This window comes from Salmo salar, chromosome ssa16 (assembly GCF_905237065.1).
Source record: "Salmo salar chromosome ssa16, Ssal_v3.1, whole genome shotgun sequence".
Taxonomy (NCBI): domain Eukaryota; kingdom Metazoa; phylum Chordata; class Actinopteri; order Salmoniformes; family Salmonidae; genus Salmo; species Salmo salar.
In genome coordinates, this window is record NC_059457.1 from 17,553,578 (window position 1) to 17,675,473 (window position 121,896).

Sequence of the window (121,896 nt, forward strand, 5' to 3'; positions counted from 1 at the left end):
CTGCACACAGAGTGAGTCCATGCAACTTATTATGTTACTTGTTAAGCATATTTTTACTCCTGAACTTTTTTAGGCTTGCCATAACAAATGGGATGAATACTTCAGCTTTTCATTTTGTATTAATTTGTATAAAAACAAATGGAAAACTTAATTCTACTTTGATGTTATTGTGTGTAGGGAAGTGACAACATTTTTCTATTTAATACAAAATCGAGGGATGTGAATACTTTCTGAAGGCACTGCAACCACAGCTCTGTTACATAACCCATCTCAAGTGGCCCGCTAATAGCTCAGCCCTGCCTGGCACGTGTTCTCCTGTCCCGCTCGCTCTCTCTCGCTCGCTTTGTCACTCACTCACTCTCACACACACGCATTATCACGCCACGAGTCAATTATTCCTTAGCAACGTGGCTGTCACTTGTCGGTTGTCGGCGGCAACAGGAGAGGGGAAGACGACGGAGAGGGGGCCTCTGAACTTGTGATCTAGAGAGGCCAAAGGTCAAAATGTCCTGGTGGAGGGCACACACAAGTGTCTCTCTCTCTCTCTCTCTCTCTCTCTCACTCTCACTCTCACACACACACACACACACACTCCTCTCTTTGTATCTGTTTACCTAGGTGAGTCAAGCAGAAGGCAGCACATCCTGTTGTACAGTCTCTAGCAGAGATGCGTTTATTGAACATCGTTGGTGATCTTTCTTAAGAGGCTAGATAACACAATCACGTGCTGCTTGGTTTTCTACCGTTGTAGTGTTTGATACCAGTGTAGTGTACTACAGGCCATTAGGGTTGGTTATGGAAGCTGATGGGTCATGTGATGTAAAATGTGCGCATGTGCGCTAGGGGTGTGACCGTAAAAAATGTTAAACAAAATTTGGATTGTTAACTGAAAATTCCTAACCGTGAATTTTTTTTTCTTCTCCACAATGTTAATAGCAATGCAATCATCACAAAACTACCTGGTCCCGGTCATCATCATAAAGGGTCAAATTCAAATGAAACAAATACCTAATGCATCAATGCTGTAACTTTAGTAGGAGAAGCTACTTCATTAACTGGTCCTTTTTAATGTACGAGTGAGAGGGAAGCAGAGCAGCAGCTCAAGCAGCGAGCAGGGGAGGGGCATGCGGTGTGCGTCTGAGTGACGAGGGTAGCAGGGGAGGGGGAGATGGCAACCAAGTCGACTCGCTCTGGTAGACTAATTTATTGCTAGTTATTTATAATCTCATCTGATTACCTAGTATCTGTCTTGACTGCATCAAACTGAGAGAAGCTAGTTAAGCTAGCTAACGTTAGGATAATTGAGTCTACGTAACTTTTGAATTCCATCTTCCATTGATTAGCCTAGATATCTCTTAATATATTGCCCCATGGAGGCTCTAGCTCTGTCTGTAGTCTAGTTTGATGACTTGTGATTGGATGACAATAACAAGCTACATGCGCCACTCTCGTGAAAAGCCAGAGTAGCAGCAGCATAAATAATAAAATGTTCTCTCTCTCTGCAGTAAGCGCAATGTAGACCATCTGCATTGTGAATTCGCGTGGAATTTTATGAATCTTTCATATTTTTTATGGAAAACCAATACAAAAATGTATGGTTAAACAGTAAGAGAATGTTTCCATTTGTTACATCCATAATGCGTACGCTAGGGGTGGTGCTATGTCAGAGAGTGACTAGCCAAATAAGCAAGGGCCATACAGAGGACACTTGACCTGACTATACTCCAAACATACTCTGGAGTTTAGTCATGGATCATTAACTTGTCATCCCTTTGAGCAGGTCTTAAGTGTGCCTCTCTGACTCTCACACACTCATACAGTCTCTCTCGTTCTGTTTTTCTCTCTGTGTTACAGCAGTTTAGATTGCTTCGCTAGACTGCAGGCACAAAAATGTAAGCCTAAAATTGTTATTTCCCTAGGCACTATCATGCTGAGTCGTCTCCTTTGTCCATGTTCTGTTGTGTGCCTGGTGAAAGGCTTCACAGCAATATTGCAACAGGCAACCACTGGTGAGCCACAGAGTGATGCAGTGTGTAGTATGAGACTTAGTGAGGTGACAGAATGGTTCAGTGAAGAAGTACTGAACCCCTGACAACGTCGTGCAGTACACTGTTGTTATTGTTTTGGCAGGCGATGGTGCCTAAGTGAATGTTTACACTGTGGGGTTATTTTGGGAAAGACTTATTACGTCAGAGGTTGGCTGTGATTGTTTAAAGTAGTCCATACACACAGCTCAAATGTTAGTCTGGGGACTGTTCATGTTTTGTAAATGTTAGATTACATTTACTCATGTTATTCTAGATTACTCACGTCATGTTTAAGTTAAACGGATGAAGACAACAAGACGTCATACTCTTTGTCGTGTCTTTGGCTATGCCGCATTAAGTGATATGACATGCTATTCTATATAATCATTTCTCTGTAATTAATATTACCTGATTAAGCTAATCGGGTAGATAATTAACTAGAAAGTCGGGGTACCACGAAAGAGTGTTTTATAGAGCTGTTATCTTCCGAATAAACTCTTAAAGACCTAGTAATATTTTACATCAATAGCAGTCAATATTACTCGTCACCTTATTTCAGTCTCATCTGAAAGTTGTAAATTCTTGATTATCTTCACGAGCCCTGGATAACAAGTTGAATCAGCAATACAAACTGTGGTTTAATTATTTATTTACTAAATACCTAAATAATCACACAGAATTACATATACACAGAATGCAAAATATGTCATACAGAAAACGTCCCTGGTGGACGGAGCCGACGTAACGGCTGGTTACACAAAGGAAATGGGGTTGGGTTTGAGTGAAAGAGTGGGAAGACTGAGGAACAAAGGGAGAAGCTACTCTATCGTAAATACAGTATCTTATGTATTCTAAATTACTGCCCATTTGCAAAAGGAAAATGCAATAAATATTTACTCTGAGCTGCGCTTCGGTAGGTTGGTCGTAGATGCTGGCCGTGTTGCCCAACAGAGATCTTCCTGTCCTCGGAAGAATGTCTCTGGTGGTAAATTGGATACGTTGTAGTATTGTCGTTGTGCGTTAGACTGGATCCGTCGTCCGTCCTTTCCTAGCCCATGTTTACAGCGGCCGTTGCTAACTCAATGGCTAGGAGGTATCACTTCTGTAGTGAATAAGAGTTCAACGTTCATACCATTCGCAACCAAAGCTCACACTGAGGTTGGCTTAGTTCTGTAGTTGACATGTTAGTCCTTCTAACGTGGAACCGTCGTCCTCACGTCCTCGGAACAGCTTATTATCTAAGTCCTTTTAACGTGAGGCTGCAGGCCTCGCGTACTCGGAACAGAAAGTTATATTTTCGTAAAGGGCTTATATAGTGGAGGGAGAGAAGGATGTGTTTCATAGTTTATAACCAATGTCTCTTCACAGGGGTGGGCCACTGAGTGACCAGAGCTCTAACCTTATGAAAACCCAATTCTCTCATTTGGAAGCTAAAATTCCATTTCATCTTTTCACAAATAGTTTCATATTTAAACATTTAAATTGCACAACAATTCCATGTGAATCTGATAACTATAATGTGTAGACTTTCCCAGATACAGTTTATGTCGTCCTATCATTAATAAGAATGTCTCAGATGACAACCGAACTGACATCATATTCATTAAGTACCAACGCATATTTTCAACTGGTTGGATTACCGAAATATGGTTCCTTTCCCCCCACCTTTTGATGTTCCCCGACTCTCTATGTATAACAAAGGCTTTTCAAGAGTCCTTCAGTAGAGTCAAGAGAGGAAAGGGAGAAAGGTATTTATGGGGGGTCATAAACCTTACTCACAGGCCAACGTCATGACATATTTTACTCTATTTCAGTGACGAGGAGGGAAGTGTAACGTATCTTTTTATCGTTATTGAGGTCTGGGCTATGTTAGTCATCAGATGACTAGACCAGTGGTTCCCAACCTTTTTCTCTTACTGTACCACCAACTGAATTTTGCTCTGCTCGGAGTACCCCTGGTTTGGAACCACTGGACTAGACTACACACAAGTTAAGTTCACTTCAACCCCCATTAATATATTTGAGTTTAAATAATCTCCCGTCATACATGGTTTTCCACAAAGTCTGATTGCACCGAAGGCTAAGATGGTATCCACTCACTATGAATAATTAGATATACTAGCCTAATTGTGTGTTATCAACAGCCGTGTGTTATCAAGAGTCCCATTAAGACATCTAAGTTGTAAATATTAGGGGTATACAGTTGAAGTCGGAAGTTTACATACACATTAGCAAAATACATCTAAACTCAGTTTTTCACAATTCCTGACATTTAATCCTGTCTTAGGTCAGTTAGGATGACCACTTTATTTTAAGAATGTGAAATGTCAGAATAATTGTAGAGAGAATTATTTATTTCAGCTTTTATTTCTGTCATCACATTCCCAGTGGTTCAGAAGTTTACATACACTCAATTAATGTAAGTCGCTCTGGATAAGAGCGTCTGCTAAATGACTAAAATGTAATGTAAATGTAATTAGTATTTGGTAGCATTGCCTTTAAATTGTTTAACTTGGGTCAAATGTTTCGGGTAGCCTTCCACAAGCTTCCCACAATAAGTTGGGTGAATTTTGGCCCATTCCTCCTGACAGAGCTGATGTAACTGAATCAGGTTTGTAGGCTTCCTTGCCTGCAAACACTTTTTCAGTTCTGCCCACAATTCTTCTGTAGGATTGAGGTCAGGGCTTTGTGATGGCCACTCCAATACCTTGACTTTGTTGTCCTTAAGCCATTTTGCCACAACGTTGGAAGTATACTTGGGGTTATTGTCCCTTTGGAAGACCCATTTGCAACCCAGCTTTAACTTCCTGACTGATGTCTTGAGATGTTGCTTCAATATATCCACATAATTTTCCTTTCTCTTGATGCCATCTATTTTGTGAGGTGCACCAGTTCCTCGTGCAGCAAATCACCCCCACAACATGTGCTGCCACAACAGGTGCTGCCACCCCTGTGCTTCACGGTTGGGATGGTGTTCTTCGGCTTGCAAGCCTCCCCCTTTTTCCTCCAAACATAATGAAGGTCATTATGGCCAAACAGTTCTAATTTTGTTTCATCAGACCAGAGGACATTTCTCCAAAAAGTGCAATCTTTGTCCCCATTTGCAGTTGCAAACTGTAGTCTGACCTTTTTATGGGGTTTTTGGAGCAGTGGCTTCTTCCTTGCTGAGCGGCCTTTCAGGTTATGTCAATATAGGACTCGTTTTACTGTGGATATGGATACTTTTGTAGCTGTTTCCTCCAGCATCTTCACAAGGTCCTTTGCTGTTGTTCTAGGATTGATTAGCACTTTTCGCACCAAAGTACGTTCATCTCTAGGAGACAGAACGCGTCTCCTTCCTGTGCGGTATGACGGCTGCGTGGTCCCATGGTGTTTATACTTGTGTACTATTGTTTGTACAGATAAACGTGGTACCTTCAGGCGTTTGGAAATTGCTCCCAAGGATGAACCAGACTTGTGGAGGTCTACAATTTATTTTCTGAGGTCTTGGCTGATTTCTTTAGATTTTTCCATGATGTCAAGCAAAGAGGCACTGAGTTTGAAGGTAAGCCTTGAAATACATCCACAGGTACACCTCCAATTGACTCGAATGATGTCAATTAGCCTAACAGAAGCTTCTAAAGCCATGACATAATTTTCTGGAATTTTCCAAGCTGTTTAAAGGCACAGTCAACTTTGTGTATGTAAACTTCTGACCCAATGGAATTGTGATTCAGTGAAATAATCTGTCTGTAAACAAATGTTTGGAAAAATTACTTGTCTCATGCACAAAGTAGATGTCCTAACCGACTTGCCAAAACTATAGTTTGTTAACAAGAAATTTGTGGAGTTGTTGAAAAACGAGTTTTAATGACTCCAACCTAAGTGTATGTAAATTCCGACTTCAACTGTATATACAGTAGTTGTGCCACTAAAAGTTTTGCAATTTTGCTGCAGGTAATTTGTGGTTTATTATCGTACCCTGCGTCACTACTTAATTGTTCCAGACCAGCGCAAGGGTGAGTTAGAGCACTGATTATGCTTTTGGGTCCCACGGCTCTGACAATGAATGGGCGACATGAACCTAAATAGAAACTGATAATTGTGCACGACTTCAGTATTACTTCCTAAAACTGTTGTTACACTAAGGTTTTTATTCTAAGAGAAACTTAGACTACAATTAGGGTGTGGAAATGTTAGGGTTATTTTTCCCTTGCTGTAGTACTGTAGCCTACTCCCAACTGGTCACGTTGTACAGCGCCTGAGTGGTGCAGCAGTTTAAGACACTGCATTGCAGTGCTAGCTGTGTTGCTACAGATGCTGGTTCAATACCTGTGCCGGCCTCGACTGGGAGACCCATGAGATGACTGGAGGTTTTTGGTTTCTCTCCTTCTGAAAACATAAATAAATAATTCTGAATAACAAACTGGCTTTTTTACAAATTAGCAGCAATGTCTCACCCCATGTTCAAGAATGGCCTTTTTCTTGTTCATTTTACGTTATTTGAAAACCAAATCATTTCCAAAATATTGTTCTTTTTAAACAAAGCTATTTATTATTATTAATTTTGAATTGTATAAAAGCCCCTTGGATATTCTCACAGATATATTATTAACCCTGTTATTAGCAGGACAATATATATTGGTCATATTGGTCATGGTCCCCAAGTGGTGCACAATGGGATTGCCTTGCAGTTCTCCAGCTGAATCCACTGAAATAGCGGTGGGCGTGCGAGGTTCAAGGCACAAGGGCAGGGGGCAACCCGCCCCACTGGGTAGCACAGAGCAACACTTTAAGGGGCATTGCACTAATAATGGCACTGACAAGGGAAACGTTCCCGCTGTTCTTAGTGCCAGACTCTCACTAAAGGCATTAGTCAAAAGTTATACTTAAATCCGAACCGGAATTCAATGAAAAATGACATGTAAAGCACACATTTGTAAATCCCAAACTCTGAAAGTAATTGGAAAGGTAGATAGAAATGATTTGTGACATTGTGGTTACAATAAAGAATGTAAATAAGATGCTGTGTTTTTATTTACAGTAGTGATGGACAGCTGGTCGCATTTTGAAAACAGGTATTCAAACACTTGTAGCCCGATTAGCAGGATAATACTCTTTATAGCCCGGCTTCTGTAGGCGTGAACATCCCCCTACTTGCAATGTATTCGATGCTTAAGTACGCTAAAGTGTTACATTTGCGAATAGCACTGTCCGTGACCAAAATCCCCAAGTCTACCCTTTTTATTTTTTTTATGTCTCGAGTAGATTTTCCGTTCCTCCTGAAAGCCCTAATCTGCTCATTTAAATGAATAGAGATCCTGGTCATGGTGCTACATTATGTTGTTACAGCATAATCAAAGTGAGGACAATCGGCGATCTGCTGTATTCTTATGGCCTATTGTAAGCTGAAAGTCACACCTTTCCTCATCCCGCCCCAAACTACACCCTTAAACAGCTTGTTTTTGAATGGTAACTGTGTTATCTAAAAAAAAATATGACATTGCGACCAAAGAGAACAGACAAAATGGCCATTGTTTTCATCAAGCCAGCTTCTTTCTATGGTACTACCTGTTCCAGGGTTAGGACCGTAACGATGACAGGACTTGAAAATGAGCCGGAGCTGAGAGGATCACCAAAACTAAAGGTATTTTGGTTTCAGTGCATTTTCTTGAAAATAAATGTATATACTGTAGCCTATCAATGTGTAGGCATACTGTGTAATAAAATCGATAATTTAAATAAAGGTTAAATAAAAATAACAAATACAATTATTATGTACTAAAAACGTGTTTTTGCAGAGCATACAACCAAGCTGACAACCATCCGTGGAGATCAGTGGACAAAGGACTGGACAATGGGCCGCACTGAAAAAACACGTAGTTGCCAAGAAAGCGGTTAGTTTTGCTAGATTCTTAAAATGTGTACGCAGCATTTGTTTGTTGGAGTCACTTTTAATTATTAATTGAGCTACCGTTTCTATCATAGGCCACTGTAATCGATGGGGGCTCAGGGCGGTACCATTCTGCTCATCTGATGAAGGTGCACATCGATCAGATTCAAACTTTGAAGACCAAGATCGAGTCATTGAAGGCAGACCAGCAGAAAGAGAAACATTATCTGAGGGCAGAGATATGGGCAACAGCTGATGCATTGGTCCAGAACCAGGCGGCATTGGCGGAGAGACAGGCGGAGAATGACACGTTAACGAGGGCGAGGAACGAGATGGAGTCACAATCCATGCCAGGCACATTTGTGAGCTCTGGAGCTCCACCTTCGACAGGCGGAGTCGACACACCTGGCGGGTTCGTCAGGTTGTCAGTTCACCCTGACATTTCCATTCCTCTTCTGACAACAGAACTTGACCAACTGCTCACCAGGCACAGCAAAGGCCTTCCGGACCGTAATGCTGTTTTGCTATTCCAAGGATGGAATGTTTACTTGTCAGACTGCACAGTAGCCTAATAAACAAATGCAGGTGGCTTATATCTTCAAAATGCTTTAAATGCTTTATTATCCAAATGTAAAAGCATATACTGTACAGTACTGTATTTCTTCATCAGCATCTTTATGCTTCGTTAATAAAATAATGATAAAAAATACTCTTTGAAAATGCAGATGTTTATTTAGTTATGGATCCATAACAAATTACTATGGGAATAAATATCACTGATTTGGAACAAAGTTGTCTAATGAAGGTATTGTTGCTTACTGGAAAATACTTTTTCAAACACACACTGTCACGTTGTACAGCTCCATTATGGCTATTAGCAGGTAGCTGGATAATAGACTTGCCTAGAAGGAGGGTAGGGGGAGAATTCTATCGTCAAATGTATTTCTTAGTTAGGTTGGCTGTAACACAACCGGCCGTGATTGGTTGCAATTTCAGTTTAATCCACCAGAAAAGACAAAACAAATAATACAACAAAAAGTATTATTGTTATTATGTATCGCAATCGACCATGATCGGGAGTCCCATAGGTCGGTGCACAATTGGCCCGGCGTTTCTCTCCCTCTAAAAAACAAAATAAATGTTTTGGCCTTTACAAATATTATTTTGGCCTTTATTCAGATTACAATCGCTCATTTTCGTGTTTTTTATTTTTTTTACGAAATTATCTCCAAAATATCATCATATATAATCAAGTTGATGGCACAGTCCTATTAGCCCCGGCACCTACATAAAGTTGAGTGACTCACTCATTCATGGCTTTGTATCAAAATACATATGTACCAACATTCTTTCTGATAGTCTTTAATAAATAAATGTTTTGGTTATCTTGACCTGGACACCATGTACAGTATTATAATAGCCCTCCCGATTGCTGCAGCGGTCGAAGACACTTCAGCGCAGTACAAAATGTGTTGCTACAGATGCAGGTTCGATACTCGTGCCGGTCGCCACCGGGAGACACATATGCAATTATTGGCGGTCACTTACTTTTCTAAATACTGTAGGCCTACCGTAGGTGACATGAGTCTCAGTAGTGTTGAGTGATGTGCTGTTAAAAAGCATATTGAAGTTAGAAGCAATAGGATTTGAAGCAATAGCCTACCCGCTGTGGTCAACTATTTTAGCACCGTTTCGCGCTGCTCTGAGACAAGCATGGGGACTGGTCTTGATAAATCAATGACATTTTTATTTTCACTGAATCTCCATTTGGATATTGGTTAGACAACAATTACAGTGTGGAATTAGTACTGTAGCCTACTCCCGACCGTCACGTTGTACAGCGCCATATTTTCCGTTCCATCCTAACGGAAACCCTGAGTTTTTAGTTTTTCTTGGAATAGAAACACCATAATATTAACCTCTATGGGCTAGGTGGGACGCTAGCGTGCCACCCATGGTGCACTCCATCAACAGCAGGTGCATTTCAAGAGCGGCAAATTTGAATCCAAATAAATGTCAAAATTCAAATTTTTCAAAAATACAACTATTTTACACCATTTGAAAGATAAACATCTCCTTAATCTAACCACGTTTTACGATTTCAAAAAGGTTTTACGGCGAAAGCATAAATTTAGAGTATGTTAGGACAGTACATTTACAAGAGTTGTGTGTAATGTTTTGTCAAGTCAAAGACAGGGTCACCAAAACCATAAAACCAGCTAAAATGATGCACTAACCTTTTACAATCTCCATCAGATGACACTCCTATGACATTATGTTAGACAATGCATGCATTTTTAGTTCTATCAAGTTCATATTTATATCCAAAAACAGCGTTTTACTATGGCATTGATGTTGAGGAAATCGTTTCCCTCCAATAACCGGCAGTCAAGTCAGCGTCACAAATTAAATAATTAAAATTAGAAAACATTGGTAAAATATTATATTGTCATTTAAAGAATTATAGATTTACATCTCTTGAACGCAATCAACTTGCCAGATTTTAAAATAACCTTACTGGGAAATCACACTTTGCAATAATCTGAGCACTGCGCCCAGAAAAATACGCGTTGCGATACAGACTAGACGTCATGTTGGGGAGATCTAAAATCGAAAATACTATGTAAATAATCCATTACCTTTGATTCTCTTCATCAGATGTCACTTCCAGGTATCACAGGTCCATAACGAATGTAGTTTTGTTCAAAAAAGCTCATCATTTATGTCCAAAAATCTCCGTCTCGTTAGCACATGATCTAAGCCAGCCGGACTTCTCGTCATGAACGAGGGGAAAAAATATATTTCCGTTCGTTCAAACATGTCAAACGTTGTATAGCATAAATCATTAGGGCCTTTTTAACCAGAACATGAATAATATTCAAGGTGGACGAATGCATACTCTTTTATAACGTATTGGAACGAGGGTACCCAACATGAACTCGCGCGCCAGGTGTCTAATGGGACATCATCGTTCCATGGCTCTTGTTCGGTCAGATCTCCCTCCAGAAGACTCAAAACACTTTGTAAAGGCTGGTGACATCTAGTGGAAGCAATAGGAAGTGCCAAAATATTCCTCAGCCCCTGTGTTTTTCAATGGGATAGGTTTAAAGTCAATACAACACATCAGGTATCCACTTCCTGTCAGAAAATGTCTCAGGGTTTTGCCTGCCAAATGAGTTCTGTTATACTCACAGACACCATTCAAACAGTTTTAGAAACTTTAGAGTGTTTTCTATCCATATATAATAAGTATATGCATATTCTAGTTACTGGGTAGGATTAGTAACCAGATTAAATCGGGTACATTTTTTTTATCCAGACGTGCAAATGCTGCCCCCTAGCCCTAACAGGTTAAGCAAATTAATTAAGCAAAATTTCTTAATCAGTCCCATATACTATGTTTTTACAAAAAAAGGTTTTAAATTCTCTAGTACAACCACTATTGAAGGCTATCAAATGCTTCTCAAAGATGCCCTCTGGTGGTCAAACTACCGCTAACTAGCTTTAATGGTTACAATGGCTGACACTTAAATAAAGTGCCATGGAATTCTTTGGCACCATGCAAGCTGTGCTGCAGTAAGCTGCAACTTTTAAAGGACGAACCACTGTATGTATGATATTTGCTTCGCACATTTAATTGTAGACATCTTGAATGTGATGTAATTATGATAATGTACGGATGTCATTTTATGTGATTATTATTATTATATTTATGAAATATTGGTTATGTATTTCTTTCCTTTTGTTTCCATTAAAGTCCATCTAGTGAAGGCTGTTAAATTAACATGAGCTAGAAATACTATACTGCAGTGCATTGGACGATTGTTTGTTCAATGTGTTTGTACTTTGTCTCTCTCCAAATAAAATAAACTGTAGTTAAAGGGTACATTATATCCCTTCTCGTTCATTTCTAATTGGATTTATTGGGCGTGCTTAATCAATCGGTCACATTTGAGTCTGGGTTAAACAGGACCTGTTGTTCCTAGTTGTTTTTGCATACGTTCATGAGAAAATGTCTTTGTGCCCCACAGTGGCCCTGTTTTCCCTCTGTATGTTGAGAGAAGGGGCTGTTGTTTTCAAGTTATTTTCCCTCGTGTCAGGCTCCTGTGGTCTGTCGGCCAGTCTGTCCTCACTTCACCTGTTGCTCAATGCCTCTGCCCTCTCTCGCTCTCTTTCTCTCCCCTTTTCACACTCAGTGACTAAACGAACTTCTACAGTGGGGTCTGAAATAAAAATGACTGTATAAAAGAAATAATTCAAATACTGAGCTATAATGTAAATGCAAAAGCATTCAAAACACCCAGAAATCTGCTCCTTTTATTCTCTGTCCCCAACGCACTAGACGACCAGTTTTGATAGCCTTTAGCCGTACCCTCATCCTCCTCTGTTCCCCGGGTGATGTGGAGGTTAACCCAGGCCCTGCTTGCCCCAGGCACTCTCATTTGTTGACTTCTGTAACCGAAAAAGCCTTGGTTTCATGCATGTTAACATCAGAAGCCTCCTCCATAAGTTTGTTTTACTCACTGCTTTAGCACACTACGCCAACCCTGATGTCCTTCCATGTCTGAATCCTGGTTTAGGAAGGCCACCAAAACTTCTGAGATTTCCATACCCAACTACAACATTTTCTGTTAAGATAGAACTGCCAAAGGGGGGGGGGGGGAGTTGCAATCTACTCCAGAGATAGCCTGCAAAGTTCTGTCATACTTTCCAGGTCTGTGCCCAAACAGTTCAAGCTTCTAATCTTAAAAATGAATCTCTCCAGAAATAAGTCTCTCACTGTTGCAGCCTGTTATAGATCCCCCTCAGCTCCCAGCTGTGCCCTGGACACCATATGTGAATTGATTGCCCCCCCATCTATCTTCAGAGTTCGTTCTGTTAGGTGACCTAAACTGGGATATGCTTAACACCCCGGCAGTCCTACAATCTAAGATTGCCCTCAATCTCACACAAATTATCAAGGAACCCACCAGGTACAACTCTAAATCCGTGAACATGGGCACCCTCATAGATATTATTCTGACCAACTTGCCCTCTAAATACACCTCTGCTGTTTTCAATCAGGATCTCAGCGATCACTGCCTCATTGTCTGCATCCGCTATGGGTCCATGGTCAAACGACCACCCCTCATCACTGTCAAACACTCCCTAAAACACTTCTGCGAGCAGGCCTTTCTAATCGACCTGGCCCGGGTATCCTGGAAGGATATTGACCTCATCCCATCAGTCGAGGATGCCTGGTCGTTCTTTAAAAGTAATTTCCTCACCAACTTAAATAAGCATGCCCCTTTCAAAAAAATGTAGAACTAAGAACAGATATAGCCCTTGGTTTACTCTAGACCTGACTGACCAGCACAAAAATATCCTGCGGTGAACTGCATTAGCCACGAATAGTCCCCGCGGGAAGTCAGGAACCAATACATGCAGTCAGTCAGGAAAGCAAAGGCTAGCTTTTTCAAACAGAAATTTGCATCCTGTAGCTCTAACTCCAAAAAGTTTTGGGACACTGTAAAGTCCATGGAGAATAAGAGCACCTCCTCCCAGCTGCCCACTGTACTGACACTAGGTAACACTGTCACCACCGATAAATCCAGGATAATCGAGAATTTCAATAAGCATTTCTCTATTGCTGGCCATGCTTTTCTCCTGGCTACCCCAACCCCTGCCAACAGCTCCGCACCCCCCGCAGCTACTTGCCCAAGCCTCCCCAGCTTCTCCTTCACCCAAATCCAGATAGCAGATGCTCTGAAAGAGCTACAAAACCTGGACCCATACAAATCAGCTGGGCTAGACAATCTGGACCCTCTCTTTCTAAAATTATCTGCCGCCATTGTTGCAACCCCTATTACCAGTCTGTTCAACTTCTTTTGTATCGTCTGGGATCCCTAAAGATTGGAAAGCTGCTGCGGTCATCCCCCTCTTCAAAGGGGGTGACACTCTAGACCCAAACTGTTATAGACCTATATCCGCCCTGCCTTTCTAAAGTCATCGAAAGCCAAGTTAATAAACAGATCACTGACCATTTCGAATTGCACCGTACCTTCTCTGCTGTGCAATCCGGTTTTCGAGCTGGTCACGGGTGCACCTCTGCCACACTCAAAAAATACAGTACTGTGCAGCCGTCTTCATCGACCTGGCTAAGGCTTTCGACTCTGTCAATCACCGGATTCTTATCGTCAGGCTCAACAGCCTTGGTTTCTCAAATGACTGCCTCGCCTGGTTCACCAACTACTTCTCAGACAGAGTTCAGTGTGTCAAATCGGAGGGCCTGTTGTCCGGACCTCTGGCAGTCTCTATGGGGGTACCACAGGGTTCAATTCTCGGGTCGACTCTTTTCTCTTGCTGCGGGTGATTCCCTTAACCACCTCTACGCAGACAACACCATTCTGTATACATTTGGCCCTTCTTTGGACAACTAACCTCCAAATGAGCTTCAATGCCATACAACACTCCTTCCGTGGCCTCCAACTGCTCCTAAACGCTAGTAAAACCAAATGCATGCTCGTCAACCGTTCGCTGCCCGCACCCGCCCACCCGACTAGCATCATTACTCTGGACAGTTCTGACTTAGAACATGTGGACAACTACAAATACCTAGGTGTCTGGCTAGACTGTATACTCTCCTTCCAGACTCCGTTTTGTCACCAAAGCCCCTTATACTACCCACCACTGCGACCTGTATGCTCTAGTCGGCTGGCCCTCGCTACATATTCGTCGCCAAACCCGCTGGCTCCAGGTCATCTATAAGTCTATGCTAGGTAAAGCTCAGCCTTACCCCCCGTAGCACGCGCTCCAGCAGGTATATCTCACTGTTCATCCCCAAAGCCAACACCTGCTTTGGCCGCCTTTCCTTCCAGTTCTCTGCTGCCAATGACTGGAACGAATTGCAAAAATTGCTGAAGCTGGAGACTTATATTTCCCTCACTAACTTTAAATATCAGCTATCTGAGCAGCTAACCGATTGCTGCAGCTGTACATAGCCCATCTGTAAATAGCCCACCCAATCTACCTACCTCATCCCCATATTGTTTTTATTTACTTTTCTGCTCTGTTGCACACCAGTATTTCTACTTGCACATCACCATCTGCTCATCTATCACTCCAGTGTTAATTTGCTAAATTGTAATAACTTCGCTACTATGGCCTATTTATTGCCTTACCTCCTCACGCCATTTGCACACACTTTATATAGACTTTCATTTTTTCTTCTGTTGTGTTATTGACTGTACGCTTGTTTATTCCATGTGAAACTCTGTGTTGTTGTTTGTGTCGCACTGCTTTGCTTTATCTTGCCAGGTCGCAGTTGTAAATGAGAACTTGATCTCAACTAGCCTACCTGGTTAAATAAAGGTGAAATAAAAAAATTAAAATGGTTACTCAGTGACTGTCAAGACTGAACAAAGTTTCAACAGCATTTCCTTTGACCAAGTCAACTGTGTTGACCACTGTGCTGACCACTGTTGGCAAATACATCCTAGTTAGACTTGCACCTACTATTAAGTATGGCCTTGTTATAAAACAGAGAAACTAGTTTATATACTCAACTTTATGCTGCTAAAACTGTCAAATAAATTATACGCCTACATACCGTATGTTTCAATTGCTCAAACATATCTATAAACGCTATTTGAGGAATGGAGGGAAGCTGGATATGGGGTGAAAATGCTCTGTTTAGTTTATTAATTCAACCATTTTAAAAAACAAGCACACATAAAACTTGAAAAAGCCATACATGCACATGAATAAAATCATTCAGGATAACACACAATAAAGTCTGGGACTTATTTCCATTGTGGTCCCGTTATTTACATATTACATTTTAGTCATTTAGCAGACGCTCTTATCCCGGGCGACTTACAGAAGAAATTAGGTTTAAGTGCCTTGTGCAAGGGCACGTCGACAGATTTTCCACCTAGTCGACTCAGGGATTTGAACCAGCGACATTTCGTTTACTGGCCCAACGTGCTTAACCTCTAGGCTACCTGCCATCATGAGAGCTGAGCTCACTGAAAAAGTGCTGTTTAAAGAAACACTGCCGCTCCCTCTGTCTCTTCACGATCTCTCCTCTTTTTCCTGTACAGTATCTTTGTTTTTACATAAGCGGTGGGATAAAATCCTCCTGTTCCTACCTCTACGTTGTGCCAGCCATATCTATCAGCACCTTTTAAACCGTGTTTTTCAGCCAAACTGGCAACAACAGCTTACATAACATCAGCTGATGGCGATCTATCTGTCTCATGGCAAACCGACACGTGCACACAGATATTGGCACAGACGCATCTTAAGCCCATTATATAAGGCTGCTATAGGTGCATGTTTTTCTGTCTATATTTTCCTCTGTATTTTGTCCTTTATGGCCACTTGAGGTAGTAATCTCTGTTGCAGGTAGTGCTCTCTCTCTGTTGCAGTTCAGCATAGTAAATATGTCTAGTGTGTCTACTAAAGACTAACACGTGAGCTCCCCCCCATTGGCCTACTCATTTTATTCACTGCTTCACTAGAAACACAATGTTTCTGTGTTTGAGCTCCTGGAGGCTGATCTGGAGTCAGTTCCTTTGAGGAGATATACTGTACAGCTTACTGCAGTACGCAGCCAGTGGCTGGCTGATCTGGAGTCAGTTTGTCTGAGCAGCTATACTGTTAATGTACTGCTTACTGCAGTACTCAGCCAGTTTATGGAGCAGATCTTTGTACAGCTTACTGCAGTGTCTGGCTGGGAGAAAACAGGCCTGGTTAAAAGTAATCACACTCCTCTAAAGTGAGGAACTTGGACCAATTCCCTCAGATGTACTGCTTAATATACCCATCCTGGCTTTCTCTCTCACTCACTCACTCACTCACTCACTCACTCACTCACTCACTCACTCACACATACATGCATTCTTTTCCTGGCTCCCTCACTCTGTCTGTCAGCCTGTCTGTCTTCATCTTTCCTTCTTTTCCTCCCCCTCCCTCCCACACACTTTTCCTCTCCTCTTTGTCTTTCTACCATCCCATTCGCTTTCACTTTTCCCTCCCTTTTTCAGTGTTTCTCAACTTCTCTCGTACCCTCTCTCTCCCTCTGGTTTTAGCTCAGTAAACACTGCTGTGCAGTGTTGAACTTCTGAATTGAATAGGCATTGAATCTGCTATGTAAATACATTTAATTTGTGCCAATAAATGTTCTTTTGAAATCAAATCTCTCACGCTCTCTCTCGCTCTCACTTCCTCCCACTCTCACTTCCTCCCGCTCTCTCGCTTCCTCTCTCACCCTCTCTTTCTCTCTCTCACTTCCTCCCTCCCTCTCTCTCCAGGAAAAGAACCTGGACTGGTTCCCCCGGATGCGGGCCATGTCTCTGGTGAGCAGCGAGGGGGAGAGTGAGCAGAACGAGATGCGCTCCCTACAGGAGAAACTGGATGGCACCGTCAAACTAGTGTCCCTGCTGTCTTCCCAGCTGTTCGAGCTAAAGGAGAAGGTACGGCACTGTTGTTGAGCAAGGCATTAGTTCATACACTTAAGACAAGGCCGCGCAACTCAAATGTCGTGTTCATTGTGGCACTCAACGTTTAATGAGCGCTTCTTATTGGAAAAGTCACGGGTCGGTATTTGAGGGCCGCCGTCCTAGGGATCTCCCTAACACTTAACTGATCTTTGGATGTCATTGATTGGTCAGAGTGTAGTCCACACAGTATGGACTTTCTTCATTGGTATTTCTTTAACCCATAAGAGGCTAATCGAGAGGGGAGGGGGGCTACTACTAAGCTATTTGTTTTAAGTTCATACCCAGGTTCATTTTGCTATTTGATTTTGAATTTTAAGACCCCTTGAAGTATAAAAAAAATACATACCAAATGTATTTTATGATAAAAAAAAAAAAATGTTTTCATTTTTACATGTATTTAACCCCTTATTTTTGTCACTAAACAGTCTCCGTATATACTTCCATTATATATTTTTTTACTTGCACCGGGAACCTTCAGACGAGTCTTGTGAGGCCTGTGGGAGTCCTAGAGCAAAACAACCATGTGCGTGTTTGTGAGAGTCTCACCTTTCCACAGAGGGGTCATATAGGCGCGTAGCCCAAACTGTTCGGACGCTACAGACAGAAGTTGGCAGATCGGCTGAACCGACTTCAGACGAGTCCCAGGACGCTTGTGGGGGTTGTAGAGCAAAACGGAGAACACCGTTGTGTTCGTGAGATTCATCTTCTCATAGAGGGGTCATAATAGTTTGTCAGGTCACTGACTTCTCTATAGGCGGTGTCATCGTCGTCGGTGATCAGTCCTACCTCCGTTGTGTCGTCAGCAAACATAATGATGGTGTTGGAGTCGTGCATGGCCATGCAAAATTTGGTGGAACAGGGAGTACAGGAGGGGACTAAGCACGCACCCCTGAGGGGCCCCCATGTTGATGGTCAGCGTAGCGGATGTGTTGTTGCATACTCTTACCACCAGGGGGCGTCCCGTCAGGAAGTCCAGGACCCAGTTGCCCAGGGTACTGACCTTAGGGATGACTTTGGAGGGCACTATGGTGTTGAACGCTGAGCTGTAATCAATGAAAAGCATTCTCACCATCATGAGTCGTCATGGGTCTCCTCACTTGCATCACAATGGGGAATCATTCCTATCAGTTCACATCCACTTGTCCTTTTCCTTCAGGTTATCATGCCTTGCTGTACAATGCCATGTCCCTCCCTGACCTTCCAGAGAGCCTGTGGCTGTTGGGCTGACTAGTCATGATGCAGCAAGTAGTTTGACCGATCGTCATCACTCCACCATCACCTGATCATTACAACACCATCACCTGCCTCTCCTGCATGTGATCTCCGTGCAGTCACAGGCCTCCTTGTTTGTTCCTGTTCTGCTGCCCAGATGTCTGTGTGAACAACACCCCATGTTGACTTATTTACGTTTGAGTAATTTAGCAGACGCTCCTATCCAGAGCGATTTTACAATTAGTGCATTCATCTTAAGATAGATAAGTGGGACAACCGAATAGAAGGTCACACTTCAGATAGTGCAAATAACAGCCGTGGTAAAAACAGAGCTGCAACATTGACCTCCTGCATGTTGTTTTGTGAACTTAGCCCTCTTATAGTCCAATAGAGAAAATAACTTCACAGTAAAAACAGAGCTGAAACAGGAGTCATGGGCTGTGATTGATTCCTCATAGGTTGGCAAATCAATCAGAGTGCTGGTGTTCATGGTATCGCAGACTATACTGTGTTTACCTAGGAAGATTGTTAAGGACTTGTCTCAAGTCAGACAATTGTTTCTTGAACATTACATTGTGCAGGGTGAATATGTAAGACAGGAAATCGAGGCTAATAAAGGACAGGGGCTTTTTCCGGCCATGTGTGAACACCGAGAGCTGAGCCAGGTCTTCAGAACAGAGATTACAGATACTGACCGGTACATTGTTTCTCTTCTCACTAATGGTGAATATCAGGAACCGTGTTATGAAGTGTAAACTAAAGACGGTGAAAAGCTATCCTGGAAAGATGGACATCTCAAATGGACTCCTTTGGACATTACCACATTTCAGTTTAGGAACTATCCCACAAATTGCGTAAAATGTACACGAATTAGTAAAGCCGAGATTGGATTCTGCATTCTGAGATTACTGTCGGTGTAACCCAGGCTGACTCTTGACTATTTGTAGGCTACATTGCCAGATTCCATTGACACTGCCCAAACTGGCAATGCTGTGTGTAGCTTATATTGAACAAGTTCTTCTTTCCTTATCTTCTCCACAGATGACAGAGCAAAGGAAGAATAAACAGAGGCTGGGCTTCCTGGGGACTCATGGAGTCAACAACCACCATATCCCAGCACACTGAGGGGCCCGGGGCCCCCTTATCACAGAGAACTCTGCTGGAGGTACACACAGTAACCGCACTAACAAACACATATACACACACACACACACACACACACACACACACGTTATCCGTTTTATGGAGCCTTTACACAAACAGTGCCTTGTATTCAAAGCAATCAGTGCCTCGTTCTTAGACTGAGTCCTCAGACGACTCACCCAGCATCACCCTCCCACATAGAACAGTACAGTGATTTGTGCCTTTAGAACAACACAAGCTGCACAGTCATTCTGATCATCCCATATAAGTCCTTCTGCTCTATGAGTGAGACTGAATGAGATGCCAGGCATGCGTCACTATGCCAGGCTGCAGCAGACTGACTGCAGCCTGGAGGTCAAGGAAGAGGGTTAAAGGTTAAGTACTGTGGCCCTGTGGGCAGCCACACTCTTCCTTCAGTATTCTCAGTGCACTGTGTCTGTCTGACAGATGAAGACAGAGACTGGGCTATAACCAGGTCAGGTATTGGTACATTGGGGTGGTTGGTGTTGTTCAGCTCTGTTTAGACTTTGGAGGGGTTGCTCCTTGTATTATTGAATAGCCCTTTTGGGAAAGGTGTAATTTTAAGGTAAAGTATTTCCTTCATAACCTGGTCCCAGATCTGTTTGTGCGGTCTTGCCAACTCCTATGACAATGATAATAGGAGTTGGCAAGACCGCACAAACAGATCTGGGACCAGGCTATCTATTCTCTTTTGTTTTGTTTTAATATGACCTGTTAACTCATGAATGTAACTGGAGAATAATACTTTTTTTTTCTTTCTTTTTTTTTTTACTGTGGAATAGAAATTGATAAACTTACTGCGTGGCTGCCTTATGTGGTAGCATTGCTTCATCATCTTAATCATAATGACCGGGATAGTCAATGTTCTCAGTGGCCTGCACTTTTTTTTTTTTATTATTATTATTAAAAACAAAATGTTGACATACAACTGGAGAAACGGATTGCCTGTGACAATACTTTTTGGTGACACTTTACTTGAACTAGCCGCAATAATGCTTCATAGCTGTGTCATAAACATGTTGTAAAGATTCATTGCATATGTCATTTCTAAAGGATATACTATGACGATGTTATGACACATATATTTCCATATTGCAGTAGTTAGCCTCCTACTGTGAAGCTTCAAGACATGTTAAAGACGTTACGGCGCTGAGTTCAAGTGAAGTATTACTGCCTTTCCTCTCAAAGAAGTGTCATCCATGATAATGCAATCGCTGCACTTCATCACGTGCCTTTCTACAAATGTTGTACATAGTCTAGAAATAACGCAATGAAAAAAATTGATATGAAGATAATCTGATTATCTGTGTGGAATTTACTTGAAAGTCCTTGTGATTCAAAGTCTTATATTGGTACAGAATGTATTCACCACTGTCTAAAGATAATGTGCTTGTGTCCAATACAGTAGATAGGTCGTTCCACGAAATGAGTCCCTTTTGGGTAGTATAACTTGCTGAAAAAAAAACATTCTGTCATGAAGAGTACATGTTCAACTTAATTAAAAAACATGTTTTCCCATTTCAAGAGGTTAAATAAAAAAATGACTGTGGTTAAGTGCCTATTAAGTACCAAATAAAATAGCAGGGTTGGCCGTAACAGGGTGATTTCGTCTTAAATCGGGCATAACTCCCTTTGTTACAGGGGGAATGGAAGCTTGTTGTATGCAACAGGGAGTGGCAATTGAATGCAAGCTTCACAAATCTTTTTTAATTGTTTAAACATTTCTATCCTGTCTATCTCTGGGTAACAGGGTTGATGTGTTATGCACGACCCACTCGGTTTTCCACCACAAAACACCAGAAAATGATGGAAAGAGTAGAACCAGCTCACCTGCTTTTACACTATGATTTGACTAGTAGATGTTGAAAGTTTCTTTTGAAAAAATTATTCAAATCATATTACCATATTAAAATGAGAGTTCAGTTCACGTAACGGGGTTGACCTTTAAAATGAGGGACAGGGTTGACCTTTAAAATGAGGGACAGGGTTTTTTACCTTTAAAATGAACCACGAATCTCCTGAAATAAACAATTTTCAGAAAGGACTGTGAAAGCAACAAAATATCTAGGGCTTTAGAATGATGGAGACAACTTGGAGACATTTTGGGATCAAGTGGGTTAAAATTCTCCTAGAAGTCACAGTGGGGACATGTCAAAATGCTGAATTTATTCATACAAAAAATCTGATTTATTTGAATTGTCCATGTGGTCTATATTAAATGACACTTCATTTAATATAGAATTTAAATTCAAAATTGGTTCACAATTTATATTAAGGGACAAAAAAGGGACTCATGGAATGACCCAGAAACAGTCACTCATGTTGATAAAGATGTTGCATAATACTGTACTCATGGGCGTGTTTCCCAAATGGCCCCCTATTCCCTATGGCCCGGGACATAACCATGGGACTCAATCTCATACTGTATTCATTCTCTGTTTTTTTGTACTCAGCCATGTAAAGTCATCTCACTCAGTCAAATGGAATGCAATTCAATATATGTGTAGAAGTTTTAATCTCGCACAATCACATAACAGTATGTATGCACTCCAGAGTGGAAGGCCTTTGACATTTTTCTCTAAACAGATTGTGTATTTAATGTTGTTGAGGTGTTATAATGTAATAAATCTGTGATAAGAATGGATGTTTTTGCCTTGAGTTAATCACTGTCAGCAGTCTTTGGGTTGAATTCATGTTTGTCCTACCGTTGTGGCTCACTTGCGCACGTACACAGTACACACACCACAATAAACATCATGCTTTAACTATCACACTGCAACTGTTCTGCTCAGTGCATCTGCTTAACACTCATAAGAAGCCTGATGTGGACTTTGGATCAGCGTTATCTTTTGTAATTTTTTACTTTAGCATGTTTGGAAAGATCAAGATGAATGACTCTGGAAATATGTCTGTGTGACTCAAATTCACCTTAATTCCAAATGAGCTCATTTTCTCTGATTGAAATATATCAAATGAAATGGTTTACAGTGATAGGACAGACAAGGAATCTGTGTACAGTTGGATAACGCAACACGTGCGAGGTCATTAATGAATGTAAGGCTTGAATTGTTTCCAAGTTGTTTTATAATCCAGACATGTGATTCCCCCCCCCTGTTTGATCTAAATGGAGGGCGCCCCCCTCCTCCCGCTTGGACAGGGCTCACGTCCAGAGATGGTTCTGTTCTTGTTGACGCTGGCGGGGCTGCATTCTCTCACGCCGCCTCTGTGACACAGCCATTAAAATTAGCTGCACGCGGTACCATAATAGCCCACAGCTGTCACCGAGCAAGGCAGGAAGGGGAAAGTCCAGCAGATCTGGAATGTTCTGACTAGGAGGGGAGGGAAGGAGAGAGGGGGCGATGGGACATGCCTACCCTGGCTCTGTCGGTAGTGTTTGGTGCATTCATACACAAACATCCACTGCTTTGTTTTTTTTATATTCCAATGACCTGGACAATTTCAGCCATATATTCCTCAAACAATCATTTCTCTCATACAATTGAAATGGCATGGCAGATGCCGCCGTAGTTAATCTACTGCTTCTGTTGGACGTGTCCTAACTGCCATTGGACTAATGTATTTTTTAGTAGCTAGTAGTGGTGTAAGGTTCTGTGTCAGGATCAGAAAGAGAATAACTACAGTCTTTCCACTTGTGCTGCTCGGAGTCTGAAAACATACTGCTGTAATGTAATGGGTTATCACCCCCAGGTCGATATTTGTTACTGTACCCTTATGACTCACTGTTATTCTGAGAAACTGTACACGTTTTGTGCATGTGAACAACACGTTGCGTGCACTTGAGCTGGGTGTGTCGCTAATGTACACAACCTTAGACAAAATTGGACACCGGAGTCTCTCGACACTGGCAGCCCCCGACCAAAGTCACGTGTTGTTTAGTCAGCGTGAACTCAGACCCACCCAATAGTAGTAGGACAATAAACAGGATATTATGCCACAGACACCTCTGGGACTGAGCCACGGTGATGATTTGGATGTTGTGTTTGGAGGCAGGTGTTGTAGCGTAACAAAAATATGTTTTTGTGTTGTAGTGTGACAAAAGAAAAACAAGTATTTTCAAATGCTATGTTGAGCAACTGATAGGTGATTTTGTTCTGCTCAAATGCCAATTTCTTTTTCCAAAGTAATTTGGGCACATTTTTTTTTCTCCAGTTTGAGTTATGCCAGTTGCAGGTGGCCATTATTGAAGTGAAACTGCTCTAACATAATCCTGTTAGTCACGCCTCTGGTAATGTCACTTTTTTTCATTGAATTTGAGTTACTTGAAAGTGTTCTGCTCCCACTAAGTGAAGGTTGATCCAATAAAGAGCCAATACAGAAATTGATCACCTCATTTATCTCCCACATTCATCTCCCCTTTCAAAGGGTCAGAAGAAATGCACAGGACAACAGATCAGATACCTTTCTGTTTTTCACCCCTCGCAAATCTATGGCAATTGCAAGCAGGTGTTTGCCGTTTCAAGGGAAGGATAACAGATTTTGTGGGAGGAAAATAACTCTTAACTGTAATTTGTTTAAATACATCCCCCTCGTGATGGGCTGCATATGACTTCCTATGTCATGCTGTCATGAGTAATGATGTGGTGTGGTCACATGATAGTTCATAACACCCTCAGGCCTATCAAAAAAATCAGGGCTATATTCACCATAGCAAAATAGTGTTTAGCGTTTTACAACAGAAAATGAAAAACAAGCTGTTCTTGTTATTGTTTTCTTCCGTTTGGTGCCTAATGAACACGGACCAGGCCCTCTAACTTTCTCACTGAATCAGATAACACGCTGCTGTAAGTGTACCTTTGTACAGCCGTATCCCTTCCAGGGATTGAATAAAAAGACTCCGGCTCAGATAGTTATGTTTCCCTCGCAAGTTGTCCGTCTTCAGTGATAGCTGGTGTGATACTGTAGCTCGCAGGCAAAACGCATTCACTCACATACTTTTCATCAACAGTATTTCAGGATTGGGTTAAGAATAGTGGAGGTAGGATTGCATGCAACACAAATAATACAACTGCTATTTAAGGACTTAAAAGTCAACACCATTTATTAAAAGTAAAAGTGAGACCATGCTAAAAGGCTTAGAAAATGTACACGGACATCGGCAGTAGTTCTTTCTCTAATGTACATGTAAATGACGCGAAATGCTCAAGCACCAGTAATAAGGTGTCTATTGAAGATAAAACACAGATTTTGCTATTCTCAAACACTTATCTTCGTGTATTATGTACAAAGACTCGACTGTAGTATCTCTAATGCACAGTAATTACCATGTTACCACCCACCACTCATTAGCTCAAATTCTCCTCTCCTTTTCTGCTTCTGTTTTTCATGCTGCTCTAGTCTCTAGATGTGTCATAGGCAAATGCTGTCCACTACCAGCACCTAAAATGTGATTTACAATCCACCTAAGTTAATTTAGCATAAGACAACGTACACCAAACCTTTAGACAACTGATTTAACGTCTTCACTATTGGAGAGACACTATCCAGCTAAAATAGCCATATAAACTTAGTTTCCCTCTTGGGGTGGCACTGTTCAGTTGTCTGTCTGAGTACCCCTTTACCTACCCCTCCCCAGCCCAGCCCTCCCCCAGCGGTTGCAGCAGTTTTGGTTTTGCCTGGCTGCTTGAGTCATGACTGGAGGCCACTGGTATTGTTGATAGCCTCCACATGCCTCCTCTCAGCACCAGTATGTCTCCACTCTGAGTGGTTAGTAAATGCAATAACACACCAGGCTCTACTGCTGTATTCAGTCAGGGGTTTTCCCTGATTCATACAATGATGGCATTATGTCAACAGCCCCAAATGCTACAGACACATCTATTGGCTGAAAGGAAAGATGAAATGAGTAGCCTCGTTTGCCTAAAAATACTGTATTTTGTGTAATTACAGGCTATTACAAAATATGTACCACTGTTTGTGTGATAGTCCATCATAATCAAAGTCAAGTGCTAAATATGCAATTGCAAAAAGAGCATAATTCCCTCACTTATGTTCCACCCTGCTCCTCACCCTCTACCGATGCAGTTAAACCATTGACTGTATATGAATGTACAAAGCCATAGATGACGTCACACCATTTATTCCTATGTGAAGACTCAACGGTGCATTTGAAGCTCGGGAAATCTGTTTTAGCTTGCTAAAATGGAATCTCTTGGGGGGGATTCTCAAGACATAACATCGCAGTTCCTAATCCCAGAGGCGCAACTTCGCGTGACTTCCGGGAACGCTTGCGAAACAGACCAAGCAGACCTGTCCGGGGTTTGAGATGTCGATGAGAGAAGTGAAATTCTTCCTTAATTACTAACTTTCTCAATCTAAATCCACAACCTAGATTCGAGCAAATGTCTTAAGTAGTTGAACATGTTATTACTCCAACCTTGTGAAAGTGACACATTTTTGTCAAAAGCAACTTGATATCGAAGGAGGCCCTTTTGAATTGACGGCCTGCAAATGCGCAGTTCGGCCCGAGACAACCGTTAGACCCGATGAAGTCTTTCTGTGCATGAACTTCGCCATGACATCGCCTACAATGTGATTGAGGATTTTTATTGGCGAAGCAGTTTCTGCATATCTTCATACTGCGTTGTCTTTTGATAACATGCTCAGTTTGAGCTACTCCAGGAAGTGATGTTGCAGGCTAGCTCAGTGCTGCCCACTCTCATTGAGTATCTCAAGTTGAAGGCCGATTGGGGTTGAAAACAATAGCATTCCCCACAGTCCTAAACAGCAGTATGATAGAAGATTATAGAGATGAATACTTGCACAGCAAGAATCGTTTTTACGACCACAGTATGAGAAAAGTGTCTTGAGTTTGCTTTAATTGTAACATAATCAACACTATTATAGATTGTATACATTCAATTGTAGTGGCATAATAAAGATTTTTGCTGAATTATTTTGAAATCTCTGACAAAAATACATTGAACATCATGGTAGATCATTCCAAAACTGACAGTTTGGTAGTTTTGAATATTTTCTTCATCTATTAGAAATACAGTATCTCATGTAGCATTGGCAACTGCGAAAAGGTTCTCCACACAGTATATAAAAGTTGTGCGAAAAGCCATTATAGAAGAAGTCAACCACCCCAAAATGTAAATATGATTGAGAACAACCAAAACACACACACTTACGCACACACCAAAGTGTTTTGTGTAATACATCTCTGTCCATTCAAGTAGAATGAGCCGAAATGTTGATTGGCTGCTCTCCGCCTTACTCTACCATCAATAGTGGTATCAGCACCATCATGGGCCTCTTTTTTTTCTACATTTCCCATCAGACCTTCTGCCAGTGCTGGAAGGAGGGTGAGCCCATCTGTAGCCCCACAAAGAACACCTGGTAGCGGTGCTTCCACATGACGAAGGCCCCCAGGGCACACACCAGGGCCTGGGTCAGGTTCAGGGCAATCTGAAGCAGGAAGTACAACTTCAGGGTGCCTGTGACCTCTCCGCAGTCGCTGACTCCCGCGTAGGTGAAGGTCCTGGCGATTGGGTCGTGGGGGTCCAGGGTGCACACACAGTCGTCTCCCACCTCCAGGCAGCTGAAGCCGTTGGTCTGAGCATAATGGTGGCCAGAGAAGGCCATGACCAGGACAGAGAGGACCAGGCCCACTGTGCACAGGATGAAGTACAGCAGCTGGAGGAGGAGAGGAGAGGAAGTGAGCTTGTGTGTTGTAGTGTAGTGAATCATAGCATAGCTAAGCATAGTGGGGGATAAATACTTAGAGGTCATCCTTTAGGACCACTGCAGGGTCCTGTTTAGCACCAAATTATATAAATGATTTGAAATAGAGGACAGACTACCAATCACAACGATATTTCAAAGCTTTTTCTGTGTTGGAGCCTGAACATGACCCTGGTTGTCTACACTAGGGCTAAGAAGTGGCTTAAGTGTTAGCAGGCCATAGTGAACCAGGTATGCCCACTCTCTAGCCATATCAGTTTCCAATCCAAATAGGTTTCTGTCTGCTAACGATTATCTCCCCTCAAAGCAGCCAATAAATACCTGCAGATCCTGGCTACAGGCCAGAGGTAGAACCTGACAGAGCAAGACTGTCTTAAAGGGGAACTTCACTTTTTAACCTCATATTCATTATGTCCAGCACAGCAGCACCATACCAGTGTTTCCGTATTTCAAAACCTAAATGTAGTCAATTAGCTTATATAAGAAAATCACCCCCTATGATGTCATCGGGTCATTTTCAAAAGAATTCAGTTATTTTCACACCAAAAAAAAAACATTCTAGTTGAAAAGGACTGACTGCATTAAGTAGACAGTGTTCCTGTGAGAATCCCCTGCAGCCTCCCACTGTACCTTTATCCACATGCTGCGTACAGTCGTGGCCAAAAGTTTTGAGAATGACGCAAATATTAATTTTCACAAAGTCTGATGCCTCAGTTTGTATGATGTCAATTTGCATAAATAAAAGGTACAGGGATTGGACTGCTGGGGACTGGGGTAAAGTAATTTTCTCTGATGAATCCCCTTTATGATTGTTTGGGGCATCCGGAAAAAAGCTTGTCCGGAGAAGACAAGGTGAGCGCTACCATCAGTCCTGTGTCAAGCCAACAGTAAAGCATCCTGAGACCATTCATGTGTGGGGTTGCTTCTCAGCCAAGGGAGTGGGCTCACTCACAATTTTGCCTAAGAACACAGCCATTAATAAAGAATGGTACCAACACATCCTCCGAGAGCAACTTCTCCCAACCATCCAGGAACAGTTTGGTGACGAACAATGCCTTTTCCAGCATGATGGAGCACCTTGCCATAAGGCAAAAGTGATACTAAGTGGCTTGGGGAACAACACATCGATATTTTGGGTCCATGGCCAGGAAACTCCCCAGACCTTAATCCCATTGAGAACTTGTGGTCAATCCTCAAGAGGCGGGTGGACAAACAAAAACCCACAAATTCTGACAAACTCCAAGCACTGATTATGCAAGAATGGGCTGCCATCAGTCAGGATGTGGCCCAGAAGTTAATTGACACCATGCCAGGGCGGATTGCAGAGGTCTTGAAAAAGAAGGGTCAACACTGCAAATATTGACTCTTTGCATCAACTTCATGTAATTGTCAATAAAAGCCTTTGACACTTATGAAATGCTTGTATTTATACTTCAGTATTCCATAGTAACATCTGACAAAAATATCTAAAGACACTGAAGCAGCAAACTTTGTGAAAATTCATATTTGTCATTCTCAAAACTTTTGGCCAGGACTGTATTTGTCTTTGTACAGGTAACTGCCAAAATAAAGGAAACACTTGAGTAAATGAGGGATACAATGTCTGGTTCCTGAGTTAATTAAGCAATTAACATCCCAGCTTGCTTAAGGTCATGTATAAAAATGCCCAGTTGCCCATATTTTGCTAGAAGAAATTATCTCGGGGACTTTGAAAGAGGGGTGTCAAAGGAGTGTGTGTGTGTGTGTGTCACCAGATCTCAACCCATTTGAACACTTATGGGAGATTCTGGAGAGGCACATGAGACAGTGTTTTCCAGCACCATAAAAAAAACACCAATGACGTAATTTCTTGTGGAAGAATAGTGTCGCATCCCTCCAATAGAGTTCCAGGCACTTGTAGAATCTATGCCAAGGCGCATTGAAACTGTTTTGGTGGCCCAACGCCTTATTAAGACACTGTTGGTGTTTCCTTTATTTTGGTAGGTGCCTGTATGTCCACATTGAGTAAACGGGGTCTAAAATACAGCTTGATAATGTGCAAGAGTGGCTTTGTGTGGTTTATGTAATTCCATTGTACAATCAAAATAACACTAGCCCTTCATCTAAATCCACAGGTTATGTAACAGAGCCCTGATTCGCACTGTATTTACACTCCGTTACATGCTGCTTATAGCATTATGTAATGTTTGATGCTTGCTTGATTTGAAATGGCGTTAAAAAAAATGTAAACAGCTGTGAAAAATGGAGAACTGAAGTACGTCATGAGATGTATTGTACTGCCAACTGCTGTACATAAATTACATAAAAATAAGAGCATCACAAAGTCTTTCATATATCGCTGTACTCAATGTTATGTTGTTCTATGAACTTTAGGAAGACATAAAGATAATAAAAATAGGGAGAATATTTGGTTGCGTACATTTACACCACTGATTGTATTACTTTTTAAATGTATTGTTCAGTTCACGTTATGTCTACTTCACATACATTTTGAGTGGAGGAAGTCGCCTTTGAAAATATTGTATTTGTACGCAGCTCAGTCACGATGGGCAAACAGTGGTATTCCTACTCTAATTGATTGGACATTCCAACTGCCTACATTGTCTGGCCAATTAAATGAGACCAGTCATGTCCAATAACTGTGCTCATCTACCCATAGGCCTCCTACAGGGCCTTGCTAGTAGGCATGCTGTGCTCTGCATTTCTCTCTATACTGTACATACAGTGTCACATTCAAGGTGCAACCACACAACCCTAGTCAGACCTGGGTTCAAATTGTATTTTAAATCATTTCAAATATTTTATTGAGGTTGCCTGTTGCAATGGAACTATACTGAACCAAAATATAAACACAATATGTAAAGTGTCGTTCCCATGTTTCATGAGCTAAAATAAAAGATGCCAGACATTGTCCATACGCACAAAAAGCTTATTTCTCTCAAATTTTTAACACAAATGTATTTAAATCCCTGTTAGTGAGCATGTCTCCTTTGCCAAGATAATCTATCCACCTGACAGGTGTGACATATCAAGAAGCTGATTAAACAGCATGATCATTACACAGGTGCACCTTGTGCTGGGGACAATAAAAAGCCAGTTTTGTCAAACAATGCCACAGATGTCTCAAGTTTTGAGGGAGCGTGCAATTGGCATGCTGACTGCAGGAATATCCACCAGAGAATTGAATGTTAATTTCTATACCATAAGCCGCCTCTAACATCGTTTTAGAGAATTTGGCAGTACGTCCAACCGGCCTCACAATCACAGACCAGGTGTAACCACGCCAGGCCTCCACATCTGGCTTCTTCACCTGCGGGATCATCTGAGACCAGCCACCCGGGGAGCTGATAAAACTGTGGGTTTGCACAACCAAATAATTTCTGCACAAACTGTCAGAAACAATCAGAAACCGTCTCAGGGAAGCTCCTTCCCAGGGTCTTGACCTGACTGCAGTTTGGTGTCGTAACCGACTTCAGTGGGCAAATGCTCACTTTCGATGGCCACTGGCACGCTGGAGAAGTGTGCCCTTCACGGATGAATCCCGGTGTCCACTGTACCGAACAAATGGCAGACAGCGTGTATGGGGTTGTGTGGCTGAATGGTTTGCTGATGTCAACCTTGTGAACAGAGTACCCAATGGTGGTGGTGGGGTTGGGGTTATGGTACGGGCAGGCATAAGCTATGAACAACGAACACAATTGCATTTAGTGATGGCAATGTGAATGCACAGAGATACCGTGACCAGATCCTAAAGCCCATTGTCATGCCATTCATCCTCCGCCATCACCTCATGTTTCAGCATGATAATGCACGGCACCAATGTCGCTAGGATCTGTACACAATTCCTGGAAGCTGAAAATGTTCCTACATACTCACCAGACATGTTACCCATTGAGCATGTTTGGAATGCTCTGGATCGACGTGTACGATAGCGTATTCCAATTCCCACCAATATCCAGCAACTTCGCACAGCCATTGAAGAGGAGTGGGACAACATTCCACAGGCCTCAGTCAACTGCCTGATCAACTCCATGCGAAGGAGATGTGTCGCACTGCTTGAGGCAAATGGTGGCCACACCAGATACTGACTGGTTTTCTGATCCACGCCCCACTTTTTTTTTTAAGGTGTCTGTGACTCACAGATTCATATCAGTATTCCCAGTCATGTGAAATCCATAGATTAGGGCCTAATTCATTGACTGATTTCCTTATATTAAATGCTTATTAAAATCACTTAAGACAAACAATTTAGGTCACTGACGATCACGTTAACAAGAAACACTGGTTGAGGGGCAGTACTCAATACCCCACTCGACAGACAGGTTCCAGTTTTAAAATAATAAAATCACTTAAGTTAGTCTCTACAATGGTTAGTGGAAGGACAACAAACGTGGTCTTCCTCAAAGGGAACTTTTGAACCTTGTAAAGAGTGCCTAAGCTACTTTTTAATGTTGTACCATTTAGTATTTTTTTAATAGTTTGTATCACAGTAAAATCTTTGAAATTGTTGCATGATGCATTTATATTTCTGTTCAGTGTAATAGAATAGTCACAAAGTGCAAACCTCGCCTATCTGGCACTACAGCTATTCTAAAACAAGTATTTTAAAGATTTTAAATAGTATTTGAACCCAGGTCTGCCTACAGTATGTCAATGTGGCAATCAATGTTCTCTGTGTTGTAGTATATCTTCCCTACACATTAGTCTAAATCAGATGAATTGACTCTAACTACAACCTGGTTGATTTGAATGAGACGGGCATGTGTTTGATAATGAATGGCATTCTCCTGTATAAACATGACTAATTGTCCCATTAGAGAGAGTTTGCCTTGGTCTCCGCTCAGTTGGACAGGAAATGATGTCAGAGGGCATGTGGGTCTCACTTTGGCGATGAATTGCATGGAGGTCCTCTCATCTGGTACGTAAGTGATGCAGTAGAGGAGGAAGCCCAGCAAGGAGACCACACACAGCTAGAGAAACATAGAACACAGAGGAAAATGGATTTAGTGGGGGTTATTCTCTGACTTAAATGCTTTGCAAAATATCATTCTCCAATGTGTACTTAAAAAATACAAAGGCTGCTTTGAAAAGGTGTATATACTGGTATTTAGTCCAGATCATTATGAGATGATTTTAAGACCGTAGGTGTCTTGCATGCTCATGAAAGTCTTACGGTGCATTATAACTGCATCATAATGCATTATACCTGCATGCTTTTTATTTTCTGAATGGCATATGTGTTATTGAGAAACTGAATCCATTCGGATCTGAGAAACAGATATTCATCCCAGGATTTGATCTGCTGATACCAAGTGTTGCCATGGTTTTCTAACACACACACAACACATACAAGCAAACCTCTTATCTTATTTGCAGCTGAGGGGCCTTTTCAACCCTCTTCAAGCTGTTTATCCCAAGTTCGCTATTGATATTGTGCACTTTTAGCATCATATTGTCCAAGTTGTCATCTGATAACATTATCAATGCTATGGCAAATTAAGTAGTTTTCCTAATTTTTTTGCGATAACACACTATTGCAGTCTTGTGACTAATATGCAGCATCTAACTTAATTGTTTTCCCCAGGTTCTTAAGCGGTCAGGAATCAGAATCCTCTAGAAGGATCTTGGTGACCTCTGTGTTTGTCACCGGGTCGTGAGTCACGTGAGGACAGAACCCGAGATGGATGTACCCTGTGTAAGCTGAGATGCTTCCGATTGCACACATCTGTACACACTGTAATTAGGGCATACTGGAAACTGAGAGAAAACGACATGTTTTTTTCCTCTACAGAAATGCAAACGTGAAGTATCTCACATAGATTACATGATTATGTTAAAGAAATGCTCACTACCATACATTGCCCTAGAAAAACAATACTAGATTAGACGGTATGGGAACCTAGTCAGGCCCCTGTGCTATCATTAGTAGGCCTCTATAGCCTTGAGGCTTAAAGGGTTCATCATTGTACTTCCTATAGATTCTATATGGAAATGCTGTGTGTTATGTAAGTTGTATTACTTCTAACCCTGTGAGACCCAAGCATAAATTCAAATTAGGAAAATGTTTTTATTACCCTTCAGAAATAAACTACATAACCAAATGTATGTGGACACCTGCTCGTCAAACATCTCATTCCAAAATCATGAGCATTAATATAGAGTTGGTCCCCCCTTTGCTGCTTTAACAGATTCCACTCTTCTGGGAAGGCTTTCTACTAGATGTTGGAACATTGCTGCGGGGATTTTAGGCCTGGCTCGCAGTCGGCGTTCCAATTCATCCCAAAGGTGTTCGATGGGGTTGAGGTCAGGGCTCTGTGCAGGCCAGTAAAGTTCTTCCACACTGATCTCGACAAACCATCTCTGTATGGATCTCGCTTCGTGCACAGGGGCATTGCAAATTTGGAAGCACAGAATCGTCTGGAATGTCATTGTATGCTGTAGCGTTAAGATTTCCCTTCACTGTAACTAAGGGGCTTAGCCCGAAATATGAAAAACAGCCCCAGACCATTATTCCTCCTCCACTAAACTTTACAGTTGGCATTGAGGCAGGTAGCGTTCTCCTGGCATCCGCCAAACGCCGATTCGTCCGTCAGACTGCCTGATGGTGAAGCGTGATTCATCACTCCAGAGAACCAGTTTCCAATGGCGGCAATCTTTCCACCACCCCAGCTGACGTTTGGCATTGCGCATGGCTATTCTAGGCTTGTGTGCGGCTGCTCGGCCATGGAAAGCCATTTCATGAAGCTCCCGACAAACAGCTCTTGCACTGACTAGCTTCCTGAGGTATTTTGGAACTTGATAGTGAGTGTTGCAACCGAGGACAGACGATTTTTACGCGCTTCAGCACTCAATAGTCCCATTCTGTGACCTTGTGTGGCCTACCATGTCGCAGCTGAGCCTTTGTTGCTCCTAGATGTTTCCAGTTCACAATAACAGCACTTTCAGTTGACTGGGGCAGCTCTAACAGGGCAGGAATTTGATGAACTGACTTGTTGGAAAGGTGGCATCCTAGGACGGTGCCACATTGTCACGCCCTGACCTGAGAGAGATGTTTTTCTCTATTTGGTTAGGTCAGGGTGTGATATGGGGTGGGCATTCTATGTCATTGTATTTCTTTGTTTTGGCTGAGTATGGTTTCCAATCAGAGGCAGCTGTCTATCATTGTCTCTGATTGGGAATCATACTTAGGCAGCCCTTTTTTCCTCCTTCAGTGTGGGATCTTCTTTTGTACAGCTCAGTATAGCCTGCAGAACGTGATGTTCGTTTTCCGTTGTTTGTTGTTTTGATTTAGTGTTCTGAGTTATAATAAATATTGAACATGAGCACTAAGCATGCTGCACATTAGTCTCCTACACCTTACGAAAACCGTCACCGAAGATCCCACCACAATAAGACCAAGCAGCGTGGTATGGACCAGTGGACATGGGAGGAGATTCTGGACGGGAAAGGACCCTGGAGTCAGGCTGGGGAGTATCGCCGTCCGAGGGAGGGGATTGAGGCAGCGAGAGAGGAGCGGCAATATTACGAGGCACTATACCAACCACGGGGCAAGCACGAGAGGCAGCCCCCCACACGGGGAGATTGGCTAAGTCAGGGTGGAGACCTGAGCCAACTCCCCGTGCTTACCGTGGTGAGCGAGTGACTGAGCAAGCATGCGGTCATGCACACTGTGTCGCCAGTGAGCATTCACAGCCCGGTGCGCTTTGTGCCAGCGCCCCGCATTTGCCGGGCTAGAGGAAGCATTCAGCCAGGAAGGGTGGTGCCAGCTCAGCGCTCCTGGTCTCCAGTACGCCTCCTCGGTCCAGGATATCCTGCGCCGGCTCTGAGCACTGTGTCGCCAGTGCGCATTCATAGCCCTGTGCCAGCGCCCCGCATTTGCCGGGCGAAAGTAAGCATCCAGCCAGGACGGGTTGTGCCAACTCTACGCTCGAGACCTCCAGTGCGCCTCCACTGCCAAGTATATCCTGTGCCTGCCCCACGTACCCGGCCTCCAGTGGGTCTATCCAGCCTGGTACGCCCTGTGCCTGCCCCACGCATCTGGCCTCTAGTGCGCCTGCCCAGTCCGGTGTGTCTTGTTCCTGCTCTCTGCACTCGCCCTGAGGTGCGTGTTACCAGTCTGGCGCCACCTGTGCCAGCCCCACGCATCAGGTCTCCAGTGCGCCTTCCCAGTCCAGAGCTTCCGGCGGCAGTTCCCAGTCCAGAGCTTCCGGCGACAGTCCCCAGTCCGGTGAGACCTGTTCCGGCTCCACGTAAGAAGCCTCCAGTGATGATCCATGGCCCAGAGCCTGCATGGATGATCCATGACACTAAGCCTCCAGTGATAATCCATGGCCCGGAGCCTCCAGTGATAATCCATGGCAAGAAGCCTGTAGGGATGATCCATGGCCCGGAGCCTGTAGGGATGATCCATGGCATGAAGCCTCCAGTGATAATCCATGGCCCGGAGCCTCCAGTGATGATCCATGGCACAAACCTCACCCTCTCACCTTCCCCCCCTACACACAAGGCAGGCAATACGCTTGACCTCATCTTTACTAGATGCTGTTCTTCCACTAATCTCATTGCAACTCCCCTCCAAATCTCCGACCACTACCTTGTATCCTTTTCCCTCTTGCTCTCATCCAACACTTCTCACTCTGCCCCTACTCGGATGGTATTGCGCCGTCCCAACCTTCGCTCTCTCTCACCCGCTACTCTCTCCTCTTCCATCCTATCATCTCTTCCCTCTGCTCAAACCTTCTCCAACCTATCTCCTGATTCTGCCTCCTCAACCCTCCTCTCCTCCCTTTCTGCATCCTTTGATTTTCTCTGTCCCCTATCCTCCAGGCCGGCTCGGTCCTCCCCTCCTGCTCCGTGGCTCGACGACTCACTACGAGCTCACAGAACAGGGCTCCGGGCAGCCGAGCGGAAATGGAGGAAAACTCGCCTCCCCTGCGGACCTGGCATCCTTTCACTCCCTCCTCTCTACATTCTCCTCTTCTGTCTCTGCTGCTAAAGCCACTTTCTACCACTCTAAATTCCAAGCATCTGCCTCTAACCCTAGGAAGCTCTTTGCTACCTTCTCCTCCCTCCTGAATCCTCCTCCCCCTCCCCCCCTCCTCCCTCTCTGCGGATGACTTCGTCAACCATTTTGAAAAGAAGGTTGACGATATCCGATCCTCGTTTGCTAAGTCAAACGACACCGCTGGTCCTGCTCACACTGCCCTACCCTGTGCTTTGACCTCTTTCTCCCCTCTCTCTCCAGATGAAATCTCGCGTCTTGTGACGGCCGGCCGCCCAACAACCTGCCCCCTTGACCCTATCCCCTCCTCTCTTCTCCAGACCATTTCCGGAGACCTTCTCCCCTTCCTCACCTCGCTCATCAACTCATCCTTGACCGCTGGCTACGTCCCTTCCGTCTTCAAGAGAGCGAGAGTTGCACCCCTTCTGAAAAAAACCTACACTCGATCCCTCCGATGTCAACAACTACAGACCAGTATCCCTTCTGTCTTTTCTCTCCAAAACTCTTGAACGTGCCGTCCTTGGCCAGCTCTCCTGCTATCTCTCTCAGAATGACCTTCTTGATCCTAATCAGTCAGGTTTCAAGACTGGGCATTCAACTGAGACTGCTCTTCTCTGTGTCACGGAGGCTCTCCGCACTGCTAAAGCTAACTCTCTCTCCTCTGCTCTCATCCTTCTAGACCTATCTGCTGCCTTTGATACTGTGAACCATCAGATCCTCCTCTCCACCCTCTCCGAGTTGGGCATCTCCGGCGCGGCCCACGCTTGGATTGCGTCCTACCTGACAGGTCGCTCCTACCAGGTGGCGTGGCGAGAATCTGTCTCCGCACCATGCGCTCTCACCACTGGTGTCCCCCAGGGCTCTGTTCTAGGCCCTCTCCTATTCTCGCTATACACCAAGTCACTTGGCTCTGTCATATCCTCACATGGTCTCTCCTATCATTGCTATGCAGACGACACACAATTAATCTTCTCCTTTCCCCCTTCTGATAACCAGGCGGCGAATCGCATCTCTGCATGTCTGTCAGACATATCAGTGTGGATGACGGATCACCAGCTCAAGCTGAACCTCGGCAAGACGGAGCTGCTCTTCCTCCCGGGGAAGGACTGCCCGTTCCATGATCTCGCCATCACGGTTGACAACTCCCTTGTGTCCTCCTCCCAGAGTGCTAAGAACCTTGGCGTGATCCTGGACAACACCCTGTCGTTCTCCACTAACATCAAGGCGGTGACCCGATCCTGTAGGTTCATGCTCTACAACATTCGCAGAGTACGACCCTGCCTCACACAGGAAGCGGCGCAGGTCCTAATCCAGGCACTTGTCATCTCCCGTCTGGATTACTGCAACTCGCTGTTGGCTGGGCTCCCTGCCTGTGCCATTAAACCCCTACAACTCATCCAGAACGCCGCAGCCCGTCTGGTGTTCAACCTTCCCAAATTCTCTCACGTCACCCCGCTCCTCCGCTCTCTCCACTGGCTTCCAGTTGAAGCTCGCATCCGCTACAAGACCATGGTGATTGCCTACAGAGCTGTGAAGGGAACGGCACCTCCATACCTTCAGGCTCTGATCAGGCCCTACACCCAAACAAGGGCACTGCGTTCATCCACCTCTGGACTGCTGGCCCCCCTACCTCTGAGGAAGCACAGTTCCCGCTCAGCCCAGTCAAAACTGTTCGCTGCTCTGGCACCCCAATGGTGGAACAAGCTCCCTCACGACGCCAGGACAGCGGAGTCAATCACCACCTTCCGGAGACACCTGAAACCCCACCTCTTTAAGGAATACCTAGGATAGGATAAAGTAATCCTTCTAACCCCCCCCCTTAAAAGATTTAGATGCACTATTGTAAAGTGGTTGTTCCACTGGATATCATAAGGTGAATGCACCAATTTCTAAGTCGCTCTGGATAAGAGCGTCTGCTAAATGACTTAAATGTAATGTAAATGTAAGCCTCCAGTGATGATCCATGGCGCGGAGCCTGCAGTAATGATCCATGGCACAGAGCCTGCAGCGACGGCCTACAGTCCGGAACCTCCTGAGACAGCCCACAGTCCGGAACCTCCAGCGACGTTCCCCAGTCCAGAACCTCCAGCAACGTTCCCCAGTCTGGAGCCTCCAGCGACGGTCTGCAGTCCAGAGTCTCCAGCGACGCTCTGCAGTCCAGAGCCTCCAGCGACGGTCTGCAGTCCAGAGTCTCCAGCGGCGGTCTGCAGTCCAGAGTCTCCAGCGGCGGTCTGCAGTCCAGAGTCTCCAGCGGCGGTCTGCAGTCCAGAGTCTCCAGCGGCGGTCTGCAGTCCAGAGTCTCCAGGGGCGGTCTGCAGTCCAGAGCCTCTGGCGATAATCCACGGTCCGGTTCCTTCGACGACGATCCACTGTCCGGTGGAGGGATCAGCGGGCGGAGCGGGGGCTACGCCCCGAACCGGAGCCGCCACCATGAGTGGATGCCCACCCGGACCCTCCCCTATAGGTTCAGGTTTGCGGCCGGGAGTCCGCACCTTTGGGGGGGGTTACTGTCACGCCCTGACCTGAGAGACGTTTCTCTCTGTTTGGTTAGGTCAGGGTGTGATATGGGGTGGGCATTCTATGTCATTGTATTTCTTTGTTTTGGCTGAGTATGGTTTCAAATCAGAGGCAGCTGTCTATCGTTGTCTCTGATTGGGAATCATACTTAGGCAGACCTTTTTTCCTCCTTCAGTGTGGGATCTTGTTTTTGTACAGCTCAGTATAGCCTGCAGAACGTGATGTTCGTTTTCCGTTGTTTGTTGTTTTGATTTAGTGTTCTGAGTTATAATAAATATTGAACATGAGCACTTACCGTGCTGCACCTTGGTCTCCTTCACCTTACGAAAACCGTCACACACATTGAAAGTTACTGAGCTCTTCAGTAAGCCATTCTACTGCCAATGTTTGTCTATGGAGAATGCATGGCCGTGTGTTCAATTTTATATACCTGTCAGTAAAGGTGTGGCTGAAATAGCCGAATCCACTCATTTAAGGGGGGAATACACTTTTGTATATATAGTGTAATTGTAATAGGCCTCTGATTATGAAAATAATGTGTTTTTTAAATTTCAAGTTTGTTAAAAAAAATGCAACATTAGGCTTCAATGGTAGGAAAATGTGTGTTAATAAAAAAAGGAGAAATTCTGTTAAAATCACATCAAAATGGATGAAAAGCATTGACATATAACACTGAAATTAAGTCCTATTTTGTCTGAAATAGCCAAATTGATCAATTCGATCATCCACATTTTTGTATTTCGCTATCAAAAAGATAGATATTTTCAATATATATGAACTATTTGTTGGGTTTTGTATGCATGGAGAACATCTACTGTAGTGGAGACTTGTCATAATATTTGGTTGTCCATTCTGGATTAATGTAGAGAGAGAACCTTCTATCTTACTTCTTTACCATAAAATGAATGGTCGTCAAAGGCAGTATTCTTACCTCGTATACTACACACAAAAAAAGGAAAAAAAAAAAAAAGAAAGTTTTTTGTTCTTTTGATGTGCAGAGGGGACATCAAAGTTACTCTTGAAGTATTTTGTTGTCCATATTTGCAGAATTTTGAAGGAGAACAATCTCTCTAATTTGTCTATCAATATATGAATGTGGCCCAATGGCTCAGTTTGGCAACCCTTTAATCCCAATGTTGTGTTTTTGCAACACTTACACAACTACCTCTAGCTCTGGCTCAGAATGTTTGTTTATCAATTCATATTTTTTTTACATAATCACTTTATCTTAGAGAAGACAGGAACAAATATTTCTAGTCATTTACTTGCATGGATAGCCTACAACATATGCTTGCGTAGGGGGCCAGTATGGTCTTATACGAGTCGGAGGGTTTCTAATGTTTCAGAGACTACTGATGCCACAATAATCACACAACAAATACTACTAAGAGATACATCTGGGTCTAAGGAGATGCACTATGTAGTGTTTGACATGATTTTTGCGTTTAGGACCTGTACCGGATGCAAGTTAGGAAATATTGCATTTTCACATTGGGTCTCATACAATGTTGTTTCAACTGTTACTACTGTGCAGTAATAACAGTAGGGTATAAGGGCAATGTAAAGTAAAGTGCTACCTTCAGTTTCTTTCAGTATTATTTGCTTTATTTATCTGTAGACATTAGCAAACTAAAGGATCAGGGTAAGAGGCTACTGCCCCACACCTGGCATTCTAGAGTTGTTGTTGTCATGCCATGACTACAGTTGCCATGACTACAGTTGGGAGAAAGTTTGAAACTTATAGAAGGGTCTGCCACGAAATGAGTGCCTTTTGCATCCCTTTGATATTTTAAGTAGAAATTGTGCACCAATATTGAAATTTCAAATGAAGACCACACAGAGAATTCAATAAATCTGATTTTTAATATGAATAAAGGCTTGCTGAAGTGCTCAAATTCAGCATTTTGACATGTCCCTCCGTCAACCCTCTGTCAGTTCTAGGAAGGTTTTTACCCACTTAATTACAAAACCTCTCCAAGTTTCCCCATCATTGTAAAGCCCTAGTTATTTTGTTGCTTTAACAAATTCATTTCTGAAGATTAACCCTGCTACGTGAACTCTCGTCTTAACAGGGTGAAACTATTCATTTTTAAATATTTATTTCAAAAGAAACATTGAACATCTATTTGTCAAATCATAGAATAAAAGTGTGAGCTGTTCTCTTTTTGGCCATTTTCTGGTGTTTTGTGGTGGAAAACTGAGTGGGTTGAGCATAACACGTCAATCCTGTTATCAATCGCTAGACAGTCTGGAAATGTTTTAACAATAAATAAAAAATTGTGAAGCTTGCATTCAATTACCACTCCCTGTTGCACACAACACTCTTCCAATTCCCCCTGTCACAATGGGATTTATGGCTGATTTAAGAAGAAATCGTAAACCCTGTTAGTCAATACTGTTAGTCAACCCTGTTACTTTATTTGGCAATTAATATGCACTTACTATCATTTTTTTTTATTTAATGGGAAAATGTGTTTTTATGAATGTCATCTTTATGACAGAAAGTTAAAATGAGATGAAATCAAATGTTTCTTTTGACCAAGTTACACTCCTTAAAAGGCACCGAAGTGGTAGAATGACCTAGAAACTCTTTAAGCCAGTTAACTATTTCTAGAGGGGATCGATCTAATCAACAGTAAGAGAGTGAGGGAGCTAATGTGAAAATAACATCAAGCTAATTGGTAGCAGTCAACATGTTGACATTTAGAATGTCACCCAATTTGTTGGATGAGACTGAGGGAGGTTAACGTGGGTCATCCATCAGGAAAACAAGGCAAACAAGGCAACTTTTAACCTGAAACTGGATCATAATTGTTATTTATGGTATCATTAGTTATTCTTTTGCCTGGCCAGAAATAAAATAACGGTATATGGAAAACTACAGCCACTGTATGTCACTGCACGGCACACTACGCTCCATATTGAATAGGGAGTACATCTGAAATAATTTCCTATGTAAAACCACATGGCACTAGTAAATGACTATGAGTCATCCTATCCATGTGTCATGTTTATCTCTGTGTCATATGAGGCGGGGAACTTTCCCATTAAAACACAAGTTGAAACAGCTATAGAAAAGGCAGTAAAGCATGATAAACAACCCTTATTTTGAGTTTAGATGTAACTAATGTAAGATAATGTGTGAATAGAGAGATAAGACTCGGCTGATAAGTAGGTATGTGTAGATGCAGTGAGGGCAAGGTGGATGTACAGTAGGGACAAAGTCTGAGTAGAATGACGTATGGCGTACAAATTGAAGAGGTATCTTTGTGTTGAGACAAAGATGGCAATGAGGAGACAAGATGGTGATGAGGAGTACAAACGTCTGTGTGGCCATGCCATAGACATACAGTTGAAGTCGGAAGTTTACATACACCTTAGCCAAATACATTTAAACTCAGTTTTTCACAATTCCTGACATTTAATCCTGTTAAACATTCCCGGTCTTAGGTCAGTTAGGATAACCACTTTATTTTAAGAATGTGAAATGGCAGAATGATAGTAGAGAGAATAATTTATTTCAGCTTTAATTTCTTTCATCTCATTCCCAGTGGGTCAGAAGTTTACATACACTCAATTAGTATTTGGTAGCATTGCCTTTAAATTGTTTAACTTGGATCAAATGTTTCGGGTAGCCTTCTAAGAGCTTCCCACAATAAGTTGGGTGAATTTTGGCCCATTCCTTCTGACAGAGCTGGTGTAACTGAGTCCGGTCTGAAGGCCTCCTTGCTCGCACACGCTTTTTTAGTTCTACCCACACATTTTCTATAGGATTGAGGTCAGGGCTTTGTGCTGGCCACTCAAACACCTTGACTTTGTTGTCCTTAAGCCATTTTGCCACAAGTATGGTTGGGGTCATTGTCCATTTGGAAGACCCATTTGCGACCAAGCTTTAACTTCCTGACTGATGTCTTGAGATGTTGCTTCAATATGTCCATATAATTTTCCTTTCTCATGACGCCATCTATTTTGTGAAGTGCACCAGTCCCTCCTGCAGCAAAGCACCCCCACAACATGATGCCGCCACTCCCGTGCTTCACGGTTGGGATGGTGTTCTTCGGCTTGCAAGCCTCCCCCTTTTTCCTCCAAACATAACGTAATGATGGGCATTATGGCCAAACAGTTCTATTTTTGTTTCATCAGACCAGAGGACATTTCTCCAAAAAGTACGATCTTTGTCCCCATGTGCAGTTGCAAACCGTAGTCTGGCTTTTTTTATGGCGGTTTTGGAGCAGTGGCTTCTTCCTTGCTGAGCGGCCTTTCAGGTTATGTCGATATAGGACTCGTTTTACTGTGGATAAAGATACTTTGTACCTGTTTCCTCCAGCATCTTCACAAGGTCCTTTGCTGTTGTTCTGGGATTGATTTGAACTTTTCGCACGAAAGTACGTTCATCTCTAGGAGACAGAACGCGTCTCCTTCCTGAGAGGTATGATGGCTGTGTGGTCCCATGGTGTTTATCCTTACGCACTATTGTTTGTACAGATGAACGTGGTACCTTCAGGCGTTTGGAAATTGCTCCCAATGATGAACTAGACTTGTGGAGGTCTACAATTTATTTCTGAGGTTTTGGCTGGTTTCTTTTGATTTTCCCATGATGTCAAGCAAAGAGGCACTGAGTTTGAAGATAGGCCTTGAAATACATCCACAGGTACACCTCCAATTGACTCAAATCATGTCAATTAGCCTATCAGAAGCTTCTAAAGCCATGACATCATTTTCTGGAATTTTCCAAGCTGTTTAAAGGCACAGTCAACTCAGTGTATGTAAACTTCTGACCCACTGGAATTGAGATACAGTGAATTATAAGTGAAATAATCTGTCTGTAAACAATTGTTGGAAAAATGACTTGTGTCATGTACAAAGTTGATGTCCAAACCAACTTGCCAAAAGTATAGTTTGTAAACAAGAAATTTGTGGAGTGGTTGAAAAACGAGTTCTAATGACTCCAACCTAAGTCTATGTAAACTTCCGACTTCAACTGTACATACTGTATGTGTTTATACACATCATTAGGCCATGCATGCAGTGAAGGTAAAAGATAGGTCCATTCAGCTACATTCTGGGGGATGAGGCAGTACAACCCAGTGTGCATTGTAGGTGAAGTGCATGGGAGACACGGTAGATAGAGTATCAGGACAACAATAGTGGCCATATTGAGAGTGCATGCATGTAGATACACAAGGTTGCATTGGGTTGTTAGACGATGAGGACGAGGATCCATGCAGTCACGTAGTGAGGCGAGTTGAAGATGGACATAGGGACCTAAGTCACTTAAGGCAAAGGCCCATGCAGCTACAACAGTGGCACAAGGCCATATTAAGTGTCCATGCATACAGAAAGACGAGGTGGGTCCATGCTTACAATGATGCCGGCCCAGTGTGGTGTCTCCCTGGCCAGAAGTGAGGGGCTGATGGTGACCATGAGGAAGGCCACGGCTGTGATGGCCACCCCCAGCAGCAGCTGCAGCAGGGCAATGAGCAGGGGGAAGCGACAGCCACAGCACTTGTGGGCATCCTCGGGCGCTGGGCCTCCCTCGTCTGCTTTCCCCCCTTTCTTCTCCTGGATGGGGGGCGCTCCTCCGCTCTTCTCCCCTCCTCCAGATCCCTTCTTTCCTTCTCCCATTCTTCACCTTCTGCCTTGAGATGAGACTAGGGCGTATTCTTCAGCTCCTTGGGAGGTTGTTTTCTCTTTCTCTATTCTCTCTCTTTCCTTTCCCGTTTCTTTGTCAGTGTCTTACCGTTGTGCTGTCTGTCAGTGTGCTACCCTGCTCCCTGCCACGCCCCCCGTTCCCTTCCCCTCTCTGCTCAGGGTTCCTCTCAGTATTATCCCTGCTCGGCTGCTAGGCTATTTGGAACCAGAGAAGGCTCTGAACTAATATGGAAAACATTTAGGGCAGATTCCTGGAGCGGCTCCGGGCGCCACATATAGCAGAGCAGCAGCACACTGTGAAGTAAAAGAGGAGGAAAGGGGGGGCAGAGAAGACACAAGGGGGGACTCCAACACACGATCAGAAGCACCACTGTGAACAGACAATTGCATATAAAATGAAGAAAGCTTGTTTTAATATGAAATAAAAAAGCAAGTTCAGTAGCAGTTGGGCCTATGGGTTAAAGGAAGATTGGCACAGAGGACGTCACCAACGTCATTCTCGAATGAGAGTGGTTGGATCACTGTTGTCTACACCATTACACGGACAAGTGCTGGAAGTCAAAGTCACATGATTTAGTGGAAGAAGTAATGTGATCGGGAGACATGTGAAGGCATTACTATAGCTCTGATCCTCTATTAAAATGATCAAAACATGGATTAATTGGTCCAATTACAGTTCAGCCTCTAGGGTATATAAGGAATTTGGGGGTATTTTATTAAATAGCTATGCCAAAGTAATGGAATAAGTCATTACATATTATTATATGGTTTCAGAGAAACCGGGGCCAGACGATTTTCCCAGACGTCATGTGACTTGACCAGGAAAAACTCTTGGGATTATACCCTATGGAATCCAGCATTTTTATCTGGTCAGGTCACATGGTTAAGGAAAACTCATATGGCCCTAAGATGTTGGTTACCTATCCCAGAAAGTTAATACACAGCTAGCACATAACTTTCTGAGAACCATGTGTTTCTTAGCTGGGAATTTCAGTAGTTATGTATCTAATTAGCATAATAAAGAAATCCCCATGAAAATCGGTCAGTTTAAGCTAGAGATATCAGTTTGCATTGGATGTGTCTCAATCCACCGCATTCGCCTAAGTCGCCCTTCTGCATCTGCGGTAAAAGGTGACAGAGCTAGAGCAGTGCTTGTCAGACCATGAGACATCCCGAAAATCGGTCTTCTCACAAAATCGTTTGAATGGTTTGTGAAAAGAGGACTCTCATGAACACAATGGTGTTCTACGGTTTGCTCTACAACCCCTACAAGTGTCTTGGGACTCGTCTGAAGTCGGTTTAGCCGATTTGCCAAATTCTGTCTGTAGCGTCCGAACAGTTTGGGCTACACACTAATATGACCCCTCTGTGGAAAGATGAGAATCTCCTATATGTCAGTTGTTTTGCTCTAGGATTCCCACATGCCTCACAAGATTCATCTGAAGGTCCCCTGGTACCAGTTGAAAAAATGAATGGAAGTATACAGTGCATTTGGAAAGTATTCAGACCCCTTCACTTTTTCCACATTTTGTTACGTTACAGCCTTATTATAAAATGGATTAAATCATGTTTTCCCCTCATCAATCTACATACAATACCCCATAACGACAAATCAAAAACAGGTTTGTATAGATTTATGCAAATGTATTCAAAATAAAAAAACTGAAATAATACATTTACATAAGTATTCATACCCTTTACTCAGCACTTTGTTGAAGCACCTTTGGTAGCAAATACAGCCTTGAGTCTTCTTGGGTATGACGCTACAAATTTGGCACACCTGTAATTGGGGAGTTTCCCCCATTCTTCTCTGCATATCCTCTCAAGCTCTGTCAGGTTGGATGGGGAGCGTCGCTGCACAGCTATTTTCAGGTACCTCCACAGATGTTCGATCGGGTTCAAGTCCGGGTTCTGGCTGGGCCACTCAAGGACATTCAGAGACTTGTCCCGAAGTCACTCCTATGTTGTCTTGGCTGTGTACTTAGGGTCGTTGTCCTGTTGGAAGGTGAACCTTCTCCCCAGTCTGTGGTCCTGATCGCTGTAGAGCAGGTTTTCATCAAGGATCTCTCTGTACTTTGCTCCGTTCATCTTTCTCTCGATCCTGACTAGTCTCCTAGTCCCTGCAATTGAAAAAAAATCCCCACAGCATGATGCTGCCACCGCCATGCTTCATCTTAGGGATGGTGCCAGGTTTCCTCCAGACGTGATGCTTCGCATTCAGGCCAAAGAGTTCAATCTTGGTTTCATCAGACCAGAGAATATTGTTTCTAATGTTCTGAGAGTCCTTTAAATTCCTTTTGGCAAACTCCAAGTGGGCTGTCATGTGCCTTTTACTGAGGAGTGGCTTCTGTCTGGTCACTCAACCATAAAGGCCTGATTGGTGCAGTGCTGCAGAGATGGTTGTCCTTCTGGAAGGTTCTCCCATCTCAACAGAGGAACTCAGGAGCTCTTTCAGAGTGACCATCGGGGGCCTCCCGAGTGGCGCAAGGCACTGCATCGCAGTGTTAGAGGCGTCGCTACAGACCCGGATTCGATCCCAGGCTGTATCGCAGCCAGCCGCGACCGGGAGACCCATGAGGCGGTGCACACTGGCCCAGTGTCATCCGGGTTAGGGGAGGGTTTGGCTGGCTGGGATGTCCTTGTCCCATCGCGCTCTAGCAACTCCTTGTGTTGGGCTGGGCGCATGCACACTGACTTCGGTCAACAGCTGTACGGTGTTTCCTCCGACACATTGGTGCGGCTGGCATCCGGGTTTTGCAAGCAGTGCGTCAAGAAGCAGTGTGGCTTGGCAGGGTCGTGTTTCAGAGGACGCATGGCTCTCGACCTTCGCCTCTCCCAAGTCCGTACGGGAGTTACAGCGATGGGACAAGACTGTAACTACCAATTGGATATCATTAAAAAGTAAAATATATATATATATATATATATATACATATCAATATATTCATTTTTAAATAAAACATAAAAAGGGTGACCATCGGGTTCTTGGTCACCTCCCTGACCAAGGCCCTTCTCCCCTGATTGCTCAGTTTGGCCAGGCGGAAATCTCTAGAAAGTCTTGGTGGTTCCAAACTTCTTCCATTTAAGAATGATGGAGGCCACTGTGTTCTTGGGGACCTTCAATGCTGCAGAAATGTTTTGGTACCCTTCCCCAGATCTGTGCCTCGACACGATCTTTTTGCTCTGATATGCACTGTCAACTGTGGGACCTTATATAGACAGGTGTGTTCCTTTCAAAATCATGTCCAATCAATTGAATTTACCACAGGTGGACTCCAATCAAGTTGTAGAAACATCTCAAAGATGATCAATGGAAACAGGATGCACCTGAACTCAACTTGGAGTCTCATAGTAAAGGGTCTGAATACTTATGTATATAAGGTATTTCTGTTTTAGTTTTTTAATATAAATTTGCTAAAATGTATAAAAACATGTTTTTGCTTTGTCATCATGGGGTATTGTGTGTAAATGTATGAAGATTTAAAAGAATATATATATTTTAGATGAAGGTTGTAACGTAACAAAATGTGAAAAAAGTTTTAAAAAGTATTTGTTGTTCCATGTTGTAAATATGTTATGCAGGTGTTTGTGTGGGCTAATAGCAATAAGCCCTGGGTGTTGCTTTGGGATTACCACTGTCATCGTAGTTTTGCCACTAGCTCGGTTTCCATCCAGCTGCCGACAGATTTTCATGCAAATAATCTAAAATCCGCATAAGAACAATATGGGCATTTTCCCACCAGAGATGTGTTTCCATAAAATTAACCTGTTGCAGATAACAGGCTGTGCGTGATGACGTAGTGCACATAAAAATAACTTTTGTGTTTAAATTCCCGTTTACCAAATAAAGAATGCAAGTTAAATGGTTTTGCATTGCATTTTCAACTCTACTGATCGTTTTGTCCCCACCAAAAATTGCGTTACATTGCTAATGTGCCCACTCTGGTCTTGGCACTTGCACTTTAGCCAACAGCTCGCAGATAGAATGCGGGTAGGATAGCCTTCATGACTAGATTATTATGGACAAAAAGAGCGAGATTATTTGTATTTGTCAAACCGGAGCCAAGCATCGATGATCAAGCAGCATCGATGATCAAGCAGCATCAATGATATGTTGTGTGGTCCTTCCACTCTGACTCGGGAAAGCATACAGTTTATTTGGCTACAGATAATATAAATGTATGAACATCACAAGGTGGTGAAAGTGCACGCGGTGATTGATGCTCCCTTTCAATAAATATCGTGAGAGACATTATGATCGATGCTTGGCTGCCGTTTGACAAATAAAAAGAATCTTGCTCTTTTCTTTTGTCCATAATTATTTCATCATGTACGCTATCCTTCCTGCACTGTAGGCTATCTGCCAGTTGTTGGTTAAAGCATGCCAACACCAGAGTGGGCACATTCGCTATAAAACGCAGATGGAAACTTGTTTTTTTGTTACTGAAGTTTATATTAAAGAGAGAGTTCACCCAAATTACACAATTACACTGGTTTCCTTACCCTTTATGCGTTATGTGTGACAGCAATCCATGCTTTGGTTTCGTTTCCCTGGCAGTGGCTGGCACTGTGTTTCCAAATGTTAACGTTTTAGCATTCAATTGTGGCACAAATCCCATTCAAGTCATGGGACCGATATTAGCATTTTTCGCGCATCGTGTTCAAATCATCCATACATGAGTTTGGTGAGCTTCACAATACAGTTTAGATACGTTCGGATGATTTGGATATGATGCGTAAAAAAAATGACTTGAATGTATGGGCTCTGTGCCACAAATGCTAAAATGTTAGCATTTGGAACCAGTGCCAGGGACACTAAACATGGCCAGTGTAAGTCTACTGAAGCTGCTTGGTTATATGGTGAAACCTGTTTTAAGTTAGTGTCAAGTCATGGCAGTAGGCTACACTATTTGCCTATGTATTACTAACAACATAACATATTTATTACATATTTATAATAGTGGAAGTTTATTTCTTCCAATGATCTCCAAAGTATCAATATTGGATCTTAATAAAATGGCATGTCTACTTAGTAAAACATGTTTCAATAGCCAAGTATGCATAAGTTAACACATATAATTGTTTATCTTCTCACATGGGCCATGTTCACATTAACTTCATGTGCTTAACAATAATGAAGCCTAATTGTAATGCATTGCGCATAGCACAATGAGACGATTGCATACATTGTTACGAATTTGTTCATTGGAAGATGTCAACACGGTTGATTAAGGAAGTGCTGCGCACGTTTTCGTGTAGCCTACTCAGACAGTGCCATGGTTACTGAAAACGCACCTCAGGGCGGCTGGCGAGCTGAGAGACTCAGCGCGAGAAGGGATGAGCAGCATACCTCGCCCCCGGGATGTGTGCGTGAGCGCCTTATGCACACTCTCCTTACACACACGCACGCACGCACGCGAAAACAGTCCAGTGTGCGCGTCGCATTCACGTACATGGTCAAAGCGGAGCTCAATTGGATGAGGATGTGCACCGGCAGAACGGACATGATATAATAAACAATTATTTCAGTCGTTTGACTATGAATTTGAACTCCAATAGAATACCATACATGAATAGATATGTCTTAGTTTGCATTGCCATAGAAACGGACTGTGACGTAGCCTACTAGACCGGGTCTTGCAAAGGTCTTAATTACCGGACGTTGTGCTGGTGCAGTTTACACGTGAGTTGGAGCTGTTCCGACTCGAGGCGCGCGTGCGCTGTGCACTCTCGCACAAACTGCTCGCGAAGTGGCAGTTGAGGAAAATAGACAGCATTCTAAAGCGCAGCGCTATCGAGAACAGTCGCGGTGCAACATCTTCCCAAACCTTCTCTGTCTGCTGGTTTTGGAATAACAAACATTGTAAAGACAAAGTGGAATAGCATACCGACAAGTTATGGATGAAAGAATACCGCGTCTGCAAGACAGACAATTTACTGATCATGAAAACATTTTTGGGTAATTATTTCATTTTTAGGACAGTATGGGCTCTGTCCATAAACTATTAGATGATCAGCCTTGGTACCTTTATAACTATGTGACTATCCTGCCCTCTTTATTTATTTCAGGTTGGAATACTCCTCACTCTACATGTGTAAATCGAAAAGAGGACTGAAGCGCGAAGATGGCAAGGTATGCGCTAATTTGGTCTTGTTTGTATCTCAATACAATGTCTGATAGCTAACAAGTCATTGTAGGATAACACAACTGTCTTGACTATGTGGCACTTGATGTAGAATGAATCTAACACTGTCATTCGTTTCTGTGGTCCTAATCGAATATATCTATCTTATTGTTCCTAGGACGCGTACAAGTTACCACACCGATTGATAGAGAAGAAGAGGAGGGACAGAATCAATGAATGTATCGGACAGCTGAAGGATTTGTTACCCGAACATCTCAAATTGACGGTAAGCTTTTGCAATTATGAAGGATGATGTATAGCCTAATAATGTGTGTTTTTATTTGACTGTTTTGTTCAATGATTGTTGAGTAATTGGATATCATGTTTTTCCCATTCAGACGCTCGGGCATTTGGAGAAAGCGGTTGTTCTCGAGTTAACTTTGAAGCATTTAAACGCTTTGACTGCAGTCACTGAGCAACAACACCAGAAGATTATTGCTTTGCAGAATGGTAAATTGTTACATAACCTCCAATGACTTCAATTTTTGACTTTTAGGTTTTTCTACATAGACTACTTTGGGTTTAGAGTTGGGCTTGGATAGGCTATGCGTAAAAGTGATTGTAGCCTAACTCAAATTCGATAGGCCTATTGGTTGTGTTCTCACAGTTGATTACGATTACATCATGTACTGTAAATTGTGTCGTTTCTAACTCTTTCAGGGGATCGATCGATGAAGACGTCCATTCACGCCGATTTGGATGCGTTCCACTCCGGGTTCCAAGCATGTGCCAAAGAGGTCCTGCAGTACCTCAACAAGTTCGAGAACTGGAATACGCGCGAGCAGCGGTGCGCGCAACTCATCAACCACTTGCACAAAGTATCTGCGCAATTTCAGCCCAGTGCGCCACTGCTCCATTCCCAGCAACCTGCCGGAGACGTGCTGGAGCGCGATGGCCAGAAAGTTGAAAGCCAAGCCGGACATGACCGCGTATCGGTCATACAGAGGAGCCACGGGGAGCTTAACGAGAATGACACAGACACAGACAGTGGATATGGGGGTGAGGCGGAAAAGACCGATGGGAATAAAGGATGTGACCGTAGCAAAGCAGTAAAGATAAAGCAGGAGTTCGGGGATGACCGTGCAGCAAAAAAAACGAAGATGAGCTGGGCCGGAAACAGTACGACGGGCGCAGACACGACCACCAGACCTGATCTGGCCTTTATGAACTCTTTGATGGGAATAACTGGCGTGGGACAGCAGACTCCATTTTGCATGCCTTTTTACTTCATCAATCCCTCTGCAGCAGCGACCTACATGCCGCTATTCGACAAAAGTAACCTAGAGAAGTTTGTGTACCCTGCTGCGGCAGCAGCAGCAGCTCTCTCATCCCCGTTTCCATGGTTATACCCCGGCCTTAACTCACACGCTTCGGCAACTGCAGCGGCTGCTGCTGCCGCAGGTGCCTTCTCCGGCATGTCGACAGTGAAGAGCTCTGGATTCGGTTCCAACTCCAAGCACTCTCTCTCTGACGACAGTGACATGTCAAACGTGGAGCCGGGCTCACCTGAGGAAAGGGAGGACAACCCTGAGAATGATGATGATGATGATTATGATGATGATGATGATGATGATGATGGTATTAGGGAACGACTCCCCAGACAATGAAAATGACTGTACATAATGAAGATAACGTTAGATTTTATTTCTTGTAAAAACGGTCTAATTTACCTGTGTAGCCTATATCCTAATTGGATCTACATTCTGCATATTATTTTGTTTAGGATTTTCTGATAGCTGTCTGTTTTTACCTTATTTTCGTATTTTCAATTATTTTAATTGATAGTAGGCGTTTCGAGACAAGATTCACAGTTGAATTTCTCCTGTATTTTGGCCAGGCAGGGGGAAGTTGTGACAGTCTGTGCCTTTTGCACTTAATGCAAGAGTAATCTGAATGATAATCGACAATGATTGACACTAACAACATGCACACGTCTGTTATTACTACAGTCCTAGGGTATATTGAGCTGGAGTTAGTTTTTCCATTGACACAACTTTTAAAACTGGCAATATCAGTGCCAAAACATCAAGATAAACAATCTGCTTCTATGCGCAGTATTGTCCTCAGATCCCCAATCAGATACTAGTCACACTGGATGTATGGAGTTGCAAATGACCTCCACCAAGGTTAGAATCAACATTGCTGACTCTGACTACAGTATGACTAATGGTGATAGATGTGTTTTGATCCATTTCCTTGTACATATGCACTAAATTGACCCCCCCCCATACACACACAAATTACTAACTAACTGGATAAATGACTACGTATTATGTAACTCCCTATCCATGCCAACACATTTTGATTTGTCTATTTAGTCTTCTGGAATTTTCAATCACCTCAAATAAGTTTTTCTGACCCGCGACTGCTGATATTTGGCATATTGAAAAGAAGCACTTCATTGGAAGATGTTGTTTGATGACAATTGACAATTATGTCCCTGATTGGTTGGCATCTCTTGCACACATAATGAGACACCGCGCGACCTGTCGGCTACCTCCAGCAAAATTATACTAGGTATGATAGCACCTTATACAACTTTGATATTGAATGTAACTACCTGTGTATTTCTTAGCTCTGGAAGTTTGTATGTATAGGATTAACGCCTAGTTCTTTACTATTTGAGAGATAAAGTGCACTTGTTTCTGCCTTTGGAAAAATCCCCCCTGTTCCCTCCCAACACTCACTTTCCAACTATTCTAGTCTATCACTGTATCTATTTTTAGAAAATCTCTAAACTAGAGGGCAGACATTTTACTCCAGACTGTACAGAGTGTGAATGTGTTTGAAGAACCAGATACTAGGCTACTAACAGATATTGAAGCTTTTTAGTGATTTTGTGCAGACCTTATAAGCCACTAATCATAGCTCATTTTTGGGTAATAAGTCTTATTGTACTTATAAAGCTACATTATACATCTGATACTCAGCCTCAGAATGTAGGATGTAGAAGTAGCTGTAGTATCACATTCTAACACAAACACATACAGGATAGGTGTATGTAGATGGAGAGGTAACTTTGGTCGGTGACCGATAGTTCTGATAAATGCCCTTTTAAAATGTACAATCCTTGTTTTTTTCCCGAAGAGATTCATTCCTGCAAATGTGGTGTTTATTGTGTGTTTTGAGTTCCTTGTGTGAGTAACTACATTTAATTTGCATACCCAGTATTGCTTATTTTTAGCTTATGTTCATCAGCTCTTGCCTCAAATCCGCTATGTTTTAAACCAGGGCTCTCCAACCCTATTCCTGGAGAGCTACTCTCCTGTAGGTTTTTGCTCCAACCCCAGTTTTAATTGACCTGATTCAGCCTATCAACCCGCTCATTATTAGAATCAGGTGCACTAGATTAGGGTTGGAGCAAAAACCTACGGGATGATGGCTCTCCAGGAACAGGGTTGGAGAGTTTAAACTGTCATCAAAAGTGGCACGTGTGTGTAAATAATTTTGTGAATATACTATGGAATATATGTCTGATGTCAATGTCCAAAAATATTTAACCGAGCAACTGTTGCACATTTCGTTAATGCTTTACACATATGGTGTTCTAAATTATTGCTGACAAGTTGTAAAATAAATATCAGACCAAAAACTATTTGGATGTCTTATTGTTATTTATTTTTTACCACAAAATGGATAGTTTGCTTCATCGACACACTATATATACAAAAGTCTGTGGACACCCCTTCAAATTTGTGGATTCGGCTATTTCAGCCACACCTGTTGCTGACGTGTATAAAATCAAGCGCACAGCCATGCAATCTCCATAGACAAACATTGGCAGTATAATGGCCTTACTGAAGAGCTCAGTGACTTACAACGTGGCAGCTCATAGGATGCCACCAATCCAACAAGTCAGTTAGTCAAATTTCTGCCCTGCTAGAGCTGCCCCGGTCAACTGTAGGTGCTGTTATTGTAAAGTGGAAACATCTAGGCGCAACAACGGACCAGCCGCGAAGTGGTAGGACATACAAGCTCACAGAATGGGACCAACGAGTACTGAAGCGCGTAGCGTGTAAAAATCTTCTGTCCTCAGTTGCAACACTCACAGAGTTCCAAACTGTATCAGGAAGCAATGTCAGCACAAGAACTGTTTGTCTGGAAATGGGTTTCCATGGCCAAGCAGCCTCATAAAAGCCTATGATCACCATAAGCAATGCCAAGCGTTGGCTGGAGTGGTGTAAAGCTTGCCATCATTGGACTCTGGAGCAGTGGAAACGCATTCTCTAGAGTGATGAATCACGCTTCACCATCTGGAGGTCTGATCGACAAATCTGTGTTTGGCGGATGCCAAGAGTTTGGTGGCGGAAGAATAATGGTCTGGGGCTGTTTTTCATGGTTCGGGCTAGTCCCCTTAGTTTTACATTTACATTTACATTTAAGTCATTTAGCAGACGCTCTTATCCAGAGCGACTTACAAATTGGTGCATTCACCTTATAATATCCAGTGGAACAACCACTTTACAATAGTGCATCTAAATCTTTTAAGGGGGGGGTTAGAAGGATTACTTTATCCTATCCCAGGTATTCCTTGAAGAGGTGGGGTTTCAGGTGTCTCCGGAAGGTGGTGATTGACTCCGCTGTCCTGGCGTCGTGAGGGAGCTTGTTCCACCATTGGGGTGCCAGAGCAGCAAACAGTTTTGACTGGGCTGAGCGGGAACTGTGCTTCCTCAGAGGTAGGGAGGCGAGCAGGCCAGAGGTGGATGAACGGAGTGCCCTTGTTTGGGTGTAGGGCCTGATCAGAGCCTGAAGGTACGGAGGTGCCGTTCCCCTCACAGCTCCGTAGGCAAGCACCATGGTCTTGTAGCGGATGCGAGCTTCGACTGGAAGCCAGTGGAGAGAGCGGAGGAGCGGGGTGATGTGAGAGAACTTGGGAAGGTTGAACACCAGACGGGCTGCGGCGTTCTGGATGAGTTACAGTCAAGGGATATCTTAACACTAAAGCATACAGTGACATTCTAGACGATTCTGTGCTTCCAAATCTGTGGCAACAATTTGGGGAAGGCCCTTTCCTGTTTCAGCACGACAATGCCCCCGTGCACAAAGCGAGGTCCATACAGAAATGGTTTGTCAAGATCGGTGTGGAAGAACTTGACTGGCCTGCACAGAGCCCTGACCTCAACCCCATCGAACACCTTTGGGATGAATTGGAACGCCAACTGCGAGTCAGGTCTAATCGCCCAACATCAGTGCCGACTTCCCTAATGCTCTTGTGGCTGAATGGAAGTCCCAGCAGCAGTGTTCCAACATCTAGTGGAAAGGCTTCCCAGAAGAGTGGAGGCTGTTATAATAACTCCATATTAATGCCCATGGTTTTGGAATGAGATGTTCGACCAGCAGGTGTCCACATACTTTTGGTCATGTAGTGTAGCTATAACATATGCTTTCATTGATAGAAGACACGCTAGAGATGATCACAAACATTACAATGATCTACTTAACATTGACACATTCACTTATAGTGTATTAAAGTAGTCAAAAGTTTAGTATTTGGTCCCATATTCCTAGCATTCAATGACTACATCAAGCTTTTGACTTTGCAAACTTGTTGGATTCATTTGCAGTTTGTTTTGGTTGTGTTTAAAATTATGTTTTGCCTAACTGAATGGGGAATAATACATTCTGTCATTTTTGAGTCACTTTTTTATTGTAAATAAGAATAGAAGATGTTTCTGAAAACTTCTACATCCACTATCACAGTAGCATCCACATTTAATTGGATCTCCAACAACAAGTGGTGTGAACACCAAGTCATACTGTACACCCTGATACTGTTAAGTCCTCAGGTTGATCTGTATTGTTACTAGCTCTCTAATCAGCTGACATCAAGCCAGCTGTGGAATGTATAGTAAGCTAAGGCTTAGAGCTAGTGTCATCCCACTGGGCACAGATGTCAATTCAACGTCTATTCCATCATTGAAATGATGTGGAAACAACGTTGATTCAACCAGTGTGTGCCCAGTGGGATGTGATAAGAGAATGATGAAGTGTGTTTACACTTACACACACTGACTGCGCTGGCTGGTGCAAAACAATAAAGTTTTTTCACTACTTTTGTGCTGTTTGGAAAGGTCAACTCCAGTGGAAAGGACAAAAGGGCTTATGTTCCTAATAACACCTTTGAGTAGGCCTAATGACAAAGACCACCTCCAGTACCTTAGGTCTATGTTATCACAATTAGTTGAATACCTTGATTTCTTATTAGGTTGTTATTTCTAAACCAGCCATCACTGCAAATGTCACCAATTGTCACTATTGTACATTTTGGTATCGACCAAACACAGGTGGTTGATACCTTGGAAAATAGTGCAGACGGATAGGGCTGCCGTGCTTCAAGGTCTTAGGCAACTGTTCAGTATTACATGTTTTTTCTTACATTAAAATCACATGCATTTTCGCTACACCTGCAATAACATTGCTAAACACGTGTAAGACTAGTTGATAAGTCAAAGTTGTGTCAGCTATTTGAATCAGAGAGCAATAAGCTGATTTCCAGTCACTTCTTACTTCTGTTTTAGTCAAGGTCAGTGAAGGACAGACACAGCCTTGGGGGGTTCCCTGTATCAGTAATGATCTGCATAGTAATGGATAAGCAGTCTCGTAGTTAAATATTCCAAACTGCAACATTTCCACCCTCACTGGCGAAGCACAATACTTTCTATCTGACTAAATATTTACACAGTTGTCACCAGAATTCAGGACACTGGTGAAAGTATCTTATAGGCTAAAAGATAAGGAGGGTAACTAGTATGTATATCAAGTCAACTTATTCTAACCCTTACAAAAAAAGATTGCAGTCAGAGTGCAGTATAACTGCAGTGCACTGCAGTTATAGTTAGAGTGCAGTATAACTACAGTATGCTGCAAATACTGCGTCCAAAATAACAGTTTTTTACTGCAGTAATTTTGCAGTATAACTGCAATTAGAGTGCTGTATAACTGCAGTTCAGCTGCAGTACACTGCAGTTATTCTGCAATTACTGTGTCCAAAATACCACAGTCGACTGTAGTTACAACACTTTTACTGCAGTTTCAAAACTGAAATATTTTTCTGTAAGGGAATCAAATAACTGCAAAATTACTTATTTTGGTCACAGTATTTGCAGCATACTGCAGTTATACTGCACTCTAACTGACTGCACTCTGACTGCAATCTTTTTTCGTAATGGTTAGAATAAGTTGACTTGATATACATACTAGTTACCCTCCTTATCTTTTAGCCTATTAGATACTTTCACCAGTATCCTGAATTCTGGTGACAACTGTGTAAAGATTTAGTCAGATAGAAAGTATTGTGCTTCGCCAGTGAGGGTGTAAATGTTGCAGTTTGGAATATTTAACTACGAGCTCTGTATCTCAGTGCTAGAGGTGTCTCTACAGACCCTGTTTCGATTCCAAGCGGTATCACAACCGGCCATGATTGGGAGTCCCATATGGCGGCACACAATTGGCCCAGCGTCGTCTGGGTTAGGGTTTGGCCGGTGTAGGCCGTCATTGTAAATAAGAATGTGTTCTTAACTGACTTTGCCAACAATAAAGGTTAAATACAATTTCAAAAAATGCAAGTCAACCCCACTGACTTCTATAATACAATTCAAGGTAAAACTCTTCATAAACCAGACATGAGTTTAAAATGAGAAATATGTCTGACTTAACCTTGTTGCCTGAAGTGTTTTCATGACCGCTAATAGTTTAGAAATAATTCACGTGGTTATTATTATGCAATGATTTCCCACGGTCAACGAGAACCACCAGAGCCATCCAGTTGTCTATGGCTTTGTGATTATTGGATGGACAGCGCCATCTAGTGGAGATGCAGACAACACGTTTTCCATCTCCATCATCAAGTAACTCGCACTTCTTTCACCATAGGGCTTTTCACACTACTTGAGCCGAACCGAGGCAAGCCAAACCAAGTTGTACAGACCTGGCCTAGTTACACATCCACTTTAGTTGCTCACACTGTACTGGAAAGGACAATGTGAAAAGAAAATATCTGAGCCAGCAGGTGGTCCGGGACGGCATGGTAGTGTTAAAAGGGCACGTTTCTCCGGTGTACTCTTCCTATGTCCTGTGCCTCTTTCAATTAACATTTTATAGAATAGCAAACTCATGGACAACTTCATAAAAGCTGACAAAAAGTTTGTCACATTCTTTTATTATAATAATGCAATCCATGTCATATCAGCAGCCAGTAGCCATACATCTCTGAACAATTTGCTGTGAATTAAGGCAGAAAAATAAAACATGTATGTACAGTTGATTTCTTAACATGGGAGAGCACAGGACACAAATGTTAAACACTGACCAAAACAACCTGTGGAAACATACAAGTGGTTTCTTAACTACCTATTTCTCCAATAAACATCTTACTCGCACAATGAACAGAGCTAGCCTGGTCCCAGATGTGTTTGTGCTGTATTGCCAACTCCTATGGTCACTAGCGTAACAATGAGTATAGGAATTGGCAAGACTACAAACACATCTGAGACCAGGCTAGAACAGAGCAGGGTCATTGTTGGAATAATCCCCGGTAAAGCTTGACATCAGTCGTATACAGTATATGCAGAAACAAGTATGAGTATAAGGCACTTGTTAAGAACTTATTAAAAGCTAAGTAGCAGAGAACCATTAGTTTATCAAAACCAATAAGAGGTGTTCGGTACAATGAGGGCCACTGTTGCATACATCACATTAAAATGTGTCCATTTGATCAACTCGTTTTATCAGGTTTTAGTCAGTGCTATAGTGTTACATTAGCCTGGTTCCAGATCAGTTTGTGCTGCTTTGGCAACTCCTCTGGTCATTGTCACGCCAAGGAATTGGCAAGACATCAAAAACAGATCTTGGTCATTATCCACAAAGCTTCTCAGAGTATGGGTGCTGATCTAGGATCAGGTCCCCTCTGTCCATATAATCATATTCATTTTGCTATAAAAGATAAAACCGATCTTAGATCAGCACTTGTACTCTAAGACACTTTATGAATACAGGCCCTGGGACAAGTCTAGTTTTGCATATCTGTCAATTGAGCCAAACCACTCCCCCTTAGGATCTAACAAAAGTTGTTTTAGTGTTACTTAGGCCTCGATTTAATCCGTAGCGCTGAAGATCTGCGCTGTAGCATGATTGAAATGTAAAGGTCATTTCCCATTGAGCCGACATATGCAGCGTTTACCATGAAGGCAATCCCCGCGAATGCAGGAACATTGCTTATAAATTGCTATCGCCCTGTAGCACAGGTCTTCAGCCCTAGCGATGAAATCGAGCCCTTAGGTTTGAATAAGTATTCAGATATGGCTACTTGGAAAAAAAAACACATGCAATAAGACCTCTAATCTTTGGACCCATTTCTTTACAGATGAACAAGATTAAACATTTTGGCAAAGTAATACATATTTTCAACACAAGATAAAGGAGAAAACTAACACTGTCGGTTCATTTGATACTGTTACATTAACAATACTGCATAAGTGTACATACACAGTTCTCCTTCTTCCTCAGCAATTGGAAATAAATGTGAATGGTGACCGAACTTCATACTATCTACAGTATTCTAATATTTCAATAAGTGATTATATCAGTTGACATTTCACATATCGTAACAATAAGTGATCATATCAGTTGACATTTCACATATCGTAACAATAAGTGATTATATCAGTTGACATTTCACATATCGTAACAATAAGTGATTATATCAGTTGACATTTCACATATCGTAACAACAAGTGATTATATCAGTTGACATTTCACATATCGTAACAATAAGTGATTATATCAGTTGACATTTCACATATCGTAACAATAAGTGATTATATCAGTTGACATTTCACATATCGTAACAATAAGTGACATATCAGCACTTTTGGACAGTTCATAGGCTACTATCTACTCTTTCTTCAGTAACAAAGCCTTGAACCATTGGCTGTATAACTGTGCATAGTGTATAATGACAATCGGAACAGAGCAGAAACAGTCTGCCTGTTGGTTGATGTGAGCCGAGGGTCAAAGTTTGTTATGATACAGATGCAGTATAAATGCTTCAGAAACAGACATCCTTTATAAGTTACTTTGCCCAATAGGGCCACTGTATAGACATCTCATCCACGACTCAACGCAGTCCATACATCAATCAATACACTGGATAAAATACAATTATTTACCACAGAATCACTAAACTCTTCAAATTTACAGTATCAGTCAAAAGTTTGTACACACCTACTCATTCAAGGGTTTTTCTTTATTTTTACTATTTTCTACTTTGTAGAATAATAGTGAAGACATCAATACTGTGAAATAACACATGGAATCATGTAGTAACCAAAAAAGTGTTAAACAAATCAAAATACATTTTATATTTCAGATTCTTCAAAGTAGCCACCCTTTGCCTTGGTGACAGCTTTGCACACTCTTGGCATTCTCTCAACCAGCTGCATGAGGTAGTCACCTGGAATGCATTTCACATAACAGGTGTGCCTTGTTAAAAGCTAATTTGTGGAATTTCTTTCCTTCTGAATGCGTTTGAGCCAATCAATTTTGTTGTGACAAGGTAGGGGTGGTATACAGAAGATAGCCCGATTTGGTAAAAGACCAAGTCCATATTAAGGCAAGAACAGCTCAAATAAGCAAAGAGAAATGACAGTCCATTATTACTTTAAGACATGAAGGTCAGTCAATCCGGAAAATTTCAAGAACTTTGAATGTTTCTTCAAGTGCAGTCGCAAAAACCCCCAAGCGCCATGATGAAACTGGCTCTCATGAGGACTGCCACAGGAAAGGAAGACCCAGAGGTACCTCTGCTGCAGAGGACCAGTTCATTAGAGTTACCAGCCTCAGAAATTGCAGCCGAAATAAATGCTTCACCGAGTTCAAGTAACAGACACATCTCAACATCAACTGTTCAGAGGAGACTGTGTGAATCAGGCCTTCATGGCAGAAACCACTACTAAAGGACACCAATAAGTAGAATAGACTTGCTTGGACCAAGAAACACGAGCAATGGACATTAGACCGGTGGAAATCTGTCCTTTGGTCTAATTTGAGGTTTTTGGATCCAACCGCCGTGTCTTTGTGAGATGCAGAGTAGGTGAACTGATGATCTCTGCATGTGTAGTTCCCACCGTGAAGCATGGAGGACTAGGTGTGATGGTGTGGGGGTGCTTTGCTGGTGACACTGTCAGTAATTTATTTAGAATTCAAGGCACACTTATCCAGCATGGCTACCACAGAATTCTGCAGCGATATGCCATCCCATTTGGTTTGCACTTAGCGAGACTATCATTTGTTTTTCAACAGGACAATGACCCAACACACCTCCAGGCTGTGTAAGGGCTATATTACAAAGAAGGATAGTGATGGAGTGCTGCATCAGATGATCTGGCCACCACAATCACCTGACATCAACCCATTTCAGATGGTTTGGGATGAGTTGGACGTGAAGGAAAAGCAGCCAAAAAGTGCTCGGCATACGTGGGAACTCCTTCAAGACTGTTGGAAAAGCATTCCAGGTGAAGCTGGTTGAGAGAATGCCAAGAGTGTGCAAAGCTGTCATCAAGGCAAAGTGTGGAAATTTGAAGAATCTCAAATATAAAATGTATTTTGAATTGTTTAACACTTTTTTGGTTACTACATGATTCCATATGTTATTTCATAGCTTCACTATTATTTTACAATGTAGAAAATAGTAAAAATAAAGAAAAACCCTTGAATGAGTAGGTGTGTCCAAACATTGGAGTGGTATGGTATAGTTCACAATTTCAACAGCAAGTTTTTCAGTTTGGAGCGATATTTTCCAAAATGCAAACATTCATAAAAAATAGTGTTGAATCTCTTTACAGTATGTTGATATAATGGATAAAATATTAACGTTTCAAAACTTCTTTATTTATTAAAATGAAAATAAAGTAATTGCATACACTTTCAAGGGATGAAAACTACGATGATGCTGATGATGATAATGAAGCATCACTTTTAGTTCCAAGGTTTACATAGATAGAAAACCATTCGGGCTATGACACACGGTGCTCATGTCTGTTGCTATATTGTCTATTTCAACTATCTCTGTCTGTCCATTCAAGCGCCCTGCAGTCAGATATGTTACCAACATTTTTCCTTCATCATTGGAGCTATCATCGTCACATGTTGGCCCATGTCGAAGACTTGGAGTGCTTGTACACAATGGCCTATAACAATATGATCTCTTTAAGTCTTCCTGTTCTCCATGATATGTAGGTATCAGAACAGAGCATGGACCGGAGAGTGCTACTGAGGTAACCTGTACTTGGATGTCCCATCACAGGGATCCTTTAGCACTGGTCCTAGATCTGTATTTAGCCAACTTATTTGACTAGGAGTGACTGGGTGTTGAGGAGTTGGCTAAAGCACACACAGATCTGGGATCAGGTCTTAGTGGAACCAGGCTACCTTTAGGGTGGTATTCAGGTGTCCAGCTAGCACGGGAACAAAGTCACCCCAAGTGTGCCCTCTTTTCTCTTACACATAGATCCCTTCTGGGTTTAGGCCAGATGTCAGTGGACTGTGCAGGACCCGAAGGTGACCAGGCATCGGGTGAAAGGAGACGGGACGCTTCAGGGAACCAGACATAGGAACCAAGTCTGAGAGAAAGGGAGAGAGAGAGAGAGAGAGAGTGAGCATAGCCTTGCTATTGAGAGAGGCTGCCAGGCAGACCTGGCTCTCATGAGAAGACAGGCTATGCGCCCACTGCCCACAAAATGAGGTGGAAACTGAGCTGCACTTCCTAACCTCCTGCCAAATGTACGATGATATAACATACACATATTTCCCTTAGATTACAGGGACCCCAAAAAGATTTGAAAACAAACATTGATAAGCTTCTGATTCTGTTAGGTGAAATACATGAACAATTTTGTAATTTAGCAGATGCTCTTATCCAGAGCGACCTACAGGAGCAAATAGGGTTAAGTGCCTCCCTAAAGGGCACATAGACAGATGTTTCACCCAGTCGGTTTATGGCTTTGAACAAGCAACCTTTCAGTTATTGGCCCAACACTCATAACCTGTAGGCTAACTGCTGCACCATAAATATACATAAATACAGCAGTTTGCAATCATCGCAGCAAAAATGGTGACCTCTTGCAATAAGAAAAGGACAACCAGTGGAGCAGAAACACAAGTAAATGTAACCTATATTTATCTTATTATTTATTCCCCCTGCCATTTGTACTTCTACTATTCGCACATTGTAACAACACTGTACATACAGTAGTTAATATTAATATAAAATGTAACATTGTAACAACACTTGTAACATTGTAACACATGTAACATTGTAACAACACTGTACAACATATGTAAACATATGTTTTCCATGCCAATAAAGCCCCTTTGAATTGAATTGAAAGAGAGAGAGAGGAAGAAAGAGATAGAGAAGGGAACGAGAGAAGGGGGAGGGAGAGAGGGAGACCATGCAGTGTGTGCATTTGTTCCGCCCCCTCAAGTGACACTTATGGTTTCCATGCCAACGGCTGCCTAGATACGGCTGCCGGCTTGCCTAGCATCACACACTCCGCCAGCTCAGCTCTCTCTCTCTCTCCCTCCATCATCATATTTTTTTTACATTTAAAATGTAAGTGTTTAAGTAGACGCTCTTATCCAGAGCGACTTACAGTAGTGAGTGCATACATTTATCATATTTGTTCGTACTTGTCCCCCGTGGGATCATATCCCTCCATCACTCTCTCCCTTCATCCTCCCTCCATCCCATGCTCAGCAGTTTCTGTGGTGATGGACTCAGTGGACTGTAGTCTTGCCTACCAAGAGGCTGGCCTGGCAGAGAGAACAGAGTTAGACAGAGAGCTAAGAACACTGTGAACACTGAGGCTTGTCAAAAGGCTATGGGAGCATACACAAACAAACTATTCTAGTCACCAGGTGCTCTTGGAGAACCTTTGAATACCTTAGAAGTTCAGTCTCTTTATATCAATCTTGAATTTTAAATGGATTTCGGAGGTGTAGGATAGTGCCCAAGTGTTTCATGTTAGAGAATGTAAAAATATTTTTTTATGCACCAAACCAGACCTTGTTAAAATATCCTCTATATCAACTTACGCAATAGTACACCTTTAAATCCCACCTCACCCACCAAGTTTTTCCAGATCACTTTTCCAAATGTTTTTTTTATAACTGTGCATGACCATGTGCTTACCATTACCTAATGTAAAGGGGTTGCTCTTGAGATAGAGGGAGAGACAGAGAGATACAGAGAGAGAGAGAGAGACAGACAGAAAGAGACAGAAAGAGAGAGGGAAAGAGAGACAGGATGAGTTACTACAATCGCTTAAAAAAAGGACACCCTCAAATCCACTTTTCAGATTTGAATGCGTGTTCCTCTATGCGTTACTAGATCTGACCACACGGTGTCAGCGTTGAGCCGTGCAGGACGCCAGCCATAACAGTTAATTTAATGGCCAAACAGAGGGCTCTTGCTGATTGAACACACATGTCCTGCTAGGTTATTAGAAGGACATGAACATTAAACTCATTACTTGACATAATGGAAAACCATTAGCATGAAGTCTAATATAAATACAAGAGCAACTCCTTTACATGAGGTAATGGTAAGCACATGGTCATTGCACAGTTATAAAAAAACATTTGGAAAAGTGATCTGGAAAAACTTGGTGGGTGAGGTGGGATTTAAAGGTGTACTGTTGCGTAAGTTGATATAGAGGATATTTTAACAAGGTCTGGTTTGGTGCATAAAAAAAATATTTTTACAGTCTCTAACATGGAACACTTGGGCACTATCCTACACCTCCGAAATCCATTTAAAATTCAAGATTGATATAAAGAGACTGAACTTCTAAGGTATTCAAAGGTTCTCCAAGAGCACCTGGTGACTAGAATAGTTTGTTTGTGTATGCTCCCATAGCCTTTTGACAAGCCTCAGTGTTCACAGTGTTCTTAGCTCTCTGTCTAACTCTGTTCTCTCTGCCAGGCCAGCCTCTTGGTAGGCAAGACTACAGTCCACTGAGTCCATCACCACAGAAACTGCTGAGCATGGGATGGAGGGAGGATGAAGGGAGAGAGTGATGGAGGGATATGATGATGGAGGGGGAGAGGGAGAGCTGAGCTGGCGGAGTGTGTGATGCTAGGCAAGCCGGCAGCCGTATCTAGGCAGCCGTTGGCATGGAAACCATAAGTGCCACTTGAGGGGGCGGAACAAATGCACACACTGCATGGTCTCCCCCCCTCCCTCTCCGTAGCTGAGTCATCCTATCTCAGCAGGCACACAGTGAAAGAGAACTGCCGTAGAAAAGCCTAAGTGGGACTGATTGAGTGACCTGACAAACAGAGCAGTGGAAGAGCAGAATGGTGTTTTTTCATGAAAAGAATATGGCGTGATGGCAACGTGATAACATTTGAAGGTTTAAAGTATTTTTGCACAAATCTGTGCTCTTTTGCTGCACGAAAATATCGCCCGACAAGTCACACGGCACGTGAATGCACCTCCTGCACAGTGCTTAGAGATGCAGCCAGTGTCATGAAGTTGTCAATCATGCCTCTTTATTCAGTGTGGACAAGTTTGTTAGGCATTATGTTTAATTAATCAGAAATAAATCACATAATATGTGATTTTGCCCTTTCAATGAATAAGCAATACTCAGCAATATGATGTGACCACGAGCAGTAGTCAGAACAAATGTTATCGCAGAAGCCTCCCAAGTGACGCAGCGGTCTAAGGCACTACATCGCAGTGTTGCGGCGCCACTACAGCCTTGGGTTCGATCCCAGGCTGTGTCATATCCAGCTGTGACCGGGAGTCCCATAGGGCGGCGCACAATTGGCCCAGTGTTGTCTGGGTTAGGGGAGGGTTTGGCCAGTAGGGCTTTACTTGGCTCATTGCGCAGTAGCGACTCCTTGTGGCAGGCTGTGTGCCTGTAGGCTGACTCAGTTGAACAGTGTTTCCTCTGACACATTAGTCAGCAGCTGTCTTCCAGGTTAAGCAAGCGGGTGTTAAGAAGCTTGGTGGGTCATGTTTTGGAGGACGCATGACTCGACCTTCGCCTTTCCCAAGCCCTTTGCAGCGATGAGACATGATCATAATGACGATATTGGGGAGAAAAAGGGGGTAACAGGATGCACCCACAGAGGATCTATGAATCTAGCTCATTTGACAGAAATTACCTGTGCCCTGTCCTGTGTGGGTAGTCCCCTCCTCTTCCTCACTGGGCTCGGCTGGCAGCACGGTAACCTTGGTGCCAGTCTGCTGGATAAACTGCTGCAGGTTGACCTGTCTCAGCTCCTTGGTCAGCTGCTCCAGCTCATGCTGCATGTCCTAGAGGGGAGATAGAGATTGATCAAGGATATAAATCTATTTTTTTGCCATCTGTTTTTACTCCACTGTATAATCTGACTGCAGCTATACTGACTGGTCATCTGTTCCTGGGGCCTCATTTACCAACCATGCAAAAACTCTCACTAAATTCTGCCGTACGTGGAGATTCTTGGATTTGCACACAACATATACGCATGTTTTCACTGATAAATCAGAGACGTATTATATTTATGCGCTCGTGAAGGAGCGTTACAACCCTGCCTAGAAATCGTCCTCCATTCACCTTTCATAGTAACAAAAACGCCCTAATTTGCTGTGTGATTTGGAGATCCTGTGTGGCGCAGTTGGTAGAACATCATGCTTGCAATGCCAAGGGTTGTGGGTTTGATTCCCATGGGGGACCAGTATGGAAGTTTATGTTTTCACTACTGGATAAGAGTGTCTGCTAAATGACTGAAATGTGATGCAACCAACTTTTTAGGGCGGTTAAGAGCATTGGGCCAGTAACTGTAAGGTCGAATCCCTGAGCCGACTAGGTGAACAATCTGTCGATGTGCCCTTGAGAATGGAGCTTAACCTTAATTGCACCTATAAGACGCTCTGGATAAGAGTGTCTGCTAAATTACTTAAATGTACAGATTTTATGTTGTAACTGGGCCATGACAGTTTCTAAAAGAAATGGCAAATTTGCTCACATTTCTGTATACAGTAGGTGTGGGCAGAATGTTTCAATCTCACTAACCAGGTTTCCATCCAACCTTTCTATGTGAGATTAAAAAATGTCATGACAGGCCTGAGGAAACAGCAAATTTGTCAGTAAACTTTCCAAATGTAGACAAAACAAAATACGCTAGACAAGCTGGGATCTGTTTGTGTCTGTAAAATGTATTTTGTGAGAAATGGAGGTGGAAATGCTTTATGCGCAAATATTGATATAATAACCATCATATCGGAGTAAACTTGGAGTGACGCGATGACAAGTCTGTATGGTCCTCCCACCATGACTCGGGAAAGCATGCAGTTTGTTAGGCTACAGATTAAATAAATTAAGACGAACTTCACAGGGTGGTGAAAGTGAAAGCTGATGAACTTGATGCTCCTTTCCAATAAATATCTATGGTCTTAATCTGGTGACATGATGATCGATGTTAGGTTGCCATTTGACAAATAAAAATAGTATTTTGTCCATAATAATCTAGTCATGTAGGCTATACCAGCACTGTATACGCGAGCTGTTGGCTAAGGCGCACGTGCCAATACCAGTGTGGACACATTTGATATATAACACACATTTTTTGTGACAAAACCATCAGGAGAGTTGAAACCCATTTAACTTGTTTTTTTTTAAATCCGGTACATGGAAATTTAACTGCAAAAGTTTGTTTTATGTGCACTACCTCATCACGCACAGACTTTTATCCGCAACAAGTACATTTAAAGGAAATACATCTCTGGTGAGAAAATGTTTTTATGAGGATTTTATTTTTTATTTATTTTAGAATATAAACCTAGCTATTAAAAAATGTCATTATGCATGCTGCCTACAGCGAGTGCCAAACATTGGTCATACATTCTACAAGATTGATTGTCTATTCGAACAATTTAAAGTAAATGCTACAGCCCAAACTATGCAAAAGACAAATTGTTGTTCAATATTTTATCTCCTACCCTGGTGTAGGCTCTGAGATTAGGTTATGATGTTGAGCTCCTATCGCACAGCAATACTGTAGCCTAACCATACTGTAAAATATTTGAAATAGGCTATGGGTCTATTTACTTTCGAGCATGCTTGGCTATTGAATGAGTGATGGATAAACAGTAGCCTATTTGAAGAGTTTATTTCCAAAACTCTATATATCCATTTTCAGAAATGTTGTTAAATTAGCTTATTGTTTAAAATGTATGAAAAATAATTGATGTTTTTTCACTATCTAATCATGGCATTGGGATGTTCAATGACATATGTATTTTTTTTTTAAATGTATCACTTCATCACCCTTCCTATGACTTCATGTAGTGTTGAGAGACTCTTCTACACTACATGCCATATCAAAACATTAATCAGATCTTACACGCTCACTGCATGCCTTTGAAAGGGAACGTCTATGTCTTCTGCTGTAAAACGTGAAACACACAAGAAAGGTAAGCCTGAATACTGTTTATTTATGATTTAGCCTAATGTTTTCATGCCTGTCTTGGTAAGCCAGGCTTATATGTGTTTGATTCTAAGTGAGCTACTGTATTTGTACCTGCTATGATTTAAGGCTATGTATGATGATTTCCTGTTTTTCTCCCTGCCTTGCTAGGCCAGGTTTATGTTTGCTGATTGAAGTAATTTTTTGGCAGCTGCTCATGACGACTTCGATTTTTTTTTTGAATCATAATTTGATTAATTTTTTTTTTTTAAAGAATGTCCCTTATAAGGGTCTGTTCAGACTCCCTATGTCCACACAGTGCTATGTCCTGTTTATCACATAGCATAACTATGTCCAGAACCACTTTGATGTGATCACGATTCCTCTCTACAAATTAATAGTCCCTGGCCTTGCCGTTAAGTTGATTTAAACCAAATCCCAGGCTTTGTTTGCACTGCCGTGGCTTCGCTTCTGGTATGCTTCTGGTATGTACTGTATACTGTATATGTAAAAACACTATATGTGTTTCTACATGCATTTTTTCATGTGTATGCTCATGCATCAGCGTGTGTGTATGTTAATACATGTGTCAATGCCTGTGTCTGACCTGCAGTCTCTTGCCACTCAGGCCGAGTGACCTGTCCACGGCTCTGCAGCTGCTCTCCAGCTGGACAGACTGTCTGTCCTGGGCCTTGAGCTCCGTGCGGGCTCTGAGTACCTGCGCCTTGGCCTCCACCTCGCTCACCCTTTGAGTCTCCTGTCTCTCCCTCTGCAGACGCTCCTCCTCCAGACCTGCCTCTACACCCTGACACACAGACAGGTTTGAGTTTTAGACCAATAGGAGTAGGAGATGGTTAGGAGAACATATGCTTCCCAGCACACTAGCTACATCATCGGTTTTGCTGGTAGTCTGTTATATAGACCAGGGTTTCCCAAACTTGGTCCTGGGGCCCCCCTTGGGTGCACATTTAGTTTTTTTTGCCCTAGCACTACACAGCTGACTCAAATAACCAACTCATCATCAACCTTTGATTATTTGCATCAACTGTGTAGTGCTAGGGCAAAAAACAAAACCTGCACCAAGGGGGGGGGCCCCAGGACCGAGTAAGGGAAACCCTGATTTAGATGGAAGTGCATAGAAAGGCACTGCAAGAAATTCAGAGAGAGGATATGCATTATCTGTCTTTAAAATGATGATGCAAGGTGCCTGCAAACTTTTAATGTTATGTGATTATAACAATTTATAAAACTGATTGGATGAGCAGCGTTCCAAGCCGTGCTGTATTGGCTGTCACAGAGACACACCTAAGTTCCATCGGAATCACTGCGCCTCCATAAGAATATCATGTCTGAGTCTCTTTATTATTTTTATCTCTTTATTTATTTATCCCAACTTGCACATTATTTCCCCTTGCTTCCAGCCTAGCATTTAGTTTGGTACAGCAGGCGTTAATATAAGCCTCGCTGTCTGTTTGACCTCGGAAAAAATGTTTCACTTTTTAATTTCCTTCTCTGTAGTATAATAAATAGAGTGAATGGTGCACAGACGAAACGAGACAACTTTTTCTGAGCCAGTTAAAATCACGCATAAATAGAAAATAAGCTGAAAGTTGGCTAGCTAGCTAGCTAGCAAGTGACCAGAATGTTAGCTATCCAGCCTGCATAGCAACCATTTTGTTTAGAACAGACAACCAGTTCTTTTGCATAGCTAGAAACTTATTTTGGTCTGTAGCAACAAACAACCAGATAACCAGATGGTGGAAGAATAAAATTGTATGAATTGACTTATCAAAATAACATTTTAATGAAAATATGTAATTCATTGTTATTTTAAATATGTCAGGCCGAAAAACAGCATTTACCTGTGACTGTATTCATGATACAGCACTGCCTCTTGTGCCTTATTGCTTAATTATACCATGCTGGAATTGTTAAATTCTAATTTCTGATTTCCTTGAAGAGCATTCTAGAGTGTGCATTATTTCGCTATAAAACACGGCAATAACCAACTGCTATCAATAGTCGAATTGAGAACATTATTGGCATTGTTGAATTCAATTTTTATAGCTAGCTAATATTTAGGAGGGCTGATGGTTTGCTTAGCTAGCAAGTCTGTTTGCTAGGTTACCAAGGCAATTACTGTGGCTATCCAGTAAACTTTCTAGCAACTTGTGGATGTTGAACACATTTCTACAGGTAAATTAACTCAGTAATGTGTATGTTAAATTATAGCCGTGGTATAAGCGGGATAATCAACTTGGTGCTGTATGTGTCCTCTGGAAAATAATGGCACTCTGCAAAAGGTTAGTGCCACTCCGCTGTACTTCGTGGCCACGGCCGCCCCGCTCAGTAGGCATGATTAGGTGGTGGCAGATTGACAAGGGCTGCATGTTCTGAGCAAAACTGACAAAGACGGAACTCCAACAACAACACATAAAACCTCACACAATTCTGCCCCAAAACAATGACAATTTCTTTCAACCAGTGACATGTGGGCTTTTTAGGTGAGCGCTGATGCCACCCTTTGATAAGCAGTGCCCACTTTGTCAAAGGCAGGGGGGGAAATGATTTTACGTCTCCATGGTGCTGTTGGAGAGACTCTGCAGCGCTCCACCAACGTTCCGTCAAAAAAAGAATCTAATATAAATCATGTAGCAGATATAGGATATGGTAGAATGACTATGTGGCCTTTTCTGTAGCCTACAGGCTGGAGATAAAATGGATGTAATGAGACGGCGCTCAAAAAAATAAAAAATGCTGTCATGTTAACAAACAATATATCCTAAAAACAGCACAGGTCAAAGTAAAATGCATAATATCTAATGGACAATCACAACTTTTGTCGAGGAGTTCCACCCTATTTCATGATCAGTGGTTTCAAGTTTGTGTCCGTACATTTTTGATAATCTTATCATAGTGAAAAAGAAATACTTCTGCATCTCCTGCTGTGTAAATACATTGCTAGCGATAACTGGGTATCTAATATTCAGAGCTTAAATAGCCAAATTGATTTGTCACAGGAATCAGGACTAATAAAGCCAATGCAATGGCCTGTTTTACAAACGGTGGGCCTACCACATTGATTGACATTCATAACATTCTATTGCGGTCTGACATATTAGGCTACACCCCAGTAATCACGAACCAACGTCTTTTGGACGTCTTGTTATGGTCCTGTGCGAACGTTTGGTGTTTTACAACCGGTAGGCTTCCCACATAGATAGATGGGCATACCTAAAATTCAATTTCAGGCAACACTGTAGGCTACACCTCAGTAAGCACGGACTGATGGCTTTTGGACTTCTTTTTTTTGGTGCAGTTCCAGACCGGCCTTGATTTCCACGGACTTTGGTTTTTAGTCCGGTTCAGACCAATCATAGACATCTACGTTTGGTTAAGATTTTGCCTGGTCTGGACCAGCTTTGATTTGGCCCAAACATAGACATCTAGAAATGACTTATTTTCAACTTTCATTCAGAGCCAAAAATTTGCCTGATTTCAATATCCGGAAAATACATATTTTCCACGTCTGTAAAATACGTATTTTCAACATCCGGAAAATAAGTATTTTCAACTTTCATTCAGAACAGAAAATTAACCTGATATCCATGTCCAGAAAATACATTTTTGTTTTACCATCCGGAAAAGATGCCTTTTCAACATCCTGGAAAATATGTATTTTAAACATATGGAAAATTCCTTTCAACCTTTCATTCAGAAATTAAATCGAACTTAACATCAACGTCTGGACAATACGTCTTTTAAACGTCATTTTGCTCACTGGGACTATTCTAGTTTTGCGGGGGCGGCATTTTTTGGTCTCGCCTATGGCGGCAGAACAGCAAGGACTGGCCCTGTTCGTGGCACACACCTTTCGCATCATGCATTATTTTCCTTGAGGTCACATAGCCCCTTACACAATATACAACAGAAATCGTAACATTTAGGGGCCCTTTAATAGTGTCCATGCCACTTGATCATACCGTATCTAATTAATGCCCATGGGTCATAAATCCGAAGTGTGTCCCACCCACCTGTACCAGAGCCATCCTGTCCCCCAGCTCGACCTCAGCGCACTGAAGACGCCCTCTCAGCTCCTCAAGCCTGTCCTCCAGCTGCCTCTCACTCTCCAGCTCAATCTGCAGCTCGCTGGCCCAGAACTCCTCCTCCTCCATCTCCACTTCGTTCTTCCTCAGCCGTCTCTCCAGCCTCACTATCTCCTCCATCAGCCCCACTGCTCCTCTGGCCTCCTCTCCCCCACGCCCTCCCCAGGTCTGCAGTTCAGCCTCGTAGGCCTCCAGTCTCTTCTCCAGCACGCCCAGAGTCTCTCTCTGGAGCCCCACCAGTCTGACCAGGTCCTCCATGCGGCAGGCCCACATGCCGGGGGACACGGCCGCTCCTGGGGCTACCGCTGTGGCTGCCGCTGCTGCATGGTGGTGGTGGTTCTGGTTCCCACCGTTCCCCTGGAGTAGGAGACGTCGTTTGGCCTCGAACTCCCTCCCCTCCCCCACCCGGCCTCCACTCAGGATGTCCCGGAGGCCCCGGGGCCCGCCGGTGAAGGTGAGGGACTTGCGGCGCGGCTCGCGGCGATGGAGGGCGTGCTCGCTGGGATGGCGGAGCTTGGCGAGCGGCGGGAGGCTCTGCCGGTGTGGGCCACGTTCCGGACCCCGGAGCAGGGGACCCTCGGAGGGGGGGCGTTCGGTCAGGGAGGGACCCGTGCGGTGCAGGATCAGCTGGACGTCACCGGCATACTGGCCCCAGGTGTTGAGGGAGGCCACCGGGCTCTCGTGGGGGGCCAGGTGGCGCTCTGTGTCCCGCCATTTCTCCACCAGGGTATAGCGACCAGTTCGGCCTGGGAAAAACAGATAGGACAAGTTCAGTTATGTCAGCTTTTGTGTATGTTTTAGTGTATGCTTTGTGCATAGTTTTGTGCATGTCTTCTCAGCCTACAGTGAGGGAAAAAAGTATTTGATCCCCTGCTGATTTTGTACGTTTGCCCACTGACAAAGAAATGATCAGTCTATAATTTTAATGGTAGGTTTATTTGAACAGTGAGAAAAAAATCCAGAAAAACACGTCAAAAATGTTATAAATTGATTTTCATTTTAATGAGGGAAATAAGTATTTGACCCCTCTGCAAAACATGACTTAGTACTTGATGCCCTTGTTGGCAATCACAGAGGTCAGACGTTTCTTGTAGTTGGCCACCAGGTTTGCACATATCTCAGGAGGGATTTTGTCCCACTCCTCTTTGCAGATCTTCTCCAAGTCATTAAGGTTTCGAGGCTGACGTTTGGCAACTCGAACCTTCAGCTCCCTCCACAGATTTTGTATGGGATTAAGGTCTGGAGACTGGCTAGGCCACACCAGGACCTTAATAAGCCTTGAATAATTTAACATCTATCTATTAACAGAGATGAATAACCCTGTTCGTTTTTTTAGGTAATATGATATTTGCTTTAGTGGAAATTATATTTTAGTGGGACATTTTATTTTCCAATTTCCAATTTTCACACAAGAAACAAGGCCAAAGAGACTGAGGCAAACCCCTTGATATACACAGTCTCTTTCCAGTGCTGGTCCCAACTAGAGATAAACCCCAAAAACCTAACATTAATCTCGTCATTAGACATTTGTACTGTGTATAGGAATTTCTATATGGAAAGTAGGAGGAGGGAGGAGGGAAGAGAGGAGGGGGCTTCGTCAGTGCTTTTGCTTCCCCCTGCCTGCAAGAGATGGAGAGATGACTCAGACTTTCCCTCCTCTCGCCTGCCCCACGCTTAATGGGAAGTGATGTCAATACAGTCTGCTCCATTCCTCTACTCTCACTGAGAGAGAGGGGGATGGAGAGATGGATGGAGGGTTTCTGACTAAGACCCTCTCTATCTCTCACTACAGCACCAGATTGAGGCGTAGGCTGGAGGAGAGGAACAAATATTAGTTTTCAGCAGTAAGCCGAATTGTAAGACAGCTCCTGATTAAAATTGGAGTTTAATTAACCACCATTTCTTATACAAGCAAGTGGCGCAACACATTATAACAGAGAATCAGTATATCCTCTTCACTGTCGCTATACTTGAGTACTACTATGTAACACTGGCCCAAATTGCTACGCAGTCCATCAACTATGGCTTGGTGACAAAGACAGTAGACTACCTTACGAAAAGTCTCACAGGTAAATACTATAGGTTAGGTTAGAGGTACATTATACTATCATTCTATTATTCAATATCATCCATAACAAAGGGGAATGCACATGCAGATAACAAAGTATAGGCCTACATTCTTAAATGCTAATATTTTAAATGTTAGTAGCCAACACACATAAAACAAACATCCTAAAGCCTTTGTTAAAGGGATTTTCCAGAAGTTGTGAATAATTTCAGCCAGTAGTTTTGAAATTAGTGCTCACAAACCAAAGCAGGTCTCTGAAAATTGTGCACAATTGTGTACAACATCACATAATTTTTCTAGAGCCTCTGTAGCATGTGCCCGAAGAGAGTAAAAAAAAAACTCTGTGGTGTTCATGTTGGGTGTACATCCCACAACCTCATTGGATTATACTGGACCGACCTGATCCCGCCTTCCACTTTAACCATGCAACCTCATTGGACATCATTCCACCTGCCAATCAACCTTGTCCATCACGTTTGGTTGTTGTAGGCCTGTTCCCAAATTCCAGTAGTTGCATGGATTGTCTCATCAGAATAGTATGGAAAATGAGCAAGCAAATGTGAAAACGTAATTTCATACAATGGAAAAGTTGCATCAAATGTCCTACTCCTTGAAAGTCGTGTATGGATTATATATAACATTTGCATACGTGATGAATTATGATCGCTGGCAGTTCAATTGCAGTGTTGTATTATTACCCCATATCATGGAATACCTGTGTGAATGTTTATAAGGACAAAAGGTGGACACATGGAATTATTCGATTTGGATAGATGGTTGACACAATAGAAAGGGCAAATGTTTTATTGTCTAAAAGGTGGGTGAAAGTTTGCTTCAGTATGTATTTCTTGAGTGCATTAATATGTGTGTTCTGCCGTGATTGGCGAACGGGACAAATTAATGGACGGACGCCTGGTAAAAACCTTATAGACTATTGTGCATTATATTCCAAAATTCACCAGTGACACCATTTAGAAGCTAAAGGTTGTCAGCATAGTGTTTCTGATCGGCAGGGCCGTGCACAGACCTAAAAAGGGCACCTGCTCCTGCTCCCAAAAAACACACACCAAAAAATATCTGTTGACTTAAAATTCTTACAGTGAGGGAAAAAAGTATTTGATCCCCTGCTGATTTTATACGTTTGCCCACTGACAAAGAAATGATCAGTCTATAATTTTAATGGTAGGTTTATTTGAACAGTGAGAGACAGAATAACAACAACAAAAAATCCAGAAAAACGCATGTCAAAAATGTTATAAATTGATTTGCATTTTAATGAGGGAAATAAGTATTTGACCCCTCTGCAAAACATGACTTAGTACTTGATGGCAAAACCCTTGTTGGCAATCACAGAGGTCAGACGTTTCTTGTAGTTGGCCACCAGGTTTGCACACATCTCAGGAGGGATTTTGTCCCACTCCTCTTTGCAGATCTTCTCCAAGTCACCTTCAGCTCCCTCCACAGATTTTGTATGGGATTAAGGTCTGGAGACTGGCTAGGCCACTCCAGGACCTTAATGTGCTTCTTCTTGAGCCACTCCTTTGTTACCTTGGCCGTGTGTTTTGGGTCATTGTCATGCTGGAGTACCCATCCACGACCCATTTTCAATGCCCTGGCTGAGGGAAGGAGGTTCTCACCCAAGATTTGACAGTACATGGCCCCGTCCATCGTCGCTTTGATGCGGTGAAGTTGTCCTGTCCCCTTAACAGAAAAACACCCCCAAAGCATAATGTTTCCACCTCCATGTTTGACGTGGGGATGGTGTTCTTGGGGTCATAGGCAGCATTCCTCCTCCTCCAAACACGGCGAGTTGAGTTGATGTCAAAGAGCTCCATTTTGGTCTCATCTGACCAACACTTTCACCCAGTTGTCCTCCGAATCATTCAGATGTTCATTGGCAAACTTCAGACGGGCATGTATATGTGCTTTCTTGAGCAGGGGGACCTTACGGGCGCTGCATGATTTCAGTCCTTCACGGCGTAGTCTGTTACCAATTGTTTTCTTGGTGACTATGGTCCCAGCTGCCTTGAGATCATAGACAAGATCCTCCCGTGTAGTTCTGGGCTGATTCCTCACCGTTCTCATGATCATTGCAACTCCACGAGGTGAGATCTTGCATGGAGCCCCAGGCCGAGGGAGATTGACAGTTCTTTTGTGTTTCTTCCATTTGCGAATAATCGCACCAACTGTTGTCACCTTCTCACCAAGCTGCTTGGCGATGGTCTTGTAGCCTATTCCAGCCTTGTGTAGGTCTACAATCTTGTCCCTGACATCCTTGGAGAGCTCTTTGGTCTTGGCCATGGTGGAGAGTTTGGAATCTGATTGATTGATTGCTTCTGTGGACAGGTGTCTTTTATACAGGTAGCAAGCTGCGGTTAGGAGCACTCCCTTTAAGAGTGTGCTCCTAATCTCAGCTCGTTACCTGTATAAGACACCTGGGAGCCAGAAATCTTTCTGATTGAGAAGGGGTCAAATACTTATTGTTGTGCTGTTAGAGTGGCCAGTTACATTAGACGTTATTGTTGTCATATCGTTTTGCATGTGGTACGATACTGTTGTGTTCCGCCTAAAGCCGCCCCTCTAGAAAATGTGTGGGTTAAATTAGTGTTCCGCGTTGCCACTATCTAATAACGGATGGAAAAAAAGAACGATAGCAAAAATGAGTTATGTAAACATTATTTCATACTCCACATTTAGGGGGGCCACAAGGGGGTCCAAAATAAAATTGTTGTCACAGGGGCACTGCCCCCCCCCAGAACCGCTAGTGGAGGAGAGATAACTAGAAACGATTCGGTTGACCGTTTTATGTGTGGATTAACTGTCGGAGTAGAGGACCTTGTGCATTTCAGGTAAAATAACAACTCAATGTTTATATCCCCGGACAAATTAGCTAGCAACAGCAAGCTATTTAAATAGGACAAATTAGCTAGCAAGTGCAAGCTAGCTACCTAAATTGCCATACATGTTTAATGCTTTTCGACCTGTCCCCAAATTAATGTAATTTACAGTCTGTTGTGATCGCGTTTGGTGTGGGGGGACAAAATACATTTATGCACGATGGCGCACACGCGCAGCCGGTTTGGGTTCTGTGTTAGCCTACTGCCGTGTGCACATTGCTGCTCTTATAATGTGAAGAAATAATAGTTTATCAATATTTTAAGATAAGCCTTCTGATCTGTTGCATCAGCCTCATTGCTTTAAAAAAAATGTAATGATGTACAGTGATTTAGGATCTATCATCCCAGAACTGCTCCAGAGTCTGTTTTAAACCGTCCCAGACATATGCTTTATCGTTCCGGGACGCCCTTAATTTATAGCCCTGGCTGGTAGCCTCCGCCTGCAGGATGAGTGCCGTCAGTGTGCCCTCGAGTGGGGGAAGAGGAGTGGGATTCAAAACTAGTTTGATGAGGATTTCATTTAAACAAGAGAGAAAATAGATCAAAAGTGAAATAGAAATGTCATAATAAAAAAACACCACCAATCTGAAAGGGCACTCATTCTCTCTATCTGTGCACGTACCTGCTTATCAGGTTGACAATTATCTTCTCAATGTATTTGTGTGGCTAAAATGAAATTTTTAGCGCACAACATTTTCTGGTTTGCAGAAATGTATTGAAAGAGAGAAATACAAGTCCTACCGAGGTCGAAAAGATCTAACTTCTACTTTTGGATGCTTTCTAACTTCTGATGCATGAATTTGATCGATTTATTCAGTGTATTGTCGCTGTTATCAAAATAACTAATAGTAAGTGCATGCAGCCACTAATCCCACTTGCTTCAGAGCACGCATTCCCTACATGACAGGAACGAGCACGTAGATCTGATGCACTAAATGGCAGGTTAGAATGTAAAGATTCTGTGCCCCTTTCCACAGGCTGAGGACTGTAGATAATTTATTATGCATGTATGAGCCGTACAATGACACGTCAAGTCCAAAATGGGAGGTTTAAAAAAATAACACGGTCGTTTTCAATCCTCTGGAATATGTCTTTAGAGTCATAGTTCAGAGGACACTCACCTATGGCTTGAGCAAGAGCGATGACCACTTCCTGGCAGGTGGTTGCCTCTGTGACCCCACAAACAACCCTCTGGACCCCGTCGACCCAGACCTTGAGCTCCATGATGGGTCAGGTGAGTCAGGTCAGGTGACTCAGGTCAGGTGCTGCGAGGGGGCCGGCTGCGATGGGTTGGCCCCGTCATTCCTGGAAGCTCCAGCAGTGCAGGGTGGCTCCAGCTGCAGCACCTCTGGCCACCAACTCACTGAGGAGGAAGAACACAGAGCAAACCAGGAAGGACCTGGTCAGGAAGCAGCACATTTAAGAGGACAATGTAGTTTAACTCTTTGCCCAGAACTGCACAAAACTGGACCAAATTATGCAATTTCAACCAGTTTTCACCCCACTGGGATGGATCTTTTAAATTGTGTAAACCTACTGTATTTCTTCGCTAGATGTAGAAGTTGTTGTCAGTGTAGTCTGTGATGAGACAGGTAGTAGCAATGGGAGATTCATCATGGCCTGAAAACAATATCAGCCTGAAAATATGTGCCACTATTTTTAGCGGCTGTTGTGGAAAAGGAGGACGGCTCAAATAGTTGGGGAATGGTAGAACCGTCCAGCCAGGCATAGTAGGACCAGCTGGACATGAAATGGTTGTTTTCATCCCAGCTCTGTGAATAGATACATGTCTTTAGGGGGGTTGGACAGAAAGAGCCTGCCAGTACTGAAGGTCTGAGCCAAGTTCCTGCTATTGTACAGAGATGAAGGAGGAAACAACGGTGAGGAGAAAGCCGGAAGATGGCGTCAGTGAAATGGAGAGAGGGAGAGCAGGAAAAGTGGGTGAAATATGAAATGGAGAGGGGAGGGCAGGATGAGAGACTGCAACAGAGGAGGGAGGGAGAGAGGGAGAAGGAGGGGAACAAGGACTTTCTTTTGATGTCTCGGCGTCGAGGGTCTCATATTTTGCTGCAGATGTGGTAACTTTGTATGTTTGGGTGTCTGGCTTGATTTGACGAGGAACATTTGATAAGAAACTATTTTTGGTTTGTTTTCTGTATAATGCTCTGTGTTGTTTACTATATGAGTTTCAAAATACAGGTACCTGCCAAAATAAAGGAAAAAACATAAAGTCATCTTAATAGGGTGTTGGGCCACCACGAGCTTATTGAACAGCTTTAATGCACCTTGGCACAGATTCTAGAAGTGTCTGGAACTCTATTGGAGGGATGCGACACCATTCTTCCACAATAAATTCTATAATTTGGTGTTTTGTTAAGGCTGGTTGAAAACGCTGTCTTGGGTGCCGCTCCAGAATCTCTCATAAGTATTCAATTGGGTTGAGATCTGGTGACTGAGACACAAAAACATACACACTTTAAACCACCTATGCTCCTTTAAGACCTCTGTTTCAAAGTCACAGATCTCTTCTTCTAGCCATCGTAGGCAAAATAATGGGCAACTGGCCATTTTTATAAATAACCCAAAGCATGATGGGATGTTAATTGCTTAATTAACTCTGGAACCACACCTGTGTGGAAGCACCTGATTTCAATATACATTGTATTCCTTAATTTACTCAAATGTGTTTACTTTATTTTGCCAGTTACCTGTAGCTTCACGGTAGTAATCCAATGAAGTATGTGGTAAAGACATTCATTTTGAACCGCATTCATCTCCCAGTCAAGTTCATTCCAGACAAAATGAACAAGACTGCTTTTGTGACTGTAGTAGACACTCAGCCTGGTGTCAAATGATAAGCGAGTGGGAAAAAGCATGACCTGTGGCCTTGGTCCATGCAGTCTGACACATTCTATATTCCATCCTCTCTCCACAACGGACCAAGGATAAAAAGTCAATATGGAATTGCGAAATCAGATCAAATTAGGGACATTTCAAAGGAAAAACCATCTGCATTGCAGTCCTCTTCAAGGAGAGTCTATGGAGAGTGGATGTATGGCTAGTGTCCAGAGCTGTGATGCCCCCTAGAGGGCTGACCTTCACACTGCACTGCACTGCTCTATCCTCCTGCTGGTCACTTAACCCCCCTTCACACCTCCCCCACCCCAGTGGGTTCTCTTCGTGTAATGTAATTTAGACCAGCCTCGGCATGCTGCTGTGCTTTATACACACACACACACACACACACACACACACACACACACACACACACACACACACACACACACACACACACACACACACACACACACACACACACTCACGCACGATTGCACGCACACACATACATGCACACACACACACTCCACCTCTCACATGGTGCTTGCTAAAAACAGTGGGTTCAGAACACTAAACATCACTGCAAGATAAAACCAGTTCAGCTTATTAGAACTAGGTATGGGCTTTGAGAGAACAATCTCTCTTTTTAGGGCCAGGCAAAGGCGGGATGTCAAACAAACACTCTCTGTATGTGTGTCTCTGTGTGTGTCTCTGTGTGTGTGTGTCACCTTTGTCTCTTGCCTGGCTGATGATCTCTCTATTCCTGGCATATTTACAGCTGGCTAGGAAGTGCTTTTGTCCTTCATCCAGATTGCCCTTAAATGGCAGCAGAGTGCAGATAGAGGCATGGAGGGAAATGGGCTGCGAGTCACACACAAAGAGGACTCTGGGAGATTTTTCTGTACTGACACATAACTCTGTCACTATTTTTTTAAACTTTTTTTCCCCAGGGGAATGTGAAAAGTGAATTGACATTGGAATACAGAACATACATGGCCAGGGCTCTAAATGAAAAAATTTAATTGGTAACAATGGTGCTGCTAACTTGGAAAAGTTAACAAGTACTACATAAAATTCAGGAGCGCAATAAAAATAGATTTTTAAATTGATTAAGATATAGCCTACAGATGTAGGATCTACAGCAAGACACTAATCCTACAGCAACAGAAAATGTGAATCATTTTGTGGATTATAATAATTCATATTTTTGTAGGGATAGATACATTTTTTGTTAGGGCAAATCAGGTCTGAAATGTTAAAGTGGAAATTACATTTTATTTTGTATTTTTCAAACTCAAATACACTACAGGTTTGAGGAAAATTCTCAGCAATAAAATAGTGATCAAATTAAGATTCTACATCTGTACATTGGGCCTATATGAATCCTACTTACTTTTGAAGCACATCTCCTGAAGAATATATCTCTTTTCTATGGTTGGTGTTGGTTGGCACGACAACAAATGCAAAAGCCAGATAGGAGTTAGGACAGTGTAGGAACCAAAGTGTTGGTCAGTGTTTACCAGGGGAACCTAATCACATTTGAATAAATGTTGCATTTAGACAAAGATTTTAGAATAGTCTATCTAATTCAGAACACACCGTTGCACAAACAACATGGTGATCTATACCACCACCGGTAGCAACCTGTATTAGAGCTAATGTTTGCTTTGCCCTAGCTAGAGCATTTAGCTAAATGGCATTATGCTAGCCAGCTAGCTAGTTAACCATTAGCATTATCGATTAGCATTATTTTAGGCACATGCCAGCTTCCTTAGACTAACTTGCGTTTTGCAGAGAGCAAGATACACAAATGAATAGTATAATAGAGAAAACATGTGGATTCATATTTAGAGGCAATGTGGAAAGCAGCATCATTCTTGTTTTGGAAGAATATGCTGAGTGAATTAATTCTTCTTCTTCTTCTTTGGTATCATGGTGTTCACACATTTTGTTTGTGCATGTCATCACCTACTGTGTGGTAGTGTGTGTTCAATCACGTTACATTTTGTGATACAAAATAAAAAAAAAGGAACAGGGAAAAGGAAAAAAATTGCACCACCAACTAATCCTACACCTACAGTATATACCACTATTTAATAAAAAATATAATCACCACCCCATTCCACTAGTTTGACCCTAACTGATCCTACACCAGGCCGACGGCCTGGGACGACAGGACTCTTTCATTCAACACACCTTGTAACTCTTCTGCAGTAAAACCTCGTACACCCAAGTACTTCTCTGCAGCTGCCACCATAACATCTATTTTCTGTGATTTACGTTCCATTTCTGTGGTACAGTTGATAACCATGGCAATGAATGCTAGAAAGCCAACCTTACTGAAGCACAGATTCGTGTCACTCTGTATTGGCTTAGGCCTACTACTCACCTTTGACCCATCATCCTCTACTCTCTTCACTGCCTCAGCATACGACCCCTTCTGTCCTACTCTGACCCTGGCAACCTCAACCTGTCTCTCTCGAACTGGACACTTCTGATCCCCAACTACATGGGCACCCCCACAATTGGCACACAGTTTTTTCCACCGATACTACACATTCCTTTGTCCCATGCCCTCCTGTACACTTCTCACATCTCAGAATCGTCGTCCTAAATACTGATGCAACATGAACATAAGCTCGGCATCTGAAACACCTTAGTGGGTTTGGTACAGACGCTCTCACTGGATAACTGACATAACCTAATCACTCCTTTCAAAGGCGCCCTGCTCTGGAGAGCAAAGCAAGTCACAGGTCTTGTCCCTAGTCATGTGACGCGAAGCGCCTGCTCCCTCTGAATGGAAGAAATCCATAAAATCCACTTCGAGCTACCTTCAAAAATGTAATAGTACCCAACTTATTTTCTACCCAGCCTAAGACTACATATGGATCAGCCAAAAGGCAGGGATCCATTTTCTCCAAAAATGTCACTCCTACTGGGCCCAAATTATCCTTTGCATGACCATCGGGTGAGGTTTGGACTCAGAGGTCTTCACAACACCAGCCACCATAGGTAATTCATCCTCACACTCGTCAGGTAAAATTTTTGACCATCAGAGGCAGCAGAATATTGTTTGTACTTGGCGCGCGTCTTACCCAACACATACCTTTCCACTACACTCAGCTCTTCTCCTTCTTCCTTACTGTCCATAACCACGTCTATCCGATCACCGCGCTCTTGTTGCGCCTTCATCCTCTGTATTGCTTGCAGAGCACGCACTGATGGCGTTTCTCCAAAACCCAACTTCTGTTACTTAGCCCAATTTACAAGTCTGGCTGTCTCTGGCCTCTCCATGCTTCCCCAGCCGCCGAGTGCATGAATTGACAGTATGCTGAGAGAAAAAACAGCATGGAGGAACTGTGTGCTAATGATGTACAGTTCACAAATGATTCATTCTTTTTGAATTACTATTTTTACCGACTTGAAAGTCATGATTCGCTTTTCTGAGTGATTCATTCATTTTATTCGTTCATTTGACGACTTGGCTGCAATGAGTTCTACAGCAGGATTAATACACGCTCGCCCGGATTAGCGGCTCCAAAGACGTGCTCCAACCACCAACTGTCTGTCATATGCGCAGGAAAATAGAGAAGAAAAGGACGTTAAGAACTGATAATTGATCACATGGTGCAAGAAGTTACACAATGTTATGATGGACACCGCTCTGTAGAACCAAAACAAAACAAACTCGAACTTGAGAACGAATTGCTTGGGGAGCTGCAGTTTGTGAATGATATTGTGCTTATCACCCTCAAGGCAGTCAAGCAATACATTCCGCCAAGAGTCGTTCACAATCTAGACCGCTTCTAGACCTTGTTTCAAATGTATCAAGAAATAATCGTATTTGTATGCCTTTAGCAATCAACAAATAAATGTACATTGTTTAAAGCACCTGTTTACAAGTCTCAGTCACAAATGACAGCTCCAATAAGCCCCCCATGGTGAATGAGAAGTGAATGAGAGGCTTGTAGTATTAGGACTTTTTTGAGTTTTCCGTTCATTACATGACAGATAGGTCCACAGGGGAGGTTGGGTTACACTGAGGGTGTGTGTGTGTGTGTGTGTGTGTGTGTGTGTGTGTGTGTGTGTGTGTGTGTGTGTGTGTGTGTGTGTGTGTGTGTGAGAGAGAGAGAGTGTGTATGAGAGTGTGTGTGTATGAGAATGTGTGTGTGTGTGTTATATAACTAACCTTTCACCTCTCCAGAAGTCCAGGCTATAAAGTATAAAGCTGGTTGACAGTTTTGTTCCAACCCCCCCAGGAAAACAGCCAGTGGTTATGTCTACACAGTGAGGGGACTAATGCGTCTTAATACCATGTTGTAACACACATTGGCGTGTACTACGTAATACAATATGACATAAGGCCGCAAAACTGGTGATCCATATAAGATTATCCATATAAGCTTAGCATATAGTAATCATATAACACAACAGAGAAAATACAACAGCAAATCCAGTACAGTACTGTATAACTGACAATGATACAGGATAACATAGTGGTTGGTGCCAAGCCAGCACAGTGGCACAGGGCACAGGTCCATCTCAAGATCTGCCCCTTTGCCCTGCAGAGATGACCATGGCCTGATCTGTAGAGCTGCTCACAACCCTGAGCCAAAGAGCATTCCGTGAGAACATGGCTTACAGTACATTCCAACAGATTCCATTTTAGATCGAAGAACAGCTAAAGAGATGCTTTACTGCTGTAACGTAAAACCAAAACAGACCAAAAAGCAGATGACCCAAGTAAGGCTGTTGCGATGACCATATTACCGCCACACCGGCGGTCACGAGTCATGAAGGCAGTCAAATTCCACAGGACCGTTTAGTCACGGTAATTAGGCTTCTCCAAGCTCTGATGCTGCTGATGGTCATTAGTAGCCTACCAAACTTGCTAACTGCCTGGTACTCAGCACTCTGTTGTCCCTCTTATCACTCTGACATCAATGCAAATGTAATGGAAAATCTAATCAAGCACTTCATGAGAGCCCATGAGCTCATGTTGCGCAACATTTCTATAGGCTATGCAATTGCGCAAGAAAACAGGGTGATGGCCTCTATTAAAAAGAGGAGGTGCCCATCAGCTGTCTATAGGCTAGGCCTACTATATTTCTCATCTTTCTTAATATTAAGCACATTGTTTATCTTTACAACAGGAGTATAGCCTACCTGGCTGGCATGGAAATGAACCACAGGAAAAGCGTCCTCCATTTGCTATTTAAGTTCATAGAGGACATGTATTTTTTCCCGCCGCCCCTGTTTCGTGACAGGTGCATGATAATGGTCCATTCTAAATCAAAACAAATTTGACACATATATTATTTAGTATATGTAAAGACAAGATTAAATCAAGAATAGTCTGATGGGTGACAATATTAGCCCATCACTTGTGAATTATATATTATGACTTGTGAATGATGCCCAGCATAAGGCAAGAAACAATGCCTTTTTTTTGCGACTTTTTTAAATCATAGTCGCACACCTCATGTAGCCTAGCCCATTGGCCTATATGTTTTGATAAGGTTTGTATCACAACTAAAGTGGCCAAATAACTTCTTAAAATTAAGCACATTAATCCGCTTTACAAGGGGTGTAGAGCCTAACTGGCATATATAATCAGAGCGTGAGTTTCAAGTTTGGGGAAGATAATCTTCACCATAAAAAATGCACCTTTATAATAAAAGCATAACATGCATAATTGCATTTGTGGTCACTTTTGATAATGGTGTTTTCCCGCTAATGGAACATTCGTGCTTATAGCCTACGGCAATGTACGCATTGCTGCGCTTATAATGTGAAGAAATAGCCTAATAGTTTATCAACATTTAAAGCTAAATGTTGTGTCAGCCACATTGGGATGCTAGTGGTTGTAATAATTTGGGATCTATTGCATCCCACAACTGTCCCAGAGTATGTTTGGAATATTTATTTCTCACACAGAATATAATAGGTCAACTTTTGTACTATGGGGGATAGTAGATTGACATAGGCTAGTGCTTTTGCTGTTAGCTAGGCCTACTCATCTTGTTGGCTGATGAAAAGTAAATGTGGACAGCTCTTCCAATATCTTCAATATGCACCTCGGAATGGGATAAGGACGAGCGCAGTTGCGTCCCCGATGTGTCTGTCTTCACTTGTAGCCTGTGAGAAACACCCGATCACGTGATGGAGAGCCATGTGAGTGAGATGTCCTTTGGAGCGCGCAGCACTCAGGGAGAAGGGCACAACGCAGCACTCCGGGAGAAGGGCACAGGCCCAAAAGGCATGGATTTTTTTAGGGTGTATTATGGCCACACAAAGGGGATGCCGCTATGAAATTCGAGGCATTATCAAGTGCTTGTCAAATTGTGAATAAGAGACTGATGAAGTGTGTACAGCCTGCGCAAAAAATAAAACAGAGCTCATGCCTTTCAAGCGACTTTTTTCAAATCATCATTAAAGTTGTATCATGCAGCCTTACAATGTATTAACAATCAAAACATATAGCCCAACGTTTGTAGAACTAAAGTTACATTAATAACTCTAAATTAAGCATTTATGAGTACATATTTCTTTGTTAACCGCTTAACACAGAATAGCCGCATGTGCGCACTCCCTCAAATCGTTTGGAGAAAATATCCTTTCTATTTTATTCAGCTTTGTTCAATAGTATTCTTCATACTATAAAATAATATAAAATAATGCCACAGAATTCTAAGCGAATCTTGTCTGCTAAATGAACTAGTGTAGCCCACAGCCATTTGGCATAGCCAGATTGTCACGTGTGCTCCCTCTCCGTCCTCTAGGTCACCAGGCTGCTCGTTATGGCACACACCTGTCACCATCATTACGTGCATGTGCGCGTCTTCAGACTCACCTGGACTCCATCACTTCCCTGATTACCTTCCCTATATGTCACTCCCTTTTGTTCCTTCCCCAGGCGTCATTGTTTAGCTTTCTGTTTCATGTCTGTGTGCTGTTAGTGTTTCTTGTTTTGTATTATGTTCCATTTATTTTATTAAAACTTTCACTCCTTGAACTTGCTTCCCGACTCTCAGCGCATATTGTTACAGAATGACGCCTCACCTAAGAGAAGCATCAGGGAGTGTTTTTTTCCCCCGGTGGGAATGACGTCAGGTCTGGGAGCCGCTACAGGCTCCCCTGCCTCCGCCGGTTTGTCAGGCTCTCATGCCTCAGCCGGATCGCCAGGCTCCCCTGCCTCCGCCGGCTCATCGGGCTTTCATGCCTTCACCGGATCACCAGGCTCCCCTGCCTCAGCCGGTCTGTCAGGTTTGTGTTAATTACTGGCCAATTACCATGAGACTGACAGTTATTTGCTTGACAATCACCAGCTGACAAAATGTTGTGACCGCCACAGCACTAGACCCAAGATGCATTTGTCATTTGTCTCAATGTGGCATGGCTTCAGAGTTCAGGCTGGTGGTCCCTGGGCTGGCTTCCTATCTGCCCAGTGAGGTGTGCGTGTACAAGGTACTGTGGGCGGTGTGTCCGCTGAGACCCAGGCTGCTGCCATGGCTGTTCCCGCTGTTGCCAGCCCAAAGATCCGGGGCTACAGGAGCCCAGAGAGTTGGCACGAGGGTTAGGACTTCCACTGACTGATGCTAGTGTAAACAAGCCACCATATGTCCCTCTGGGTCCTCTCACACACAGGGACACGGCCAGGCACTGCTATCTCTCTACCAGGCCAGGAACTGGCCCAGGTTCCCAACCCCTACAACAGGTCACTGCCACAGAGATAATATCCTATATAGAGTGATCATGTACAGTTCTGAGCCATGGGAAATATGGCTGTGCTGGGGTGAGGTTTCGTGACCATAGATAGGAAGGATAAGGACATCCCCTTACATCATTGTCTCTAATTCCGTTTGCACTGATTCCCTGTCAGTTGAGGGACAAGCAGCAAGTAGGAGTGACGCCACTTGACGTAAGACAATGCCCTTACACGTCACGGATAAGATGATCATATTTATTTAGGCCTACAAACTATGATGTATTCCTGCTGAACTGTACTGCAGTGGACTGGAATGAATATCATACATTTCCATGAAGAACAAATGGCCGTTTGAGGAGAAACAAAATGGGTATTCATCATGGGGCTAAAACAAAGAATCAGGCACAACTTGACTCTGGGAGTTAGGAGAAACCCCTTGGGGAACCACTGAACTGTTTTGAGGACAAAAGATCTTCTAGCAGGAAAACAGTCCACGTCTGCTTTCTCTGCGATTAGACCTTATTAACCCCTGTGTTCCCCTTGTACTTTACAGGCCATTGTTCACTATGGGGGAAACAATTTAATCAAGTCTTGGCAAAGGAGAGAGGTTGAAGGCCATTGAATGTCTGAGAGCAGAGCAGTGACCTAACACCAGAGCTAGTGATATATAAAAAACAAAAACAAAAGAAACATTTACTTCAACTCTATCCTGATTACAAAAAGTAAAACAGCCCAACCCCCACAATCCATAATTAGTTTTTTTTTTTTTCCAGGGTTGTGCGATAGGGGGTTCTGGTGCTTACAAACTATTTCCAACATCGAACTTTAATTCAAAATGCACTTCCTGTTGCGGGGCTACGTTGTAATTACTAACCATTTATACACTCTAGCATAATTGGTACCAGACTAGATCTCTTGTGAAATGGATCCCTGTTGCCCAGCCACAGCCAGACACTGTTTTATTGTGGTGGTGGTGGGGACTCTTGTTTGTGTGTGTGTGTGTGTGTGTGTGTGTGTGTGTGTGTGTGTGTGTGTGTGTGTGTATGTGTGTGTGTGTGTGTGTGTGTGTGTGTGTGTGTGTGTGTGTGTGTGTGTGTGTGTGTGTGTGTGTGTGTGTGTGCGTGTGTGTGTCTTGGAGTAGGCTAAAAAACAATGTATTTAAATCCCCCCAGTTCGCCATCAAGTGCTGCCCTGGCCTCACACTCTCATGTCTCACACACGTAGCAGACCTGGGTAGTTGGTCATACTAGGGCCTCAGGCCTTATATACCATAATGTCAAACAGCCTGGTATATAAGACTGGGTTGTGGGACCCCAGTGGTTGAGGAAGTTGTGCATAGAGGAGCATTGGGTGGCTATAGGGAGGAGTTCTTGAAAAAGGTCTCTGATCAAAAACATCAGCACAATAAATACACAGAGGTATTAAAGTGTGTGCAGATATCTTTTCTATAGGAAGGAATTCCACTACATCTCCATGTCAGTGCCAGGCATCCTGGAATGCAAAGGTATTAAAGTGTGTGCAGATATCTTTTCTATAGGAAGGAATTCCACTACATCTCCACGTCAGTGCCAGGCATCCTGGAATGCAGAGGTATTAAAGTGTGTGCAGATATCTTTTCTATAGGAAGGAATTCCACTACCTCTTCACGTCAGTGCCAGGCATCCAGGAAACTAATAACATCGAGAGTGTGGATTCCTGGCCGATGAGAATGCAATGGGCCGTGACGTGGAGATAAGGAACTCTGTGGTTCTGTGCACAGCCCTCTGATCTCAGGGCTGCGTTTAACATGAATACACCTTAGATTCTACTCACAGTTAAAGGACTACATAAGTTATACAGTCTATACAGTGGCAGGCTTTTTTGTTGGTGATTTTGTGGGCTGACTATTTTTATATTGGAAGGAAGGAATTACAAAGAATACACCGTAAGGACTGTATTACATTCTATCATTAAAAACTAAGCTAAATAGGCTAAATCTAGGGTAAGTACTATTGAATGACATAAAACAAGCATTAGGCTACACTTTTTTTTTACAAACAGAAGCCCCACTCCCAACTAAATACCAAAACAAGAAAGAGGAAGGAATGTCAGACAAGAGTCTTGTGGTGGTTCTCTGAAATCTAATCACTAAAAGCCTCCTCCCTCCTCCACAGGAGCTAGCAGCAGCATCTCCTCAGATCAGACCAGGTCCTAAATTACATTTGCCTGACTACAATGACAAAACCTACAGTCTTCAATAAAGTTTATTACAAATGAGTGACAGATTAAAGCCACTATTTAAAACCAAACTGAGTTCTGCTTGTGTGGATGGGGTGTCTGTGTGTGAAACACTTCACATTGCCTTGTAAGTGGAAAACATTTGTAGACATTGTAAACATGTTTGTAGACATATGCAAATTGTGCAACTTTGAAATGAGCATAAAATAAATATGTCTAGACAGTTAAGAAAATACAAAAAGTTTAGTTAAGGTAACTACAAGGAAATTACATAAATTATTCCGCTGGTAAAGTTTGGCCAGAAAATATCCTGTACTTATATTAGGCCACCTGAAAAACATAGGCTCACCTCGAGCACACCCTTGCTCAGAATTTGGGCTAACCCCCTCCATCCCCTCAATCCAAAAATCTCTAGGGAGATGGCGTTTGAGACGTCTGTCCCTCACCAGGGATTAAAACCAGCCCCAGTCATGCCACAGCCACAGTTATAGCCCCAGCTCCTGTAAAGCTTTCCATTAGGAGCTTCTGGAGCCCCACACTCCTCTCCCTCCCTAACATCAGGCTGGCTGGATGTTATATTAGACTCCAGAGTGGCCCCCGCCTCCCCTAGTCGGGAGGTCAACACTGGCAGGATCTCGAACATCTGGACGGCACGTTTAGCCAGCAGCAATAATACAGCCTTTGTTCCCCTGCCATGATCGCTCTATAAGCAGGCCAGCTTTGAAGTGCCAGCCTGATGCTAGGAGCAGGGCCTTAGGAGCAACACTGATTGGGGCAACAGACCCGATCTCCTGGCTTCTACTCTGGCCAAGGGTTTGGAGGGTTGGTTTGGACATGATGAGGACATGGGTTTAGTTTAGTCCATGTTCTGGCAGTCCCATCAGTCATTAGTGCAGTAATTGAACACGTTTACCACAGCTGTGGGATTAAGCTAGTACAGCTTTGAAGGAAAATTAAACAGGTTCTAAGAAAAGTTTGACAGAGAAGGCCTATGTTTCTTTAATATTATCAACAAAATGACAGTGCTGTGCAGTAGGCAGCTCAAAACAAACAAGACTCAGATACTGATATAGAAGAGTATCTGCTGGCCAACACTGTTTGCTTCAACATGTGTGTAATAGCTGATTGTATGAAAAAAGTGTCAATACACAGATGCTGAAAGCAAGAAAGAAGCCATTTGCATTCTACTACTGCTCTAATACATCATTATGCCAAAAAATATTGGAGTGAACTACTCTACAGGTAGTTTCAGTCTCTAATGGTAGAGTGGGTAACTGGAAATATAAACTGAGTTCGCATAAACAATAGCCCTACAGGTATATTAAATAGTGTTTAGCTTAATTATGAGTGGGAAATAGGCTATACACAGAGGAAATGCTGTGTTGAAAAGTGGGAACGGTGTAATGTTTTACAGACATCACAATGTAGCCATTATCAACCATTATTAAATGTTTATAAACATGTCATAAACCCATCGGCTATGGGCTATTCTCAGGTAGAGATCCAATGCATGTGTTGATGTAAAAGATATGGGCCACATTGTAAACAAGTGTGGCAAATGGCTCTGAAATGTTCCGCTCTTGTTTTAAAAGTGTGATAGTATTCACCGCGAGAAAGAACCCGCGATATTGTAACGGGCACAACTATTCCACTACACCGCCTGATAATAATGTTTCCATTATCCCGGCCGCCTGTTATTACCGATTACTACACCTGGGATACTGTTGTAAAGGGTTAGTTAAGATACTGTGTAACGTTAACATCTTAACATTAGGAGGGAAACTATAAACGTAACCTTACCTTCGTGTTGTAGGCTAGGTGCCGAAAAAAACAGAAGTCCCCCCAATATTCTGTAGCCGGACTGAAGTTTAGGAAAAATAGATGCTGTTGAGTAATGGAATCTGCAAATGTGACATTTTCTCGGTGCAAGCCTATAAATCACTTATATGAACTGCGACAAAGTGATACGGTCCACAGCAAAGAGAACTGCATCAAAAGAAAATTAGGTGCATTGAAATATCCATGGCTGAAAGTTTTTCGCTGCGCCGTCTCTGCGTTAGCCCTTGGGGTCGGACCAATACGCTGCGGAAAATCGCCCTCTGCCTATTTCATTACTCTTGCTTGTAAATACATTGCATCGGAACTGGGACACCGCAAGGCATTGTGGACCATTTTAAAGCTGCAATACACTGTAGAACAGGGCCTACTCACCTAAAGGAGTGGAGTTCCTGAAAGTGGTTGGGTAGCCTACTTGAGTAGGTACCATATGGTGACATTCAGGTAGGGTAGGCTACATGGTTCTTTAATACAGAATATACACACACATATTAACAACATTATTTGTAATATATATTAAAAACATTTAGATGTTTGGGTTAAAAACCTGCCCAATTGACCCCATCCCCTCTTCCAGACTATCTGGAGAATTTCTCCAATTCCTCACTTCCCACATTACCTCATCCCTGACCACTGGCTTGCGTCCCATCTGACTTTAAGATAGTCAGAGTCAAGAAACCAACACCCGACCCCTCTGACGTAAAAAAAAAACTATGGACCAGCATCCCTTCTTTCTTTTCTTTCCAAAACAATTGAGTGTGCTGTCTATGACCAACTCTCTCGTTACCATGGGAGACTTTGGGACGATTCAACACCAGGCGGGCGGCAGCGTTCTGGATAAATTGCAGGGGTTTGATGGCACAAACGGAAAACCCACCCAACAGAGAGTTGCAGTAGTCCAGACGGGAGATGACAAATTCCTGGATTAGGATTTGCGCCGCTTTGTGTGTGAAGAAAGATCGTACTCTATGTAATATTCATATGTGTAAACATACAGAATTATAATTGGATGCATTTTACCGCCATATCATACTGTGCTATGATTGGTTAAGACCACCCAGATGGTTAGGTCATGGTCAGTTGATCATGGTTGGAGATAAGTGAACATGCAAGTTGTAGCTAGCTAATAAAGAGCTACGTTAAGAAATATCCTGTAGTACTGCATTTTATTATTTTGTACAAAGTGTGCAAAACAAGTCAGTGTAAAAGGTCTTAAAAGATGGATTTTGCTGGAGTTCCATCACCTCGAATGGACTGGGGAGTCTACAAACCTACCCGATGCATGGCGTAAGTACAAACAGCATGTGGAGCTGATGTTCACGGGTCCTCTGAAGGAAAGAGGAGAAGAGGAAAAGTGCAGCTACCTGCTCCTCTGGATCGGTGAAAAAGGGAGAGATATTTATAACACATGGACACTTACCGAGGTTGAAACAAAAGTACTGAAAACATACTACGATCGTTTTGAAGCATATGTTGTGCCGAAGACCAATACGATTTTCGCTAGGTACAAATTCCATGCGAAAGTACAGGGAGCTAGCGAGTCTTTTGAACAGTTTGTGACTGAGCTGCGTCTGCTTGTGAAAGACTGTGATTATGTGTAACAGTGTAGGTTCCGTCCCTATCTTCGCCCCAACCCGGGCTCGAACCAGGGACCCTTGCACACATCAACAACTGACACCCACGAAGCATCGTTACCCATCGCGCCACAAAAGCCGCGGTCCTTGCAACGCAAGTGGAACAACCACTTCAGGTCTCAGAGCGAGTGACGTCACTGATTGAAACGCTATTAGCGCGCACCACCGCTAACTAACTAGCCATTTCACATCGGTTACATATGCAAACAAGGATGAGATGGTCAGGGACCGTATTGTATTTGGAATACACTCACTGCAAGTGAGAGAGAAACGTTGGGTCTGTGCTAACGCTGGACAAAGCTATCGACATAGCCAGCTCTCACGAGCTAGCACAGGCTCAGATGAAAACCATTTCGCGCCGCAGCACGAGCGCATCACGTGAACAAGCAGTGCACGCGGTCAGGATCAAAGAGAGAGAGCGCGTTTTAGAACGGAGAGAGACATAACTCCAAAACAGAGCGACACAGACTGACTCAAAACGCCCCAAAACATGTGGATATTGTGGATACCAAGTGCATGGCGAACAAGGAAATTGCCCAGCTAAAGGCAAACTGTGTACTAAATGTGGAAAATGGAATCACTTTGCAAAAGTGTGCAGAGTTTACCGGAAAGACAGTACACTCAGTGAGTGAAGATGAAATGTCAATCAGAGAGTCAAACACTGATAAACTGTTTATTGATTCAGTGATACAGAAAACTCAATTATCAGAGACAGAGCAAGCCTTTGTTGACATTGAGATAGGAACACAAGGCACAGAGCTAAAGTTCAAACTAGACACTGGTGCACAAGTAAACATTATTCCTCTGAATAAGTACCACAGCTTGACATCTGAGTGCGAGCACCATGGCAGACTGACTGGTTATGGTGGTGAACAGCTCCCAGTAAAAGGCACATGCACTTTCAAATGCAAATACAAGGAAAGTGACATGATGTTGGACTTTTACGTTGTTGACACTAGAGCACCTGCAGTGCTAGGTCTTAAAACCTCTTCAGCGTCTCATCCCGTCAGCGGGATCAAAATCCAGCGAAAAATCATATCGCCAATTAGCATTAAAAAAAATCATAATTTAAAAAAAATATATATATATATATATATATTTTTTTTTATAGATACACCTCTCCTGAATCGACCCACGTCGTCCGATTTCAAAAAAGTTTTACAGGAAAAGCAAATCATTAGATTATGTTAGATGAGTCCATCGTAAAAAGCAGCAACAGAGCCATTTTCCGACCAACCACTTGCATCACATATAACCAAAAAACAGCTAAATGCAGCACTAACCTTTTACAAACTTCATCAGATGACACACCTAGGACATCATGTTATACAATGCATGCATTCTTTTGTTCAATAAAGGTCATATTTATATATAAAAACAGCATTTTACATCGGCGTCTGACGTTGACTAAATAATTTCCCCTCAAATGCGTCCCGGTAAACAATGCTACAATTCCCTAAATTACTATCCGATAACGATTTTTAAATTTATATTGTCAATCTAACATTTATAGATGAATATCTCTTGAGAACACCTGTCATACCAGATTTTAAATTAACTTTACTGGCTAATCACACTTTGCGATAAAAGGAGATGCAATACTCAGAAAATTAGCTAATATACAGAGCTCGGCGCCATCTTGGACCAATCGCATGTCACATCTCATCTTGTATAATATTGTCAATAATCGCCTACCTTTAGTTGTCTTCATCAGAAAGCATACCAGGTCCACAACAGATGTATTTTCGGTCGAAAAAGTCCATACTTCACGTTCCATTAGCCTGCTGTTGGTAGCGCGTCCTAGGGCTCTCTCCAAGCGCAGGGCTGAAGTTCCGGATAAAATGAGATTCTCCCGCCTGTAGGTTCGTTCAAACATGTCAAACGTTGTAAAACATTAATCTTCAGGGCCTGTAACACCAAGAGAGCCAATAAGATTCGAGGGGGATGATTTCATTGCCTTTAAAACCGTTTCCAAAGGTGGGGGTAGACATGGCCGCCGGGCGTCATAATGGTGATGGCCCATCCCCTGTGACCAATTTCCAATGACTCTCATTCACTGAGTTTCGACTGTATAAGGCTCAAACCACTGTGAAAAGACTGGCGACATCTAGTGGAAGCAATAGGAAGTGCTCACTGAACCATGGTTAACGGTGTGATTTATAGGGAAAGATGAGAAGTCGAGTCCACAATTCTGAATTCCACTTCCTGTTTCAATCGGTCTCGGGGTTTTGACTGCCATTTGAGTTCTGTTATACTCACAGACACCATTCAAACAGTTTTAGAAACTTTAGGGTATTTTCTATCCATATATAATAAGTATATGCATGCCCTAGCTTCTGAGTTTGATTAGTAGGCCGTTGAAAATGGGAACGATTTTTTTTCAAAATGCGCTGTGGCGCCCCCTATCCTAGGGTATCCTCAAGAGGTTTTAAAGCATGTTTAGACATGGACCTCATCAAGCTAGTTTTATCAGTGACAGCACCAGTAGAGACAGAAAATGTACTGGAGGAGTTTGCTGATGTTTTTACAGGAATATAATTATTCCCAGGAGAATGTACCATTCACCTTGACCCAGACGCAACCACCGTGATCTACCCACCGAGAAAGATTCCCCTTGCTCTCCATGCCCATCTGAAGAAAGAGTTGGAGAGCATGGAGCAATCTGACATAGTCACCAAGGTTACAGAACCGACTAACTGGGTAAACGCGTTAGTGGTGGTGGAGAAACCGAGTATGTCTCGACCCAAGATACTTGAACAAGGCTATCAAATGCCCCCATTACCCTTTACCGACACTAAATGGCATCACACACAAGCTAGCGGAAGCACACTACTTCAGTGTCATGGACGCTAGATCAGGCTACTGGGCTATCAAGCTCACAGAAGAGTCATCTAAGCTCACAACATTCAACACACCGTTTGGACGCTACAGGTTCCGTCGCCTGCTTTTTGGGATTATCTCAGCCCAAGACGAGTTTCAGCGAAAGATCGACGAAGTGTACGAAGGCCTCGACGGAGTTGTGGCAATTGTGGACGACATCCTTGTCTATGGTTGAATCAAAGAGGAGCACGACCGAAACCTCCGCGCGATGCTGCAAAGGTCCTGCGAGAGAGGAGTCCGGCTCAACCCCGAGAAGAGCACAGTCGGCGCTAAAGAGGTCAGCTACTTCGGACATCTTCTCACAGCGAATGGAATCAAGCCAGATCCACAGAAGATCTCAGCCATAAAAGAAATGGAGCCACCAAAGAATCGATCTGATCACCTGGAACAACGAGGACTACATCGTAACAGTGGACTACTACAGCAGATACTTCGAACTCGACAAGCTTCACAGAACCACATCTGCAGCTGTGATACACAAGCTGAAAGCAGCCTTCGCCAGGCATGGCATTGTAGAGACTTTAATATCTGACAATGGGCCCTGTTACAAATCAAATGAGTTTGAATCCTTCACAAAAGCATGGGAGTTCACACGTCACCACAAGCCCACATTTCCCTCAAAATAATGGCCTTGCTGAAAAATCTGTGCAGATTGCTAAATCACTCATGGACAAAGCAAAAGCAGACAAGAGAGACCCCTACCTCAGTCTCCTTGAATACCGCAACACTCCAGTTGACAACTTCAAATCACCAGCCCAGCTTTCGATGAGCCACAGACTTCGCTCAATCCTTCCCAGCACCAACCAGCAGCTGCAACCTGAGGTCGTCAGCTACAAGGAAATGCATGAAAAACGTGCACAGAAACAACAACAACAAAAGCGATACTACAACAGGTCAGCTAGACCACTGCCACCACTGATCGACGGAGAGTCAGTTAGAATCCAGGAGCATGGCCTCTGGAAGCCAGCAGTCGTCATCCAGCCAGCTGACACTGAACGTTCATATCACATCCGCAGCGCAGAAGGAGCGGTGTACCGCTGCAATCGTCGTCTCCTACTGAACACAAAAGAACAACACACTGATGAGATGAACTGTTCCCCTGAAAGAGAACGTGATGGAATAAACAAACACACAGCACAACATACACCATGCTTACCTGCAACACCACAAGAACTGATGACTGACACAGAAGCATGCTCAGCATCATATCGCACAAGGTCAGGAAGAGAGGTCAAGCCCAGAGCTGTCCTAGACCTGTGAATTGTCAAAGGGTGTAGGCGGATCGCTGCCCTAAAAGAGTTCCAGACTGTAAACGTGTTATTGAAAGTTCACTTGAAATGCTTTGGTATTGTATTTGTTTGAAATTTTAAGATGACATTTCTACAGTGAAAGCTGAGTTGCTGAGAATCCTTTGTTCGAAAAGTAACAGTATGTTGGATCATTGTTTCAGAATCTATGTTGATTTAGTTGGTGTAGTATGCAATATAAATGGTTACTTACATTGAGTTCAAACTGCAGAGCATGTATTCAAAAGAAATGCTTAGAATATGTAAAACATTTTTATTTTGTTTTAGAAGGGGGATGTAATATTCACATGTGTAAACATACTGAATTATAATTGGATGCATTTTACTGCCGTATCATACTGTGCTATGATTGGTTAAGACCACCCAGAGGGTTAGGTCATGGTCAGTTGATCATGGTTGGAGATAAGTGAACATGGAAGTTATAGTTAGCTAATAAAGAGCTACGTTAAGAAATATCCTGTAGTACTGCATTTTATTATTTTGTACAAAGCGTGCAAAACAAGACACTCTACGGATGTTGTAGAGTATGAACCTGCAGGCAAGTGACCGCTTTGATGTTTGCAGAGAACGAGGATGTTGTCAAGGGTCACTCTAAGGTTCTTTGCACTCTGGGAGGGGACACCGTGGAGTTGTCAACTGTGATAGAACAGGCAGGCCTTCCCTGGGACGAAGAGCAGCTTGAGGTGGTGGGCCAACATCCAAGCTGAGATGTCTGCCAGGCACACAGAGATGTGTGTTGCCACCTGGGTGTCAGAAGGGGGGAAGGAGAAAAGTAGTTGAGTGTCATCCACATAGCAATGATAGGAGAGACCATGTTAGGATATGACAGAGCTGAGTGAGTTGGTGTGTAGAGAGAAGAGTCTTGAAGCTAACCCAACTGAGACTGCTCGCCTCTGTCTCAAGCAGGCTCTCTCCTCTGTTCTCATCCGACGGCATGAACCACCAGATCCTCCTCTCTACCCTCTCAGGGCTGGATTGCATGCAGCCCTGGATTGCATCCTACCTGGCAGGTCGCTCCTACCAGGTGACGTGGAGAGAATCTGTGTCTGCACCACATGCTCTCACTACTGGTGTCCCCAAGGGCTCCGTTCTAGGCCCTCTCCTCTTTTCTCTATACACCAAGTCACTCAGCTCCGTCATATCCTCACATAATCTCTCCTATCATTGCTATGCGGATGACGCTCACCCTGTAAGCAGTCTCTGGACATGGTATGACAGCAACCCATGCTTTGGTTTTGTTTATCTGTCCACTGTTTCAAATGTTAACTTTTCATCATTTGTGCCACAAACCCAAAGCAAGTCAATGGTATTGATATTAGCATTTTCAAGCTTCATGTCCAAATCACCCTAAAGTATCTAAAAATGTATTGTGTAACTCAATGATGTTGTCACAGGGATTGGACCAAAATGCAGTGGGAATGTGTATGCTCATTTTCTCTTTTATTGAAGAGACAAAACACACGAACAAAAAGCACACCGAAAACCAGTCCTGTCAGGCACACAGCTTAACAAGGAACAACTACCCACAAAATCCCATAGAAAAACACCCCTCTTAAATAGGACCTTCAATTAGAAGCAACTAGGAGCAGCTGCTTCCAATTGAAGATCAACCCAACAAACACCACATAGAAATAGACATACTAGAACTAACATAGAAATAGACTAACAAGAACATAACCCAACAAACCCCGAAACACTAAACAAACACCCCTCTTAATAAATATGAACATAGCCCAACAAACCCCGAAACACTCTAAACAAACACCCCCTGCCACGTCCTGACCAAACTACAATAACAAATAACCCATTATACTGGTCAGGACGTGACAGATGTTACTTGTATATGATTTGGATATGAAGCGCTGAATTCTAATATAGGTACCTTTGAATTACATTGGATTTGTGACACAAATGCAAAAAAGCCAGGTAAACAAAACCAAAGCATGGGTTGCTGCTATCATACCTGGTCCATAGTCTGCGTACAGGGTAAGAAAGTCACACCTGGTCCATAGTCTGCGTACAGGGTAAGAAAACCAATATGTCATTTGGGTGGACTTTGCCTGTCTTACTCATTGTTAGAAAAAAGTTTGGTCAAAATTGGATGTTAGGTACTATAATTATTGAACATTATATGAATCCTATTCATTAAAATGACACTTTTAAGTGCAATTAATTATATTTTTCAAGGATCCTATAATGTATCAACAAAATAATGTTTCCGGAATTCTTATCGTATCTGTTTCTAACTACAGAAAAGATTTCAGAACAATCTGAAATGGTTGGTGTCATGGCTTGCTGAAATGACATAAAACGACCCGACTGTGATATGTGGTTGTCTCACCTAGCCATTTTAAGATGAATGCACTAAATGTAAGTCACTCTTTATAAGAGTGTCTGCTAAGTGACTAAAATGTCAAATGTAATTATATTCATGTATTCATATGATATTTAATATAAGTCTATGATTCATGCAGTCTGGGGACATTACAATTCAAAGTCTGCAGTTGATTTTGAGCCTCATCATAATCTCTATGAGTAAACAAGTATCTTGAGAGTTAATCAGTTGTCTGCGTATCTTTGAGCGTCATTTTATTGACCAAGACAGAAGACACTTGAAAGTCTGCAATGGAGGCACTGATTTACTGCTGCATTGGGTTGAGTCAGTCAGTCAGTCAAGATGGCAAGTTACATGTCCTAATTAACACACAGTTTAATGCTCCAGTGAACTTCTGTGGTAGTCTGCATATAGACTTTTAACTGGAAAATAGCTAGGTGACTGGTGGTGAACAGTAATCTTATATTTACAGACATGATATGTGCTTTGGCAAAGTGGGTGGGGTTATATCCTGCCTGTTTGGCCCTGTCCGGGGGTATCATTGGATGGGGCCACAGTGTCTCCTGACCCCTCCTGTCTCAGCCTCCAGTATTTATGCTGCAGTAGTTTATGTGTCGGGGGGCTAGGGTCAGTCTCTTTATATCTGGAGTATTTCTCCTGTCTTATCCGGTGTCCTGTGTGAATTTAAGTATGCTCTCTCTAATTCACTCTTTCTCTCTTTCTTTCTTTCTCTCTCTCAGAGGACCTGAGCCCTAGGACCATGCCTCAGGACTACCTGGCATGATGACTCCTTGCTGTCCCCAGTGCACCTGGCCGTGCTGCTGCTCCAGTTTCAACTGTTCTGCCTGCGGCTATGGAACCCTGACCTGTTCACCGGACGTGCTACCTGTCCCAGACCTGCTGTTTTCAACTCTCTAGAGACAGCAGGAGCGGTAGAGATACTCTCAATGATCGGCTATGAAAAGCCAACTGACATTTACTCCTGAGGTGCTGACTTGTTGCACCCTTGACAACTACTGTGATTATTATTATTTGACCATGCCGGTCATTTATGAACATTTGAACATCTTGGCCATGTTCTGTTATAATCTCCACCCGGCACAGCCAGAAGAGGAATGGCCACCCCTCATAGCCTGGTTCCTCTCTAGGTTTCTTCCTAGGTTTTGGCCTTTCTAGGGAGTTTTTCCTAGCCACCGTGCTTCTACACCTGCATTACTTACTGTTTGGGGTTTTAGGCTGGGTTTCTGTACAGCACTTTGAGATATCAGCTGATGTAAGAAGGGCTATATAAATAAATGTGATTTGATTTGATATGTACTTTTGTTATTCGTTATTCACTGTGTATTTATTCCAATTGTGCATTTCACTGTTAGTTTACGCCTGTTGTTTACGAAGCATGTGACAAATAACATTTCATTTGATCTAGTGTATATATAAATCATTGGTAGAGACCCCGGTCTACTATGGGATCAGTGAAGGTCATTTAGCAAAAAATCGCCGTTTTGATCAGGTTTATATTGGATTAATGCATGCCTCATACTCAGGATTCAAATGAGCAAAATAGTGTATTTTCTCTGTGTTATTGAGTGGACCATTCATTTGAGAGAAAATGGCGAATTTACAGACAGTGGCATTTCAAGCATGTACAATTAAGAGGATAAGAAAACATAAATCAAGACGTCTCCTACACCACGTGAGACTACTTACACTATATCTGCTTATGTAACTACAATGTAAATACATAGATTTATGAGCAACTTAAATGGTCCTACCACAAACTGTTTTCAATATCAATCTACAGCATAAAACAATAAATATGCACAGAGCATACTTCATGCCACACAAGACTGAATGAAAACAGCTGATGGAGCATTGGCAATGGCATTGTTTGCGACCTCATAAATGGAGACCTACTGACCCCTTGTGGCTCCATCTAAACTCAGTCTCAATGCTTCAGTCCATCCATTTGATATGTTATATTATTTTTCTCAGATGGGTTGAGAGAGCTGAAACTCAAACGTTTTATCCTCTAACTTAAATATGAGATTCACATTTTAGTTATATTTATTTTTGAATGACTAAGTGTGCACAGGATACTGTCTCCAGAATGGTGTAATATTTGATTTGATAACTATGTAATTAGTATCCAGATGGTTAATCTTGGCTAGGTGCCTAAAATAGGTTTTTCAGATACATTTAGTTGTATGACAAAGCACTGGTCACTAAAAATAATTGAGGATATACATTGTTTGAATTCTCACAAACAGCGAGGGGTATGGATCTGTCCATAGCTGTCTTGCGCAATGGTGCCCCGGTCTGACACCCACACAAAAAAAATAAACATAAACCTGCATAGTTGTTACGCACATGCGTAATTTTGTTCTAATGCAAATTTATACTTGTGTGAATTGGTTACCGTCTCTTCGTTTGGCCTTCCTGAGCCTAACGTTAACTGTTTGTTTTTACCACAGAGCATACTGTCCTGTATCCCCCCCACTTTCTATTTATATGCACATATTCAGCGCTGAAGGTATACCAGTGAAAGCCGAGGAAAACTGACAAAGGGATCGCCAAATCATTTCCTTGCTTGGGAATGACGTCCCTACAGTACATTCCAGTTATATTTAGAGCCTATATATAGTGGTCCCCCCCTCATCCGTTGTACCCGCTTCACTGGGAAGAAGAGGGCTATCTATTCCCAGAGACAGGTCTTGAAATATTGATGCTAGATAGAATAATTCAATTCACACAGTCATAATGATCGATGTATTTGTGCGCAAATATCTCAGTCCTATCTGTGAAAAACATATCGACCCAAAACGTTTCAAAACACAGTCTACCAACACAAGCATCCACCAGAACAATATATTAAGGTAAACTATAAGTGAATTGAGTGGAGAACAAGTGAGCGTCTTTATAATGCTTATTGCAAAACTAGTGTAGTGATATCACCGAAACCAGTTGAAATCCCCTGCTTTGCTTTCTGGGTAAACTGTACGACGCTGCACCCGGTATCCGCCCATATTCGCGTCAGGCCAACCTCAGCTGAATCGAGAGTAGCAGGCCAAACGTTGTATCAAATGGAAAGTTAAATCGATTAATGTCCTTACTTTTGTCTGCTTTTTTAAAAGAAGTTCAATTTACACAAATGCGGCCGTTTCAGTGTAAAGTAGGAAATGCAGAGATCGTGTGAAAAAGGAGGATTATCTGCTTGACTTCTTATTTGGTCGCTACTTCGGACGCGGAACTCCACACGCTATAGGTAAAACAATTGGAAAGATCACTACATTTGTATCAATTTACACAATGGATACGGGGCGACATTGTGTCCCCTCGCCTATATCTTAATTTGAGGGTTGGGCCTGTAATGATTTCATAATTTCCTGTGCAATTGCAGCTAAAAGTATCGTTAATACAAACTACGCCCAATTGTTAACCTAATGTCTGGCCCTTTAATGCGCAGACCTATGCGGTATTTATGGCGGCTTCAAACTCATCCGCTCGCCCATGAATGCTGCAGGTTCTACCGGGTTTACGCATAACATTCAATCCATTGTGCTAAAGAAATTTGCGCAAGACAATCCTAGTTCACTAACACTTATGGGATCTGCATATGCTAGGCTACTCTATAATTGTGGACCTACTCCAGTTAATTGTAGGCTACAGACAACTCGACTTTATACAGTTGTAATATTAGGGTGTAGGCCAATCTAAGGTTGTACTCATCAGTTCACATGTACAGGTATTGTTCAAATAACTGGGTCCTTCCACGAAATGAGTGCTTCTTGCGTCCCTTTTGATATATGTATATATTTTTTAATTGGGCATAAATATTTAATTTCAAGAGCCTGTTATTAAATAGTGCCCTTTTTAATATAGACCACATGGAAAATTCTATAAATTGGATTTTAATATGAATTAAAACATTTCAGCTTTTTGACATGTCCCTAGGTGCATCATGACTTGTAGGAAGATTAACACACTTAACCCAAACACTTCTCCAAGATTTCACCATCATTATGTTTAGTTATTTTGTTTCTTTGACATTATTTAATGTTATTAGTGATTCATTTAAGGTAAAAAAACAACAACCCTGTCCCTCATTTTAAGGTAAACCCTGTTACGTGAACTGTTAATATGGAGAAACGATTCCTTTTTAAAATAATATTTTTTTTCAAAAGAGAATTGAAGATGTAATCAGTGTAAAAGCAGCTGAGCTGGTTTTACTCTTTGGCATTTTTCTGGTGTTTTGTGGTGGAAAACTGAGCAGGTCGAGCATAACACGTCAACCCTGTTACCTTTAGATTGATAGACAGGCTAGAATTGTTTGAACAATTACATTTTTTTTTGTGGAGCTTGCATTCAATTGGCCCTCCTTTGCGTACAACAAACTTCCATTCCCCCTGTCACAAGGGGATTCATGGCTGACATGCAGCCCACGGTTGGCTGCATGTGAACTACAATTTACTGTTTTAACGTTTAGAAACGTCAATAATCATCGCTTGCGAAACGGTTTTAGAAACATGCTGATATGCTCCTTATCTTTTATATCAGTGAGAAAGAATCTTTCAAATAAAACAGATGCAGTTACTGTAGCAGTTTTGCACAGACTATATGCTGTGTGTGCCAACAGTTACACTCACACACAGGTGTTCGGGGCACTCTAGATAGCTAATTAGCATAATGGTCACCTATCTTTTCTGTAAGCAAGAGCTGTAACATCAACCCTATAAAGGTGTGTAGTAATTTTATCCTTTTGTTATTATTTCACGTTGGTAGGAAAAATATGGTCCTTATGTTTCAAAAACCGTACCGGGAGCAATGCGTTTTAACGTTCAGAACGAGCGTCTGGGCTTCTAACCAAACTTCCCCGACCAGAAGATGCATGTACTACCGTCAATAGGCGCTAAAGGTAGTTGGTTGTCTATGAATTGGTTACGGTCAACCCTGCTACTTTATTTGGCACTTAATAAACACTCACTGTAGTCATTTTCTTTTATATCTCTTCTTAAAATGGGAATATGTTTATTTAAAAAAACATTTATTTTTTTTAACTTTTTTTTTTTTACATGTGCTCTTTATGACAGAATGGTGAAATGTAAGTTTACATTTTTTTTTTTCACCACCAAGTTACACTAAAATGGTGGAACAACCCAGCCAGTAGTAGCTAGTATTAGGCCTTGGTTGACTGCCAATGAAAATGGCTGTTTGTCTAACATCAGATTATGCCAATAGGCAATATGCATAAAATGGACACAGTGGGTTTTTCATAGGCTATTTGTCTACTCTTTCACAATACATTCCTACAATATTGGCATGTATTTTACAGTAACTTGTAATTGATCTGAAAACAGAAAACTAATGGAGAGTGCTTTATTCTGACATGACAACTTTGTTGATGACTGGTAATTACAGCTGACCGTACAGGTGTCATGACTAGCCAATCATGAACAAGCTTTCGATTTCATGCAGTGTAAGGATATGAAAATGGTTGACAATATTGCATCCACATTGTAAGCATGGTTGCCTAGTTATTAGGCCTACTGTACAATAATTTTAGGTCAGTGGGAGAATTGCAATGTCACAATTAATCTTTATTCATCCTATTCACACTGTAGGCCATAGTTTCTGATGATTAGGCCTATAATGGCATTTACAATAGAAATAGTAGGCCTTTCTGAGGGAGTACAGAAATGAGTGTAGACCTTAGGTAAGTTTGAAAAAGGTGATGGAACACTAACTTTGATATAATATATACTAGCCTAAACAATATATACTAGCCTAAACAATATATCACTGCATACTACAGGTCACAGAGGGACCTACAATAATTTTTGTTGTAGAATGACGGTGAGAAGATCAATTCTGGTGAATTGTTAATAGGACATTACTCTGAAATGAATGAAAATTAAATGATGCTGTCATCAAACATATATCATTTCCCCCCCTCCAGAAATGAATCCAATAACATGTTGGTCAATATTATCAGGAAGGTGTCCTCTTCAGCAATAAGGATTGTCACCTGCTGTAGCCCAACTGATGCAGCGTAGTGGCTATAAGGTTGAGGCATAGGGTTGCACATCTGCTTTTACCCCACTGGGCTAATCGTTAGCTAGATCACAAACTCTAAAACATGATCTTGTTGCTAGTTAGCAACATATTGATGGCTTGAAGGTCCCCAAAAAACATTCCACTGGAACTCAGCCAAGGATCATGTACTGTGAATATAATGTAGGCTTACCTGTTACACCTGACATGTTACATTTAGCCCCAGTTTCTCCTAGGCATTCAACGCCATTAGCGAGTACTATTGTGCACAAACCATGCTGCTGCTAAAAGCTCTGGTTTTAAAATGGTGCAATTCACACATTTTGTGGTGTTGAGAAAGTAGAAAGTTTTGATCCTCTTTTAACAGTGGCCATCAAAACGTTTTTTTTTTTCCAAAGGTCTGTTTTCTCGGGACTGCTTTAGGAATGTTGTACAATGATTGGACGTCGCATTTTGAGAGTCGAGGAATATGCTTTTCTCACAGAATGCGACAAGCTGACCAATTGAATAGGTCAACTATTCTGCTATCGGGTTGTCTGATTTTGCTGCCGGTCATTTCCATGTAACAGGACCCATGAGCACCAACATGTGAGGTTCAGAGGAGCATATCAAATTGTGTCAAATGAAAGCAAACAGTCTGTATTTTGGGGAAATGAAGGCATGGATACATTTTTCAGTTTCCCCAATTTTTTTTTAACCATTTTCCATCTTAAAAATTAGGCAAAAGTAATGGCTTTGATTTCTGGTCGAACAGATGGAAAAGGGGTCTTTAGAAAACATCTACCAGAAAAAGTCTTAAAAGGTATTAGAAATGCATCAAAACATAACTGTAAAGACCCCTGCCAACTAATATCAACACTTACAGTTGAAGTCAAGTTTACATACACCTTAGCCAAATACATTTAAACTCAGCTTTTCACAATTCCTGACATTTAATCCTAATAAAAATTCCCTGTCTTAGGTCAGTTAGGATCAGCACTTTATTTTAAGAATCTGAAATGTCAGAATAATAGTAGAGAATAATTTATTTCAGCTTTTATTTCTTTCATTACATTCCCAGTGGGTCAGAAGTTTACATACACTCAATTAGTATTTGGTAGCATTGCCTTTAATTGTTTAACTTGGGTCAAACATTTCGGGTAGCGTTCCACAAGCTTCCCACAATAAGTTGGGTGAATTTAGTCCCATTCCTCCCGACAGAGCTGGTATAACTGAGTCAGGTGTGTAGGCCTCCTTGCTTGCACACACTTTTTGAGTTCTGCCCACACATTTTCTATAGGATTGAGGTCAGGGCTTTATGATGGCCACTCCAATACTTTGACTTTGTTGTCCTTAGGCCATTTTGCCACAACTTTGGAAGTATGCTTGGGGTCATTGTCCATTTGGAAGACCCATTTGCGACCAAGCTTCAACTTCTTGACTGATGTCTTGATGTTGCTTCAATATATCCACATCATTTTCCTCCCTCATGATGCCATCTATTTTGTAAAGCGCACCAGGCCCACCTGCAGCAAAGCACCCCCACAACATTATGCTGCCACCCTCGCGCTTCACGGTTGGGATGGTGCTCTTCGGCTTGCAAGCATCCCCCTTTTTCCTCCAAACATAATGATGGTCATTATGGCCAAACAGTTCTATTTTGTTTCATCAGACCAGAGGACATTTCTCCAAGAAGTATGATCTTTGTCCCCATGTGCAGTTGCAAACTGTAATCTGGCTTTTTTTATGGCGGTTTTGGAGCAGTGGCTTCTTCCTTGCTGAGCGGCCTTTCAGATTATGTCGATATAGGACTTGTTTTACTGTGGATATGGATACTTTTGTACCTGTTTCCTCCAGCATCTTCACAAAGTCCTTTGCTGTTGTTCTGGGATTGATTTGCACTTTTCGCACCAAAGTACGTTCATCTCTAGGAGACAGAACGCGTCTCCTTCCTGAGCGGTATGACGGCTGTGTGGCCTCAAGGTGTTTATACTTGCGTGCTATTGTTTGTATAGATGAACGTGGTACCTTCAGGTGTTTGGAAATTGCTCCCAAGGATAAACCAGACTTGTGGAGGTCAACAATTTTGTTTCTGAGGTCTTGGCTGATTTCTTTTGATTTTCCCATGATGTCAAGCAAAGAGGCACTGAGTTTGAAATACATCCACAGGTGCACCTCCAATTGACACAAATGACGTCAATTAGCCTATCAGAAGCTTCTAAAGTCATTACATAATTTTCTGGAATTTTCCAAGCCGTTTAAAGGCACAGTCAACTTAGTGTATGTAAACTTCTGACCCACTGGAATTGTGTCATGCACGAAGTAGATGTCCTAACCGACTTGCCAAAACTATAGTTTGTTAACAAGACATTTGTGGAGTGGTTGAAAAACGAGTTTTAATGATTCCCACCTAAGTGTATGTAAACTTCCGACTTCAACTCTATATTTAGTTCTGGAGAAATGATTTGCCATTAAGTTTAAGAAACATTGACTCGTGCCTTGTCATTCCGTTACCAAAAAAAACCCATCTTTAAGATATTTTACTCACTAGGAGGGAAGATAATGAAAGTTCACAGAAGCAACAAGTAAAGGTAGACCTACCAATGAGTTAGGGTTTTTACTGAAATCAATGTTTATGAATTAAGTGATTAAAACTTGTAATTCTGATGGCAAATCGGTAACAGAATTACAGAAATCTGTAACAGAGTTACTGCAATTGAATTGGCTACAATGGGAAATCATAGTCACAAACCACAGTTGGGTCACCTGCTACTGTCTTCCCTTCCACTGGCATACTGTTATGTTCTGGCATACTGTTTTTTTTTTCCTCTTTCTGGTCAAAGCGAGAGGGTGAAAACAGTCTGAACAAGCCCTCGCTCGCTCGCCCTCATACACTACCGGTCAAAAGTTTTAGAACACCTACTCATTCAAGGGTTTTTCTTTATTTTAATATTTTCTCATTGTAGAATAATAGTGAAGACATCAAAACTATGAAATAACACATATGGAATCATGTAACCAAAAAAAGTGTTTAACAAATCAAAATATATTATTTTTATATTTGAGATTCTTCAAATAGTCACCCTCTGCCTTATATAGTCCCAGTCTAAAGTTTGGACACACCTACTCATTCAAGGGTTTTTCTTTATTTTTCATTGTTCTGTTGAAAACAAATGATAGTCCCACTAAGCGCAAACCAGATGGGATGGTGTGTCACTGCAGAATGCTGTGGTAGCAATGTTGGTTAAGTGTGACTTGAAATCTAAATAAATCACTGACAGTGTCACCAGCAAAGCACCGTCACACCTCTGCCATGGTTCACGGTGGGAACCACACATGTTGAGAATATCAGTTCAGCTACTCAACGTCTCACAAAGACACGGTAGTTGGAAAACAGAAATCTCAAATTTGGGCTCATCAGACCAAAGGACAGATTTCCACCGATCTAATGTCCATTGCTCGTGTTTCTTGGCCCAAGCAAGTGTCTTTTTCTTATTGGTGTCTTTTAGTAGTGGTTTCTTTGCAGCAATTTGACCATGAAGGCCTGATTTCATGCAGACACATGTCTGTTACTTGAACTCTGAAGCATTTATTTCGGCGGCAAACTGAGGTGCAGTTAATTGCCGATTTTCTAAGGCTGGTAAATCTTATGAACTTATACTCTCTGCAGCAGAGGCAACTCTGGATCTTCCTTTCCTGTGGCGGTTTTCATGATCATAGCCTTGATGGTTTTTGCGACTGCACTTGAAGAAACTTTCAGATTTCTTGAAATCTTCCGCATTGACTGACCCTCGTGAAGCCGGTTGAGAGAATGGCAAGAGTGTGCAAAGCTGTCATCAACGCAAAGGGTGGCAACTTTGAAGAATCTCAAATTGAAAATATATTATGAATTGTTTAACACTTTTTTTTTTTTTTTTTGGTTAGTACATGATTCCATATGTGTTATTTCATGGTTTTGATGTCTTCACTATTATTTTACAATGTAAAAAATTAAGAAAACCCTTGAATGAGTAGGTTACTTCTCCCAGCTCTTACTGACACATACCCATGAGCCCCCTCTTTCCATTTATTGTAACTAGTATCCACGCAGACTGACACGGGACATCCATGGACTTTGAAAAGTAGTTGAAATTTGGTCAGTCCGCCCTGGCCTTGATTTCAATGTCCACAGAGTTTGTTTTTTGGTTTCTGACTGGCCTTGATTTGGTCCAAACATAGACGTCCGTCCATGATTGGTGAACGGACCAAATCTGAACCAATCATAGACTTCTGTTTCACAAGATTCCACAGTATAGTGAAGAAAAGTAGAGTACATACTGTAGAATGAATGTACTGTACTGAACTCTATTGTGATGTCCGAACTTGTGAAACGTAGACGTCTATGTTTTGTTCCGATTTGGTCCGGTTTGATTTCCACCAAATTTGGTCTTGTTTTGGGGGCGGAGCTCATTACAATAATAGCCAGGATATGAAAGGATGATATATTTCTACCTTTTATGTACCTATTCAGGATACGTCACCATGGAGAGAATGACATTCATATAAATTATGCATTTCTGTAGTACAGATCCGGGACCCATGATTTTATTCCGTTACCCTACCTGTAACAAAAATATTGTATAATGTCATAGCTGACACCCCATTCTTTCTGCAGACATATTGGAATCTTAATTATGTGGAAGATATTTATGTTTTTGGAAAACATCGCCGCATAAAAATAAATTTAAAAAACTGAGATTATATCGTAATTCTGTTACCAAACTTTGCGTCTACACAGTTCTTCCAGTAGATATGTTTTTGTGAAATGCTCTGTGTAAATTGTAAAGTAGTCCTTGTGCATAGAGCTGTATGGTTTTTTTCAACTTTTGAAATCAATGGTTTTTATTTATAGACTTTAAAGTAAGATGTCTGAGTATCAATTCTGTTACTTGCTTGTGGTATTGACTGAGGAAAATGTTAATGTGGACAACGATTTTTCATTAGATAATAATACAATTCCATAACCAAAGGTACGAGTGCTCAGCTCCGCCTAGCTCTCATTTGGATCATAGGTGCTGGGTATCAGACATAATGTACAGTGTTGTTGACATACTGTACAGTTGTGTTGTGTTCAGCACTGATTGTCTAATATAGCATCCATGATTCGTATCATTGATTGGACAGTCTATTTTGTTATGTTTTTATCAGAAATTACTAGGTGATTTGGTGATTCTATTTCCGTTGTATTTTGAGATGCTACTCACATTGAGTTAAATGTCAACCTCAACTGAGAACAAGTGTTTTGAATTTTTTTTTTTTAACATAACTGTCTGGATAGCAGTGTTGCTTGATACTTCTGGGGTCATAAAGTAACGTCATGTGTGTCTACTGCCAGATCCCATTGTGTAGCTGTTACTCACAATTGACTATTGAATTTGTGTTACAGTTAGAGATACAGGAAGATTTAGTAGCAACATTTATGGGGATGATTGAGGGAATTGTATCAGTAAATTCTCTGTTCAAACGATGTTAGTTAATGATGACAAGTCATCATTTTATGAGCAAGAACCTTGCTTGTGTCCTATAATATCAATATAATAGTCTACGTAAATTACCTTTGCAGAATTCCAAGATCACTCATGGTTTTACATATCTTCTCCTTCTTGTTGATAAGCCCATTTTAAACAATGTTATAATAAAATAGAGTATATTAGGTCCTCTCGTTGCATTTTCTCTGAAATCACAGGATGAAATTGAATAGAATGTAAACATTCCTGTATCCACAGAGATCTGTGATTGTATGCATTCCCTGCAGCTCTAGACACACAGGATGGTCATTGTTGCAAATGAAAGGCAATGTGGAGACAATCGGGACAAAATCAAATTTTGCATTTGGCGGGCTCTGTGCACACAAGCACTTTAGAGTAGCTTAACTGATAAGGAATGAATACAACTTGACCAGATGGCTGTGAAGAAATGGTTCATATCAGCTTTATTCCGTGTGGGCGGGAGTGGGGTAAAAAAACATAGCGGGTTTTAAAGAAGTCCCAGGTGGAGTATTCCCCGTTGGTGGATTTTACCTCCCTTATTCCAGGAATCCTCCAACTGGAAAACATGGGCATTTTGGGAAAGATACTGGAATTCTGCAACCCTATGTATGTGACTATTTCTTGTTTAGTCGATAGTTAGTGTGTAGCTCATGAAATGTTTATTTTTATATTCACTGACTGTATTTCTGTGTCTTCTGTCCCACAGGTGAACGATGACCGAATACAAACTGGTGGTGGTGGGAGCAGGAGGCGTGGGCAAGAGCGCACTCACCATCCAGCTCATCCAGAACCACTTTGTGGATGAATATGACCCCACCATCGAGGTAAAAAGTTGTTTCAGTACAACCACGTGTCTTTTACTACAAGGCATGCCTGGGAGTCAAGAGGAAAAGTTCCTTTGAAAAAAAGTTGTGTACAATTTTTGTGGCTGCCTGCTCCGCCCGCACAGAGGACTGCGCAGAGCTGTGTGAAAAATATCTGCAATCAGAATAGGCAAAAACAATTGTGTGCAAATGCAAGTAAAAATGTGCTCCAGATTCTATTTGAATGTATGAATATAATATCCGCAACATGGTGTCATTCAGTCAGTTTAACATTTGTAGATGGCTACGTGATGACGTTTGACATGTCAGAAATTATTACTCTGAAAGCTATACATTTTATGACTGCTTGAAGACTGAATGCATTTCTTCCCTGGTGACCATATAGTCTCTTACCTGGTCATCCCATCCATTCTCTTCAATTCTAATACTGTTGTATTTCCTTTGGAACTTTATCAAATGAGCATTCTATGACCATATAGTTACATACAGGATTTCAGAGCCCTAGTCAGGTAGACTGGACACCTATGAATATGTGCTCATTCATAGGTGTCCAGTCCTGAACCATCCATCTCTCTCTTTCTTGCTCCCTCCTTCAGGACTCATACAGGAAGCAGGTGGTGATTGACGGGGAGACTTGTCTGCTAGACATCCTGGACACTGCAGGTCAGGAGGAGTACAGCGCTATGAGGGACCAGTACATGAGGACAGGGGAGGGCTTCCTCTGTGTCTTCGCCATCAACAACACCAAGTCCTTCGAGGACATCCACCACTATAGGTGAGCTAGGTTCTGCCACAACATCTGAAGTACTACTGCCGATTGCACTGATGGCGTTAAGCCGGACTATAGTTAAACCAGCGGACTATAGTTAAACCAGCGGACTATAGTTGCATCTGTTTCCAAGCAGACACAGTTGTGCCAACCATATTCTGTCAACTGTGTCAAAGCCAACATCACTCTCGACCTATACAGCCCACTCTTTCACCAACCCTTTAACAAGGTTGTGTGTGAAATCAATAACCCCAAAAAGGAGTCCATTACATACTTTGGATGACCAAAGCATTGCACTGGTATTTAACCCTTGCCTTCCCTGTCATCTTTGTTCACCAGAGAGCAGATCAAGCGGGTGAAAGACTCGGAAGACGTGCCCATGGTGCTGGTGGGAAACAAGTGTGACCTGCCGTCCCGGACGGTGGACACCAAACAGGCTCAGGACTTGGCGCGCAGCTACGGCATCCCCTTCATCGAGACCTCGGCCAAAACCAGACAGGTGAGAGACGGAGACCACAAGCCCTAGTGGGCTGTGTGGACACAGCCATGGCTCAAACAGCAACTATCACCTTGGTTTTTAACATGACGGCCATTAGCTAGCCTGGAAATCCAGACTGAATTCAGTAAAGTGAAATGTAGCGTTATTCAGTCTGGATTTCACGTCTACATTAGCTCTACTCCATATCTAGTTGAAGACAGATTACTAAAACAGGTGAAAAGTTTCCTCTAGTTTTTTTTATTTTTATGTGGGATAACTTCTAATAAGCTGAAATGTGCGCTTCACCTTAATGTCTCACAACCTTTTATTTTATATTTTTGTTCCATTTCATCTTGGGGGAGAAGGGCAAAAAACGGTCCTAACTTTGCACCTGGTATAACTTTGCACCTTAGTAAATCGAGCCCTTGTAGCGTCAAGGGTATTTGCTTGCGTGAACACAGCAGCCATTCAACCATTTTCTCCACAGATCAATTTTCTTTATTGTAGCAAGATTACTTCTTACCAGCTGTGTCAGGTGTCCTTGCAATGGCTTTTTACAATCATGGCCACTTCAATCTCACAAAATGCCGTGGTCCTCTTTTGACTCCCAAGCTGCCTTTTTGATTTGCGTTGGTATCAATGGCAAATGTGCTCTGTTTCTAAATGGTGCTTGGAAACGTATCGGGTAATGTACTGTACATAATTACAGTCCCTTTGCTTAGTTGAATTCTTGATTTCTGAATTACTGTGTCCGTGCATGCTCCTCTGTCATGGAAATGTGGCTTTCTTTCACCATTAGAGGCTCCATAATGGATCTGGCATTGTTTTAATCAACAAATCAGTCAATCTTTGTCACTGAATCGTCACGACAGAGGGGAAGTTGTCAGTAATTGTTTTGTGGCGGGCTTATAATCATGCTTAATGGACAGTGGGAAGTGATTGTGTGCTGTATGGTGCACTATTGTCTGTTTGATTATGTGGTTGCTGGCTTGGCTTCAGTGGTGCGTGTCGTGTGAGGCTATGCGTGGTTGGCTGGTGCTGTGATGTGTGTGGTGATTTGTCAGTCGGTGAACCTTCTCCTGCACTTTTTGCATCGGTCCAATCACAACTCCTTCTGGGGCTGCTGATTGGTCTCTTCCAGCTCACTCCTCCGATGGTCGAATCGCCCGGCTACCTGGTGTTGCACTTGTACTGAAATCACAAATAATACACACACGTTTGTACCTGTCATTCCCCTGTGAGGTTCAATTATTCATTATGTTTTAAACTGTATAAAAAAAATGCGTCCTCCGAGTTATACATCAGCCTATACACAGCTAAATGTAGACTTGGTCGACATAGAATGCCAATACACTGAGTGTACAAAAGATTAGGATCACCTTCCTAACACTGAGTTGCACTCACCTTTGCCCTCAGAACAGCCTCAATTAATGGGGGCATGGACTCTACAAGTTGTCAAGCGTTCCACAGGGATGCTGGCTCATGTTGACTCCAATGCTTTTTTCCACAGTTTGGGTGGTGGACCATTCTTGATACACACAGGAAACTGTTGAGTGTGAAAACCCCAGCAGCGTTGCTGTTCTTGACACACTCAATCCGGTGCGCCTGGCACATAGTACCATACCCCGTTCAAAGGCACTTAAAACATTTGTCTTGCCCATTCACCATCTGAATGGCACACGTAGGCAATCCATGTCTCAATTGTCTCAAAGGTTAAATAAGTATTTTTAAGCCGTCTCCTACCCTTCATCTACACTGATTTGTGAAGTGCATTTAACAAGTGACATCAACAAGGGATCATAGATTTCACCTGTATTCACCTGGTCAGTCTCTCATGGAAAGAGCAGGTGTTCCTAATGTTTTCTAACACTGTGAGGAAACACAGTCCACATAGTGTCCCTGTATCCTTGAACACTGAGGGGTCAACAGTGTCCCTGTATCCCCTAACTGAGGAGAGCTGTGTTTCGCACTGCAGAGAGTGGAGGATGCCTTTTACAGTCTGGTACGGGAGATCAGGCTGTACCGGCTGAAAAAGCTCAGCAAGGAAGAAAAGACCCCGCGCTGCGTCAAGCTTAAAAAGTGTGTTGTGATGTGAAAGGGGTAAGTGTGTATCATCCGCGCTCCCTCACGTCCGTCAGGTGTGTATTTGTGGTGTGTGGGAGGGTGTCGTCCGTGTGGTAGCGAGCAGGGAAAGTGGTAATGTTTGCTGCTTGGCGGGTGGGATTCATCCCTATTTAAGCTAACCTCCTGGGATCTGCTGTGGGGTCTCCTTGAAACCAGGCGTCCGTCTTAGTTTCTCCTCCTGTGGTATCTGTATCTCTCTGTGGGGTATGTTTATACTATCGTGGGTGATGATCATTTTGTAATCTGCTCAACTTCGACAAATCAGTGGTGAGAGACGAGGGAGCAGGTAAGACTGGATCTGTGTGACCGATGGCGGTTGTGATAATCTGGGCCGAAATGAAGTCTTGAAATGGTGACTAAGGAAGTGTGATTACTAAGAGGACAGCACGGAGATGTTCCACTGAAGTCCTGGGGCAACTGTGTGCATTGATGTCGCACATAACGTCCTTTGTTTCTGTCTTTCTCTTTCGCTGTCTTGTTCTTTCTATCTCACAATCTGAAATGACTTTGGTTTCCTCTCTGATACAATAGGTGACAATGTTGTGCTCAGTGAATGACAAAGACCTGGTTATTTTTGGTCCCTGCCTCTCTTTGGCATCATTGATATAGCCATTGTGTCTTTGCTGTTGTATGCTGGGCCAGCTCATGCCACAAATCCACCTACCAACGAATCAATATGCAATGAGCACATTTGTAACGCATGTTGGTCTGCATACTAGGAGTGTACACTGAAATTGTCACCATATTCCCTATATAGTCAAAAGTAGTGCAATATATTGGGGAATAGGGGTTCCATTTCAAACATTTGCATCTGGCCAAGCTTTCATGTTAGTCACAGATGAGAAAGTAAGTGTTTTTGAGAAGAGTTTTTTTCAAAACAAACCTTAACTTTTTCTTTTCTTTTCCCCAGGGTGTCGATGATGCATTTTACACATTAGTGCGGGAAATCCGAAAACACAAGGAGAAGATGAGCAAGGAGGGCAAGAAGAAGAAAAAGAAGTCCAAGACAAAGTGTATACTCATGTGAATAATGACCAGCCCCCTTTTCATGATAGACAAAAAAAAAATGTTAAAACAGTTCACGTAATACATTTTTGTACATTACGCTAAATTATTAGCCTCTTTATCTTAGTACCCAAAATACTGAATATGGAAATGAACCCTATTTTTCTGCCGTTTTCTCTTATTTTGAAACCAATAAGCTTTACTTTCTGTTTAGTGCCAGTTACCCAGAAGTGTTGGTCCGATAGGTTGATTATCAATTAGGAGATGGTAGACAGTAAAACGAAAGGACTTGATTCAACAGCCAAGTTCATAACTGTAGGGAAATTTTGGACAACAGAAAAAGCAAGCCTAAAAACCTTATTTTCCCTCTGCTGGAAAGCATGAGATGCTCTTAACAGTATGGGACGCCAAATAGTTCAATCCCATTCCATTGGACAAGGAGTAACAACTGGGAGGCAGGACCAACACTTGATTGGGGGAAATTCCAAATGTCCCGGCCACTGTGTGTAATAATGCCCATCCTCCGACTTTAAACTCCTAGATATGATTCAATAATGTCATGCTGTACTTGACGCATGCATGTGAACTTTACTACTGTATCTAGTTTAAAAAATGTCCCGGTTACCCATTTTAATTAAGTTGTAATCTGTTAATGCTTTTTTGTCATTTGTGGGTAGTGATTTCCTGCCTACAGGACTTTCCTTTTTGCATGCAATGTGTTCTTACTAGTCAATGGGGAATGGCACAGTACGATACTGGTACAGCCACTAGGGCCAGGAACGAGGAGCTCCTGTCCAGTTGGGCCACATAGGCTTTTATAGTGTTTCGGGCCTCGAGTCAATCTATATTCACCATATCTGATCTTTTGAGTGGAAACCAGTTGTTAAATGGTGGGAAACCTCTTCAACAACTGAAACGCTCCAGGTGGCAGGTATGAAGCAAAATAGATTTTTTTTACATAGGCATCAGAACAGCAAGATTCTCAGTAATGTTGAAGAGGACATGCAGCTAATGTTGTTGCTCAGTGGCACTGCATGTTGCTTAAACAAACGTCTCTACACAATCCAGTGTCTCCTGTAGTTTTATCATTCAATTTGATATACCCTGCTCATTCTGAACGTTTTAAAAGATGAGTTAATTGTTCATCAAGAGATCTTGTTTGCGTGATGAAATTCCCCTCACATCCTCAGGATTGGTGTATTTTGTGTCATGTTCTGTGTTTTTGAAAGACAAACCTTGCCCATTCAAGTGATTTTACTGAAGTTACACATTTTACCTCATCTTAGTTATTGAACCAGCAAATCAAGATTTGGGCTTTCTTGTTACAGCGTAACATCCAAATTGTTTTGAGTGCAAACAAATAGCATGCCTAAATTAAACCTAAACTTTAAACCAAGTAATCTAATGACGTATATGTGTTTTTTCAGGTGAACTGTCTTAAAGAATAGGGAGTTACTGTCTTCAGATGCAAGACATAAAATACCCCATCACATCCTAACAGAATATGCCTTGCACATTTCCCCAAGCCTTTGTACTTATTGCTGCCATAAACGTACTTTCCTGTTTTTGGATTGGCTAGATTAGGCAAAGAAAATCTTAAAGGCCTTCTTTTCTTTTTGTCCAACCACAGATCTTCCTTTCTCTATTTTGTTTTTGTTTTACTTCTACAAAAGATGCACCCCCATAGAATCGTTGTCATGCAAAGAGTGTTCAAAAATGTATTGTTCATATAAATTTCTCATTCTTCCCCGTGAAGTTAGATTTTTTGGGTTAGAGCTTGGGTGGGAAGGTGTTGAGTGGGTTTTGCTGGGCTGTATTTCAAGTGAAATGACTGGTCCAGTCCAATAATTTTTGTCAAATGTATTCCTTAAAGGTTGTTGCTTCCTAGTGATGTAACGAGCTGATGTCTGTAAATGAGGCAATTACCATTAAATTCGTTTTTAGAGAAAAAAAAGTATTAATTTATAAAAACACGGAATAGTTGTTTTTCAGCGTTATTGCACAACCTTAATACCAGGGTTTTACCTTGAGGCTTCTTAAACATTGCCTTTTTTGTGCTTGCATCGGGTGCTTCAGTCAGACAGCAGCGGGATACATGTGAGCCGAGACTGCATTAGGCTTCTTTGTCACATCTATTCAACAGCTACAAACTCTGCTGTTTGAGAGGAATGAGATTCTAAAGTGAAACATAATATACAATACATTTATTTAGGATTTATGCATTTTTGGCCCACTTTTATTACCTCCTTTTTGTTCCTAAAGTTAGATATGAACTGTTAGCACATTTTTGATTATGGGATGCCATTTGTTAACAATACTGTATCACAGAAAGTAATTCTACCAAAATGTTCCACCTCCCTTTTATTTTGCGTGCCAACTGCTGATTTCTGAAAAAGAAGTAGCATTTATACCTGGATTGTATTTTAACAACCTTTTTGTATAGTTGTGATACTGAAAGGTGCACATTTTGTAAATTGTGCTTCATTTCTTTGGTGTCTAAATTAATGTTGCTTTAATGGAGTTTTCAGTACTCTCTCTCTTGTGTATGATGGGACTTGGGAGAGTGACTGGGTCCAGGTCTAGGGGAGTGAATGAATGACCACTGTTGAACACATCCATAGAGAGCTCTCTTTGGTCACTGTGTTGAGTGGTGATCTGATTCCAAATCTGTCTTTTTTTTGCCATGAATCTCACCACTCCTATTTAATGTGTAATAAAGACAAAACAATTAAGAGCAATTGGCTCTGTTTTCATTGCTCATAGTGACATATTGCCTCAAGTATTCACACCCCTTGACGTTTTCCACAGTTTGTTCTTACAAAGTGGGATTAAAATGGATTTAATCAGTTTTTGTCAACGATTTACACAAAATGCCCTGTCAAAGTGGAAGAAAAATTCAAATGGCTGTAACAGATTCATGAAAAATAAAACGTTCTTGATTAGATAACTATTCAACATCCTGAGTCGATACATTTTACGATCACCTTTGGCTGCGATTAAATTTCTGTCTTTCTGGGTAAATCTCTTTTGCTCATTGTTCTTTTCAAAATTATTCAAGCTCTGTCAAATTGGTTGTTGATCATTGCTAGACAATTTTCAGGTCTTAATTTTTCAAGCAGTTTGAAGTAAATTGTTACTAGTGCACTCAGGAACATTCAATGTCTTCTTGGTAAGCAACTTCAGTGTAGATTTGGCCTTGTGTTTTAGGTTATTGTCCTGCTGAAAGGTAAATTAATCTCCCGGTGTCTGGTGGAAAGCAGGATGAACCAGGTTTTCCTCTATGATTTTTCCTGTGTTTAGCTCCATTCTGTTTTGTTTATCCTGAAAATCTCCCCAGTCCTTAACGATTACAAACCTACCCATAACATGATGCAGCCACCACTATGCTTGAAAATATGGAGAGTGGTACTCTGCTTTCTTGAATTTGCCACAGACATAACACTTTGTATTCAGGACAAAAAGTGAATTTCTTTGCCACATTTTTTGCAGTATTACTTTAGTGCCTTGCAAACAGGATGCATGTTTTGGAATATTTGTGTTATGTACCGGCTTCCTTCTTCACTGTTTACAATTATCTGTAAGGTCCATCAGTCAAGCAGTAAATTCCAAACACAGATTCAACCACAAAGACCAGGGAGGTTGCCATGCCTTGCAAAGAAGGTTACCTATTGGTAGATGAATAAAAACATATCCCTTTGAGCATGGTGAAGTTATTAATTACACTTTGGATGGTGTATCAACATACCAAGTCACTACAAAGATACAGGCGTCCTTCCTAACTCCGTTGCCGGAGAGGAAACCGCTCAGGGATTTCACCCTGAGGCCAAAGGGGACTTTAAATTAGTTACGGAGTTTAATGGCTGTGATCGGAGAAACAACATTGTAGTTACTCCACAATACTAACCTAATTTATACTATTATTTAAGCAAACTTATTTTGGCTTGCCATAGCAAAAGAGTTGACTACTTATTGACTAAAGACATTTCAGCTTTTATTTTTAGTTAATTAGTGAAAAAAATAAAATAAAAGACATAATTCCACAT

At 42.4% G+C, this 121,896-nt stretch overlaps 5 protein-coding genes across 11 annotated transcripts in view; 3 read left to right on the plus strand and 2 right to left on the minus strand.

Annotated features, from left to right (window-relative positions):
* The window catches only part of LOC106573309 (inositol 1,4,5-trisphosphate receptor type 2), a 176,171-nt gene extending 153,770 nt beyond the window's left edge, over positions 1-22,401 (plus strand). For 2 of the 4 annotated variants that reach the window (XM_045697031.1, XM_045697032.1), the window contains exons 55-56: positions 17,193-17,354; positions 19,635-22,401. In XM_045697031.1, the coding sequence (XP_045552987.1) occupies positions 17,193-17,354; positions 19,635-19,718 (246 nt within the window). In that variant the 3' untranslated portion in view covers positions 19,719-22,401. Of the gene's footprint in view, positions 1-7,586; positions 7,671-7,807; positions 7,904-7,994; positions 8,500-17,192; positions 17,355-19,634 lie in introns of those variants that run through there. The other 2 variants (XR_006759687.1, XM_045697033.1) reach the window with 2 other exon arrangements.
* A 4,176-nt stretch (positions 22,402-26,577) lies between these two features.
* On the minus strand, positions 26,578-44,690 carry sspn (sarcospan (Kras oncogene-associated gene)). Its single transcript, NM_001146512.1, has 3 exons — positions 44,344-44,690; positions 32,345-32,431; positions 26,578-27,413 (listed from the first exon to the last, which is right to left on the minus strand). Exons 1-3 carry the CDS (start codon positions 44,602-44,604, stop codon positions 27,054-27,056), a joined length of 708 nt encoding a protein of 235 aa, NP_001139984.1. The 5' UTR covers positions 44,605-44,690; the 3' UTR covers positions 26,578-27,053.
* Positions 44,691-50,281: 5,591 nt separating this feature from the next.
* bhlhe41 (basic helix-loop-helix family, member e41) lies at positions 50,282-54,411 on the plus strand. The gene is made up of 5 exons (XM_014148255.2): positions 50,282-50,590; positions 50,701-50,764; positions 50,935-51,042; positions 51,155-51,266; positions 51,477-54,411. The coding sequence occupies exons 1-5, from the start codon at positions 50,529-50,531 to the stop codon at positions 52,421-52,423; spliced, it is 1,293 nt and encodes a 430-aa protein (XP_014003730.2). The 5' UTR covers positions 50,282-50,528; the 3' UTR covers positions 52,424-54,411.
* Positions 54,412-61,995: 7,584 nt separating this feature from the next.
* Positions 61,996-93,252, minus strand: LOC106573311 (ras association domain-containing protein 8). Of its 3 annotated transcripts, none has more exons than XM_014148257.2 (6): positions 92,907-93,248; positions 79,465-79,742; positions 73,307-74,124; positions 69,880-70,077; positions 66,987-67,137; positions 62,001-63,433 (listed from the first exon to the last, which is right to left on the minus strand). In XM_014148257.2, exons 2-6 carry the CDS (start codon positions 79,565-79,567, stop codon positions 63,312-63,314), a joined length of 1,392 nt encoding a protein of 463 aa, XP_014003732.1. In that variant the 5' UTR covers positions 79,568-79,742; positions 92,907-93,248; the 3' UTR covers positions 62,001-63,311. The 3 variants fall into 3 exon arrangements, with proteins under 3 accessions (XP_014003733.1, XP_014003732.1, XP_014003731.1); XM_014148256.2 differs by having other exon boundaries at positions 62,002-63,433; positions 79,465-79,706; XM_014148258.2 differs by lacking the exon at positions 69,880-70,077 and having other exon boundaries at positions 61,996-63,433; positions 79,465-79,706; positions 92,907-93,252.
* A 10,820-nt stretch (positions 93,253-104,072) lies between these two features.
* rask (GTPase KRas) lies at positions 104,073-120,588 on the plus strand. 2 transcript variants are annotated; one of them, NM_001173721.1, is made up of 6 exons: positions 104,150-104,360; positions 113,360-113,477; positions 114,074-114,252; positions 114,586-114,745; positions 116,700-116,824; positions 117,759-120,585. In NM_001173721.1, exons 2-5 carry the CDS (start codon positions 113,367-113,369, stop codon positions 116,817-116,819), a joined length of 570 nt encoding a protein of 189 aa, NP_001167192.1. In that variant the 5' UTR covers positions 104,150-104,360; positions 113,360-113,366; the 3' UTR covers positions 116,820-116,824; positions 117,759-120,585. The 2 variants fall into 2 exon arrangements, with proteins under 2 accessions (XP_014003666.1, NP_001167192.1); XM_014148191.2 differs by lacking the exon at positions 116,700-116,824 and having other exon boundaries at positions 104,073-104,360; positions 117,759-120,588.
* The last annotated feature ends 1,308 nt before the right edge of the window (positions 120,589-121,896 follow it).

What these genes read in the sequence shown, in the direction of transcription:
- sspn (NM_001146512.1), bottom strand. Translation starts at nt 44,604, where the DNA reads ATGGGAGAAGGAAAGAAGGGATCTGGAGGAGGGGAGAAGAGCGGAGGA. An exon ending in CACACTGGGCCGGCATCATT is followed by an intron (nt 32,432 to 44,343) that starts GTAAGCATGGAC and finishes ATGTTTCTCTAG; the next exon opens with CTGTGTGTGGTCTCCTTGCT. An exon ending in CCATGCAATTCATCGCCAAA is followed by an intron (nt 27,414 to 32,344) that starts GTGAGACCCACA and finishes CTCCTCCTCCAG; the next exon opens with CTGCTGTACTTCATCCTGTG.
- bhlhe41 (XM_014148255.2), top strand. Translation starts at nt 50,529, where the DNA reads ATGGATGAAAGAATACCGCGTCTGCAAGACAGACAATTTACTGATCAT. An exon ending in CCGAACATCTCAAATTGACG is followed by an intron (nt 51,043 to 51,154) that starts GTAAGCTTTTGC and finishes TTTCCCATTCAG; the next exon opens with ACGCTCGGGCATTTGGAGAA. An exon ending in GATTATTGCTTTGCAGAATG is followed by an intron (nt 51,267 to 51,476) that starts GTAAATTGTTAC and finishes TAACTCTTTCAG; the next exon opens with GGGATCGATCGATGAAGACG.
- LOC106573311 (XM_014148257.2), bottom strand. Translation starts at nt 79,567, where the DNA reads ATGGAGCTCAAGGTCTGGGTCGACGGGGTCCAGAGGGTTGTTTGTGGG. An exon ending in CGCTCTTGCTCAAGCCATAG is followed by an intron (nt 74,125 to 79,464) that starts GTGAGTGTCCTC and finishes TGTTTTTCCCAG; the next exon opens with GCCGAACTGGTCGCTATACC. An exon ending in TGAGTGGCAAGAGACTGCAG is followed by an intron (nt 67,138 to 69,879) that starts GTCAGACACAGG and finishes TCTCCCCTCTAG; the next exon opens with GACATGCAGCATGAGCTGGA.
- rask (NM_001173721.1), top strand. Translation starts at nt 113,367, where the DNA reads ATGACCGAATACAAACTGGTGGTGGTGGGAGCAGGAGGCGTGGGCAAG. An exon ending in GAGGACATCCACCACTATAG is followed by an intron (nt 114,253 to 114,585) that starts GTGAGCTAGGTT and finishes TTTGTTCACCAG; the next exon opens with AGAGCAGATCAAGCGGGTGA. An exon ending in CCTCGGCCAAAACCAGACAG is followed by an intron (nt 114,746 to 116,699) that starts GTGAGAGACGGA and finishes TTCGCACTGCAG; the next exon opens with AGAGTGGAGGATGCCTTTTA.